A 144,179-nucleotide genomic window follows, 5' to 3' on the forward strand; every position below is an offset into this window, starting at 1 on the left:
TCACAACCACCCTGTGAAGTAGGTTAGGCTGAGAGAGAAGTGACTGGCCCAGAGTCACCCAGCAAGTATCATGGCTGAATGGGGATTTGAACTCAGGTCTCCCCAGTCCTAGTCCAGCACTCCAACCACTACACCACGCTGGTTCTCTTAAGGGTTTATTTCCACACTGTTGGTGTTTCACATGTCCTGAAGCAAAGCAACAATTCTGATGTTCCTTACCTTGCACTGGACTTTTTGTTATAGGTTTGTTGCTTTCTTAAACTTGTGGGAAAACATGAATTGCTTTATGCTTTTCAAGCTAAGCCATTTCCTGCAAATAAAGATTGCCCCCCATCCAGTTCTTTGCACAAGACTATTCCCATGCAAGACAAAGGTGTATTTTTACCTGCCTTGTAGAAGTACCTCTTCTTCTCTTGAGAGAACAGATAGATTGCAGTTCCTTGTAAACTGAAGAATTACCTTTCAATCTGTAAAACTGTAATCAAAATGGTCAGATCAAAGTTTAACTAGGATAGTCTTCTATGATTGGTGTGAAAAGGCCAGTGGACCGGGGTGGGGGGAGTAGCCATTTTACTTGGAAAGAAAAGACTTGCCTCTTAAAGACTTACCTCCATATTGGTGGTGACCATTTGTGATCTTTTACATTTCCTCTTTCCTGAAACAGTGCAATGATGTATATCATCAGACTTTTTGTTATGTGTTTGTTGCTTTCTTGTATTTCAAGCCAAGCCATTTCCTGTTAAAATAGCATGTTGTGATGGTGTTGCCTCTCATTCTCTAGGAAAGAAACCAAATGGCTGCTTTCTTAACAATAAAGCACTCACCTCTGTGAGTGGGTGGTTAATATCTGAAGTTTTTTACTTCCCTTTTTCTGAAACAATGCAACAAGTTATTTTCCTTATCTTGCCTCATTCCTTACCTCCTGTCATGATTCTTGTTCTGAGTTTATTTTCATAAGCTTGGTAAAATCTATGATCTATTTTGCTTTTTCAGATGTTTCCCAAAATAAAGGTTGTCTTATTGCTGCCCATTTGTCTGTTGGTCTATTTCCAAGGTGAAGAAACTTCTCCAGGCATGTAGTATCTTTCCCCCTACTATCTCTAGAATTAAGCTTTGACAAAGGTTATTTACAGAGCCAAAGAAAGGAAGGAAGTGAAATAATTTGGCGTTTAGAGATGCTGAAATACTCATCTCATCTGCTGGATCCCTTGGTTCCAAATCTCCATCAGTCATTATGAATTCCTCTTCTAGATCAGAAAAATACTTCATACCTGGCAGCCTTACCACTCATTTGTATATTTAAAAAGCACATAACTGTTTCACCATCTAGTCTTGGGGTAGAAGGAGAAGAACCAAGCTGCCTCTGTGAGATGCTGCATCCTTCACATCTTGCATATCTTGCATCCTTCACACCTTAATGGCTAAAGTTTGGTGATGAAGCTTTAGCCACCACTAAGGAGACAATGGACACATCATAATAGAGAAACCACAAGTGATATCATAATTGCCATTTGTAGAGATGGGAGCAAAGTGCCACACTTCAGCACCAGGGAGAGACGGGCAAATATCTACCAAAATACATGTATTTTATACCAGTCTTATCGTGGGAGCTCTAGTTTGGAGAGAATGCTGATAATTGTCAGATCCCCAAGGATTCCCAAATTTGGGTCCCTAGATGATGTTGAACTACATCATCCCCAGCCAGAGGCCATTGTGGCTAGGGATGATGGGAGTTGTAGTCCAACAACATTTTAGGACTCAAACTCTGCTCTAGACCTTTTCCACAGCTGTGTTAGTCCATTGTGGCCAAACAAAAAACAAACAAAAAAACACCCCACCACAAAAAAACCCATCCAACAGCAACTGAGTCCAGCAACAACTGTAACCCAACATCTGGGAATACAAAATGAGAATGCCTGCCCTAGCCCGTCCTTCACTGAACTACAGTCTCCAAGGTTCTATAGGGAGAGGGAATGGCAAACCAATTTAAGTTTATTATGTGTCACACTCAGAATTTTGAAATGTGTCACGTGTGGGGAGGAGAGAAATTTCTCTTCCCCCATGGATTCAGCATGAGTCCCTAAGCACCAGCATCTGTTTAGAAAAGATAGATGAAATTAAGGCCCACATTACAAATGAATTAAATATGCATTATCATCATGCTTAGCTGTCATGTTTGCTTAGCAATCTCTTGAAAGAATAAAATATTATTTTCAGTTAGGATGTAGACCTTGGTCCTGTTTAGATGTACATTGGCCCACTGCTCTTTTACCTGAGATAAGGTTTGAGAATGTGAATGCATTCCACTATGGATCCCATTGTGAATGTGCCTGCCCCTACATCACTTGACGTATTGACGCATTCTTGGCATGTCTTTTGATCATGTGTGAGGGGGTGATCATCCAAATCACCCTTCTACACACACTGCAAAACCCTGTTTAAACTGCTGTTCAAACACTGTTTAGGACTGCTGCCTATGTAGCTAGCTGGTAAATTGTATTTAAAAACTGACCTTTTAAAAATAACCAGCTTAACCCATGCGGAGCATTTGCACACTAGTATTTGGTTGCTCCCCTCACTCGGTGCCACAGCCCCCTCACCTCAGAGATCTCTTCACCCTCACCTGAGCTGCAATCCTGCTGCTCCTCCTCCATCCCATTGCTCCATCCCTTCACCCCTCTTGGTCGCAGCTGCGACATTGCTGGCGCCGATAGGCCACACTGCAGCCCCCTAATCCCAGAGACCTCCCCACCCTCACCTTCACCCTCACCCCACTCCTGCTCCTCTCAGCAGGAACAGCAGCAGCAGCAGCAGTTGAGCCCTTCTTTGCTGCCACCACCACCTCAGACCACTGACAGGCCTGGACCCATCCCTCACCCTTTTTCTCTTCCCCGCAATTCTTTTTCTCTCTTTCTCTCTCCTCCGTTCGCTCTTTCCCTCTGCCTTTCTTCCCCTCCCTTCTTTTTTCTTATTTCTCTCTCTCTTCCTTCCTGAGTTAACAGATCTTGTTTATCTTGTTGCCTCATCTAATTCATACAGTGGCAGCCTCCTTCTTCTGAAGGGGCTCTTTCCTCCCTCATGACCCATTTTTTCACAGACCCCTGCTCACTATCCTTTTATATAGAGAGACTAGCTGACCCCGCACAGAGCATGTGTGCAGTTGTGTACTGAGCCTGTGACATACCCCACAGCTCGCTCTTCCCCCTGCAGCTCACTTGCTCGCTCTCCCCCCTGTCGCTCGCTCTCCCCCCCCCACTTGCTCGCTTACTCTCCCCTGCCGCTCGCTGGCTCACTCTCCCCCCGCCACTAACTCGCTTGCTCTCCCCCACTGCTCACTCGCTCTCCCCCGCCGCTCGCTCGCTCTCCCCTGTCGCTCACTCACTCGCTTTCCCCCCGCCGCTTGCTCGCTCTCCCCCCTGCCACTCACTCCCCCCTGCTGCTCACTCGCTTTCCCCCACCGCTCGCTCACTCTCCCCCGCCGCTCGCTCGCTCCCCCCCCCGCAGCTCTCCCCATTGGGCCGGCCAGGGCCAGGCCATCCCACCACCTCCTCCCACCTTCTCCTCCTGGCTAGTAGGGCTTTGCCTGCTGTCTGCCCACCTCCTCACCACTGCCATCATTTCTCCCTGCCACCACCTCCTCTTCCTGGCTGATGGGGCTTCGCCCGCCGTCCACCCACCTCTTCTGGACGGAGGGGCTTCGCCTGCCGACCCTCCACCTCTGCATCCTGACCGCTGCCATTATTTCTCTCCGCTTCAATGCTGGAACTCTTGCACGCTCTAGAGCATCTGCGTGTTAGTACTTGATTTGCTCCCCTCACCTCAGAGATCTCCCCACCCTAACCTGGTTTGCACTCCTGCTCCTCCTCCATCCTGTTGCTTCCATCTTCCTCACCCTTCTTGGTCGTGTTTGAAGCATTGCTGCTGTCTCTTGGCCAAGCTGCAGCCCCCTATCCCCAGAGACGTCCCCACCCTCACCCGCTCCCCGCTCCTACTTCTCCCTTCAGGCGCAGCAGCAGTGGTTGACTGGGCCATTCCTCACTGCTGCCACCACCATGGCCGCTCGATCCCCTCAGGCCGCTGACAGGCCCAGGCCCATCCCTTGCCTGACTGCCTCCCTCTTACAATGGCCTTAGTAGCCTCAAACAGCAGCAGTGGTTGCCTGGACCCTTCCTTGCTGCCAGTGCCGCCATGGCCACTCATTCCCCTCAGGCTGCTGACAGGCTCAGGCCCGTCCCTTGCCCTTCCTTCTGTCTCTCTTCCCCCTCCCTTCTTTTTCTCTTTCTCTCTCCTCCACTCGCTCTTCTCCACTCTTTCTTCCCCCTCCCTTCATGTTTTTTCTTCCTCCCTAAGTTAACGGATTTTGTTCGTTTACACAATGGCATCCTCCTTCTCCTGAAGGGGCTCTTTCCTCCCTCATGACCTGTCTTTTTGCAGACTCCTGCCAGCTATCCTTTTATATCAAGAACATCTTTCGACCAGTAACAGCTGCATTCCAACTGACCTTAACCATCACAGGCCCCTCCTCCTTATCTGCATAGGGAATCCCCACTGCCCAATCACCATGGTGCTTCTGCTCTCACAGGCTCCTTCTCCCTCTCTTCATATGGAATCCCCACTGCCCAATCAGGTGCTTCTGCTTGCAAACTCTGCATATGGAATCCCCACTGCCCAATCAGATGCTTCTGCTTGCATACTCAGCCAATCGCCTCCTTCCTACCACGTCACCACGCATGGCCCATCTACAAGAAATAAGTATATAGATTCTTCTCTCCTCCACAATCAAGCACATCTTCCAACCAGTAACAGTTACATTCCAACTGACCTTAACCATCACAGGCTCCTCTTCCTTATCTGCATATGGAATCCCCACTGCCCAATCACAACGGTGCTTCTGCTCTCACAGGTTCCTCCTCCCTATCTGCATATGGAATCCCCACTGCCCTATCACCACGGTGCTTCTGCTCTGTTACCTCCAATTGGTAAAGTACTGTTTGGGCAGGGCTTGCCACGTATGTCCTTAGACTTATATACAGAGAGATTTCTGCCACTTTATTCAACTTCATTTTTTGAAATTTGTAACTGAAGGTTGATTCTTGTGTTCCAGGACCAAAGCTAATGAGAAGCACAAGTCAGGGAATCACTCACATTTACAAAAATCTTCCCCAACTTTGTAAGAAGTTATAAAAATTAGGAACATAGGAAGCTGCCCTATACTGAGTCAGACCACTGGTCTATCTAGCTCAGTACTGAGCAGGAATCTCTCTCAGGCCTATCTTGGAGAAGTGAGCGGGGGAACTTGAAACCTTCTGCTTTTCCCAGAGCAGTTCCATCCCCTAAGGGGAATATCTTACAGTGCTTACAGTGCTCACATTGCCATTCCAATGCAACCAGACTGGCTAGGGGGACAAGTCATGTTTGCTACCACAAGACCAACTCTCCTATCTAAATTAGGTAACATTCACAGACGGCCTGGAAACTCACAGACGGCCTGTCATGGGATGTGGTAATGGCTACCAGCTTGGATGGCTTTAAAAGGGGCTTAGATAACTATCCCTACAGCTTGATGGCTATATGATATATCTAATTACAGAGGCAAGATTTCTCTGAATACCAATAGCAGAGGAGCAACAGCAAGAGACTGGGCATGCCTTTATCTCCTGCTTGTTCCCAGAGGCATGTGATAGACTGCTGTGTGAAACAGCATGCTGGACTAGATAGGCCTTGGGCCTGATCCAGCAAGGCTTTTCTTATGTGCTTATATCTATTTGTGGTTGTAGTGCTCTGCAAGGTTTTGCTATCACTAGCAGAAGAGAACCTTCTCAACTTGTGCAAGAAGTAGTGCAATGTTTTGCACAACAATTTGATAGTGCACCATGCCGTGCTACTGCTAGCACAGGAAGTAGTCTGGAACCAAAGTGACTTCCTTTGCAGAGTGACTGTGTGCTACATCCTTATGCTAGTGCAGGCTCATTTATGCTAGAGCAAGACTAGCCATTAATCACCATTTTAAAAAAGTTACTTTATTATTGTTTCATTGTAATAGATAAGTAATTGGGGTTTTTAAAATTCACATGTAGCAATAGCAATAGCAATAGCAATAACATTTATATACCGCTCTATAGCCAGAGCTCTCTAAGCGGTTTACAATGATTTTTAGCATATGTAGTAAGTATGAAACTCAAAATGGCCCCTGCTCACTTTTATGGAGGCCCGAAAGGGCCAAAAAGGCTATGTTTACCCGGCCGCGGCAGTGATGAGGAAGGCCGGTGGGGGGAGAGGGAACCCACGCAGAGCCCCCCGTGGCTACAACAACTCCCCCGAAGGGGCTACAGGTAGTTCCTTTAACATTTAATTTTTAAAAAAAGGTTCATGGACCGGTCTGGAACGGGACTGGACCGGGGGGTTTCAATGGGGGCCGGACCAAACTGGCCTGGTTCTGTGCACACCCCAATTTTGTTCCTCTCAAAATGAACATTTTGTTCCTCTCAACATTCTTCTTCAGAAGTGAGTCAATAAAAATACTATTTTAGATAATAACAAAGATAAATTATATATTGGAGTCCATAAATTTATAAAACAGCAGTGTAATCCAACTTCCCTTTACTCAAACATATGGGCACCCAAGCTGAAAAACAGGCTGTCTTGTCTTGTGACAATCAGGTAGCAAAATGCAAGCATTTCTCATAACTGAGGAAAGTAAACATTATTGTGCTGTGGGCATAATCTTTGGAATTAAAAATATTTTGAAATATTTTCAGCCTCAGTCAGAATATTCAACGGCCCATTCAGTCAGCCATAGAACAATATCGAAGGGAATGATTTTGAAGAAATACATGGAAGCCACAGCCTACCAAAGCATAATGCATTACAATTTGGTTTGACAATATTGGTGTAGATATGCATACTTAAAGTGACACATAGAATGGCATGCAGCAACATGGTTGCCATGGCACCTTATACTTGTCAAGTGGAGTGCCTTATCATATGATGTTGCATGTCAGATTTACCTGAATATGCCAGAAGTCTCAAACCTGGGGACTCTGATGACCTCACTCAAATCTCCTTTTCTCTGAGACTCCATCAAGACAGTTCCCAAAGGCAAAGACCAGCCAGACATGGGCTTAGCAAGTTTGGAGTGGGCCCAGAGACAAGATTTTAAAATCCCACCCCCCCACTGAAGCTCGGTTCATCCTAACTTATTTTTAAAAGGTTTTGTAAATTGTGGACGATGCAAGTCATTTAATGGTACTAGAGAAAGACATGCTGTCCTGGTAGCTCCAGGTCTTAACACTCACATCAATTTCGGAGGATGAATACAACTGAAGGAAGCCCGGGCAGGTGTGCGGCTGGAGGAGTCAGTCATGTGACTTGCCTCTGGGGGGGCCCCCCAAGGCAGTGGGCCCCCAGACAACTGTCTCCCCTTGCCCTATTATAGTTATGCCCCTGCAGCCAGACTACCTCCTGACAATGCCAGAATGGAAAACTGCAGTCAGCTCAGGAAGAATCAGGGGACCTGGGCAGGGCAGGATTAAGACAAGCTGAGGCCCTGAGCTGTGGCATGCTTAAAAGGTGCCATAACATTACCAAATGGGTCAAAAGCCATCCCGCTCCTCGCCACTCTTTTCACAGTTACAGAAACATTTGTCTGAGGCCAATGCTGTCAAGCATTGGTCTAAACTGAGCCGTGGTCTAATAAAATTTCAATATAATTTACAATTATTTCTGCACAGATTTATAAGCTCAATATGATTAATAATTGGGTGACCATATAAGTGTATTTTCGTCTTATTTGTTTGTTTGTTTATTTATTTATTTAACATATTTGTATACCATCCACTACCAAAGTCTCTAGGAGGTTTACAGCAATAAAGCAAACCAAGAAATGTTAACAAAACTTATTACATTATTAAATTAAAATACCAATTAAAAAACTACCAAATAGCTAAAAAGTTTGGCTGAAGAGATGTGTCTTTAGTTGTTTCCTAAAAGCCAACAGTGTTGGAGCAGCTGTAATCTCAGCAGGAAGTGCATTGCACAGCTCTGGGGCAACTACACAGAAGACTCTCTTATGAGAATTATGGCTGTTTTAGAGTCTCCCCCCTCCCCATTTACTTTTCAACCAATTATGTAAAATTTGAAAAATTGTCATTTTTTGGTATTCAGAGGCCCCTCAGGATGTGAGGTCCTAAGCTGTAGCTTACTTAACTTGCACCTTAACCCAGCACTGGATCTGGGAAGCCAATAGGGTCCACACCAGCTCTATGTAAGAATTCTCCTGAGCATGGTTACCCAGTTTGAGCTTATCTGAGATAAGGTGCTAAACAGACTCCTCTGACCTGGCTTGGTTGGCCACTCCATACCCACCAGACCATCTTAGACTACATCATCTGCCTCTCATACTTGGATCCCTGTTTGCCTGCAGTAAAACCTGACCACCAGCCCAACTTAGAACACATTCACACAAGCTTGCTTCCACAATCACTTCTACCCAGGCTTCCCTCCTACCTTGCTTCCACACAACCAAAAACTGGGAGCACACACAGCTCCCAAACCCACGTAGAACACAGTTTTTGATTGTATGAATGACTTCATTATCTGCCTGAGGTTCTTTAGAATGTCGTCTTCCTGCTCTGGAACTTGATAATTTACCTGTTTTCCATTCTATTCACTCCTAAGACCCTGCTGGACCCTGACATGCAGTCTCACAGTTTCTTATAGTCATCTCTCTGGTTCACAGGCATGTGCTGATGTGGCTATGTGAGTCTTTGGTCTCCTCCACCATTGCACCCTAGTTACATTCATTTCAGTACTACACAATGGCTTAATCTCTGGCCAGAAGAGCAGCACTGACCCATGTCACTATGCTGATGTGATCTTCTGGGTCAGCTCAGGATAATGATGCCATAATTGTTTTGGCAGCTATTGTGTTGGTCCTTGAACATTCATCTGATGGCACTTCAGCCAATAGTGTCTTTAGGCACATATTTTCAGCCTTACAAATAAAGTTGGGGCATTCTTATTGCCCATTAAGTGACAGCAAAACCCATTTGCAACCTGCCATTCACACTGAGCCTTAAGACTTTCTGGCACATTTGTATAGTTTATGTTAATACCAAAATACCATATTGTCAGCTTTCACACTGGATTAATGCATTTGGCTTATTGTGAGTGTAACTGTCAATGTATGTGATGAGCTGAAAAGCTTGACTGACATATACAATGGCAGTATCCTCTATCTTCTTGTAGATGGTCTTCCTAGATTATCTCTTGGCCTAATGTAAAGAAAATAAACAGAAATCTACAACATTTCAGAGAGATCCACTGAGTTTCAAGTAGCAACAGGATAGCACTGTATTACATATCATGAAAAAGCTTTCACCTATTCAGCCTGCCTTATGTAATCTGATGCTAAAGGGATAGCTGGAAGACAGCCGTTAGAGGCATCTCTTAAGTATTTCTTGACAGTTCTTATCCAGGAGCAATCTGTTTGCGCATGAAATATAACTTTGTGGGGGGAACACCAGCTTCCTTTTCTATTTGTCCACTGGAAAAAAGAAAGAAAGAAATTATACTAGCTGACACTCCTTTTAAACATTTAGACAGGCCCATCGCTTTCTTGCATAGACCAATGATTCTGCCGATCTCTTCATGCATTATTATTTTATTATGAAACCAGCATAAATGTAATGGGGCGGTTTTCATGATCGCCGAGACTTGGGGAGGGTGTGGGAGTTGGGTAAGGCTGCTTTTAACTCAAACCCTCCCCCCCCCAAAGTAGACTGAGATCTTTGTTGGGAGTGCAAACTGTGCTGTGTGTCTGCAGCACTAAGCACTGGAGCCCGGGACAACACATCCTGGCCCCCAGAAACCCCACAATGCACCACGTGAGTACACAGTGAATTGTGGGGATCCTCTCGATCATGGCCGGGAGCTCCCTCCTGTGCCAGGGCCAGCTGGTCCCATCCGGTGCCCGCACACGAGCAGTTAGCCCAAGTTAAGGGCACACTATTGCCCTTAACCTTGGCTAACTGTTAGGCTACGTAGGCAGGTTTGCCACACCTCTGGGATGCACTTAGATCCTGGTGGTTCCCACTGGCAGCCAAGCCTGGGCTTTGCTGCCTTAGCCCCATCTTGGCTGCTCATGAGAACAGCCTCAATGAATGATTCATGAAAAAATGGGGGCTTAAACAACAAAAACAAATGGTATGTTGACCCCCTGCTAGCTGAGCAAAGAGGTACATTTAAAAGTGGTGATTCTCTTTACTTAGCAGGGGAAGAGCAACTGGCCCTATCCAACCCCAGCACAGCATCCCTCCAGTGGCTGTTACATAGGAAACATAGGAAACTGCCATATACTGAGTCAGACCATTGGTCTATCTAGCTCAGTATTGTCTTCACAGACTGGCAGCGGCTTCTCCAAGGTTGCAGGCAGGAATCTCTCTCAGCCCTGTCTTGGAGAAGCCAGGGAGGGAACTTGAAACCTTCTGCTCTTCCCAGAGTGGCTTCATCCCCTGAGGGGAATATCTTGCAGTGCTCACACATATAGTCTCCCATGCATATGAAACCAGGGCAGACCCTGCTTAGCTATGGGGACAAGTCATGCTTGCTACCACAAGACCAGCTCTCCTCCTCCATCAGCTGTTGCTGATGTCTTTCTTATGCTTCTTTTTTAGACCGTGAGCCCTTTGGGGACAGGCAGCCATTTAATTAATCAATCAATCAATCAATCAATTAAGTAAGTAATTTCTGTATGTAAACCGCTATGGGAACTTTGGTTGAAAAGCAGTATATACATACTCATCATATTCATATTCATATTCTTATTTATTTATTTATTTGAAACATTTGATATACCGCCCACTCCGAAGACTCTGGGCGGTGTACAAAAGCATGCAAAACAAGACAGCATTAAAATTACATTATAAATAAAACTAAAGTAACTAACAACAGGGTGGGGGGGGATAGATAAACTACAGGGTAAAAGCCTGGCGAAACAGAAAAGTCTTCAATAAAGATTTAAAAATCGACAAAGAAGGAGCTTAACGAATCTGCAGGGGAAGGGAATTCCAGAGAAGTGGGGCGGCAACCCAGAAAGCCCTTTCACGGGTTCTAGCTCCCCAAACCCCTCAGAAATCGGGGACCGACAAAAGGGCCATCTGAGCAGATCTGACCGGATGGGATGCAACTGGGTGGGAGAGGCGGGTCTGTCAGTAAACAGGTGCCAAAACCCGCAAGGCTTTGAAGGTCAAAACCAGGACCTTAAATTGAACTCGGTAGCGAATAGGTTGTATGCCAAAAAAAAAAAAAAAATTCCTGTATAACCCTAATTTTTTAAAATATCATATTATTAATTATTATTATTATTATTACATTTGTATCCCGCTCTTCCTCCAAGGAGCCCAGAGCGGTGTACTACATACTTAAGTTTCTCTTTCACAACAACCCTGTGAAGTAGGTTAGGCTGAGAGAGAAGTGACTGGCCCAGAGTCACCCAGCAAGTATCATGGCTGAATGGGGATTTGAACTCGGGTCTCCCCAGTCCTAGTCCAGCACTCTAACCACCACACCACGCTGGCTTCAGATAAAAATGTATGAATGACTGCATACTGTATTATGGTCCATGACCGGGGATGGGGGGATGAAATATTCATTCAAAGTATTCAGATGAAGTGCTATATTTCAGCCTATCCTATGCAATGTAGGCACCTCACTGGTACTTCACCGCTTGGAACACCAGTTCCACCTACCAGTAAGCACACATGTTTAAAAGTGCCACTGTAACCATGTACAGCAACACAAATGAGTCTGAAGTCTCGCCCCACTCCAACACTCACAGTCGCATTGCACTGCTCATGCTTACTTGCCATCAGAGAAGTGCCAACCGTTATGGATATAGTGCTTCCCTGTTCAGACAATCTCTGCTATAAGTGTAAGCATGAGCAGCACAATGGTGAGTGACAGGTCAGAAGTGGGTTACACTGGCACTTTTTAAAAGTCTGAATAGGGCTCTAGAATTAGCAAGATGTATTCCACTCAATGAAAGGCAGATAAGTAAGAGAAAACCACTTGTGGGGGGGTACTGTTGTTAGATAGCAAATTGAGGCAATTGACTCTTTGTGTTACCTCCAGTGACTGTTGGTGGTGTCTATCTTATATTTATTTTTAGATTGTGAGCCTTTTGGGGACAGGGTTTCATCTTCTTTATTTATAATTTTTCTAGGTAAACCACTTTGGAAACTCTTGTTGAAAAGTGGTATATAAATTGTGGTGTTGTTCTCTTGTGTGTATTATGGAATAGGGAAGAGGCACGCTGCCTTCTCTGTGGATCCCAGTGTTCTCTTACTTGGCTGATGTTTGGTATCTCTCACTCTGAAGAGTGAAGTCTCTCACTGTGTTCTCTCATTTTCTTCACAATAGTATGGTAAGCACAGTCCCCATTCATTGTCTGCTCACCCATCTTCCTGCCTTTTTGGCTCTCTGCACTCTGAGAACTATTGTAACATGCTTCCTACGTTCCTACACAGTAAGAAGGTCAAGGCATAGCACTACTTTGGATGAGAGAGCACAGGAGATTTATGGTGTCCTTCTAATGTGTGGTTTATTTACAATGGGCATGGGCATCCAGGGTGGTGGGTGCAAGGAAATATTTATAGTAGCAAAGGAGATTGGGCCCTCTCCACACAGAGAATTCCATTCTCTTGATGGGAAGAGAGCTGGTCTTGTGGTAGCAAACATGACTTGTCCCCTTAAGCTAAGCAGGATCTGCCCTGGTTGCATACAAAAGGGAGACTAGAAGTGTGAGCGCTGTAAGATATTCCCCTTAGGGGATGGAGCCGCTCTGGGAAGAGCATCTAGGCTCCAAGTTCCTTCCCTGGCTTCTCCAAGATAGGGCTGAAACAGATTCCTGCCTGCAACCTTGGAGAAGCCGCTGCCAGTCTATGTAGACAATACTGAGCGAGATGGACCTATGGTCTGACTCAGTATATGGCAGCTTCCTATCTTCCTATGTTCAAGTATTTTTAAGCAAATTCCATACAGTCTGTAGGATCCTGGGGACTATGGGGTCTCAATCTGTAAGTATATGTGTATGAGTGCACAAGCTCATGCAACACACTAGCCTCTACTCGGTTCCATCAAAGTTGATACTGAGCTGGAATCACTGTGTGGTTCCATGAATAATCGACATGGGATCTGGATAACTTATAAACAATTCCCTCTTCTTGTGGTTTGTAGTCTGAGATTGCATGGCTGGGTCTCAAGTGTAGAATCCAAGGGAATGGGTTGTGGTGTGCGAGGACAAGGTGGAATCAGGAATATTACTACTACTACTACTACTACTGCTACTACTACTACTACTACAATATTTATATACCGCTCATCAGCCAAAGTTCTCAAAGCGGTTTACATAGAAAAATACATACATCAAGAACATGGTCTAATGAAATAGTTTAATGAAATAGATATTATGTACAGACAGGCAAGTGCGGACTGCTTTTCAGTGCTCTTGCTGGTGGCTGTGTGTTAGTCATGCATCTAGCAATAGCAATAGCACTTACATTTATATACCGCTCTATAGCCGGAGCTCTCTAAGCGGTTTACAATGATTTTAGCATATTGCCCCCAACATTCTGGGTGCTCATTTTACCGACCTCGGAAGGATGGAAGGCTGAGTCAACCTTGAGTCAACCTTGAGCCCCTGGTCAGGATCGAACTTGTAACCTTCTGGTTACAGGGCGGCAGTTTTACCACTGCGCCACCAGGGGCTCATCTACTCCAGGACTGGAATACAAGTAACTAAAGCCCCATTCAAAAGCTGGTCTGGATCAACGAACAGATTAACCAAAAACAGCACACCAAGGTTTGTGCAAGGCTACAGGCCAGAGCATGATTCTTTTAAGCACTGTCCATTTTCCACTGATTGGGCAGAACTTGAAAAATGATACCTTTGGGCCCGTTCCTAGATACCAGGTCCCTGCTGTGCTTTGCAGATCCCTCATGTGCTGCCCCTTGGAGCTGTCCAGGGTCTGGTGAAACTTGCATTGACCTGAATTGCTTGCGCTCTCTCTCTCTCTCTCTCTGTGCTCTTGGCCTCCTTCTCCTATTGCTCACCACCAGTCATCTGCCTATATGTCCAGCCACACTTGAGTGAATCATGCTCAGCAATCATGGGGCCCAACTGCTTTTAATACTACTAAGCAGGACACATGTGTTAGACAGGAGATTGCTGAGCAGACGGTAGATCACGAGCAACCCAGATCTGGATTTTATAAGATAACTGATGAGAAATGTCAGTGATTTGACAATTATGGCACATTTCTATTTAAAAGGCACTCAGTACTACACATATGTCAGGTTACATCATGTGCAGAAAGAACAATTTGCAAGAATTCTTCAAACATCAAAACTATATTGTCAGTTTTTTAAATGATATTAAGCCAGCTACCTAAACCTCGAAGGGAAGTTGTACTAAAAGCAGACAAATACATGTAATTTGGGGAGGGGGGGGACTTAAACCCTTAAACCTTGTCAAATTTATGACAGGACGTGTACTACTGTATTTATTTTGGCAGCTTACTGCTTAATGAAGCATAGAAGTATCAATAGTACGCTTATGGAAAAGAAATATATGACAAACCATGTCACTATTATTTGTTACTAAAATATATACAAACAACTATCGACCAACAAATTAACCTTATCTACAACTTACTCACTAAACCTCTAAAAATATGTCAATATATTATCCTGCTGTCTTCCAGGGTATTTAAAATTATGTGATGGAAAACAGATTTTTTCCCCCTCTTCACTAAAGATACAGAATTGTGTGGGAGTTTGGTAGTTATCATCTTTTAATTGTAAGCTATTGCTACCTGACAAATCGAGTAATAAAATCAAAGTGTGGGGTTTTTTTAGTGAAGGGCTAAATTGTGGTGATGGATTTAAAACTTAAGTTCTTTTACAATGTTTTATTTAAATATCTTCCCCACTCAGAGGACTATACCATTTCCAAATATAAGTGAGAGTTGACTTCTTTGAAAGCACACTGGCTAAAGAGCCCTATGCATTTGGGAAAAGCCTTGTCCTGGACATGTTGTCTCTCCACAAGCAGGGGGAAATTTCTATAGAGGTATTTTAAAATGTGACAAACATTCTTAAGATGGTACAAACCTATGACATGCATTCTAAATGTGGCATAGTATTTATTTATTTAGCATATTTATATACAACCCAAAACTCACATCTCTGGGTGGTTTGTGATAAAACTATACAGATTAAAACCAAATTAAAACATTAAAACAATTTAAAAACAAAGATGGATTCTATAAGTCTAATTAAAAACCTGGATGAATAAATCAGGCTGTTCTCACGAGCAGCCTAGCCTGAGATCCACACAGAATCCGGCAATCTCACCCAGCCAAACCCAACTTCTAAACCCAGCCTTTTGCTGAGGTCAAGGGCGTGAGTACACCTTTAACCCAGCTGCCAGGGTTGTGTGTGAGCAGCCCAAATGCACACAGAGATGGCACCTAGAGCACCTATCACATGGGGGTATTCTCCAATGCCCTGTGCTCATCATGCATTGCATTGCAGGATACCCAGAGGCAGTGTCCCAGCCTCTGGAGAGCCATGCTGCTCCAATAGTATGGGTTGTATGGCCATGCGCCAGTGCACCCAAAGAGGAGGCACACTATCTGGGGGAAGATGAGTTGGACCCTGCCTTCCCCCACCCTACCCACCTATCTGCGGGTCGGGTGAATACCCTTAATGTATCTAAACATCCCTTTTAAATGCTATCAGAGATGGGAAGACTCTAATTTCAGCAGGGAGGGTGCACATTCCAAAGCTTCAGGGCAGCAATAGATAAGGTCCATCCCTGAGTAGTCATCAGATGAGCTGGTGGCAACTGCAGACAGACCTCCCAAGATGATCTCAATAAGTGGTGGGGATCATGACAGAGAAGGTCTTCTCTCAGATATACGTATTTGAGATGGCAACAACTGGCAAAATTTCCCAACAACTGCCCTGCAAAGCCCAGTGTGATTTCCACAAATATGTTACTAAGGGCTATGTGGCCCTTGGGGAGATGTTGTAGGAGGAGAGCAACAAAAATTGCCTTTCCCCCCAAAATGTGTGCTCTGCATTTGCTGAACCAGCACCTTAGTCTGGATGTCAGCCAAACTGAAAAAAAGGCAACCCATCCCTTCTTCTCCCTTAGAAAGGAGTAGCCTCAAGAATACCTACGGGCCAATCATCTTGATGGAAATCTGTGTACACCATACATACACCATCACACCATAGAAATGAGTGATACAAGCTAAACAGAAGATGCTTTTCTTTCTTTTCTTTCTTTTTCTGTTTTCTTTTTTTCAGGAAGCTGTTTATTTTTGTGTGTGTCTTGATTTTGACTTAATACTCTCTTTCTGTTCATTCCACACAGTTCATAAGTTTATAAACCTCTATCATGGGTACCATCGCTGAGTTTTTTTCCTATCTAAAATGATCCAATATTACAAACTTCTCTTTGTAAGAAAATGGCCTTAACATTTCAGTTGCTCTCTATTGTAGAATCCAAGGGAAAGAGTTGTGCTATGCAAGGACAAAGCGGTGGAGTGGAATCATGAATACTAATAATTTAATGAAATAGATATTATGCACAGAGAGGCAAGTGCAGACTGCTTTTCAGTGCTCTTGCTGTTTGTTAGTCCTACTGGGAAGTGCCATTCAAAAACTTGCCTGGATCAAGGAAAAGATTGACCAAAACCCCACATATGGCACATCTGCCATATCCTTTTTTAGATGGAACTGCCAGGACCATGCACAGCAGCAGGCTCGAACTGGCCCATAGGGCAACAGGGCATATTCCTGGTGTGCCCCACCCACATAGGAACATAGGAAACTGCCATATACTGAGTCAGACCATTGGTCTATCTAGCTCAGTATTGTCTTCACAGACTGGCAACGGCTTCTCCAAGGTTGCAGGCAGGAATCCCTCTCAGCCCTATCTTGGAGAAGCCAGGGAGGGAACTTGGAACCTTCTGTTCTTCCCAGAGCAGCTTCATCCCCTGAGGGGAATATCTTGCAATGCTCACACATCAAGTCTCCCATTGATATGCAACCAGGGCAGACCCTGCTTAGCTATGGGGACAAGTCATGCTTGCTACCACAAGACCAGCTCTCCTCACCCACAGGGTGGCCCTGCGCCCCACTGCACTTGGCAGCAGTGAATACTCCCACCCTGAACTATCCATTCTGCTCAAATCCCGGTGCTCTCCCCACACACATTCCACTGCCCTCTCAGTGCCCCCAGTCCGGCCCTGGTGCACAGTAAGAATTGCAAATCTGGGTGCCCCATGGTTCTTTCAGTAATGACAAAATGGTACTTTCTGTTTTGTTTTCTATTTGTTTCCTAATAATTCCCAAACTGCTTATGCCTTTTCCCCCCATACCTATTCACTCCAAAATATCATTTAAGAGTAGTTCCCTCCCATGTAAACCACATCAACAAGAGACTGAGCTTTTGTTTGTTTTTTATTCTAATTTTCATTATGGTGTGATCATCACTTTATGACTTACACTAAATCATATCAAATGTTTTATTATCCATTTGTTTGGATGACAATAATAGTCGGCTTTCATAGTCAGCTTTCTCATACTGCACCCACATAGGATGGTTTCAGACATAACAGCAGCAAATAAGTATAGAAGAACCACTGGTTCTTGGCAAGCATACGCTTCTGCTACTGCCAATTATTGCATGTTGTCTGGACCTGGAAATGTCAGGTAGAATATGTTGAGTATCCACCTCTTACCCGACATTTGCCTGACATCTCTAGCCAGCATTTGAAGTTGGGTGGAGAATGTCAGGCAGTAGTGGGTACCCAACATTGTCCACCCAGCATTTCTGGCTTCAGATGATATGGAATTGGCAGCTGTCACAGGACTGGAAAGTGCACCTGCTGGTAACTAGCATTTCTTCCATACTTATTTGCTGCTGTTCTGTCTGAGCCCATCTCTAGTGTCATCTGCAAACCTGGATACCTCACTCAATGAATTAAGTATGTTCAATTGCACCAATCTTAGTCTAGGTCTATGGGGGAGACTCTACTTCCATCCATTATGAAAACAGTGCACGTTCCCTACTTCCTGCCTTTAACTAGTTGTCAGTGCTCTGGAACATTTTTATATAAATTATTTTTAAATTGTGGTATATTGGCTACTTTCCATTTGTTTGATAGGAAGTCTGATTTAGCGGTTACATATTTTAATTAAGAGATCAACCATTTCACATCTGAGTTCTTTAAGAACTCTTGGGTGAATGCCATCCAGCCCCACTGACTTGTTATGTTTTAATGTATCAATTAGTTAAAAAACTAATTTGTTGCCTCTCTTTGATACCATTCCTCAGATGCAGTATGAAAAAATGGTTTGAGAGTGACTATTCCTCCACCATCTTCTGTCATGAAGACTGACGGAAATAAATTCATTCACATCTCTCTAATTCCTGCCTTCTTGCAGTGCTTGAAAAACTTTGTGTATGCCAATTTCGTTTGCCCAATTGTGTGTTTAAATGACAATTGGATAACTGGATACAGTTTCTCAAATAACTTTGATATAGTATTCAGGCAAGAAGTTAAAGGATTAGTTGTGGAAAAAAAGAAATAATTGTGTATAGACGTGTTATATTATTGCTCAAAGCCACAATCTATATAGTCCATTAACTGAATGCAGTTTGTGTCAATTAAGAGGTTCAAAGATTGTATTGTTATCAAATCTAGTGTTACCAAATGAGCAAAATGCTTCATTTGGTTTGTAAGTAAGGAAGTAGTGAGTCCTTTCACACAATCATATGGAGGTGGGATAAAGAGCTCCTACTCTATTAGCCCCAGATGAGCAGAACCTCTGTTTGGGTCTGCAAACGCAACACACAGACAATCCTGGCAGCAGCAGTCTCCATTACTGAAATTGGGAGCTGGGACCTCCAAGGATCAAAAGAGCTATCCCAGAATGCATTGAAGCTGTTCTCATGCACAGACAAAACGAGGCTAAGGAAGCCAAGCCCAGTCTTGCCTAAGTGTAAGAACTGCCGGGATTGCACCTGATCCCAGCAGCACCTTGGTGGCAAACCCGCCTAGGCGGCCACCCACTTAAACTAGGTTAAGGGAGTGAGCACTCAGCCCCATTTTTGTAATCGTTTGGCAGCGTTGGCTGATTTCAGCCGATGCTGTGACACTAACGGGTGGCTCCCCATCACTGACTGAATGCCCATAATGCAACACACACTCACACACGCAATACACCCCAATCCTTGACCTTCCGCACGTTCAGGGAAAGCTGGTGTCCATGTGGGCATGCAATCTGCACACTCATGGACAGGGCAATCATCTGTCGGGGAGGAAAGTGTTTACAGCCTTCCTTCCCGCACGCCCCAATCACATCACATTGTGTGTGATGGCGAGTGATCCCATGAGCTGCAACCTTGATCAATCAAGGTTAATATTTCTATGTGGGACACTTCTCAAAAGTTGTGTTTATGGTATGGAAACAGGATAGAAACAGAAAGGGCTCTGTGCAATTCGTTCTTAACAGGGGGGGAAATAATACTGCATTATCAGTCAGGAATTTGGGGAGCAGCAGTTCTTGCATTCTTATTACGTTCTGAATTCCCATAGCTGTCACTTTTGTGAAACAAAGTGACAGGATGACTTCTGTCATTTATAACAGTTCTTAAAAAAAAAAAAGAATCTTGTGTGCAAGAATTGACAGAACTTTGTTATAGTACAGCTAGCATTCCACAGCAGGAATGAAGTTTAAATTCTGCCTGCCCCTTTTCTTGTACTTGGTACTGATAAATTTCAAGAAATGTTTTGTGGAAAGAAAATGTTTCAAGTGTGATTGGCTATAATGGAATAATGGAATTAACTGATGTAAACTGACGTCCTCATCCAGCTAAAGGCTACATGCATACAAAGAGGTGCTACACATGTAGTTTCACCAGTCCAGAAGCCAGGTATATGGCTGGATAACCCAAGGTAGGCTCATCAAAGATCTTTTAAGAAGAATACGGGGCTGGATTCAGTCCCCTCCACTCCATTTTCTCCCAAAACCAATTGATTGGTGGATCCTAGATTATTTTATGGATCCATGTGCATGCCACTGCAGCTGTGGCATACATGCAAGTGGAGGCTTTTTAAAAATATTTTATTATTCAATCAATATTACATACACACACCCTCTATCTACACATAGCAAAGGCCTGACTACCCCTCTGTATGCCATCAAGCAATCATTTAAGATTGCGCATCATGACTTCTGTGCGACATTGTGATCTGTGGTGTTCTAATCAATAAGACACTCCACATAATGCTGGTTGCTACAACTGCATGAAAGATAAGTCACCATTATTGGATGGGTAGCAATGGCATCACACAATGCTGTTACATGGCACAGCAATGGGTGAAGATGGGACCGAACAGAGGCAAGCCTGAGGATAAATCACCTACAGACTCTCCTCAGGAGATTTCCACCACCAGGGACCAAGCTACATTAGCATACACTGTACATTGCTAGTATCTATATATTTAATTCTCTTAAACGTATCCGTCGCTAATCACATGTGTGGCAGCTCTCGCGAGAGTTTGCCAGCAGCTGCCAGGGAATAAGCAACGGGAACAGGAGAAGAGAACAGCCACAGCGGCTGGCGGAGCTGCGCCAGCGGGAGGCGGCGGCTGGCCAGTGGAGCCATGCTGGCGGGCAAAGCCGCACCGGCAGGAGGAGGAGGCCGGCTGACTGGAGGACGTGGTGGCAGGCTGGCCGGAGGTGGCTGGCAGGCGGGTGGGTGGGAAGTTAGGCGCCAGCAGGCAGGAGGCGAGAAAACGGAGGCGGCGAGCAGGAGAAAACAGCTGAGCCAAACTAGAGGTGCAGATGCTCTGTGCCCGACCCAGCTAGTTTGGTAATAATCTTTTAGGAAGCAATTGTAACATAGTGGGATGCGTCTTGTCTACCTGCTATTCCTACATCTATCTATCTATCTATCTATCTATCTATCTATCTATCTATCTATCTATCTATCTGTCAGTCATTCACACAAAAACAGGAATGCATATACAGAAACCTGTACATGTGTACAATGCAACACATGGCTAGCCTTAATATTGAGCTAGTTCAGACTATATGATCACCAACCCTCTCAGTTGTGTGGGGAAGAAGGGCAGTAAAGCATGTATCTCCTCACCCAGTTTGGCACATCACCTAATTCCATGGGGAATACTTTAGAGCAGTATTTCATCTGCTTGATGAGGGGTGGTTCAACACACACGCACACAAGTTATGCAATTGGATGCCAGCAGGACAGCACATCAGGTGGAGGTGTGGTGGGAGAACATGAGCATCCATGTTCTTTCTTTACACAATTAAGACACGCCAGCATATTGTTGAAAACCCAGGCTACCTAGGGACAAACTACTTGGTCATTTCCCCCCCAAGTACTTTAAAGCAGTAGTTTTCAACCTTTTCACATCTAGGAACTACCTTTAACCTAAACCTGCAGTCACTTAATATGTTTTACCATAGACTCTGTGAAACTCCTTAATCTCCATTCTACAGTATCTTTCCCTTTTCTTTTCTAGTCTTATTTAAAATGAAGAAAAAAAACACATTTTAATACACAAATACAATACAATCATAATAAAGAAAACAATAAGGGAGTACATTAAGGGTGTGCAAACTGGTTTGACTAAAAAAAAGTGGGGTCAGTCTGCGTTCAAGCCAAAGCAGGTCCAGTTCGGATCAAACTGGTTTGGCCAGGTTCAACTGGTTCTAGTGCTTGTAAAGGGTTGTCTGGTAAGGATTCCCCTTTACAAGGGGTTTTTTAAAGGGTGTGTGGGAGGTTGAACGAGTTGAGCTTCCTCTCTCAAACTGTGGTTCCAGGGGATGCAGTCTGAGGTTCTGAATTTTGATGTACTGAAGGCTGTGTCCAACCTTGGGATGCACTGACAAAACTCAGTACAACCCAAGGGTTCAGATTGGAGTTACAAATCTGAAACCTCAAGCTCATCACCATGCCAAATAGCATTTCACGGATTTGGATGTAATGCTCACGGAACCTCTGGCCCATTCAACTGAGGTTCTGTGTTATGTGCAAATGCAGCCATGGTTACAAAAATTAACCTTGGGTTCATCTACCTGCAGTTTGCCATCATGTATGAATGGGGCCACACTTTGGGAACTGGAACCACCAGTTGAAGATCCTTGCTTTGAAGCAATAATGACCAGCTGATGGTAAGTAAGCCGGATCTGGCTCCAGAAGCTGGAAAGAACTGGATGGCATACATTGGAGTCATATGTGCACAAGCACTAAATAGAGTAACATTTCCTGTGCCATTTTCTTTACCAGGCAAATGCTGTATTTAAAATCACTTTCCTCCAAGAAGAAACAAATTTCACGACTTATGAAGCCATTCAGTCTGCTTTGTTTATCTAGTGATCTTTATAGAAAATGCTCATTTTTGTAGTAACTTTCACCCAGTATTTGCTATTGTATTGGAATTATTTTGGAGCCTAGTGACCAGATTACACTGTCACAATATTGAATTTGGGTTCTGTACCACTTTAGGTTTAGTAAACTTCCTGATGTAGCCAGCCTGTCTGTGCCAGGCGCGGTGTCTCTGACTCAGTATCTAGCCGTGTCTCCTATCAATCGATGAAAGAAAGTGCTGAATACAAAAGAGCTGAGTCAGCAAACATCCAACAGCAAGAGAAGTTAAAAAGCTCAGGCCAACTGATTTAGTCTTGAAAAAGAAGGGAGACCAGTGAGCAAGATAAGATTGTAAAATACAATAGAAAAGGAAGATACTGAGAAGGAGTTTACCACAAGGCCAGTTATTGTATTGAGTCCATCATGCCTTGACACCTTTAACAAAGTGTTGATTGCAGTTCATTCACCCCTTTCTCTGCTTTTTCCTTTCTCATAGGAAAAGCTTTGAATATAGGAGATTCTGGATTTAATCACTGAGGTCCCAGCTTTCTGAGGCAGTGGGGTGAAGATGACCTTTCTCTGAGGTCTTGAAGAGAAGGTATCATCATAAAAACAAGAGGTATCATCATAAGATGGTATCATAATAGGAACAAGAACAAGATCAGGGTCCAACACTGGTCAGCCAAATGCCACCAGGAAGCCCTTATGCCCTCCTTCTAGGGAGCAGGAATTCTCAGTATGTGCTCAGCATTCAGAAGCATACTGCCCACAAACATGGTCTAAGTGTAGGCCCTGAATTTCTCTAAGCTTTTTAAAAGCCATCTAACTTAGTAGCCTTGTCCATCACTATGTCCTGTAGCAATGAATTCTACATGTTAACTCTATAGTGACAGTGCGCATCTTCCAAAACCCACAAGCTTTCTCAAAGATCCCTCCGTGGCTGTTGCTGGTGTCTGCCTTACATTTCTTTTTAGATTGTGAGTCCTTTAGGGATAGGGAGCCATCTTATTTATGTATTTTTAATCTTTCTATATAAACCGTTTTGAGAATTTTGTTGAAGAGCGGTATATAAACATCAGTAGTAGTAGAAGTAGTAGTACGTAAATAAAATGCATAAAACATATTTGAAGTTAGCAAACATTTCAACGTGACACATCAGCTTTGGTGCTATACACTAGAGGGTGAAATGTTTCAGCCTCTAGTATATAGAACTGAAGATGATGTGTTCCATCAAAACGTTTGCTAATTTTGAACATCAGTTTTATGCATTTTATTTATTTGCACATTAAAGAGGTCTTGAGAAAATTCTATATTATATTAAAAAATTCTTTCTTTTCTCTGTTCCACACCCACTGGTGACCCCAAGTTCTAATAGTATAAGAAAAGGAACAGAGGCTACACTTTCCATTGCTTAGAGTTTTCTAAACCTTAAACATGATCTCCCTTTATTCTAAATAATGGCTGCTCAACTTCACCCCTCAGCTGTTTTTGGACTACAACTCTGTGGCTAGGATTATTCCCCAGCCATAGCAGTAAATAGCCAGGGATTATGGGAACTGTAGGCCAACATCTGTAGGAGGGTCAAAGCTGAGCAGTTCTGTTCTGAACAAACAAACGAAAACCCCAGACACATCAGTCTTCCCAGGTAATTGTTCATTTTACTTGTTATTTTTATGTACTCTTCCCAATTCTAACAGATAGCAGCTACCACTGAACTTGAATCTATGGCCCAATGCTCTGGCTTAGTATAATCCATGCATGATTTGTCTCCTTACAATATAATAAGATTGTAATCAGAACTTATGCTGGATGTTATCACTAAGCACTAAAGTAAAGCACTTGTGCTTAGATGTTAAACAAGTAACACATTCCTATGGTGACACATTCAGCCACTGATGTAGCACAGAGGTACTCATAAAGCCATTTGTAGCTAGGGATGATGGGAGTTGTAGTCCAACAACATCTGGGAACCTAAGCATGAGAACCCCTGATACAGTTATTGCATCTGACTAGGAGACTGGAGACAAACTGGTTCAGAACAAACCATTAGTGCACACACCCACTTCCCTTCCTTAAGCTTAAAAGCCCAGATACCAGGGTTACAGTACACCTTCCATATGTGATCCATTCATTCCTTTTTGTAGTAGATAGTTTGTATTGTAGAGTATATATGTGTAGATATATGCATAGATACAGAACAAATAACATCTATTATGGTGCATCTGAGACTCATACTTATGTGACCTATAGCTAGTGAAAATGTTTGCATGCTCTCCCCCCCTTTCTCCAGATCAAAAGTCTGGTTTGATAAAATTTGGGAGTTACTAATGCAGGAAAAGCTCTCTTCTCAGCTAAAAGCCTCTGCTCATCTCATTATAAGTGTTTCTTTTTAAAATATTGGTTACCCTTTTTAAATTTTATTGGTGCCAAAAAATCTGCTTGATTCAGGTTCAAAACCTGAAAGGGTGAAAATGTTGTGTTTTTTAAATAAATAAATTATAATTGCATTTACAAATATTCTAAATAAATTAAGTGAAGTAATGAACCTGGTGTGTGATATTTATTTGTAACTGAGCTAAATTCTCTCTCTCTCTCTCTCTCTCTTTTGGTAATTTGTTTTATTTTGTACATTTCTGCTGCAAAATAAAAATAAAAATAAATAAAGTGTAGAAAAATGGTTTTTTTAGCTGTTCCTGTCAGGGAACAGTTGTAATTAGGCAGACATGTCCAAAGAACACATGCCGCCCGGCTTCTGGAGTTGCCTCACCCTGCATCAGGGGCTGCCTCCCCAGCTTGTCCTGCCTTCTCTCCCCTGCCAGCCAGCAACTTCTGCTGCCTCACTCCCCTGATCTCTTGCCACCTGCCACCACATTCCTTCTAGTTTTCTCCTCGCAATGCACTGCGCTGCCCCATCCTCAGCGCCACAGTGCTCCACACTCTTGCATCCCCCGGCGCCTTCCAGCCACTCCGGGTTCTGACCCCGAGGTGGCAGAGAATGAGGGAACAGGGACATTTTCCATTCCCCAGAGCCAGCTGGAGGATAGCATGTGGGTGGTAGGAGTCTGCCACTGCCACATTATCGTTTTTGTTGTTGTTGCCACTGCTGCTGGAGTAGGGAATGTGGTGCTGCCACTCCTGTCATCATGGAAGGCCTGCCTATGGGAACACAGGCCATCAAAGTCCTTGCTACACCACTCGTTCCTAGGAACCCTGAGATTCTTCAGAAGCTTGCCAAGGGTTCCATAGTGATATTTTTTTTTTAAAGATGACTGAATGATAGCTTGTCTGCTATTACATGTGGTAGAAACATAGGAAGCTGCTCTATACCGAGCCATTGGCCCATCTAGCTCAGCATTGTGTTCACAGACTGGCAGAGATTCTCCAAGGTGACAGACAGAAGTCTCTTCCAGTCCTACCTGGAGATGCCAGGGAGTGAACCTGGGAACTTTTAGCTCTTCCACTGAGCTATGGACCCATCACCTAAGGGAAATATCTTACAGGGCTCACATATAGTCTCCCATCCAAAAGCAAACCAGTGGAGACCCTGCTTATCAAAGGATACAGTTCAGGCTTGCTACCATAAGACCAGCTCTCTTCCCCTCTCTTTCGCTGCAACAAACAGCAATATCCAGCCCCAGCACAGTACCTCCAGTGACTGTTGCTGGTGTCTATCTTATGTTTCTTTTTAGAATATGAGCCCTTTGGGGATAGGGATCCATCTTATTTATTTGTTATTTCTCTCTGTAAACCCCTCAGAGCCATTTTTTGGAAGGGTGGTATAGAAATCGAATAAATAAAAATAAAAATAAATAAAATAGGGGCATATTGGGCATGTTTTAGAGTCAATTCCACATGGGATGATAGACAGGCCCTAACATCTAGATCCTAAGCATATTTATCTATCTAGCTAGCTAGCTATCTACTGCCTGGTATGTGCATCTCTAGGTGGTATACACAATTAAGCTTAGAAGTTGCAATGAATCAGTCTTGAATTTCATTTACAGGAAAACACTGAATAATCGCCACTTGGATTTAGTTTCCATTGGAATTAGAATGTGAGCCACAGGCGGACTCTGCCAATTGGCCAAAAAGCAAACTGCACTGTGTACAGTATTTTTTCCTCTTTTCTATTAGGAGCATTTCCAGATATCCAAGACAGAGAATGTATCTGTGAAACACTCCATTATCCTCCCCTTTTGTATCTGCCATATGTGTTTATAGCTTTTTTATTTGCACCTATTGAATAATTGTTGTTCATTTCCATACATAAGCAAGAGCAAGTATAACAACATGTTCCATTGTGATTTCATGTTGACATCAATTTGCATACTTCCCCCCCCATGTAGATATATAGATATATATAGGCACTTACAAATCATTCTTGTGATATCATTTTGCAAAAAGGCTACAAGAGCAACAACTAGAGCAACAACTGTTTCTGGGCAAAATACAAGGTGTTGGTTATAACCTATAAAGCCCTAAACAGCTTGGGCCCCTGGGTATTTAAGAGAACGTCTTCTTCGTTATGAACCCCACCGCCCATTGAGATCATCAGGAGAGGTCTGTCTGCATTTGCCACCGGCTCGTCTGGTGGCTGCTCAGGAACGGGCCTTCCCTAGTGAAATAAGAGCCTCCCCATCTCTGACAATTTTTAAACAGTCTTTAAAGACGCATCTGTTCACCCAGGCTTTTAACTGATACTGTTTTGATTGTTTTAAATGTTGTTTTAGAATACTGTTTTAAAAAAAATTAAATTGTTGTGTTTGAAATTTCTTGTTTTTGTTTTTAACTAATGTTTTAATGTTTTTATCTTCTTGTAAACTGCCCAGAGACATAATTTCTGGGCAGTATAAAAATACGTTAAATAAAAATAAATAAATAAAAGAGATCCCTGAGGGTTTGTACTTTTGCACTGCACTTTCTTTCATATCACTTTGTGACCTCCCCATTCTCCAAATGAGTGAAAAAGAAAATCAAAGGCTCTATCTGCCTCCCTTTCTTTCTTTTAACATCTTTACCCCGCAATGCTCAACCCATACAAGAGCTTCCACAGCAGCTTATAAAAGTAAATAATCTATACAAATAGATGCATTTATTTATTTATTTATTTATTTATTTATTTATTTATTTAGCACATTTTTATACCGCCCTAACCCAAGGTCTCAGGGTGGTTCACAACAAACAAATATTAAAAACAATTTAAAACAAATAATAAACAATCAAAAGTTTAAAAAGATAAAAAGTTAAAAAGCTAAAAAGCTTGGGTAAAAAGATAAGTCTTTAGACCCCTTTTAAAAGCCACTAGAGATGGGGAGACTCTTATTCCCATGGGAAGTGCGTTCCAAAGTCTCGGGTAGACAACAGAGAAGGCCCGTCCCTGGGTGGCCACCAAATGACATTAAGGTAGCCACAGACGAGCCTCCCCTGATGAACATAGTGGACGATGGGGATCATGCAGAAGAAGACGCTCTCTTAAGTCCCGTGGGCCTAAGCTGTTTAGGGCTTTATAGGTCATAACCAGCACTTTGTATTTTGCCCAGAAACTTATCGATAGCCAGTGCAACTCCTGTAATATAGGAGTAATATGGTCTCTTCGAGATGACCCGGAGACCAACCTGGTTGCCGCATTTTGTACTAATTGGTTTCTGGACTACGTACAAAGGCAGCCCCACATAGAGCGCATTGCAGTAATCAAGTCTGGAGGTTACCAGCAAGTGTACTACTGTTTTGAGATCATGAACTTCAAGAAACAGATGCAGCTGGCGTATCAACCGAAGCTGATAGAAAGCACTTCTGGCCACTGCCTCAACCTGGGGAACCAGGAAAAGGTGTGGATCCAGAAGCAGTCCCAGACTGCGTACCTGTTCCTTCTGAGGAAGTGTGACCTCATCTAGAACAGGTAGATCAATATCGCTTCCTGAGTGATGACTGCGCACAATAAGTACCTCCGTCTTGTCTGGATTCAGTCTCAGTTTGTTATCCCTCATCCAGCCCATTACTGTTTCCAAGCAGGCATTCAGGGAGGATATGCCTTCTCCTGATGATGCTGACATGGAGAAATAGATTTGGGTGTCATCAGCATACTGATAACACCCAGCACCAAATCTCCGGATGATCTCTCCCAACGGTTTCATGTAGATATTAAAAAGCATTGGAGACAGTATGGAGCCCTGAGAGACCCCATATAAAAGCTCAGATTTTGAAGGGCAGCAGTCTCCAAGCGACACCATCTGGAATCTGTCCGAGAGGTAGGAGCGGAACCACTACAAAGCAGTGCCTCCCACCCCCAACACTCTCAGACATTCCAGAAGGATATTATGGTCGATAGTATTGAAAGCCACCGAGAGATCCAAAAGGACCAACAGAGTCACTCTTCCTCTGTCCATTCCCAATTGGAGATCATCCCTCAGGCTGACCAAGGCAGTCTCCAGGTTACCAGCAAGTGTACTACTGTTTTGAGATCATGAACTTCAAGACACGGATGCAGCTGGCGTATCAACCGAAGCTGATAGAAAGAAATTATATACATCATTAAAACTTTCTTAGCACATAGGGAAGCCCAGTCTGGGTTAGGCTGTGCGTGAAAACCACAGGGATAGGACCCAATCCCTGTCGGGCAGCACCACCTAGGCTCTGGGATCATATGTTTGCTGCATCTGCTCTCAGCCCCAGCAGACACACAGACAGGCGCCCATGGTGCCCATCTCCTGGGGGAATCTCCCAATGCAACGTGCATGTCATGCAGTGCATTGTGTGATATCTGGAGGCCTGGACACCTTCGGAGCTCTGAGCTGTGTGGAAAATGTGGATCATCTGGGAGTGCATTTCTTTGCTTGTCTGGGGGGAAGGTGAGTTGGAGCAGCCTCTCCCCTCCCCTCCCCTCCCCCCCTCCTGGTCATGTGTATGGCTCCTATATAAGCTTGAACAATTTCATATCTCTGCCTGATTAGACATTTTATTATGGATACATAAAATTGAAGAACATGACTAATTAAGTTTTTTTTAAAAATCCAGAATAATTTTTAAATATGGGACAAATATAAATGAGACTTGGGGATGGGAGTATCTCTGCTAGCTTTGGCAATTAACATAAGAACATAAGAACAGCCCTGCTGGATCAGGCCCAAAGCCCATCTAGTCCAGCATCCTGTTTCACACAGTGGCCTGCCACATGCCGCTGAAAGCCTACATGCAGGAGTTGAGCTCTCTCATTCTCTCTCCTGCTATTACTCCCCTGCAACTGCTATTCAGAGGCATCCTGCCTCTGAGGCTGGAGGTGGCCTATTGCCTTCAGACTAGTAGCCATCGATAGACCTCTCCTCCATGAAGTTATCCAAACCTGTCTTAAAGCCATGCAGGTTGTTGGCTGTCACCACATCTTGTGGCAGAGAATTCCACAAGTTGATTATGCATTGTGTGGGAGAGTACTTCCGTTTGTTGGTCCTAAATGTCCTGGCAATCAATGTCATGGGATGACTTCTGGTTCTAGTGTTATGTGAGAGGGTGAAAAAATTGTCTCAGTCCACTTTCTTTCATGCAAAACCATGCATGATTTTATAGACCTGATCAGCTAAGTGTGATTTTGAGGAGGCACTTGAAGATGACGATATTTGGGAAACCAACAAGTTGTACAAATATGAAGACTTGTTACTAAATAGCGGGTTTGAAACAAGCAGTGAAAACATGGTGGTAACCCCCAACATGGTTTATACTCATTGTCGCAGGTGGAGATAAATCTGGTAATGCTTCTTGCCCAGCTGCCAGTTTTTAAAAAACAATCAGGGATGCCTTCCGCTACCACTGCAGCCTGAACATGGAGCTTCTGGCTCTGTTAGACTGAGCATCATGTTAGCCAGTATTTTAAAAACACTTTCAAGATTGTTCCAGGGAAAAAGTGGTGAGAGTGTGCTACATCTGTCAGTTCTGGATAAGAGAGAGCAAGCAAGGGGTGTTTTCTTCTTCCGAATTGGAGGTGCCATAGCTCCATGAAAGGCTATGTAACATGTTTTATATGTATAACACCAGGGGTTCAGCACATGGCACTGTCACCTAAAAAGAGTCATTGTCAATCAAAGTAGACAGGACAAGGTTAGATACACAAAAGGACTGACTTGGTATAAGGCAGCTTCATATATGTGAAGTCACAAGTGCTAGTCTGTAGGCATCTGTGAATTTGCTTTCATCTCCCTTCCAAGAGTAGAAACTGGCTTTCCTTAGCAGAAACTTAAAGCACATTTAAAAAATACACACTACTGTGGGAAAGTGATTAAATTTCCCACTCCTCCAAAAATGTTACCAGTGCACACAGCCACTGTACTTGAAGATGAACCCCAGTATCTATACCATTCCTACTCCTCTTCTTAATTAAAATGCCAAATTGTGCTTCCTGAATTTCAGACATTTAACATTCTTGCCCTAACAGTTTGTCAAATTGCAATATTTATTTTATTTTATTTTATTTTTACATTTCTATACCGCCTTTCGTTAAAAGAAAATCCCAAGACGGTTTACAAAAATTAAAACATACAATAAAAGCAGTAAAAACATCAAGCAATAAAAACATCAAGCTAAAAACATATAAACAAGCATAAAAACACGACAACAGATAACAGAATATTCCCAGTTCACAGCAAGGAGCAGCGGATGCTGGGTGAGTCTGTTGTGCTTCTAATACCAAGTGAGTAGGACTTTTGTCCAAGTTGGCCTTGAGGTCTCATTGGCTGCAACTGTGAACCAGAGCACTTTAAAAGAAAGGCATATATCATTTTGCACTCAATGGGTGGAAGAGTTGATATTGACCCATAGCAACTATATCAAGTGAATAATTTTCAGTACTTTCAGTACTTTCAGTAATTTTCATTTCAGAGTCCCACCCACTTTGCCAGTTCCCCCACTGTCCATTCATAAGGTCCTTCCAAGAACATTTAGAAAGGATTTGAAGACTCTTCTGTTCTTTGCTGCTTTTAATGTGACCTGATGATATTTCTGAATATTGTATGTTGAGCAGTGTAACCACTGTTGTTGTAAAGTTTTATTTTATTTTGTTGTGCTTTTCTATTTTGCATTTCTTAGCTGCCTTGTAAATTTCTAAGAGGAAAGATATAAATATTTTAAATAAAATATCTACAGACATAATAGAAGACAAGGGACTAGATTTAAATTGTTTACTGTATATCTCCTTCAATTCCCTAGATGATACAAAGAAGAATGGGACTCTTGCAAGATTGACAGTTGTGCAGTGTCAAAGAGGGAATTTCAGCAGGTGTAGCACTGTCACACAGGGATGAAAAAAGCTGCACATGTTTGAATTAGCTCCACAATACAACTATTAGAAATCAGGGATCCCTATGCACCTTGGCATCCTGTAATTCTTTTTCACCTTTTGTTTTAAAAAAGAAGCAAAAAGAAAATGGTGGCTGTGCCAGTGGTGTGACACATCTACACTCAGGGAATGACCTACATCCCACGTAGGTGCTGACACACCAGATGTAGACAGTGCTTTAAAATAGTTATGAAACTCTCTGAAAAGTCAGAAGATTAATAGATATGCTCTATGTTGGAAATCTAGTGAGCGTACTTTTTACCTAATGGAAAGTGCAAATGCTACCTAGCAGAATTATAGTAATCATGGCAATTTTAAATGAAAGCATGAATTGCTGGCTATATTAGCAATGTAGTAGGCTTTATTCGGGAAACATTTTCCCATTAAAATAAAGAAAACCCAAGGTAATAGCCAGGTACAGGAAGAATGATAAATAAAAATGTAGCTGTGCTCATACCAGTCCAAAATATTTAATCTGAACCCAATGTTGCCCATCAGCAAGGCAATTTCTGAGCATCCATGCACTGGCCATTGGGTTATGGTAAGCAGGCCTCTTTAAGCCAACTGTGAGCCATCCACCCTCCCCAGAACCTCTTTCAGTACTTCATCATTTTCAATGCAGTGTTGGAGGTGCCAGCCACATATTGAAGCCATTCCCATGACTTCATGGTGCCACTGGGGAGGTCTGTGGGGAAGGCAAGAACTCATCTGCCTCCCTTGGCAGATGAGCGGCAGCGTCTTTGTCTTTGCCATGCCATGTGCCTACACGAGCAGCAGCACGGTGAAGGCCAAAGCTGGGAGCAGGAGTACTTGCTGGGAGCTGGGAGCAGGAGTACAGGGAAGAGAGCTGGTCTTGTGGTAGCAAGCATGACTTGTCCCCTTAAGCTAAGCAGGATCCGCCCTGGTTGCATACAAAAGGGAGACTAGAAGTGTGAGTGCTGTAAGATATTCCCCTTAGGGGATGGATGGAGCTGTTCTGGGAAGAGCATCTAGGCTCCAAGTTCCCTCCCTGGCAGCATCTCCAAGATAGGGCTGGGAGAGATTCCTGCCTGCAACCTTGGAGAAGCCGCTGCCAGTCTGGGTAGACAATACTGAGCAAGATGGACCTATGGCCTGACTCAGTATATGGCAGCTTCCTATGTTCCTTTGTTCCCTCTCCTGCATCTGGCTGCTCTCATTATTAGAGCAGCTACTGAGCTCTGCGTGGCCACTCCGCCCCCTCCCCCACCCACCCACACACCCCAGGTCACTGCCAGAAATTGTGGCTGACCGGGCAGAAGCCTCTGAGGGCAATTGTTTACGCAATTTCCTAGTGGCAAAACAATGGGTGAAAAAGTTGGGCTGCCTTTTTTCTGGAGCAGCTGGTATCCCTCTGTTCCCAGCACTCCAGACAACACGAGTTGCCTGGGGTAACCGAGGCAGCTCGTATCATGAGAACAGCCTCATTCTTTGCCATTAGACCAGAGTACCTCAGAACATTCAGTACTTGAGTCTATAACTACTATCAAAACAAAATTATACTTGTCAAACAAAGGGCATTTTGTGAAGCATTATTGATTGTGTTTTTTCACTTGTTTCTTCAAAAATCCACAAAAACAACATCATTTGTAACGTTGGCTTCTAATCAGCAGTCATTGTTAAAGTTCTGCTGCAGGGCATGTGGCTTTTTGTTTCTGAATCTTGTATTTTATAAGAACTGGGCAAATGTTAATATTAGGGTGAGTATGTCAAACAACTGAAAGTCTAGAAGCACAATCTAATGTTTTAATTAAAAAGATTAACATGAATAAGAATGGCAGATATGCATACTGGGACTCCTCTTCAACTTCTAAGGCTACAATATGCACACCTGCTTGGAAATAAGCCCATTCAACATAGTGGTACTAACTTATGAGTAAACATGCATAGAATTCTGCTGTACATTTGTGAGGAGTGGTTGTGGTAATATTATTATTGTTGTTGTTGTTTACACAGTCAGACAGGTGTTATTGCCTGGTTTGTTTTATCCAGACATCAAGTCCTTCCCAAGGACCTGGGATGGCTGGATTTTATTATCAGTGTTATTGATGTTATTATTATAGATATTGTCGCAGAATATAGGCTGCTCCCAGTAAAGTTGCTTGTTGTAGTTGGCTGATGGTGATTTCTGTGGCCCCTATGGTGTTGAGGTGCTCTTGGAAGATGTTTTGGAATTGCACCTAGGGCACGAATTACTACTGGGATTATTTTGGTCTTCTTCTGCCACAGCCTTTCAATTTCGGTTTGTAGATCTTTGTATTTTGTCATTTTTTCTGTTGCTTTTTCTTCTATTCTGCTATCCCCTGGTATGGCTATGTTGATTATTTTGACTTGTTTTTCTTTCTTCTTGACTACAGTTATATCTGGTGTATTGTGTGGCAGATGTTTGTCTGTTTGTAGTTGGAAGTCCCATAATATTTTTGCATCTTCATTTTCCACAACTTTTTCAATTTTACGGTCCCACCAATCTTTTTCTTTTGGAAAGAAAAACATGTCAAATAATCAACATAGCAATACCAGGTGATAGCAGAATAAAAGAAAAATAAATAGAAAAAAAATAACAAAATACAAAGGTCTACAAATTGAAATTGAAAGGCTGTGGCAGAAGAAGACCAAAATAATCCCAGTAGTAACTGGCGCCCTCGATGCAATTCCAAAACACTTGAAGAGCACCTCAACACCATAGGGGCCACAGAAATCACCACCAGCCAATTCCAAAAGCAACTTTACTGGGAACAGCCTATATTTTGCGACAATATCTATAATAATAACAGCAACAATATTGATAATAAAATTCAGCCATCCCAAGTCCTTGGGAAGGATTTGATGTCTGGATAAAACAAACCAGTCAATAACACCTGTCTGACTGTGTAAACATAGTAATAATAAATAAACTTTATCTGTTTCACAAATGTGTACACAGCTGCTTTCAAGCACCTATTGACTAGCACTCATAACTTCTCATATGAATCTAGGAAACTGCCTTGTCCACCTAACTCAGGGCTTTTGCATGTCATCCTCTGATGTCTTGTTGGAATTGTCCCTCAGAGCTCTATGTCTGTAGCTTTAGATTTAGGTTGTTCTTCATCTGACCTTTTTAAAATAAAAAAGGGATCTACAGATCTATTACTATAGCAGCATTGCTATCTCCAAACAGATGACTGGTGGAGGGGGAGGAGCCTTGATTGTGCTCCTCATCCAACAGTGAAGACAGTAGAACATACCAGAGTGTAAGTGTGGGTATATAATTCAAATGTACCCTGAATCGGATTTTTAAAAATAAAATATTAATGAGGCTATAAAAGCTGTTGTATGTCTTCTTATCATATTTACATATCACTCTTCCCCTGAGGAGATCAGGGTAACATATGAGATTATTTATGTATTATATTTATATCCCACTTTTCTGACTCCTAAAATGGCTTACAGTTAAAATACACACAAATTTACAACTGTATTAGAGATACATGGAGGTATGCATGACAGTTTTATGGTCCCTGGCAGCTGTTGAGATAGTCCAGGTTCCAGGCTCTTCACTCCAGAATGGGTGAGAGCAGAAACAGCTGCAGATGGATTCAAGAGTTGACCAATGATCAAGATGTGAATCCATGAAAGCCACTTCTCTGTTGATCTGCTATTCAGATATGTCTTCTGCAAGGGTACCGATGTATCACATTGGTTATTATGGGTTAGCTGTTGCAAAGTACAAGTGTCAACGTCTCGAAAGCCATTTCGCCTGTTTTATAGCTGTTTCCCTCATACACACAAGGAAATCTTGTGTAGATTTATCTGAAGGTTTATTCAACAACTCCATTTTGCTCCTTCTCCATACTTTTCCTTTCTGACTTTTCTCCTACACTCTCTATAGGATCCTCCCAGGACAAACAAACTGCAAAAAAATTACTGGCTAGAATACAACAACTGCCCTGTTGTTTTGTTTTGGTTTTTTTTTTAGCAGGGATTGTTGGAATCCTCTGACAGGTGGTGAGACCCCAGTTCATTAACTTTGATTTTTCAGCTCACATTTCACACATGTTGCAGGAGATGGTGAACTCACCACCTGAGCTTTACATCTGACCCCTCTCTTAGTATTCTGGAAAAGAGAATATTCACAAAAGTTTCAGAGTAAGAGCAACATTTGACATATCTATAGAACATCCCACATGAAAAATCCTCATGGCAATGGAGCTCGAGCAGTAGCATTTATGTGTGATTTGTGCCGTCTTATTTGTTACTCTAGGATTACAGGGACAGCCACTGGTTTGTATGTTTAAACCAGATTGGGTAAAATATTATATCATGTGGAAAGGTAAGGCTCCTTCAGTCATACTTGCTGTACAGATCTGATTAATAGCATCACTGCTAGAAATACTTACACTGTTTTAGAAGTACTTGGAAAGAAAAAAAAGATGCATTATGTAGTTCCATTATCCAGTTCTTCAGTGGGAGACAACCAAATATATAGTAAATCATCAATAGAAACGTCATTTCCAATTGTTTTATCAGGCCTTTTAGCTGTTTAGACAAACAGCATGACACTTCTATTCATTCTAGGTGCAACCAATTTCTTTTCCAACAGGGAAGAAAATATTCTTAAAGGTGAAATCTTCAGCAGCAGCAAATTTGACACCATTTTTATATAATCCACTAAAAGCTATACCAATCAAAGGCCACAGGGAAGCCATTTTGTTAATTTAATTTTCTAGCTCCCCTTTCCTTGCTCACAAAAGGGGGCATGAAGAACCAGCTTGTAATAAATGTTCTCACTTTTGCCAGTCGAGTTTATAACATGTTGTTCCACCTAAATGCAATATAAGTGGCATTTAAATGTCCAGCATCATGCTTCCTTTTCCTTTTATGTCTCTAAAGCAGCAATAAAGAACAGAGTGTGAAGGGAGCCCAAGTTTCTGTAGTTTCCCTGAAACAGATTTTTAAAATTAATACATACATTACTAATACAGTGAGCTAGATGATGGAGGCATGGTGCCTTCAATTATCATACATCCTGATACTAATATTTGATAAGCTTGCAAATAGATGCTTAGGAATATCTTATCATAAGATATGGACTCCTATGTGGGTTTTACAGGGATTTTTCTGCAGTGTTTAGGATTGATCTGCAGCAGCTAAAGTAGCATTCATTACCTGGCAACTGGGATGGAGAGGGATTTGTTCTTCCCCACTCCTTAATATCAGAGGAAGAGTGGTACATGGTTATAGTCTCAGTCCCTAGCTAATTAAAGGGCTTATAGGATGCCAGGAAAAGGGTCAGCACTAATGGCTACTGCAGCTTCTGAAATCTGCTGGTGTTTGCTTCCAATGCCATTATGAGGAAATACATTTCCCCTTCCTGATCCTTTAGGATGCTCTTACAAAACCATATATGTGAATGGGCCTCCTATTCAGGCCTCCACAAATTCTGGCTGCCTTTGATAGCCAATGGCCATTTTTTAATAGCTGACTGTACCAGACCAGAAGATACATACCTCCACATATCCCTACTGTGATTGTACCTTGTTATTCGTTGTATTGTATGGCATTTTAGGAGCCAGAATCCAATTTCACCATGATACCGCAACAATATTGTGTGCATATTCAAAACAGAGATTACTTTCATCAGGATGAATAAAGTTATGGATTAATAACTTAGTTGACTATTTTTTTAAAAAATTTAACCTGTAATTTAATGCTTTTGGATTGTTTTCCCCTTTGGAGTTTTTAAGGTTGATCTCTCCTCCTCCTCTCTGAAAATAAATAATATAATATTAATATTAATCATCATCTTTATTTGTTAGCCACCCCATAGCAAATTGTTCTCTGGGCAGCTCACAACAGAAGATTAAAACTTACAATAAAAACACATAACACATTAAATCATAACAGACAAAAAAGAATAAAAGAAAATACAAAATACGCAACAAAACAGCTTAAAAACTCATTTAAAAATTAGTTAAAAATCAGATCAAATCTTTAAAAACCCAAATTTAAAAGGCCTGGGTGAACAAAAAAGTCTTTACCTGGTGTATAAAAGAACAAAGTGACAAAGCCAAGCGCACATCACTGGGGAAGCTATTCCATAAAGGAGGTGCAGCCACCAAAAAGGTGCTCTCCATGGAAGCCACCCACCTCACCTCATTTGGCAGGGGCACCCGGAGGAGGGATTCCAAAGAAGATCTTAAATGTTGGGTAGGGACATATGGGGCAAGGCACTCTCTCAGGTAGCTTGGTCCCAAGCCACATAGGTCATTAAAGATTAAAACCAGCACTTTGAATTGGGCCTGGAAATGGACTAGGAGCCAGTGCAGCTGAAGAAGCACTGGCATGATATGATCCAAACATCAGTTCCCATTTAATAATCTTGTAGCCCTATTTTATACCAGCTGTAGTTTCTGGACAATTTTCACAGGCAGACCCATGTACAACGCATTGCAGTAATCTAAGTGAGAGGTTACCAGAGAATGAGTAACTGTGGCCAAGCTATTTTTGTCCAGGTAAGGTTGCAGTTGGCGTATCAGACGAAGCTGATAAAAGGCGCTATGAGCCAAAGAGGCCACTTGAGCCTCTAGTGACAGTGCTGGAACGATGAGCACCCAAGAACTGCAAATGTGGTCCTTTAAGGGGGATTGCAACCCCATCTAGAACAGGCTGAACATCCTTCCCCCAAGCAGAAGAACCACTGACCAACAGTACTTCTGTCTTGTCTGGACTGAATCTCAGCTTATTCACCCTCATCCAGTCCATTACTGCATCCAAGCACCAATTCAGGATAGTCACCACTTCACCTGAAAAAGAGATCCAACTGAGTGTCATCTGCATATTGATGACACCTCAAGCCAAATCTCCCGATGATCTCTCTCAGTGATTTCATGTAGTGTTTATCATGTAGATAAACAGCATAGGGGAAAGAATGGAACCTTGTAGAACCCCATTGCATAACTGCCAAAGAGTTGAGCAGTAGTCCCTTAGCACCACCTTTTGGGAACAAGCCTTGAGCTAAGAGCAGAATCACCTCCAAGCAGTGCCTCCCACACCCAACTCAGCCAGCCTATCCAAAAGGATACCATGGTCAATGGTATCAAAAGCTGCTGAGAGATCCAAGAGAATTAACAGGGTTGCACTCCCCCTATTTTTCTCTCTGCACAGGTCATCCTGCAGGACAACCAAAGCAGTGACTGTTCCAAAGCCGGGCCTGAAGCCTGATTGAAATGGATCTATATAATCTGTTTCCTCCAAGTGTGTCTGGAGCTGGTCAGTCACTACACACTCAAGAATCTTGCCCAGGAAGGGAATATTGTCCACAAGCCTATAGTTTTTCTGTGACCAGACTGGGTTTCTTTAAGAGTGGTCAAATAACACCTTGCTTCAGTGAAGCTGGGACCACACCCTCTCTCAATGAGGCTGTTAGAACCTGTTGGACCCAGCTAAAAATTCCCTCCTTACTAGATTTAATAACTCATGAAGGGCAAGGGTTAAGCATGCACGTGGTTGGCCAAATTTGACTGAAGACTTTGTCCACATCCACGGGCATCAATAATTGAAACTCCTCCAACAAAATTAGACAAGGTTTTACTCTGGGCACCTCTCCCAATGATCCTGCATCAGCCATAGTGTCCAACTTATGGCGAATGTGAGTGACTTTACCCTCAAAGTGCTGCGCAAATGCATCACAGCGTGATACCGAGGGTTCTAATGCTTCCTGCCCAGGTCCAGATTTCAAAATCTGTCGGCTTGAATTCGACAGATTGCAACATAGAGCTCGTTTGAAGATCTACACTTAGGCGATACATGCGGCAAAGAAGCGATTCTTTTCTGTCCGTATTGCATCCACAAGTTTATTTCCGGCGGAGTTGTTCAGGTTGTGAGAGGGCTAGTATGTGCCCCTCCTCACCTGAATCAGAATCTGGAACCATTGATTATCCGCTGTGATGTGTTTAATGAATTCTTTGTGGGGAAAATCTCTCATATTTGGGCTAACTTAGATTCTGTCTCCACAATTACTTCAGTGTCTGATGTGGAGGTGTCTAGTGACACCTCTTGTGTGGTTACAGGAGTCACAAACAGTTCCATTTTGTGACTCCTGAGGATGTGGACAAGCTGATTGGAATGGTGCGGCCTACCATCTGTTCTCTTGACCCTTGCCCAACATGGCTTATACTATCAGGCAGGGCAGTTGTTGTAGAAGGCCTGGTAGAGATTATAAATGCATCTCTGAGGGAAGGTAGGATGCCTCCTTGTCTTAAGGAGGCAATTATTAGACCGCTTCTGAAGAAGCCTATCTTGGATCCCTCAGAGCTGAGTAACTACAGGACTGTCTCCAACCTTCCGTGGTGGGGCAAGGTAATTGAGAGGGTGGTGGCCTCCCAGCTCCAGACAGTCTTGGAGGAAACTGATTATCTAGACCCATTTCAAACTGGCTTCCTGGCTGACTATGGGGTGGAGACTACCTTGGTCGGCATGACGGATGATCTCCAACTGGGAATTGACAGAGGAAGTGTGACTCTGTTCGTCCTTTTGGACCTCTCGGCGGCTTTCGATACTATCGACCATAGTATCCTTCTGGAGCATCTGAGGGGGCTGGGAGTGAGAGGCACTGCTCTGCAGTGGTTCCGTTCCTACCCCTCAGGCAGGTTCCAGATGGTGTCTCTTGGAGACTGTTGTTCTTCACAATCTGAGCTTTTGTATGGTGTCCCTCAGGGCTCCGTATTGTCTCCGATGTTGTTTAACATCTACATGAAACCACTGGGAGAGATCATCAGGAGATTTGGTGCTGGGTGTTATCAGTATGCTGATGACACCCTAATCTATTTCTCCATGTCAGCATCATCGGGAGAGGGCATAACCTTCCTAAATGCCTGTCTGGAGTCGGTAATGGGCTGGATGAGGGATAACAAACTGAGACTGAATCCAGATAAGACGGGGGTACTCATTATGCGGGGTCGAAACTCAGGAGACGATTTTGATCTGCCTGTTCTGGATGGGGTCACATTTCCCCAGAAAGAACAGGTATGCAATCTAGGGGTGCTTCTGGATCCAAGTCTCTCCCTGGTGTCCCAGGTTGAGGCAGTGGCCAGAGGTGCCTTCTATCAGCTTCGGCTGATATGCCAGCTGCGTCCATTTCTTGAGACAGATGACCTCAAAACAGTGGTACATCTGCTGGTAACCTTCAGACTGGATTACTGCAATGCACTCTATGTGGGGCTGCCCTTGTACGTAGTCCGAAAACTACAGTTAGTTCAGAATGTGGCAGCCAGGCTGGTCTCTGGGTCATCTAGGAGAGACCATATTACTCCTGTATTGAAGGAGTTACACTGGCTGCCGATATGTTTCCGGGCAAAATACAAGGTGTTAGTTATAACCTATAAAACCATAAAGAGCTTGGGCCCTGGGTATTTAAGAGAACATCTTCTTCGTTATGAACCCCACCGCCCATTGAGATCATCAGGAGGGGTCCATCTGCATTTGCCACCGGCTCATCTGGTGGCTACTCAGGGATGGGCCTTCTCTGTTGCTGCCCCGAGGCTTTGGAATGCACTCCCTAGTGAAATAAGAGCCTCCCCATCTCTGACAATTTTTTAAAAGTCTTCAAAGACACATCTGTTCACTCAGGCTTTTAACTGATACTGTTTTGATTGTTTTTAATGTTTTAGAATATTGTTTTAAAAAATTTAAAATTGTTGTTTTAAATTTCTTGTTTTTGTTTTTAATTAATGTTTCAATGTTTTAATCTTGTTGTAAACTACCCAGAGACGTAAGTTTTGGGCAGTATAAAAATATGTTAGTTAAATAAATAAATAAATAAATAAATAAATAAATAAATAAATAAATAAAAAAAAGGCCCCATACCAACTGGAAGAGCCCCAATGGACGACATTGAAAGGATGCAGTGTTGGATGAAAAAAATGATTTCTTCCGTTTCATCACTGCCACAGAGTAAGCTCAGTAATGAGCTCTAACCTGTGTTCACTCAGACTCACCTCAGTTTTCCTCCACTTATGTTCCAACTGTCTCCGATATGCTTCATCACCCTCAACTCAGGTGTATACCAAGGTGCTGCATGGGCTCTGATTTATGGACGAGGGCACTTGGGAGCGATCATGTCAACCGCCCAAGCCACCTCTCCATTCCAGAGAGCAACTAGAGCTTCAACAGGATCATCTGCCATATTAGCTGGAAAATCTGCCAGAACTCTTAGGAATCCATCAGAGTCCATCAGTTTCCAGGGAAGGACCATTTTTATAAGTTCCCCACACATGCAAAGAGGTGTAGCAGCTAAGACTCTAAACCACAGAAGCAAGTGATTTGACCATGACAAGGGCACAGATGACATATCCCCCACTTTCAAATCACCATGCTCCTTTGCAGTAGGGAACAAAATAGATCTTGAGTGTGCCCCAATTCATGTCTTGGGCCAAAAACATGTTGGGACAGCCCCATGGTTGTCAGTGTTGGAGCTAGGACTCTGGCAACATCAGCTCTCAGATGCAATGTCTCATAGTGACCACTGGGAGTGGGTTAGGGTCATGGATAAGAGTGCTGGACTCCTTCCCTCTTTGTTCTTCCAGTTTTAGTCTCCATTTTGTCTCTCCAGAGATGGCTGTTTGTTTTGGTTTCTATCTTCAGCCATGAGCTACAGCTGAAATAAGCTGCAGGCTTTTTCACATTTGTTTGTAACCCTTCTCTTTAAATAAATCCTTGTAGTTCTTCAATACTAAAGGACTGTCTCAAGACCTCTTAGTGTGCTGCTTTCTCACCAAACTGGTTTTACTCTGCTATTTGATGACTCAACTGCCAGTCTTCCCCTACAGTCATGGCAGCCATGAAGTCCTGAGCCACTCCCAGAGGCGTAACTAGGGAAAACAGAGCCCGGGCCAAGCACTGAAATGGCGCCCCCCCCGCGCGCCCCCGCCCCCCCAACATACTACATTATTTTTCCTCACAAGCGCCTGCCGCCGCCGCCAAGCCAGGCCACTGACTGGCCGCCAGGTGCCAGCAAAGCAATGGGGGGGGGGGCGCGGGCAGCGTGGAAGGGACCGCTCATGGGGGAGGGGGCATCGATGCACTCCCTTGACTGCTGCAGCGCTGCTGCACTGAGCAGGAAACATTTGTATTAACAAAAAATTTTTTAAAGAATTTTTAAAAAAATTTGTGTCATGGCGGCGCCCCCCATGTGGCCAGAAAAGATGGCGCCCGGGGCACGTGCCCCCCTGCCCCCCCTATAGTTACGCCTCTGGCCACTCCAGACAAGGCAGCCTCAGCATCAGGGGTGTAGGTAGGGGAGAGGGGGCCCGTGTGGGAGATAATGATGAAAATAAGGAGCGGTGGAGTTGGGGGTCCCTCAGGAGCTGGGAAGTTTCTTTGAACCCACCCGCTCAATTATAGCTACACCCCTGCTCAGCATGGATATTGGAGTCACCCAGAACAATCATTCTGGGAGTCCACAACATGAAATCTGAGACCACCTCTATGAGCTCAGGCAGGGAGACAGCTGAGCAGTGTGGTGGGCAGTACAGCATCCGTGTCCCCACTCTGTCCCGAGAGCCCAACACCAGTTACAAACACTCTGAACCAACACTCACTTAGACAAGGCGCCTAGAGAAGAAAATAGAGCTTTTATCAATCACAGCGACCCCCCCCCCCCACCTCCCCAGTCCTCCAGTCTATGCTGATGCTGCACTAAATATCCAGGTGGACACAGCTGGGAAAGACTAATCTCTCCCAGCTCCCCCACCCAGGTCTCTGTAATACAAACCAGTTCAGCCCATTCATCCACAATTAAGTCATAGATAATAAAGATCTTATTCTAGACTGACCTAGCATTAAACAGCGGCATCAGCAGGCCAAAGGATGTCGGTAAAGCAGCCAGGATCCCTCCCATTATAGGAACAACCAGAAGAAGGGATAGGAATAAGATGCTGAACCACTCTTCCCCTCTTCTGATGTAAGAGACACCTCATGCCATATTTTCCCCGATAGATAGATAGATAGATAGATAGATAGATAGATAGATAGATAGATAGATAGATAGATAGATAGAATATACGACATGTAGTCTTTCTGGTGCAATAGCCAAAAAGCTTTTTCCAGTCATATTATACCCTAAATCATAGCTCAACTGGCCATGCCTTCTTCTTCCCTGTTTTTAGGATGGAATCCTGGCCAAGGTATTTGGTCCCAGACTCCAAATATACTGGAGTATCTCGCCCACTTTCTGCATCATTAGAATTTGTGCTAATGGTCCGAGTAAAAGGTAAACCTTAAAGCCTAACCGAAGCTCATAGTTATTGGCTTACGTGTTCTGCTTAGCGGAGCTGGGAGGGGCGGTCACCATGGTGTCCATGGTGGTGTCCGTGTCACCATCACTATGGTGTCCGCTTTTGTGGAATCTTGCTCCCATTACAAGCCATAGTACAGCCTATACAGATGGTCTAGGGTGAATCCTCTTACTCTGGGGCCAGTCTGCTATAATGAGGCTGGCAGAGGCAGCCACCTCAGATGATTTGGTGGCCATAGCAGATTCTCCACCAAGCAGCCACCCCTACTAGCCAGGCTGTCGCCTCTCCTTCTCCACCTCTGTTTCTGCCTTTGCATATGCCAGAGTGAAAGGCAACAGAAGGAAGTGTGAAAGAGCAGAATAGTGTGTAGAACTGCAGCCAAGGGCCAATGTGCTGCCAAGTAAAGTATTAGTGGGGAGGAAAGCCCTGCTATGAGGGCAAGGAAAGATTAACAGGGGTAAGCTGGAGTTGGGGAAGCAAAGAAAGGAAGTGAGGGAAGGGTAGAGTAAGGGACAGGAAGAGCTGGAAAAAGGAGGAATCTTTGGAGCCCTGCTGGGAAAACAAGGGAGGATAACTGCAGGGGAGGTAGGGGGAATAGCTGAGGGGGAAAGAGCAGTGTGCTCTGCATGCTGCTGGAGGGGAGGGGACACGGAAGGCCAGGGGGCAGTGGTCCTATGCTGGAGGAGCTTGGCCATCTGATTCATCCTTCCAATTGGTAAGGATAATTTTACTACCCATCAAGTACACATGCTTGATAGAAATGTTGATAGAATGGTACACATTTGCTAAATTGGTCTAAAAGATGGAACACGTAGGATATGTGAAGGATGGAACACCAAGAAAAGATATGCATGGGGTGCATATTCTGGCCATCGCTGAGAGTAGCCAAGTGCTCCTTACACTGCCCAGCTAACAAGCTCTGCTCCCAGAAAGTGCCTCCATCTCCCTGTATCCAGGCAGATCACATCTACTTGTATCCACCTGGTTTTCAGAAATTCCCCTGTCCCTGGAGCCCCATCCCATCTCCTAGAACTTACCCTAACCCCACTTTTTGTGGGCAAGAGGGGCAGCTGTGGGGAGAAGGGGGCCAGAAAAATCCCTTCTGCAAGCTTCCTTGTACTTGCAGCTCTTTAGAGGCAACTCTATTATTAGCAGCCTCACGTGAATTGTTTTGAATTTATAAAAAGAAGAAAACATTGACAATGTGACAAATTTGTCAAATATAACCTTTGCAGTATTTCACTTTTACATACCTTGGTGCACTTTTAAAAATGTCTAAATGGTGTCTCCTGTTATGTTGAAGATCTTCTTTCAAAATAAATCCTTCCCCTCAAGGATATCTATATCCAAACGAGCTGTGCTGTAATGTAGACTATAATAGCCCTTCTGTACTAAGCAGAACAGGAACAGAAATAGATACTGTATGACTAAATGCTGATTGACACTTCCATCACAAGCTTGGCTCCTCTTTAACTAAACTGCAATAAAAAGATTTCATATCATACCATTCAACAGATAATAAAATAGTGTAAACAGATGTAACCTTGTGGAAGAAGAAGAAAAAATCCACTTGATACAAATGATAACACAGGGAACTCCCCCACCACCACCACCATTCAAATATATTTGCCAAAGATCACATCTACCTGTATCTATTTGCCAAGAAACCTCCCCTCTCAATTACCCATTAAAATGCAGCTTCTAATACAAAGCTGAACAGAGGAGTGTGACTATGTAAATACTTTAAGATAAATATTTTCATGGCATGTAGGCAAAGAAAGCCCCCCAAAAGGAACGTCTAGAGACACTGAGTAAAATGTCTGCAAGCTTCACATCTAAGACAGCTTAAAAGCCTTCATGAAATGAAACCTGGCTTTTCAAACTGTCAGTTTGCCACCTTGGTACATTATTGTAAATGTCTGAAGAATTCTCTGACACGAGCACATTTTCTATGAAGGAGTTGAGAGGCTAGGGAAAGCAAAGGGCCTTTGCTCAGAAAAGTAATGGTTTATAATCACAACCATGATGAAGAAGTGCATCATGTCAGTGACTGACAGAGACAATTAAGGGCCTAGGTTAGGTAACAGCAGCCACCAAAACAACCTGCACTCAAGCTGGGCAAGAAACCTATCAACATTTCTGTCAGAAAGGAGAACACTTAATACACTGGTTCCTCAGTCTCTTTGTGAGCCCATTTACTTCTACTTTGGCTCACACTATTACAGTACTTGTAAGAAGTATCCATGAATATATAGAAGGAGCAGGCTTTAAGCTGTTGCTTTTGTGGTTTGTAGCTATTTATTGGAATTAATATTATTATATTGTATTCATTGTGAAGTCATTGGGTATCTGAGATAGAAATATTTTTTTTAAAAAAAGCAGCTTATAAATGTAATGAATAAATATTGACGCCCATACTGCATGGCAAGCTACAAAAGACAGACATGACCACTGTTTCTGCAGCAATGTAAAGCCCACCCATGGTGCTCCTAATGGTGGGGCTGTTGTGTGCCTACTAAGGAGTGTAAATGCGCTAGCAATGATACTCCTATTGGGAATGATGGAAGTACCTTCACTACTACATTTGCACACTTCTTAGTAAGGAAGGAGGAGGAGGAGGAGGAGGAGGAGGAGGAGGAGGAGGAGGAGGAGGAGGAGGAGGAGGAGGAAGCCCCCACCATTGGAAGTAACATGGGTGTGCTTTACAGTGCCTTAGAAGCAGCAAGCAATGCATGCCTGTCGCTTGGAATGGTGCTTCACTGCACAGTATTGGGACCATTACCTCCACAATAAGTACAGGGAAGGAGTCAATAAAGGAACTGTCCTAAGGCTTGTTCAGATGACCGCTGGCAGGGTAGAAGAAGCTCCCAGGGTAGGAGAGAAGCACCAGCAGGGTAGAAGGTCTGGGACTGCTCCTGATTTTCAGTCATGTGCATGCAAATACCTAGGTAGGAGGAGGGGAGTGTGATCATGTGCAAGGCAGCCGCTGGGTAGGAGGGCTTGTCCTTCTATCTCAGTAAAATGCTGGGGATGGAATCTGGATAGGGCAACCCTAACCCTAACCCTAACCCTAACCCTTCCCAGCTGCTGCCTCACAGACAATCATGCTCCCCTCCTCCTACCTAGGTTTTTGCAAGCACATGACCAAAAATCAGGAGCTCACCTAGCTCTCCTACTCAGGCTGGACACTTCTCTGCCCCTTCATGCGGTCGTGTGAATGAGCCTTTAGTGTATACTCATGTTCCTCTCAACATTGTCATGAGCAAAGGGCTTTGCTAGTTAACGTTGGGTTTTCTGCCTGCTCAGTAACCCTGGAGTTTCTCCAGATAAGAGGTCCACGGGTATTTTTAGGCTTCTTCATCCTTCAACCGCATAGTTTAACATAAATGATCTAGAAGTAGGGGTAAGCAGCGAGGTGGCCAAATTTGCAGATGATACTAAACACTTTCAGGTAGTGAAATCCAAAACAGATTCTGAGGAGCTCTAAAAGGATCTCTTCAAATTGAGTGAGTGGCAAAACAAAATGGCAAATGTGGTTCAGTGTTGTCAAGTGCAAAGTGATGCACATTGGGATGAAAAACTCCAACTTCAAGTATACGTTGATAGGATCTGAGCTGTCTGACCAGGAGAGGGATCTTGGGGTCATGGTAGACAGTAGGGATGTGCAAAATGTTTCGGGTACAGAACAATCTGTACCCGAAACAGCGAATTTTGGGTGATTCTGATCCGAACCGAATCACCCCTGAAGAGCCCAGAATAATTTCAGATCCGAAACGAATCACCCGTTTCGGATACGAAATATTCAGATGTTTCGGACCTCCATTTTGTGGCCTTCTTCCCCCCCTCAATTTTGAGCAATGATGTCTATTTGAATTTCCCGCCTTTTTGCCTCCAATTGACTTCAATGCAAAAAGGTCTGATGTGGCGTCTGCTCAAATTTCGGATCCCAGGGGCAAAATAGTGGGGTGGGGTAGTAGTGCCTAATGGGTGGAGGGTACCACCCCAATTGCAGAGGGATTGGGCAAAGGGCTGATTTTTGGTGATTTTTTGAAGTTTTAGTGTCTTTGGGGCAGATTGGGGGCATAACGTGGGATGTGGGCCAAAAGAGTGGGGTGGGGTGGTAGTGCCTAAAGGGTGAAGGCTACCACCCTAATTGCAGAGTGATTGGGCAGAGGGCTGATTTTTGGTGAATTTCTGAAGGTTTCCCCCCATTAGATATAGTGAAGTGTGTATCGCTTCACGTCAGGAGGAAAGGGGTGGCCTAGAGTGGTGTGGGGTTGGTGGTAGTGCCGGGTAGGGGCAAGGAAGCTACCTGAATTTTTTCAAAGGAATTGGGCAAAGGGGTGATTTTTGGTGAATTGTTGAAGTTTACGCGTCTTTAAGGTTTTTCCTCATAAGGTAATTTATGGAGCTTTCAGCAGCCCCATAAGTGCACTTTGAGGGTGCTGGGGTGGCCCAGAGAGAGTGGTGGTGTAGTGCACATAGGGTGCCAACCACCCCCATGGGTTGCTAACCCATGGGGTACAGGGTTCTGTTGTTTCTGAGGTATTCTGAGTGTGGATTCTATGATAGCAAATTAGAGTGGATTCATGGTGTCTCATTGAAAATATCATTTGCTATCATAGAATCTACACTCAGAATACACTCAGATCAGCCCATGAAATTGATTGCCATGAAATTTAGGACCAGCAAATGGAAGTACTTTTTCACACAATGCATAATCAACTTGTGGAATTCTCTGCCACAAGATGCAGTGACAGCCAGCAACTTGGATGGCTTTAAGAGGGGTTTGGATAGCTTCATGAAGGAGAGGTCTATCGGCCACCTCCAGCCTCAGAGGCAGGATGCCTCTGAGTACCAGATGCAGGGGAGTAACAGCAGGAGAGATGGCGTGCCCTCAACACCTGCCTGTGTCTTCCAGAGGCATCTGGTGGGCCATTGGGTGAAACAGGATGCTCGTCTAGGTGGGCCTTGGGCCCGATCCAGCAGGGCTGTTCTTATGTTCTTATGTTTTTATAAGAAAAACAGACTCTGTTTTTTCACTTTTTGTATGGAAACCATCTCTGGACTAAGATTGGCAGAAGGCAGGCTAGGCCTGCATTCAGACTGAATGAGAGGTGTACGGGAACACCTTGGCAGCCACACCTCCCTTGCTGACACACTCCATGGCCATGTCTCCTGGTTCTAAACATGTCCAGTGGTTTTCTGGATCCTTTCAACTTAGTTCTTTCAACTTAGTTCTCTTAGTTCTATTATTCAAGCTCTCTCTCTCTCTCTCTCTCTCTCTCTCTCTCTCTCTCTCTCTATATATATATATATATATCCATACAAAACACAAACAATAACCAATGCAATTTCCCAAATCTGATCGCTTAAGACAGTAGGGGTGTGAACAAAACCAGTTTGCCCATTTCAGTTTGAATTTGAACCTGCTTCAAACCAGGGTGGGTGAGTTTGGTTTTGGTTTTGCTCAAATCCCCCTTTGATTCAGTTCAAATTCAAACCCAGTTCGAACCAGTTTTGGAAGGTTCACCATAGGGTATAATGGGGGATTTGAACTGGCCCAGTATAGCCTATGTAGAGCACCAAGGGGCTCAAAAGTGGGGTGGGTGGTAGGCACCCCACTACTGCCTACTATTGCCTATGACCCACCAAACCCCAAGGCAATCGAACACTTCTCTGATCTTTGGAGAATTTTTGAAGATTTTTTTTATTTCCCATAGGGAATGATGGGGATTTGTTGCAGCCCCACCCCACCCCTTTGGGGGGTGCCAGGGTACTCCAAAGTGGGTCTGGGGGCATGGCAGGGCTGGCCTCAACTCCCTCAAGCCACTCCCAAGTTGATAGGATTTATTGTTGTTTTATCAGGAATTTTTAAAGAATTAATTTCTGGGTCCATAGACATGCATGGGTTCATTCATAAGATTGATTGCTGCTGTTGTACTACTACTGCTGGAACACTGTGTTCCCTCACCCTAATTGATTTGAACTCTCTCAGAGTTCAAATCAATTGGGGTCAGTAGCAGTACAACAGCAGCAATCTGGACCCATGCATGTCTATGGACCCAGAAATTAATTCTTAAAAAATTGCAACGTATGCTCAGCACTGGTAGACCTGTTAGGCCAAGTCTCCCACACAACAGGCATGGCACTATGGCACATCCGCTGAAACCACTGAGCTGATTTAGTGGGAGGAAGTGCATTGGTGCCGCTGCCTGAGATGCCATGCTGCTGGACTAGGAAGAAGAAGGGGAAGGGATAGCTGACGCCTGGCTGCCCACACTGCTGCTGGGTGCGGGTCACTTGCAGGGTGCACCCGCACCACCCTCCTGGTTTCTCTCAATCCTAGTGACCTCCGACTCCCTAACTCTCTGGACCAGGAGGTCCCTCCACCTGGCAAGTCACTGGCACACACAATATTGCCCTTGATGGTCGGGTCACAGAGACAAGCAAAGACATACTTCTCCCTGTCACCCAACACACCAACAAGCCAGTTGGCCACCCCAGTCTTCAGCCTTCCAGCCAGAGCACACCCCTCTGGCATGGTCAGCGAAGTCTGGAGTTCACCCATCAGCTTCTCTAGGCCAAGAGCTATGGGAAGGGTCTGGCTCAGAGGAGTGTTGTCAGCACACAAGCTCTTCATGGCAAACAGGAAGGGCTCGAGTGTCAACACAATCTCGGACATGAGCTTTCACTCAGCATTAGAGAGATTGCACATGCCCAAGGACTTGTTCCTCACCAGGTCACCAAGGGCTCTCTCCTGCTCCAGCAGGCACTGAAAGAGGAGGAAGGTGGAGTTCCACCACATCTCTACATTGATTGGGATGAGATGGCGTGGAAGCCCAAGGTCACGCTGCCTCTCACGAAGCAGGCGCCTGGACTTCTCACTGCAGTGGAAATGGTCTGCGATCTTGAGATACTTCTCAACTAGCATGGCCGTGGCAGCAACAGCACCTGCAGGGAGGTGGGCTTGTTCTCTGGATGCCGTCAGCTCCCTACGGCCAAGGACATCCCTGACAGCCAGGTGGAGCATGTGCACCATACACCATACGTTGACACACTCCATCACTGACTCAATGGCAGTAGTGTCATTGGAGCCATTGTCCGTAACAATGAAGCCCTGGGAGAGGTGTGGACACCCGCTAATCCACTCCTCTATCTGGTGGTTGAGTATGGCCGCCACCTCCTCCTTGGTGTGCCTGACATCCATGCTCTCCACATGCAAGACGGTCCACCTGTGCTGCAATGCAGTGGGAGACATGCTGGAGCCAGAGGCAGCACCCAAGGTCCTCTCTCTCACTGGGCCCCATCAGTGGGCAGTGAGAGCCAGGAAAGCAGCGTGCATTCCACTGACACTGGTCCAGAGATCAATCATGAAATGCACACTGGTGCCAGCATGGCTGACACAAGCTCCCTGCACCACCGATACAGGGAGGGGACCACGTTCTGGCTGAACGTGGTCCTTGAGGTGATCGCGTAGTTGGCGCAAAGTACTGGTGAATCCAGCAGAAGCTGGAGTTCTCAACTACCTGGAAAGGTTGGTCGTTGGTTGCCATCATTTCCCCAATGAGGTGGGTGTGGCGACATGGGTCCACCTGATGCCTGTGGTGCCTGTGTTGACCGTTCATGGAAGCTGGCACGCCACCCTTTCCAGCACTAGTTGCAGGATCACCAGGCACACTAGCTCTGCCAGCGGGGTCAAGGTCAAGGATGCTCTGGTGATGCCAGCACATGTGCCACCACAGCACAGTCATCCCCAGGCACTTTGGCTCCTTGCCCCAACTGGCCTGTTCCCTGCTGTGGACACAGCGAGCAGTGAGTGGGGCATCTTGAGGGACCTCTAAATGCCTCCCGATCCCACTGCTCTAGGAGGCCTCAGACACCCTGAGCACCCTCTTTGGCCTCTTGGGTGACCATGGTTCTACGGGGGGGGTGTTTGCCCACCACTGTCATCCACCCCCCTTCTGCCCTGCATGGAAGAAGAAGGGCCCAGCTTTACTAGCAGAGGGGGGCAGGCCTTTCCACAACCTCAGCCACAGACCCTTCCTCCTCGGAGCCAGACTCGGAGGACCCAGCACTGGACTCCACCACAACCTCAACATTCTCAGGGGGGCCCCCAATGAGCAGTGAAAGAATCAGTGGAGAGACCACAAGAGGAAAAGAAAATCTGGCTGCACTGCGAGCCATCATGTCCAATCTGTCCTCTGCCTCCTCCACCCCTGCCATGGAAGGAGGACAGGGAGGATACTGGAGGACACCCCTGCCAGTGGTGCTTGAGGCACCATGAGCCTCAAGCACCACTGGTGGTACACTACCTGGTGATGGACCCGCCACAGGTTCAGGGACTGATTGGGCACTGGCAGCAGTAGTTGAGCCTCTGCAGAAATGCCTCGCTTGGGGCAGAGAATTCACCAATGGGGAGGACTGGGGTCCCACTCCCGGTCTCATAGTGTCTTCTCTGCCCCCCAGCCAGGCCTCTCCCACCTCTGTCTGCAATCTTTCTGCGAGCCCTGCTCACAACACGATGCTCAGACATTGCTCAAAAATGTTTTTTTTAAAGGTGGGAGATTTAAATAAAGGGCAAAAAAGGGCAAAAAACATTTTTGGAGGGGAAAAGTAGCTAATTGGGGGGAGGAAAACCTTTTTGGAGGTAAAAAAAGCCAATTGCGGGGAGGGAAACCTTTTGTTTTTTAAAAAAGGAAGGGGTGGCAGCGGGAAACATTAAAAAGAGAGAGAGAGAGAACCTGGGGTGGCAGGAACCTCTTAAAAAACCAGATGGAGTGGGGGAACCTTTTGGGGGGATTTTTTGGGGGACAACCTTTTTTAAGGAAAACCTACCAGCCCTTTTTTAAAAATAAAAAATAAGAAATAGAGAGAACCTAAAGCAAAACTTTTAAATGTTTTTAAATTTTTAAGTTTTTAAGTTTTTTAACCCTATTTAACTAAAATCCCTTTTAACACAAAAAACCCCTACCCACCTACTCCACCCACAATGCAATAAATAATACAATGAAAACTAAGCAATCAATAACCTAAACAATGGCGGGGGGGGGAGGAATCTGTTAAAAAAAAAGAAACAACCTGAAAAAAAGAGACAACCTGCAAGAAAACACACAAAATATCCTTCCCCACACCCAAATGCAAAATTAAGGAGGCCATATTTAAAACCAACTGGGGGGGGGGGCGGAACGGGACAACAAAAAGTCAGAACTCACCCCTCTTCTTCCAGTATCTTCTGCCCCACACACTGGTCAAAGGAAGCAAGGACAAAAAAGAGACCAGTGGCAGCAGAGGCTAGCACACAGCACAGGGTGGCACAGGCTGACACAGCCGGGGGCAAGGGCGAGGACAGAATGAGCTGCTTTCCAGTGACTCACCTGCCCAAACAAAGAACTTAAAATAAGAACTGTGAAAATAAATTAAAAGCCTGGTGGTGGTAAGGCTGTGTGGGAATGGGGGGAGGGAAGGAAAGGGGATGCTGGAAGGCAGCCACCAAAAGAGAGAGAGAACGAGAGAGAGGGCCAAGCACAGGAGAGAAAACAAACACAAACAACACACACACTGGGGTTTGAAGTTTAACGGGACTGGGGCAGAGAGAGAGATAAAGTGAATAAAAAACAATCCAGCAGTAAGAAAGAATGAGAGAGCCAAGCAAGAGAGCAAGCGAGGGAGGAATGCAGGGCAATGCAGCAGGTGGGGGGGGGAGGGATGGCGGGGCAGGGCCCCAGATAGGCCCTGGCCAAACAAAGTGAGGAGGAGGACTGGGATGGGATCCAGGGGGAAATCAACACAAGCACTTAAAATATAACAAAGCAAAACACAGCATAGGAGAAGAAAAGGGAGGGATGCAGGGCAATGCAGCAGGCGGGGGGGTGGTGGCAGGGCCAGGCCTCAGGTAGGCCCTTACCAAACAAAGTGAGGAGGAGGACTGGGATGGGATGCAGGGGACTATCAAAACAAGCACTTTATAAAATCAAAACAAAAAGCAGCACAGGAGAAGACAAGGGAGGGATGTGGGGCAATGCACGTGGGTTGGGGAAGGAGGGCTGGCAGGGCCAGGCCCCATTAGGCCCTGGACGAAAAAAGGAATGAGAGAGAGAGAGAGAGAGAGAGAGAGAGAGAGAGAGAGAGAAGAGAGACAGCTGCAGGGGGGCGGGAAACAGACTGGGAAAAGGTTTAAAGCAAAAAGGTTTAAAGTTAAAGATGACAGACCTGAAATGGACCCTAGGAGCTTAAAACCAATTCGAACAGGTTCAAAATGGTTCGAATTCAAACTGGGGCCAGTTCAATTCAAACTCAGACTGGCAGGGCAAAACCAGTGCCCGGTTCAGTTCGAGTTCGAACCGTCGAACCAAACCAGTTTGAATTCAAACTGGTTTGCACATCCCTATTAGACAGCACTCCAAGGCAGTATTGTTTGTTTACACAAGCCCTATCCAGACATTCTTGATAAAGAGGCTGTACATGAGTACAAGCCTCTGAAAGCTTGCTGGAAAGCATGCTGGAAGTCACACATGTCATTCAATTTCCTGTACTTTCCATTGACTTATTTTCTTTCCATTTTCTTTCCTTTGAAGAAATCCTTCCTTTTTTATTTTAATAATCATTGTGACAGGGAGGATCCAGGGACTGTCTCAAATATCTTGTGTAAGATACTGCCAGAAACCTATTCAAGCTATATCATGGAATAAATTTGCTCTTATTGCTGCCTAGGAAAACAGTACAGTGGGTATAAGGTGTCTGAAAGAGAAGTGCCTTAAGGCTACCTCCTCTTGAAAACATTATTTTCAGCTCCTGCTCTACAAGTAATTTTCATAGAAATGAGACACTTTCCCCCCTTGGGCTTTTCTTCCCACCTACTTGTTCTTTGATCTTCAGACTTCACAGTTATACCTATGTAAAAATAAATATGATAAGCCAGTTACATTCCCAGTGATAACTTGGTTATTTCATATTTATGGATTTGAGCCATTTGTTTGTCAGCAGTTTCAGAAGTGCTGTACTGCAAATATAAGGATGTTCTCAAGACTAGCACCACCCATAAGGTATTTCAAACTGCAGTGTCATAATCTGTAATTAATTCACTCAAAACCAACAAAAGGCTTTTAAGAAAGCACTAGGTCTCATGATTTATGACATCTGTAAAGATGCATGTGCACTGTGGCTTAATGTGGATATGCAAATAAGAAATTTCTTTGATACTGGTTCTTTTGCAATGCAGGAAAATACATTTCAGGTCAAGCATAAGTAATTTTGCTTCATTCTAGGATGTCTCTGTTTTCAAGTGAAATGAAACATGAAGAAAGCATGAAGTGAAACATGAAGACAAGTTGGTCAACATATTGAGCAGCCATCCAGTGCCAGCTACACAGCCCTCAGAGACATATTTCCAGAAGGCAAAGGGCAATAATGGAGCAGGGGAATCCATGAAAACTGCCTCTCCCTACCACCACCACATGTGTGCTCTGCTGCTTGGCAAGACTCTGGCTGAGCTTGGGGCAGCTGTGCTGCATGGGGTCTCAGCTCCACTATGGCACCGGATGCCTACTCAACATGTCAGCCATTGTATTTTATGAAAGTTATAGTATATAGCTGTTTACATTTATTTACTACCAAGAAGCTTTCAAGGAAATACAAGGTAAACGAACTCTACTTTAGGACATAGTCCATTCCCTGTTCTACAGCATGCTCATGAAGAAAACAGAAAAAGGCAATTCTACATTAATCTACTCTCAAAGAGATAGGGATAGATAGGAAATATCTGCAAGATAGGAACTCACTTGAGAACTAAGATACCAGCGGCAGAGCACATATTTTGCCTGCAGAATAATTTTGCCCGCACTTCAGTCCCTGGTATTTGACGTAGCAGAGCTAGGAAAGATCTTTATCTGCCTGAAACCTCAGGAAGGCAGAGCCAGTCAGAGTTAGGGATATACAAACAGGTTCGACATCGAACTGGTTTGGTTCAACTGTTCGGGGTTGGACCGAACCACCCCCTGTTCGGTCTGACCCCGGACCAAACCCCCCTGGGGATTCATGAGTTGTTTTTTTGTTTTTTTTTTAGAATTCAAAAAAATATACCCCCTCCAGGGGAGTTGTCCGAGTTGTTTTTAAAATAATAATAATAGAAATATTAATAATAATAACTCATGAACACCCCCCCAAGAACTGAACCAAACCAGGGGGGTTCAAGTGGGTGCCAGACCAGCCGGTTACATGCACACCCCTAGTCAGAGTAGATTGGACAGTGCTGCAATCTGGTGTCAAAAGCTTTATATATTCATATAAAATTAGTTTGCAGAAAGTCCTCAAAGAATAAGGCCAAATGGTAGTCATTGGGCTATAATTTTAATTGTCTATTATTAAGCCAAAGGGAGAAAAAACTCTAACACAAAAATATGTAAGGATGTAACTGTGTGTTCCCATTTTAATTTGTATCTTGGGGCAGGGGTGTTTATGTAATATCCTATCCATTTCTGAGATATGAGGCTCTAGGCCTCATGGTGCTCCAGTGGCACAGACTTCAACCATTTCAACAGTATTTGTTCTGTGGTGGAACATGGGAAGGTTTAGTTAATCATGATGGTGATGAATCATTATCTTTATACCAGCAGCAGGAATATCGGCAGTCTTTGTTTTGCCCTCTCTTCTTTGACATTGCTGGTTAAGGTCTTTCATAGCTTTCAAAAATGGTAGCCACCACAATTCCCCAGGGTGGCTGGAGCAGCTACTGATAGCAGAAACAGAGGATTGGCAAAAGAAAGTGCAATTGGAAACAGGAAGGGGAGAAATTTGCTCAGATACCTCCAGGATCTTTTAATGGTATCAGAAAAGCTCTAAAGGTTCAAAGCTCATGCACTGAGAGTACAATGGGACTGAGTCAGGATGCAAAAACTGTTTGCACTAGTACCCTGATATAAATATGTAAATATATATGAAGAAAAGAGTACCATCATAACACTTAAGATGAAGACAGATTGAATGTGTGTTCAGATGACTTTGATACACTTTAGAACATATGTGTGTCTTCACCCTTAATTACTTCTGGTAAAATGAAGCTGTTTTAGCATGTAAACATGAATTTACTTTTATTCCCACCCCCTCTTTCATAGTAGCATTAATACACGAAGGAGATTGAATCATACAATGTAAAAAGGTATCTGAGACATGAATATGGGGTGTGTGTGCGTGTGTGTGTGAAATAATTGATCATAGGACTAAATTCAAAGATAGTTTGCATGTAGATATAAGAGCTAAGTAAAACTGAAGTATTTATTACTAGCTTTCCAAGTATATGACATATACAAAAGCACTGTAAGAGTGATTGTCAAGGTAGAGCTGTGTGTGGAAGTGCATTCCAAGCATTTCAGGGCAAGTTCACACAACTACCTGAATGTAAGAAGGAAGAAAGCAGCAGCTTCTAGCAAGCATGTGATCCTGCCACTAGCTGGAACTTCCACCCATTTCCACATCATGTGAAGCTGGAAATGTTGGGTGGAGAATGTTGGGTCCCCTCCAGCTCCTGACATTCTTGAGCCAACTTCAAATATTGATTAAGAATAGCACGTTGAGAGAGGAGACCCAGCATTATACACCCAACATTTCTGGCTTCACACAATACAGAAATGTGCAGAAATACTGGTGAGTGACAGAAGGACTTGCTTGCCAGAGGTCACCATTTTCTTCCTACTTGCTTTCAGATGGTTGTCTGAACTTGCCCTTGGTGTCAACTTCAGGAGAAGATTTCTGAAAAATAAATATAACCAGGCATGGTAGAACTCCTGGCTGAAATTGCACATTTCATGATACAGATACTATAGTATAATTAGATTCTGTTTTAATGGCTTGGTGATTTTTAACAGTTTTGATGTGCAAAATTTTAAATTGTTGTAATGTTTTAACTTTTTTATTTGTTGTTTTTATTGTTTTGTTGTAAACCGCTCAGAGACTTGTGTTTTGGGTGGTATACAAATATGTTAAATAAATAGATAAATAAATAAATATAGCCTTAAGCAACATCGCTCATGTGGGGCCAATTCAAGCTCAGCTCAGCATGAACACAGTTTGAAGGGACCAAATGAATTGATGTGGTGCTGATTTCCAAAGACAACCTATGTGGGAGTACCCATAGACTGAAGGGCATTTTTGAGTAGTAAGAATTGTTCTACCTCTGTAACTTATCCATGGAGAGCTGTTCAAATTACAGTCACTTCCACCAAGTACACAGTTCAGCACATTGAACTGAACTGAATCCCACATTTAGGGAATTTGAGCATGCACAACCATATGTTACTGAACCCAATGTTAATACAAAAAGAAATGAGTTGTGTGCACATTATTCAAATATAAATATTTATATACATTATTATTTAATTGAACAGATTAGAATATATGGGTGACTTAAGCATTTGAAGCACATGTGAAGCAAAGATAAGAAAATACAGGATAAAACAGAGAGCTCTTCTGTATATTTATCTTTGTTATATCGTCATCCTTTGCATGTTATATCATTAGGTTACAGCTTTCCATTTGTTTTGTTTTAATTTGTTCTTAATCTCTTTTGTGGCACTAAGTGTCACAGAGTGTGTTCTGTCTGCGTGGAGTACAAAGCAAACACCAGTGAAAGTTTTTAAGGTAACTTTACTTGGGAGACAAAGACACTCAGAGGTCAATACAGAACTTGCAGACTCATACACAAAGGATCAGGAACAAATAAGAACAGGAAGGAGCAGGGGTGTAGCTATAATTGAGCAGATGGGTTCAAAGAACCCCAGGCCCCCAACTCCTGAGGGGCCCCCAGCTCCACCCCTCCCTATTTTCTTCATTATTTCCCTCACTCCTAGGCCACCAAAGAGAGGGGTGCACATGACCCCTCTCTCTAGGGATGTGAAATCAGGTTCAACGTTGAATATGTTCAACATTGAACTGGTTTGGTTTAACTGTTCAGGGTTGAACCAAACCACCCCCTGTTTGGTCCGACCCTGAACTGAAACCCACCCACCCCAGTCCATGAGTTGTTGTTGGTTTTTTTACACTTACCCCCTCTATGGGAATTGTCTGAGGCAGCGGGGGGGGGGATGGGTTCATGGAGGTTTCCCCTCCCCCCACCAGCCTCCCTTATTTAAGAAATTAGCCACTCTTCAGCCTTTCCCCCTTGGTCTGGCGGCCATTTTGGAGGCCGCAATGGGCCTCTACGTGGCCTGGGCATGACCAGGAGTTGGGGGCCCGGGTTCTTTGAACCCATATGCTCAATTATAGCTACACCCCTGCTCCTTCCTGTTCTTGTTTGTTTCTGTTCTTTGTGTATGAGTCTGCAAGTTCTGTACTGACCTCTGAGTGCCTTTGTCTCCCAAGTAAAGTTACCTTACAACTTTACCTGTTGTTTGCTTTGTACTCCATGCAGACACCGCATCCAGACACCAAACCAAACCAAACTGGGAGGTGAGGGTGTTTCAAGGTGGTGCTGGACCAGACTGGCCCAGTCCAGATTGGGTCCAGTTTGGACTCAAACTGAACCAGACCAGCCGGTTCCGTGCACACCCCTACCTCTCTCCCCTAGCTACTCCCCTTCCTAGGCCAATGTATGATCTTAACCTAATCCTTACAACAAACCCTTTAAGGTACGTAAGTATATTTATCCCCATGTTGTAGCTGAGATTGGGAGAGAGTTTCTTGCCTAAGCCACCTAGTGAGTTCATGGCAGCAGCAAGGTTTGAACTAAGGAATATGTAGCCTAATCTCTTAGCCACCATGGCCCAGCACATAATAAATGCAATCAATGGCAATGCTGGAATATTCAGGTCTGCTCAGTAATACAGTCGTATTTGGTAAAGCTATAAAGGATCAAAAAATAATGGCCCATTATATTTTGGGAGTACTTTTAAAATGCCCTGTGTTTAGCTGTAATGACTATTAAGAAAAATATACTTGAAATACACATTTTAAATACACTTATGAAAAACTATACTACTAATACTGGGTAAATAATATGTGTTTTAGAGACCCTTATGAATGCCTGTTCACATATTGAGGTTGGCATGGTCCCAGGGAAAAGCTCGCCAAACACAATGCTTCCTCTATCACAGTCTACTATAGGGTCAATCAAGTAAAACATTTAACCATTTTTAAAATATATATATACTTTCTCAGTAGACTATTGAGAGCCATTAAGAATTTCCAAGTAAATAATCAATGCTCTGAAGTCCATAACTACGTATTTAGTTGATCCATAGTTGTTACACGCTAGGGAATAAATAATAAGCTTTGCAACAATGGCACAGTCATAAGATTTTTGCCTCAGTTTTTTATGAGGTAAGATTTTGTGAGTTTTCATACATTTTTAGTAGCCATAATCTCTCTTTTTAATTCGCTGTAATAAAAATTTAAAAGACATTTTGCTCTTGAAAACACATACTGGTTTTGTGACTGAAAAATAGCAGAGGGTAGTGGCAAATGCTCAGGGTTGGCTTTTAGGGGGCCTTCAGTCAACTGCCCTTCATGGGTTCCCCCTACCTGGGTGGACCCTGAGAGAGTCACTTCACCTCCACCACCATCACAATGAGGCTATGGGTGTCAGGACTTTGCATTAGTCAAACAATCAGAATTTGATCTAATCTGATACCAGTTATGTGCATCTTGATGATGACATACAGGGTAGCAGATGCACTAAACTGAACAGATACATCTAATATTGTATCTATAATTACAGAAGGCAGCGATTTCCTCCACCACCACCACCCCCATGCACCAAGAAATGGACGCAATATCACAATGTTGCTTCCTTCCCTAGGGCAATATGGATTCGGTGCTGGAAGAAAAGTGGCATTTTGAAATGCTGTTGCTGCTGCCAATCAAGTTAGGAATTTCTTATAAGAAGAAACCTAAGCACTAGGCTCCCTTTCTCTCAGGTAAGTCCAGTGATATGGTCTGATACAAAACAAGGGTATATCCAAAACTCTTTTATTAGTTCAAATTATATCAGTTCATCGGACACATTTTTCACTGGATCCTATGCCACTGGATGTAAAATTGTCTGTCTGAGAATGCATTGCATCAGTTTTGTGATTATCAGTCCAACACAATGCAAGCCCTAATGGATGTGGTCTAAGAGATCTTAGATGTGGTCTAAGAGATCAGCAATAGGTCCTTCCAAAGGCCTTGGTTGACACTGCCCAACTCAGTAGGCCCTCAGTAGGTTGATCCTACTATCCCCTTCTCTAGATGTTATACTGGAAATGGTAGACATTTGCATCACAATTGTAATAGAGTCAAATTAGTTTGTCTTGTACCTCTCACTGTTTTGAACTGTTTCATCAGGGATTCTGTGTGTTCACTAGAGCTCTTTGCTGCTAAACCCATTTTCTACAGGAGAGCATTTTTCCTTGGACTGCTGACCAGGACAAAGGTTCAGGTAAACCTCTAAGAGCTGCTTATCTAGAATAAGCCTTTAGGATAGTCGAAATCAAGTTCTGCTGAGGGTGCCAAGGAAGTAGCTAGGTTGAAGTGGGCCCTGGGATAAGAAGTAAACATGGCTCCGGAACATTCTTCTCCACCCTCCTCCACCATACCTTTTCTGCAGAAGAACTACATCTGGACATGCTGAAAAACAAAACACTGCCAACATGCTCCTTCTTTCACTCCCATGCAAATAATGCTTGCTTGCAACTCGCCTTTGATGCACTTACATGGACACTACACCTTTTTCACTGGTGTTGAGTACTCCACTCTGATAAATATATCATTATATAAATAAAAATGTATATATTAAATTATTTTCATATTTATAATTTATAAAATATAAATTGTGCTGTAATTTTAAATATTGTAAATTGTTTTCATTTTAGGCAGCTTTTTGGAGTTTTAATTGATTTTAATGTTTTGTTTATTTGTATTGTTTTATGATTGTGAACCGCCCCGAGACATTGGTTTGGGTTGGTATAGAAATGTACTAAATAAATAAAATAAAATAAAATAAAGCTGAGCCTGTAAAGGTTATTTGACTTGTGTCTTATTTAGTTATTAATGAGGCTTACTGTGTCCTGTAGATGCTTTAATTGCACTTCCCTCAGACACCATATACCACCTAATGGTGCAGCACAGAAGCAACCTGCCTAGAGAGCAGGAGGCTGTTGGTTCAAATCCCCACTAGTGTGTTTCCCAGAATGTGGGAAACTCCTATATCGGGCAGAGGTGATATAGGAAGGTACTAAAAGGCATAATCTCATAAAGGGCGGGAGAAGTTAGTGGTAAAGCACTCCTGTATTCTACCAAGGAAACGACATAGCTCTGTGGTCTCCAGGAGTCGACACTGACTGGAAATCACAACCTTTCCATTCCTTTCCTTTTTCAAGACACTATAATGAATTAACTGAGAACTGGACTCTATGATGAAGCAAAACAATTACAGACATTTATTCCTTTGCTCAAACAGCCAAGTTTCCCAGCACAGTGCCACCTAGTGACTCTTGTGCATGTGAGTAGTATCCTATCCAGAGGAAGAAAGACAGAGTTAGAGAAAACCAAGCCATATTTCTTGGTCATCAAAAGGTTGCACAGGTACTAGGAGCTCTGGACAATTTGAAACCTCCCAGGATGTCATGAAAGAAACCATGGCAGCTCTGCAGCCTCTCCAGTTGCCCCATCCTTGGAAAAATCTCTTTGTGCTGTTCTCCTTCCGCGTATAGGGGCTTTCCCAAAGCCATAGCAACAGTGCCTACTCTTGCCACTGGAGCTAGGGCACAGCGGTCCCATTATACAGCTGTGGCTGAAGTTCTTGGATGTTGTTGCTGGAATGGCAGACTTCAAAGAGGCAAGCCCTTGTAGTGGTGAGAGCTGTTTCAGTTTCAAAACAGTAAGCGCTCTAATTGTATGCAGCTTCTTATTTGCTTCTTCTCCAGTTCAAGCTTATTTCATAGCAGGAAAATGCTCACAATCATGCTCAAGAAAGGGAGATCCTTCTTTGGAAGCAGACATCCACATTTGCAATGTGAATCAGATGCATGTGAATTCACACCCATATGATCCTCATTCAGGTATGAAAGGGTTAGATGGAATCTTTTGATGCAGATCTTCTGATGCATCAGCTCGCAGGCCCAGTAGAGTGTCGTGTGGCATTTTAGAGATTTGCTGGCATATTGCTACGTGTTGCTTTAGCAGGTAAGACACGAGCTTACCTCTTTAGGTGCACAAAGTGAACTGAGAGAGTGGTAGCCATAGATACGCTTGGGCAGCATGAGTCAGAGAATCAGGGAAGAACAAAACATAATGGGAATGGAGGGGGAATTATTTGTCATAGTTTTACGAAGTAAAAACTTGGAGCATCTACATACATATTAGGATCAATCGCTGGACTATAAACTGGCACCACAGTTGTGGTAATCATGACAAGGACTGCTTCATATATTACAGCAAAAAGTGTGTATGCCTCCTGGGTGTCTCATTTCCCTGTTTCCACATAACAGATGAACTGGTTCCTCCGCAGTGTGTAATTCACCACAGGCATTCTTATTATGTTATTCCTATATATGTTTCATTGCATCATGTCTTCCTTCCAAATAGCTGATGAAAACCATAAATATATATGCTTTTTTTGTCATAATGATGACAAAAACAGCTCAGAAAGAAAGAAAGAAAGAAAGAAAGAAAGAAAGAAAGAAAGAAAGAAAGAAAGGAAGGAAGATTCAGAACAATGTCATTGCCACCAAGAATGTTTTTTTAAAGAACATCCACTTCACATCAGGTGGAGAAACAAGAGTCCTGGCATTCCAACTCCATCGCAGCATTTTATTGCCCAAATGCAATTTGCCTGTTCATATGCTGTTTTAAAACTTCACACAGCTGCCCTCTATGTTTCTAAGAGATTTCACAAAGTCACTGATGTGGATTAGTGTTTCATTAACAGTGCACACCTTAATAACTCTTTGTCATACAATCATGGTGGTAAAAGGAGAACAAAAGGGCGGATTTATTTTCCAAAGCACATTTAAAGAATGGAGCAGTGATTCTAATCTACAATCATTTACTTAGGGAATTTTCCCACCTTATCTCAAAGGGTTAGGGTTGGATCAAACATTGATGGTCCTGGAAATTGCCTGCACAATGAAGGAAGACTGGTTTCAAAACCAGGCACATCCACCATTGTGCATAGGTAGTAACATTCCTGAAAGCTGAAAGAGAATGGAAATCCAGCAAATTGTATATCTATCCATCCACATCATTCCTTAGGTGTGCAGGCAGCAAGTACAAGCTGAAACCTGCTCCTGTTTCTCTCATGTGTAAGCTATATGCAAAGTCATAAACATCAATAACAAATGACCTTTGGATTGCAAGACCTTCCTATATATTTTCATCCTCACACCAATACTGTGAGGTAGGCTAAGTTTCCTAAGGTCACCCAACCACTGAAATCCTCAGTTCTGAACCTAAGTCTCATATCTAAACACTGGCCAAGATCCTGACTAATGAAGTACCGGTGATCCATGAGAAGTGTATGTATTGTATTTGTATTCATTCTTTTTCTATACTGCCCTTCCAAAAATGGCTCATGTGCCAGTGCTGCTGATGGATTTGACTGGCATGTGTGTCAGGTTAAATTTTGATAACCTGTCCTTCCCTGGAAGTGTTCTGTGCCACCCAAAAATATGTCCCTAAGGGTTGTCCAGTCCTCAGGGACATATTTTCAATGGTAGGCAATATGTCCTCAGGGCCATATTTTCAATGGTACAGAATGCTTTACCATTGTCAAAATTCCACACAAGTGCTAATGTTGCTTTACTCTGGAATTCAACAGCAGCAGTCCTTCTCATGTAGCTCTGGTGCAGCATTTGTCAGGATGTCAGCCCATATCTATTCCCCATAATAGTAGTGGTTAGAATTTTGGAGACGCTTCAGATTAACTATCATATCTACAAGAGGCAACTTCTGGTTTCTGTCTGTCACATTCTAGCATATGAAATGCAGATGGGTCTCAGTTTTCAACAGCTTCAGCTGTCGCGCACTGTGCCAACACTTTCAGTGAGCTGTGGATGGAAGTGTACACTGGTTCTCAGGCAGTGTGCACTTCCATCCATTTCCATGTCATCCAAACCCGCCAACATATGGTTCCCAAGCCACACCTCTCCAAGAACCCAGCATTCATAACCTTCATTTGAAGCTGGGTGGTAAATGGTGGAGGCAACTACAGCTTAGGAACAAGAGGTTGGAGGGCCTGGACTGTACAGAAATGGGCAGAAGGAGGCGCTTGCACAGGGAATGGGCAGTTCCCACCAACTTACTTACCAGTGGTCATGTGAAGCCATCCAATGTGTCTGCATATTATTATTCAAATATGTATGTACCACTTTTCAACAAAAAAAGTTTTCATAGCAAAAGGTATGAAAAAATGTTCCATCCTAAACACCCACATGCACACACAACTGATGACAGCCACTGGAAAGATGTTATAGGAACAGTTACGCTTTTAAAGGTGCCTCTTTGATAAGTTAGCAGGGGTTATACATGGAGAAGCATTGTAGCCCACCCCTGATATTCATTACTATTGATATGTTTATACTATTTCACTACGCTCCTTGGGCCCTTCTTCTGCCAAACCTGTCATAAATATAAAACCCGTGCCTCCCTTTTGTTTGTTATGCAGGAGTGTGTAGCCAAGAGACAGAACAAACTCTAGGCAGTGCATCTCCATCAGCAGTGCAATCACATGAGCTACAGCAAGTGAGGACAGGGATAAAATATTTCAGGCATCTTTTTTCAGAAATCTTTTTAATTCCTATTAATTTTCATGTGCAACTCTATGTAATTAACTGAGCGTTGTGTTTCACATGTCTAATGCTACAAATTAGTTTTAATGTCACCCTGGATCCAACATAAACACAGGCATCCGAATGCTATGTTGGCTCCTACCGATATCACTGGATAAAACAGTATTTACAAAAGGAAATGGAAATTCACTATGGCCATGAATGTGGCGCTCAGATAAAACTTCAGGAATTTAAGAAGCACTTAGTTGCTGCATTAGGCCATTTAGGATGTTTCAGCGTCTCAATTGACTGTAATTCCAATCTGCTCAAGTGCCCTGTTAATGACCTTCCATCTTGCAGTGAGCTCAGGAATTCAGTGTTTATACTTCTTTCGCTTTCTTTCTTTCCTTCTTCTTTTTTTTTTTTACTATACCACAAACAGACTGAGGCACGGATTCTTTTTACTCTGTATTACTGTTACGGAAAGGTGTAAACTGTTATCATTCTATCAAGTGGTGGTGGGGAGGACTTGGTTTCATAGCTTTTACTGAAGGCAATCATTGACAAAACAAAAACAAAAATCAACAGATCCTATTAGAAGAGAATCATTTCATTGTTCCACATCCAGCTATTGTATTTGCACCATCTAAACAAGTGGTAACGTTTGAACATGGCCACACAATTACCCATTTGCCTACTACTCTGACATTTCCATGGTCCACAGATGGTCAGCCTTATCACTCAAGCCACCTGGTAAGTACATGTGGACAGAGGGGGCAGGGCTAGCTTTCTTTGGGGTTTTTTGTGAGCTGGTAAATCTGGTCTTTCAGACTGAGGCCGTTCAAAGAGTACCAGATACAATTGAAAAATTTTAAAAAATGATAAAATACAATGAAAACAGTGGATGACATCCAGAGGGGCTTCCCAGTCGAGAGAAAGGAAGGTGCACAGGGCCAAGGGAGAGCTTTCCTTGCTTCACTGGGACCAGTAGTAACCTGTACAGGTGGAGAAGGGGGGGCGGTCAATGAGCTGCTTGTGTGGCTCATTTTCACTTTCCTCTCCCACCCTGGCTGCCTCATCCTGCCGCTCCCTCCTCCCCCACTTCACAGGCTGGTCATTTGCTTAGGTTGGGGGGGCCAGGTGAATGACCACTCTGCACACCTAAAATTAACATGGAGGCAGGGGAGGGGGAGGGGAAGCAGAACAAAGAAGTCAGGGTGGGAAGAGGAGAGTGGGAAGGAATGTGCTGCACTGTGACTTGTCTACCTCTAACTCTCCCCCACCCCACCTCCACACTTCACCCATATGGGCCTGCTACTGATTGGAAACATGCAGCCTCCAGCATCCAAGGTAAAGGTAAAGAGTGCCATCAGGTCGATGTCGACTCCTGGCACCCACAGAACCCTGTGGTTTTCTTTGGTAGAATACAGGAGGGATTTACCGTTGCCTCCTCCCACGCAGGCCTCCTCCCTTTCAGCATCTTCCTATATTGCTGCTGCCTGATATAGGTGTTTCTGCCCGATATATAGGTCTGGGAAACATACCAGTGGGGATTCGAACCTGCAACCTTCTGCTTGTTAGTCAAGCATTTTCCTGCTGTGCTTGCAGTGGCTACAGAAGTGATATGTGTCACTCGGAAAATGTGTCCCTGAGGGTTATGCAGCCCTCAGGGACACATATGCAGGTGGAACAGGGCACTTCTAGAGTCAAAGTGAAGCATCAACATTCATGCCCAAGACCCTGCAGCCAGAGTGGTAGTGGGGGGGAAACGCCTGCTTAGTTTGGCAAAGTGGAGTTCTTGCAGAAGAGCACCATTCTGGAAATTGTGGAATGGTGCTATTGCACAAGAGCACTATCATGATATTGCCATATTGGTGATTTTCTGTAAGAACATTGCTAAGGGCAGTGCTGCTGAGCTCACACTTAGGTAGTTGCTTAATCACATAAACCTGAAACTAGCCTACTTGTCTCTGGGATCCCTTCCCTTAATCTCTTAGGATTTCTCAGTACTGAGCCATTACTTGTGTGCAAGTGTGGCTCCAGAGGGTGACAAAGGTGGCAAAGAACCCCCTCAGACAAGTAGTTTGTGCCTGCCCTCCCATTTCTGTTTCAGAAATCTAACCTGTGGGGTGCAGAAGAAGCAAAGTGCATTTATGGGTGGGGCCTGTCAATTTTATTTTGAGTGCTACGGCTGCTTGTGTAAGATCTTAATCCCAGATATAATGACTACCTTCTCTTTCCTCATAGAAGGTGGCCTGCAAACATTTTAGCTCAGAACAACTGAACTTTCCAGGCAATTATACCAGCTCATCCAAATACAATGTGGATAGCTAAAATGCAAGCTTTTGCAATATCAGAATACCATGGCAATCTGATTGACCTATCCAGTATTATATCTGACCATTCCAGTGTCACAGACGTCAATATTTTTGGCTGACTTTCCCCCATAATTTTAAAAGCATGGGCAGAAAATTGCAATCAGCCCTTAGTGAGACATTGTGCTGTGATTCTAGTGGGTAGACTCATTCAAGCCACCATGAAATGTATGGAAATGGTACAGCAGCAATGCATGGCAGCTGATCCCTAGATCAAGATAATTCAACTCCTTTTACTTCTCAGATAGCCCTTAAGTGGTCACTTCAATGTCCTAGGCAACTGAATCACTAACCTTCAATGTGTATAGACAAGTACGCTTCACTGTTTGTTTTGCTTGCTAAGTACAACACAATTAAGGCGCTATGCACAAGTAGCTCCTTGAGGTAAATTTGTTCAAGAGATAATCGTGATCAGCGTTGTGTGTTCCTGCCGTCCATCCTGTCACACAAAGATCTGCAGAGCAAATATAAATGTCACATATGAAGCAGGCAATGCCTTGTTTTACATGCAGCAAACTGAACCAGAACAATAAAAGCTCCAGGTAATATACCAGTCGAATTTCAGAATGACTTTGAATCAATATTGTAACACACATCAGTGTTGAAATAGAATCTAAAGGTATAAATAGATATGCATACATATTGCCAGTTCTAGACATTCACAAGTCAGGAATTTGTTCTTTTAAATTCCAAGGTGTTACATTTCTTTAAAATTAAAAACATGATACTTTACAATACATTAACAAGAAAACAACACCAATTATAATAACAGCAACAATGGCCCACATGTTCTGCAGAGTTCAAAGGGTGGAGCAGAAGTTGCATCCTGCCAAATGACAGCTTTGGAGCTCAGCCAAGCAGCCAGAGGGGTGGGGGGAGCAATTTTCCTTTCCTCTAAAAGTGCTATTTAGCTGCCAGAAATATGTTGCTGAGGGCAACATTAAAAGAGGAAGAGGAAGAGGAAGAGGAAGAGGAAGAAGAAGAAGAAGAAGAAGAAGAAGAAGAAGAAGAAGAAGAAGAAGAAGAAGAAGAAGAAGAAGAAGAAGAAGAAGTGACCCAGCTTGGAAACAATAGTACAGCACAGCCCTCAGGGACATATTTCTGGAAGCCAAAGGGCACTTTTGGAGGGAGGGGAGAGCATTGAGAATCCCTCTCCCCCCTTCCCCTGTGCACCTCTTCTGCCACTTAACAAGCCTTCAGCTGAGCTCAGATCAGTCCTCACTTCAAGGGTATCACTCCCGATCCACCCTCCTAATGCTGCGGGAAGAGTTCCCTGTAACAAGGATTCCCAGATGTTGTTGACTACAACTTCCATCATCCCCAGCTGCAATGGCTTCTGGCTGAGGATGATAGGAGTTATAGTCAACAACATCTGGGAAACCTTGTTACAAGTAAAACTGATGCCAGCCATTAGTTTTTTCACTGAAACCATAACAACCTCTCCTTGACTATCAGTTGCAGTCACTTGAAAGGAATTCTCTAAATGGAAGAAATAATAACAGCTTAAATGGTTTCTATTATCAGGCATGCATAACACATCGAAAGCCTTTACAGCATTTCAGGGACCAGATTCTCAGCTAGTGTTCATTCCAGTGAAAACCACTGAAGATTCATTTATGTATGGCATGATGCATCTCACAGCCACACTGAACTACAATGTTCTATATTGTACAATTTCTACAATGACAGTTTCAAAAGCTCTTTTACAGTCAAAATTGCATCTTGAAGCTTGCCTTTATTGGTGGGAAACCCAGTGTTATCAGATGCTGCAGGAAATGAAGCCTATACCAAGGAAAGGAAATATTTGGAGTAAAGGCACATGAAAAAGAAGGCACCACAGCCAATAAATTTGTAGGCATTGACATTTATTTTGCATCTTTTCCTAATAGATTTATTATTTATTGCACTTCTCCAGCATCCATCTTTCTTTTCTGCTTTCATCTCCCTGACAACCTTATTCATTTCCAAATTCTAGTATGCGAATTATTTGGTCTAGGATGTCCCTGGTGAGTTGAAGATAATATGTGCAAACACTTTGCTGCCATGAAAATAGCAATGCAACTTTTTCTTAAAAACAAATCAGTTTTATTATGTGGCATGTTCTCATGGGAGCCATCTGAAAGGTAAACCAATGGGGGCTGAGATGCAGGTGACAAAATACGGTACCTGCTTTAGGAGGAGGAGAGATTTTTAATGGCATTTGGGGAAAAAGGTGTTCTTTACAAGGAGTTTGATTGCATTTCAGTTACCAGAAGCATTTTCGGTGGGTCAGGCTTTTCTGTTTTTTGTTTTGATATATCCATAACTTTTTTAGTCAACAAAATTTCTCATTTGCAGAATATTCTAAACAGAAAAATACTGAAGAACTATTTCAATAATACTTACATCTGCTCTTGGATTTGCAGGAGTAAAAAGCAGTGATGGCCAACATCCAGAAGTTTTCTGTCACACAAGGGGGAGTACAATTTTCAACCATCCTTCCTTACCTTTGCAGCTGCCTATGACTTCCAAAACTATGGCCCTGAGGGTTGCACAATTAAGAAACATCTGGAGGAAAAACCATAAAAAGCAAGCCATCACATAATTAGTCCTATGCACCAAAGCCCTAAGCAAACCTCAAAGTTTTGAACTAGCATTTAACAATATGGAACTCTGATGAATTAAGCTAGGAAGAACATTGCCAAGCAGGGGCATATCTAGGGTAGGGCAGGCAGGGCACGTGTCCTGGGTGCCACTTGAAGGGGGCGCAAAGTCTTAAAATTATTTTTTTTTAAATGGCCACCAAAAACAAAATGGCCACTGCACATGCTCAAATGGCCTCTGTGAGGCCCTAGGACATGCCAGGCCTCGCAGAGGCCATTTGAGCATGTGTGGTGGCCATTTTGTTTTCAGTGGCCATTAAAAAAAAACCAATTATTTTTAAAAATGGCCACTACACATGCTCAAATGGTCTCTGCGAGGCCCTAGAGGCCAACGGAGGGGGGGTAACCTTTGAAGGACCCCCCCCCAGCCTATAGGAAGTGCCCCGAAGGAGCTACAGGTAAAAAATAATAATTTAATATAATATAAGTCACTGTACACATATTCAGTTTGGCACTATGTACAGAGAATCAGGGCTTGTGAATACTGAGCTGAAGCTTATGAGCTAGGATTGTATTCATTTGCTCTTACTTTGCTTATGATAATTGAGTTAAATGTGGTGTCTTAAAAATATGGTTATTAATGGTGAGTTTGTCTTTGAATCAGTGTGAAATCCTTAGTATTAAGGCCCACTGGGAGTTTCTTGCTCTCTTTCTCTCATTTTAACTGTCTTTCTGAAATACTAGAATAAATTCCAAGCAGTGACACAGTTTTCTCTGCATATCCTTTAATTATTTTCAGAGTATCTGGGAAAAGTCAAATTGTCCATTTATTTTTAAAATTTATGTAACAGTGATGCTAGTAGATGCATAGCAGAGAATTAGACAGGCACTTCTGTTTAGTTTTCCAAGTATACCTCCACATAGTAAATGGGTATCTCATGAGCCCCAGCATACTGAAATTTGTAGTTTTCCAGCATTTTTTGGTCTGGCTATGTCCACTGCTAAATAGTTTTTGAAATTTTAAAAGATTAATGAGCTTGACTTATATTTTCCAGCTGATATTATAGTAAAGTTATCTGAAAGATGGGTGTCAGATGTTTGGACAGGGGGCGCAATTTCAGTGCTTGCCCTAGGCGCTATTTTCCCTAGATATGCCTCTGTTGCCAAGTATGGGTAACACCACAGAAAAGGCCGCGTTCTTGTGGCTATCCTTTTACTTCTGAAGATAGAGCCATGCAGAGCTGGACCTTGGGATAAGAACTTAATATGGGGATAATAATACTGATGTATTAAGAAAACTATGATAATGTGTTTGGAGTTTTTGAACACTATGAAGTGGTACCATATCTACCTGAATTGTAGACAACTCTGAATTTAAGATGACCCCCTTTTAAAAATACAGGTTACATACAGGATATAGCTGTATTGACCGGAAAGGAAGAGCACTCTGCATTTAAGATGACCCCACCCCCATTTTCTAACATCAAAGAACTTGGGGGAAAACTAGTCTTGGATTCAGGTAAATACAGTATAAAAATTATTGAGAGTCTACACAGATTACCCATCTCCCTATGACTCTTCTTGGAGTCCTAAAGTGCCCCTTCTATCCTGTTCTCAATCTGAAGCCAATCGGTGGAGGAGCCAGGGAATGGAGGCCCAGTTTCTGCCCCGTTCCCAGAGGCCCTGCCATGCATGCACTGTGTGTGCTACTGATGCCCTTTGTGCATTATGTTACCTGCACATGGGTGTGGCCCGATCGCTGGAGGGCATGCATGAGCCCTTCAGAGCACATTCTCAGCCAGTGTTTTCTGGCTGGGTGCATTCATTTCCTTTTCTCTCCCTTACTGGAGGGAGAGAAAGGGAAATAAATGCACCCAGGCAGCAAATGCTGTCTGGGAATGAGCTTGGAGGACTCACATGAGCCCTCAGGAGACAGGGCCATGACTACGTGCACATGATGTCACATGCAAAAGGGGTGTGGCCTGGTCTCTGGAGGACTGTGCAAGCCCTCCAGAGCTCATTCCCAGCCAGCATTTGCTGCCTTACTGCATTTATTTCCCTTTCTCTCCTAGAGAAAGGAAAATAAGTGCACCCAGCCAGCAAATGCTGGCAGGGAATGAACTCCGGAGGGCTCATGTGGGCCTTCTGTGGCTTGCAGCCACGTTCTTTGAACCCATCTGCTCAGTGGTGGCTTTGCCTCTGAGCACTTCCCATTTATCATTGGGGTGGAAGCGCTTAGCCAGTAGCAGTACTGGTGGTAGCTAGGGGCGTAGCAAGGTTGGAGTGGGCCCAGAGACAAGAACATCATCCTAAATTGCTTTTTTAAAGGTTTTGTAAATTGTGGACAATGCAAGTCATTTAATGGTACTAGAGAAAGAAATGCTGTTCTGGTAGCTCCAGGTCTTAACACTCATATCAATTTTGGAGGATGAATACAATTGAAGAAAGCCTGGGTGGGTACGCGGCTGGGGGAGTCAGTCATGTGACTTGCCTCTGCCCCCCTCAAGGCAGTTGGCCCCCAAACAACTGTCTCCCCTTGCCCTATTATAGTTATGCCCCTGGCAGGGGTGTAACGATAGGGGGGGCAGGCAGGGCACGTGCCCTGGGCACCACCCTGGTGGGTCACGTGGGGTGCTCCAAAAAGTGGCATCCCCCCCCACCCACCCCAGGATCGCCCGCCAAGTGTGGCGGCAGGTGTGCGGCGGTGGGTCGCCCGCCAAGTGCGGCGGTGACTGGTGGCTGGCGGCGATTGGCTGTTGTGTAGCGGCCCGAGTGGCAGCAGATCGCCCGCCGAGGAGTGCAGGCAGACCGACGCCGAGGCATGCCGCCTGGCCCAGCGTCACTTGGCGCACCTGCGCAGTTGGGAAGCGACGCCGGGCCAGGCGGCAGGCCTCGGCGTCGCTCTGCCTGCAATCCTCGGCGGGTGATCTGCCGCCGCTCGGGCTGCTACACTACAGCCAATCGCCGCCAGCCACCAGCCACCGCTGCACTCAGCAGGCAACCCACCGCCGCCTCCCATCATCGCCGAATCGCCACCACCACCACCGCACTCTGCGGGCGACCCGCCATCGCCCGCTGCCGCCGAATCGCCACCACCGCCAGCGATCTGCCACCTGGGGCGCCGCCGTGCCGGCACAGGTATGTGGGGGCCGGGGGGTGCCATTTCAGGGCCAGAGCTTGCCCTGGGCGCCGTTTCCCCCCGATACGCCACTGGCCCCTGGTGGTAGCCTTCACACAGATTCCTTAAATCTCAGAGAAGTAAATCCCAAACACTACTGTTTTTTCTCCTTTAAATATGTTATTGAAAGTGCAAAAAGCAAAAAGAAAACAAATTAATATTGTGAAAAAAATTCATTGAAAATTCAGATCTTTTCGTTTCACACCTAAGGGAGCATTGCATCACAAACCTAAGCAGCAATCATAGCCATAATTAAAGAAGTGATTATATGTATATTTATAACCTCAGTCTATAATTCTCAGATTGAAACAGAAAACAGTATATCAGAGAAACAAGCAAGCCGTTACAGTTTCACTTCTTAAATATAGGGCTTAATAAGTACACAAGAAATTATTTTTAATTTTTAGACTGAAAAACTGGGCAACATTTGAGAGTGGAAAATTAATAATGGAGAGAAGAAAGGGAGCTTAAAGTGGAAAATAAGGAAGTGTATTCTATCAATCAAAACTGCATTGTGAGGGAATTAGTGCTGATTCAGTATACAATTACTCCTGCTAAAAAGGTGGAAGAAATACTTCATTCCAGGGCTGCTTTGCACCTAGCCTTTAGCATAAGTGGGGCTAATTAATTAATTCATATATATATATATATATATATATATATATATATATATATACATACACACACACACACACACACACACACACACACACCAGTGTGTGTGTGTGTGTGTGTGTATGCTTCATGTGATTTCTCATCCAGTCTGACTCAAGCTCCAGTAGCAATGCAGCCTCTATCCTTGCTGCTATGTCCTCTGTGGCCAGTGGGAGAATAGAATCAAGCCTCCCATACCAGGCCCAGAGACAATATGGGCCCTAACAACATGGGCAGCACCCCACCCGCCTGCCAAATGCCATTGGTGCTGCAAAAAATGTGTGTTGAGCAGAGGTGTGGCTACAACTGAAGAAGACCCTTCTTGAAGAAGTCAGACCTGATCTCACTCACTCACCCATGCATTGGTGACATCCAGATTGGATTACTGCAATGCACCTTATGTGGGGCTGCCCTTGAAGACAGTTCAGAAGCTTCAGCTGGTCCAGAATGCTACTGGAAGGATGCTTCTGGGTGCCAGTCACTTCTAATAGGAACATAGGAAGCTGCCATATACTGAGTCAGACCACAGGTCCATCTCACTAAGTATTGTCTACACAGACTGGCAGCAGCTTCTCCAAGGTTGCAGGCAGGAGTCTCTCTCTCATCCCTATCTTGGAGATGCCAGGGAAGGAACTTGGAACCTAGATGTTCTTCTCCGAGCAGCTCCATACCCTAAGGGGAATATCTTACAGTGCTCACATGTAGCCTCCCTTTCATATGTAGCCAGGGCAGACCCTGCTTATCTAAGGGGACAAGTCATGCTTGCTACCACAAACCAATTGAATACTCAGTGAGTATTACTTCACTAGTTTAGTGCCCTCACATTTTTGGCCTCAGTACCAGGGGCACAGCAAGGTTGGAGTGGGCCCCGGGACAAAAAGTGAAGATGGACCCCTCCCCTGCAGCTTCTTCAGAGGGGAGAGCAAAGAGCAAACTGTCACACAGCTGGAGCCCTCCTCCAGGAGCCCAGGGACATTTGGCCCTCTTGTTAAATTGCATATATTTATATATTCACTCATTCATTCATTTGAAATATGCCTAGCCTGCCCCTCGAGTGCAATACTGCTTGGGGCAGCTCACAACAATAAAACAATAAAAACAGTTTAAAATTAAAAAACAAAACAGTAAAGCTCTGCCCCTGTTATTGAGGCTAGTAGAGTGGGGGCACACCAGGCTGCCGATCATGGAAATGCCCTCCATCATGCTCACGCCATTTGCCTCTTCAGATGAACACTCTAACCGTGAAGAATGTGTGGGGAGGCAGAACTTCCAGATGCTCTTTGGATGATGTAGTTGTGTTCACCATCCTTTTTGTTTTTTTAATGGTCTGAACAGGGCTAAGGAATTGCACAAAAGTGAAACGCAAAGAGGAGTGGAATATTTACTTACTTACCTACCTACCTACCTACTTACTTACTGACTTATTCAATTTCCATAACCCCCTTCCAAAAATGGCTCAGGGCAGTTTATGTTAAAACAAAACAATTAAAATCAATTAACAGTTAAAAACAGAGACTCTAAAACACCATAAAACAATTAACAAAACATCCAAAACACTTTAAAAACCCTGGAAAACCAGGTTACTTACAAAAAATTAAAAACATTTACAACAATGTAAAAGCCCTGGAAGGCCAGGCCAAACAGATCGGTTTTGAGGGCTCTCCTGAAGGCCAATAATGAATTCAAATTACGGATTTCTGCAGGGAGTGCATTCCACAGCCCAGAAGCAGCTACAGAGAAGGCCACCTCTGAGTCACCACCAAATATACTGGTGATAACTGAAGACGGACCTCCGCAGATGACCTTAACGGACGGTGGGGATCATGCAGAAGAAGGTGAGCTCTGAAGTAACCTGGACCTAAGCTGTTCAGGGCTTTAAAGGTAATAACCAGCACTTCGTATTTTGCCTGGAAACATATTGGCAGCCAGTGCAACTGTTACAAAATAGGCATAATATGGTCTCTCCGGTTGCCCCAGAGACCAATCTGGCTGCCGCATTTTGAACTAACTGAAGTTTCTGAACAATGTACAAAGGCAGCCCCACGTACAGCACATTGCAGTAGTCAAGCAAGCCTGGAGATTATCAGCTGATGCACCACGGTTTTGAGGTTGTCCTCTTCAAGGAATGGACACAGCTGTGGAATCAGCCGAAGCTGATAGAAAGCACTCCTGGCCATAGCCTCCACCTGAGATAACAGGGTGAGCCCTGGGTCCAGGGGTACTCCCAAGCTGTGTACCTGCTCCTTCCGGGGGAGTGTAACTCCATCCAGCACAGGAAGATCTAACTCATCCCTCAGATTCCCTCTGAACCCCTACAATGAGCACCTCCGTCTTGCTTGGATTCAGTTTCAATTTGTTATCCCTCATTCAGCCCATTACTGCCTATAGGCAGGCATTTAGGGGGTGAATGACATTTCCTGATGATGCAGATGAAAAGGAAAAGTAGATTTGGGTGTCATCAGCCTACTGATAACACCCTGCACCAAATCTCCTGATGACCTTGCCCATTCAATATAAGAATGCTAAGAATTTCCTTAGCATTGATCCATCTAACTCAGTACTGTCCACATTGACTGGAAGTAGTTCTGTAGAGTTTCAGACAGAGAGCTTCCACAGGCCCTGCGTGGAGAGGCTTGGGATTGAACCTGGGGCCTTCTTGTGTCACACAGGTCTTCTTGGTCTACCATTGAGCTGCCATTCTAAATACTGTAAATTATTTGAGGAAAATGGATCGAATGGATAGAAGTAAAGCAAGGTGAGGAACTGACTGGTGTGTGTGTGTGTGTGTGTGTGTGTGTGTGTGTGTGTGTGTGTGTGTGTTTTACATGCTAAGAAAGTTCCTAATTCCCACTATGATTAATGGGATGAAGGTTAGTCACAACTAACTTGTCTCATTGGCTAATACAATGATTAAATTAATGGAATTAAAAGAACAAGTTAGACAATGCCTTCATTAGAGAACACATGGACAAAAGTCTAATGTCCTTTTAATTTCAACATGACCTCTTTCAGTTATTTTCCTCATCATGTTAGCCACTGATATCGGTGATGCTTGATCATGACTAACTTTGTCACCAGACCCTAGCCCAAGAAGACACAGACACCAAGTGTTGAATATAAGGGCCGCAACTTTATTAACCAATTATTTAATTGATTTGAGCAGCAGACAATTGGACAGAAACACTCCACCCACCACGACAGTGTGGGCCCATCAAGGCGGGGTTCAGACTCCACACTCCTAGCCTGCATCCTAAATGGGCGACACAACCTGACTCCAGAAAGAAGCAGGTGGGAACCCGCTTCTGTCCTTTCACAGTCAACTCTGCAGGGGTCTGGGCACATCCAGGACTTCACACCTGCCGGACCGCTAAGCCCTAGGATTTGAGAAGTCCTGGATCCGGTTCCATGGCCAGCCAGCCTCCCTGGGCCACACAAACCACCAGGGAGTGAATGACCACCAAACCTACTTAACTGCCCAAGGGTGCTCACCAATGTTAAATCCCCTTAGCTAACCACCCAGCCCGCACTATCCCTGCCAAGTTCTGACAAACTAACTACTAACTACCAGGGCCTCAGAATGGGGTACGTGAAAAAAACCCAACAAAGGCCAATGCGCCGGAAGCCAAAAATTCCTACCCAGCCCCCCCAAAACGACCAGCAAAAGCCCATTCTGGGCGTAGGGATGGGAGAGAGGGAAAATCTCAGCACCAAATGAGAGTGTGGGGTGGGGAGCAGCCGTAACTGTTGACTCAACCCTGCCCCCAGCTAAGGCCCTGACCAATCAGTTGCCTTCTAGGGCTCATGCCTAGGTGGGGCTGGGACAAACTCTCCTCCCTGAAGCATGAGGCCTTGGGAGGGACATTCTTAGGATGCAGCCCATTGATCTTGTTGTAGCTATGCAGAGTTGGACTAGTGCAATTTTCTTCTTTATAAAGCCTGGTGGCCAGTGGCTGCTCCCATCAACCCAAAGTGTGGTTCCATGATTAATTGTTTATTGGGCCTATGTGAAGCTTTGGTCAAAGTTAAACACTCTGCACAGTCCCCTTGGCACCATGCAGAGATGGCCGTTCTCACTATGCAGTGCTGCGCTTTGCCCAGCATGGGGTGGGGGAGATTCCTTTAAGGGAAACCTTCTTGAGCCCCTGTGCCATCTTGAAAGGAGTGCACAGCATGCTGGGAAGTGTAGTCCTCCTTAGTGCTTCCTCCTAGAGCTCTTAAGAGAGGATTCTGTCTCTCTTACAGGCCTTCCCAGTACTGAGAAAAGTGTGGTGTCAGCACAGTGGAAAATGACTCTCACACTGAAGGTTTTTTGCCAAGGTGGCCCCCGCTTGAAAATTAGTGACTATCACTGCACTAGTGTGTCCTGTGGGGAAAGGGTTGCGTTCAGAGGGTAAAATCCCTGTTCAGAGAATTTAAACCACACATGGATATGGCAACCACTTAACCAAATGGGGGCAGCTTGTAGCTCATCTTGAGTGCATGCAGCCATGTGGGGAACCATTCATCTGCAGCATCTGGTCATGCTGTTAGGTGAATGTTACCATGTCTTCTCTGCTTCACCTTGCCAGTCAATTTGGAGGACATAGTAACATTTACTATGCCAAATAGCTGGATGGGATAGATGTCAGGCTTCCCATATGGTTTCATGCATCCCGTGGTGAAGGAGTTGGCAAGCAGCCACCATGTAGTTAGTGACATTTTTACTGACCAATTATCTCTGCCTGACCTCACAGGGTTGCTGTGTGGATACATAACATAAGAACTGCAAAGCATTTTGTTAACTGAAAGAGCTATAGAAGACTAAATAACTGCCCATGTTATTTTTGGAATATATTCTAGTTGGTGTCCCTACTACCCATGTCTACCAAAATAACACAGGAAACACCTGTCAGAACTGAAATAGCACTCTTATCGAAAATCCCATTTCATTTTCATTTATGAAATGAAACTCTTTCATGCCTATATTTATTTACTTCCAAGTAAAAACACTATCAGTATGACAGGTGGGATGTGTGTGGAGAGAAAGATATATGTTGTGAGGCCTTGGCAAGTGTAGTGCACATCAGTGAACTTTGGATTATATATGTATGTGTGAAACCCCTGCCACTGAATGTCAGGTGTGGCAGTCCGGTTCTGCTATAATAGTGACTCCAGCAACATCACTTTAGCTTTCCTCATAAGGATAATAGCAAACATGCACTAACATGGGAGAAAATAGAAGGTTACACTCTAGGACAACATTGAGGTGCGTGTGTGATGAATATTTATATACTGCTTCCCAACAGTATATACGATATAATATACGAATGTGATGAATATTTATATACTGCTTCTCAACAGAAGTTCCCAAAGTGGTGAGTGTGTGTATGTGTACACATACATACATACATACATACATACATACATACATACAGTGGCTCTCTGTCCACAAAGGGCTCACAATCTAAATAAAAGAAACATAAGATAGACATCAGCAGCACTGGAGGGGTGCTCTGCTAGGGATGGACAGGGCCAGTTGCTCTCCCCCTGCTAAATAAAGAGAATCACTACTTTTAAAAGGTGCCTCTTTGCTCAGTTAGTAGTGCTGAATCTACCTCCCATTCCCTGCTAATCTCCAGTAACCCTAGTCATTGAGAATCAGACCTGCTTCCATTTGCTTAGCCTCATTGGCATTTAGCCTGAGTTCTGTCTTTTGGTTGCACCAGGTGTGATGGAATGTTGGGTCCTTGTTTGATATATACTGAAATAACATCACATGCCAAAATAACAATATCTTGTGTGTGAGGACACAATTCTATATTGCTCCACTCCAAATAACTACTTCATTGCTAATTCTATAGGCACCTTCTCACACTTGGACAATGCTAGTTATGCCGCCAAAACTCAGGAGATGGAGTGACACATGCTCCCATGAAAGCTAGTTAAAGCGATTGTGTGCTGGCTCCAAAGTTGGCTGGGCACCATGACCAGCCAACGTTTTACCATGATCAGTGGGCTTAAATCTGGTCTATGGCTCCAATTGTATGTCAGTGTTGTGCCCAGCCAACATTGGAGTCGTTGTTGTTGTTGTTAATTCAATTTCTATACCACCTTTCCAAAAATGGCTCAGGGCGGTTTACACAGAGAAATAATAAACAAATAAGGTGGAACCCTGTTCCTAAAGGGCTCACAATCTAAAAAGAAACATAAGATAGACACGAGCAGCAGTCACTAGAGGTATTGTGCTGGGGGTGGATAGGGCCAGTTACTCTCCCCCTGCTAAATAAAGAGAATCACCACATTAAAAGGTGCCTTTTTGCCAAGTTAGCCGGAGTTGACACACAATCACTTTACTGGCTTTCACATTAGCGTGTGTGTGCCTCCACCTTCCAACATTCAGCGGCATAACTAACATTGCCCAATTGTGAGAATTAGTCCTATGGGTGCTGAACATTTGTTTGGTAAATGCACATGGTGCAAAATAGGTCCCTTTGTGACCTCTTTCCTGATCAAGGCCCATTCTAGCTATGGCAATCAGCTGAAAATAATAAAGTGATATAACCGGTTTCCCCTAATGCCTGGCAAACAGACAGAGCACCAGTTACATCTCCACAATAGGTTGGTCCCATTTTTTAAAAAAAAATTCCTGCGGTTTCCCAAATTCAGCCACAACACAGAAGTATTTTCTTGCCTTCTCTTGGATGGTGTTCTTTGCGCCTTTCTTTCTTCTTTTGGTCATGTATCAGGATACTAGAGGAGACTAGAGGAGACTATATAGCTCATGGTAGAATTCATGCTTCACATGTACAGGGTTCCAGCTTCAATCTCTGGGTTTCTGCTTAGAAGGAGCTGATGCTTCAAGGTTGCAAAAGACCTCTGCCTGAAATTCAGATGTATTGCTGCTGATCAGAATAGACAAACCTGAACAAGAAGGGTGAATGATTTGACTCAGTAGAACATAAAAGAATATTGAAATTGTCTTGTGGGTCAGGCTACATCTAATCCTGTTCTCAACAGCAGACAGCCAGATGCTACTGGGAGCTCACAAGCTCCATTGCTGTTTGAACCCAGCACCTGCTGTTCAAAAAGTATATTATGTCTGTACATGGAAGTTCCATTCCACTAATAACCATTTATAGTAACCACAATGTTACCAAGCTTGCTTGAACCCATGTTTTTTACACTCCTGTGCGCCTGTGTTTGAAGACTAAAATGGATTCAGAACCAAATTTGCAAGTGTGAAGTAAGAGATGGTTCTCACTCCAGACAGTGGCAAGACACATTAGGACACCCCAAAGGGGCTCAGAGACTCAGAGGTAAAGCCTTTTTGAAAAATAAGGAAATAACACTTATTTTGTAACAGAGCAGAGGCACAATGTGGAAATATGGTGATTGGCAACTTTGGTAATACAGGGAGTGAAAGCAGTGGCCAGAGAGAGGGAGGGAGAAAGAGAGGAGAAGGGGAAGACTTTGAGAACCCAATGGTTGCTGAGCATTGGTGGGAAGCGGGAAACTTGACACAGGGAGAGGAATAGTGTAAAGAGCAACTTTTATTCCTGACTTTTAGTCTGCTGTCTCATCAGTGAAGCCAAGGGCTTGAATTTTTTTCTTCAGACGTGTTGCCAAAGCAGCTGGCAAGAAAAGACAGCAGGGTGCCAGCTTGGCACCAAGTTCCAAGGATAAGGCATGACACCTACCAATCGCCAAGCTGGACCCTTGTACAGTCAGGGGGATTCCAAGGCAGTCAGCTACAGGGACTGCCCACATTGGGAATGGCCAAGTCTCAGCAGTTCCGTTCCTATTTTCAAAGGTTCAGTTCTAAGGCCTAGGGGTTCCCAGAGATTAGCCCATAGCAAGCCTACATAGGGAATGGTCCAAGGACAATGATTTCAGCTCAGGGCTGGGACTCCACAGACCAGTGGTTCAGCTTAAGGGGGAAATAATCTGAATGCACAGACATTCACACGCCATGCATTTCTGGTCACTTCCTGTCGGGGGATCAACAAGGTGGCAAGGAGATAGGCTTGTGCATTTCGATTCGGGTACAAAATGTTTTGTGACCGAAAATGGCAATTTCTGAGGTTTTGTAACCAAAACGAAATCAAGAATTAAAAAACTGAGATTTTTTTATTCCAAATCCAAATAAGATATCCAAATTCCAAATAAGACATTCCCCTCAGGGGATGGAACCTCTCTGGGAAGAGCAAAAGGTTCCAAGGTCCCTCCCTGGCTTCTCCAAAATAGGGCTGAGAGAAAGATTCCTGCCTGCAACCTTGGAGAAGCCTCTGCCAGTCTGTGAAGACAATACTGAGCTAGATAGACCATTAGTCTGACTCAGTATATGGCAGCTTCCTATGTTCCTATATTCAAATCGAAATGACTCTTTCGACCGAATGCTTTGTTCTTTGGAAAACATTGCAATTGAAATTGACTTCTCTGACTCCTCTCCACTCCAGCTGAGGCACAGAGTGATTAGCAGAAGATAAGATATGCAAAAAGCTGGCAGAGCTTCCTTGTTGGGCATGAATGGTTTAGTTAATAATGTGTTGTATTCAGTGTGATTGAAATACAAACTGACCTTGCAAAGGGATTTGGAAGACAGCATTTTGAGACAGAAATACCCAAATATCTTTGGGAGTTCAATGCAATTCCAAAGCTCTTGCTAAAAGCCATGGTATAAGTTGTGTGAAGAAGCTTTTCCAGAAGCTGTTAGGAAAGTTCTGAAATTACACAGGTTTCTCTTTCCAAAGGTTTAGAAAGAATCTCTTGACTTGTTCAGGGGTCTTTTGAAGAGCTATTTTGTTTTTCTTCTGATTTTTATGAGTTTATTATTTATTTATTTATTTATTTATCTATCTATCAAATTTGTACACCACCCCAAACTTTGATCTCTGGGCGGTTAACAATAGCATAAATCAGTAAAATATATACAAAAACTTAAAACAATTTAACAATTTAACAATCATCTACAAATTAAACCTTAAAATTTTAAAGAACTGAAAAAGTTTGGGTGAAGAGGTGGGTTTTCAAATGCTTTTTAAAAATTGTCAGAGATGGGGAGGATCGTATCTCAGTAGGTAGCGCATTCCACAGTCTCGGGGAAGCAACTGAGAAAGCCCATCCCCGTGTGGCCGCCAGCTGAGCTGGCGGCAACTGGAGACGGATCTCTCCGGACGACCTCAATGGGTGGTGGGGCTCATGAAGAAGACGTTCTCTTAGATACCCAGGTCCTAAGCCATTTAGGGCTTTATAAGTTATAACCAGCACTTGGTATTTTGCCCAGAAACCTACTGGCAGCCAGTGCCCCCCAAATGGAGTTATGGGGCTGCTGAAACCTCCATTATTATAGTTATAGTGGTAATTATTATAGTTATAGAGTTATAGTGGTGTCTAAGTTTTGTTGCCCAAGTTGAGCAGTCTAATGTAATTTAGGCCACAATGTAATTTGGTGGGACATGATGTCTAAGCCAGTGGTTCACAACTTTTGCCATTTCAGGGACAGGTCATCCTCATGAGACTACAGGAGAAAAAAGGAGGGGGTACCCCTGTCAATCTATTGACATCCCCAGGAATCTTAGTTGCTTCGCTCTTTCTTGTAACTATGATCCATGGTTTTGCACTTTCTTAAATGCAGTGATGAGAAATCTCAGCAATTCTGAACAGTAGGCTGATTTGTTTGGGCTACTGCTCACTCCACTTCAGTTAAATGAACATTAGATGGCGTTCCATAGTACTAAGGCAGGTCATTGGTCTATCTTGCTATCCTGTGGTCACTGTTCCATGGGGAGGGAGCGTTTTTATTGAAAGATTGCTTGAATCCACAAATGGGTTGTGATGCTGTGCTAGTGCCACAGGGACAGGCTCTCACCTGCTGCAAAATTCTCAAATAACTGTGCCAAAAAATTAAGAGTCATTGTTGTTCATCATTCTCTTCACTTCAACTTGTTTATGTTGGGCTTCAGGGGCAAAACAGTGGGTTGGGTGGCAGTGCCCCAAGGGGTGGTGCACCCAGATTCAAAATAGGGCAAAGGCCTTAGGAATTTTTGAGGTTTACGCAGCTTTAAGATTTTTCCCCATGGGGAATAATGGAGGTTTCAGCAGCCCCATAATTCCACCAGGGGGGCACTGGGGTGGCCTGTCGTGGTGTAGTGCATATAGGGTGCCAACCACCTGCATGGGTTGCTAACCCATGGGCTGCTGGGTTCTATTGTTTCTGAGGTGTTCTGAATATAGATTCTCTGGTAGCATGTGAGATTTTCAATGACAAACCATGAATCCACTCACATATGCTACCAGAGAACCTAGAAACACCTCAGAAACAACAGAACCGAGTACCCCATGGGTTAGCCACCCATGAGGTGGCTACCCTACCACCACTTGCCCATGAGGTGGTACCCTACCACCACTTGCTCTGGGCCACCCTGGTGCCCCCCCAAGTGCAGTTATGGGGTTGCTGAAACCTCCATCATTTCCTATGGGGAAGATCCTTACAGACACGTAAACTCCATTAAATCTCTAAAAATCAGCCCTCTACCCAATTCCTTTGAAATAATTCTGGCAGCTTCCTTGCCCCCACTGGGCACTACCACCCACCCTACTCTGCTCTGGGACATCCACTTTCCCCCCAATGTGAAGCTATACTTTTGCTGAAACCTCCATTATTCCCTATGAGAAAAATCTTAAAATTCCAAAATTCACCAAAAATCAGCACTTTGCCCAATTCCTCTGAAATCTGGGTGGTAGCTTCCACCCATTGGGCACTACCAACCCCACCCACTAGTTTTGCCCTGGGTCCATTTTTAAAAATCCAAAACATTTTGGATTCGGATTTTGCAATTTTGAACAAAGAACAAAATTGGAGTGTTTTCGATTGGCTGATTTTGAACAAAGAACAAAATGGGGGTGTTTCAGATTTGGGCCAAAAACAAAACAGGAAAACAAACAAAACACACAACCCTACAAGGAGGTACGCTGCCACCGCGCTGGACTATTTTTACACAGAGCACCAGAGGGGGAAGCACAGTGGGTGTGGGGGTGAGTGCACACTCCCCCATCCTTAAAGTTACCCCCCCCACCATTGTCTCAAAGGGCACCAGTTCTTTGCGCATCCCTACTCCTTTTATAGGCATTATTGCAGGGTTCATCCACAGCTTATAGAAGATGCCTGTTCCCCCTTTTCCCAGCAACCCCCATGTTGTTCCCTAGGGTGCCCTGACCCCAGCACCAAATCGGGGGAGGTTGAGGGCTATAGTGGGGTGGGAGAGATGGAGAAGATACCTTGTACTTGTGCTGGTGTGTGAGTGTAGCTGTGGATGCAGCCCTATACCTTTAACAACAATTCAATATACAAAGCTATTTCTATTAATTGCTTATTAGTCACGTTTTATCAGTTTCTGAAGCGTTACCCAAATGAATCCCTCTGCTTATCATTAGATCTGTGAGAACATGGGAATAGCAAACCAGAGTGCAAGCCAAACTCACTGACAGCTGCAAAATAATGTTAAGGGTTTTTTGTTGTGTGTGTGTTTTTGCAGAACAGAAACTGTTATTGTTTTGTAAACACCTCAGCAACTCAAACAAATTGCACCACTAGAGAGAGAAGAACACATATTTTGAAAATATGCCCACGACTGAATTGAGCAGAGTCATATGACCTGGCCATGGTTTGTAAGGACATGGATGCTTAGGGCCTTTATTAGGGGTCAGGGTAAGGTGCCCAAGCTTGAAAAGTATATAGCATTGGTACCAGGAAGCAAACTCTGCGTCGTTCAGCTCTGTCATGCTAAACTGAAGAAACAGAAACACATTTTATGGTAAATGCACAATTGATGCATATTGGCATACATTGGCAATTTTAAAGATTTTAGCTGGTCAGTGGGAAATGTAAGAAAAATCTGCCACTCTGCTAGTAAATGAGTGGTCTAAAATAATGGCTGACATCCAGACGAATGCTGCACTGGTGGCATCACATAGCTGAGCGGATGCTCAAAGCTGCACAATCTCTTGCAGTTTGGGTCCACTTGCGCATGTGTTGTAGTGGCATATATCAAGGATAGTGGAGAGCTTGGCATCATTCTCTACAACTGATATGGACTGAAGAAGAGGTTTCACAGCAGGAGGTCATGCTATAGGTTGTGCAAGTGCACCTTGCACAAGTCTAGCAACTTACAAGTGCACCTTGCACAAGTCTAGCAACTTACACTAGTCTGGAATGCAAGCTCCTGACTTAGTGGAGTGAACTATCACAATGTTTGAGCTGCAACATACTTCTGGATATCAGCCAGTGGTTAAAATGCTGAACTACAAATCAGGACTTTCTTGATGTGAACCTCACCTCTCCCATTGACTGTCTAGATGAGTCTAGATAAGGCACTTCCTCTCAGCCTTCTTTCCCCACCTGTGATATAGGGGTAATAAAACTTATCTTACAGGGTTGTTGCGAAGGTTATGTCAAAATAATAAATGTGCAATGCACATTTGCCAGGCCAGATGAGTGCCCTGTGTTACTCCATTATTTCCCAATGAAGGAGACATTTTGCCATAGCTGGGTTATAAATGCCTGAGACAATTATATTTCAAAGTTTAGGAGCTGAGAACATGAAGGAATGATAGTCTACTCATGCTGATCATCTTCTTCTGAGACTGTGGGTGCCTTCCTCCAGGGTCCTGCTTAGCTGTGGTGCCCTGCTTATCCGATTTCCTTAGGTACGTGGATTAACAACACCAACACCATGGGATATTAGGCTATTAGATATTTATTATGTGGTACCACACAGGAGGAGTGCACTCTGGTTAGTTAGGTACCTCGTTGCAGGTTTTATTCTGCTGTACATTAATAAAGTGGCCCTATTTTACTCCAACTAAGCATGTCCTGCTTTCAATGGGGCTGGGGGTGCAATGTCAGTCCCTGCCGCCACACCAGCATGATGAGGCGGGGTGCGAGGTTGTGCCCCTGTCACAGGAGGCAGGCATATGCACCATCTTGCCTTCCTCTCTGTGTGACGGGGCCATCCAATGAGGGGAAAAGGCAGGCCGATGGGGTCCAGGCTGCATCCAAGCAGTTGCTCGGCAGCTTGGCATCCTCCCACCCACCCTGTACTAAGTAAGGGATAGCCGGTCGCCTTCAGGGACCAAGTAGGAATTTTTGGGTCACACTGGATTGGCACTAGGCACAGCCTTTTTGCATACTTCTCACTGAGTCCCTTGGGTTTGGGTCATAGGTAGGACTGAAAGAACCAGTCACTTGGCAGGAGACTGCGGGTGTTGAGTAGATTAATGGTGGTCGACTGGAGGGGCATTTGGGGTGAGGGGGAGCCAAGGAACAGCCCTTCAGGGTTTTTGTGGCCCAAAGGGTTGGGAATGGCCCCCGCTGAGGTGGTGGCTCAACTCACCAGCTCAGAGCTTTAGAAGCTTGAGTTGGAGGTGGGTCTGTTTTCCCCACTCCAGGGAGGAAGTCAGGACCTGGTGCCTGACTGATTCAGTACCCAGCCCTTCACCCTGGTGTGGGACGGCCCTCCCTAGGAGGCGGTCCCCCACGGGAAGAGTACCCTTACTTAGGTACCTCGTTGCAGGTCTTATTCTGCTGTACATTTAAAAAGGGCTCTATTTTACTCCAACTAAGCATATCCTGTCTTCATTGGGGCTGGTGTAGTGGTCCAGGCCTGATTTATATACTAAATATGCTCATTAGCTAGCATACAAAATTAGGCCTGTCTCATAGTGTCACCAAGTGACCAAGTTCTTTTATATAGTGACCATGTAGGAGCTGGGCGCAAGGAAGAAAGGAGATCAAACCAATGCTAAATGATTCAATGGGCTTTATTGAGTATAAAAGAATTAACAACATCAATCTAGCTGAGCAGAAAGCAGAACATTCTATCAATATTACTAACAGTATTTCAACCCTAGCCAGCACCAGTATTCACCCAGTGTTCCTAACTAACATATGTGTGTGTATTAAATCTTCCTAGAGCCTAAAAGAATTCAGATATAGATGGAAAAGGTGGGGGGGTAAGGAAAGCTGAGGGCTGGCATGGTCTGGGGAGATCAGGAATTAGTAGAGGGAAGAGGGGGAGGGAGAAGAAGGGGAAGGGATGAAGGGATCCAAGGCTTGTAGAGGCAGCATATTACCAGGATCAGAGGCTTGAGAACGGTGGATCTTTCAGCTGAAGGAGAGAAGCTTTTGGCTGGAGACAGGAGCTTTTGGATCAAGCATGCAGTTTGCTCAGAGCACAGCTGAGAGTCAGAGCACCATGGCTGGGGAAGTCTTGACTTCTCACTGCGCAGTGGAAGTCACAGACAGTTCCTGTCCATGGACAGAGTTCCTGCCTCTAGCCCCGCGGCTTTGGCAGCAAACTCTTGGATGACTCATGAGCAAGTCTTGCTTGTAGGCAGAAGATTGCGTGTAGGCACAAGACTGCTAGTTCTCTGTCCAGTAGCCTCATTCTTTATAGTTGTATTTTCCTTTGATCTCTCATAGACTCTATTCAAATCTCCTCATCTTTTCCTGGGTCCCCAAAAGGGTGACAAAGATGTTACCTTCTGGATAATGTCTTTTAATTATTCAGGATATTGGCCAGTCCAGAGAGATCTGAATCTCATCTTCTGTAAACTGTGCCCTTAGAAAGGGGGGGGGCAATTGCCCAAAGCAAATCTGCATCTCTGAGCTGCAAATGGGCATCTTCTCTTGTCCCAGATTAGCTAGCCTCATCCCAAAAAGGTGTTAAAGTGTTAGTAAAGTAAGAATTAAAGTCTATAGGTGTTTTCTTTGTTTGCATCTACCTATGTTGAATTTCTATAGAGAGCAATTGAGTCAATCATTAACAAGGATTAACATGGACTTCTTGCAAGAGAGGAGGGGAGATCAGCCTCTGGCCTCTTCCACAGACATTATCTGATAGTGAGTCACATTTTAGCATTAGGATTGTTCTGGCCTGGCTTTTGTGCTTCCTTGAGTACCCGTTTCACAATACAATGCTGGATCGCCTCTTCTCTCACAGACCAGTTGAGATCTGGGGTGTCAATTCACCCTGAGTCCAGGCATTAATTCATTTCTTAATATAAAATGAAATCAGACACAGGCCTGAATTCCATATACTTCTGGGCTGGTACCTCTGGGTCTGATATGTTGGGGTGCCCCTAACACTTGTGGGGGTGCAACAATGATACCTTTAATTTTTCTTTAATTATGCTTGACCCTTGGAAAGGGCCCAATAATTAAGTACCAAATCCAATCAATAACATCTGGTAGACTGTGTGTAAATAGGATAACAACAACAACAACAACAACAACTGGAGAAAATAACTAAATACAGGGACCTTCAGACTGAGCAGCTCTGGGAAAAGAAAACAATAGTGGAGCCAATAGTTGTTGGTGCCCTTGGTGCAGTACCAAAGGAACTTGAACACCATCTTGACACCTTGGGCATTGATAAAATTACAATATATCAACTACAGAAGGCCACACTACTCGGGACAGCATGAATACTACGAAGCTATCTTTAATTTTTCTTTAGTTATCCTAGACCCTTGGAAAGGGCCCGATAATTATCAAATCCAGTCAATAACATCTGGTAGTGTGTGTAAATAGCATCATCATCATCGTCGTTGTCATCATCAACATCATCATCATATCTGTCCATCAGTCAATCACATTTCTTTCCACCCTTCTGCTGTGAAACTTCCAAAGTTCTGCATGAGGTTATCTCATTTTATTCTTACAATGACCCTGTCATAAAGATTAGCCTGAAAAAGAGTGAGTCTCACATCTCCTCAATTTGGTGCTTCTGAGTAATAGCCAAAACTGCTCTTAGGGAAAGTAGATTGTAGTCGTAAGATGTAAATTACACTTCCTTTCAGGAGTGCCATTTCTGTGGTTTCTGGTGGTCACTTCAGACACTTCAAACATAACACATTTGCAAGCCTCATTTTAGTTTTCATCTGTGGCAGTCACACACACCTCTGACAAGACTCCTATGCTCACATAAATCTCACTGAATTCAGTAAATACAGTGGGAGGGAGTGGAACATCACCTGCTAGGCCCCCTGACACCAGTGCGCTCACCAGTCATGTCCCTGGTGACTGCACATTTGACACTCCTATGACACAGGAGTGGGAACCCAGAATAATCAAGGTGCTGCTCCCGCTTTGGTCTTTGCATCAGGGATCTTGTCCTGTTCCCTTTCTCCTTGGTTACTCAATGTGGGGAGTGTGAGAAAAGGTAAAAAATTACTTTTACCAGATAAATGATTGCTTACAGCTTCCCTCTCCATGGGCACAGTATGAATATATATAATGAAATATATAAGAAAATGTACACATTCATTCACAGTTGTCACATATGATGATCCCACATGTGGTTTGCATGGTGTTTCTTACATGGAAGTACTCTATACCATACAGCTTATCACCAAATGATAGAATTCATGGATGGAGATAAAACGTGCATCTGGGGCAATTGATAAAACTGAGATGATCTTTACAGAAATTCTAAAAGCCATCACATGTAACAGTCCTTAGAGTCCTGTTGCTATTTTGAACAATATTTATGATTGAAAACAGAAATTTAATTATTTCTGTGTATGAAAATTCACAACAGTACAAAAAATAAAGACATAAAATGTACCCTCAAACACTTCAGGGGGAAAAACCTATAGAAAAATACTGCAAAAGTTGCGTTCTGTATCAGTTAATTACTTCAAGGGGTTTCCATTAGATATATGCTGAGTAGTTTCTTGTAAATTATGTGACTACCACTTCACTGTGAGAAACCTTTTAAAGACCATTATAGCTCTGTTAACTGTATTTCTTCCCCACTGAAAAGCCACCGTGATATTGGTCAGGCAGCAAAAATGACCCACCTTACATTCATTTCAGAAATCTAACTGGTAATACGTTGGGGGAGTAGAAGCTCTCAGCTGCATCAGAAATGGTGAAACATGATTATACATTTGAAATTAAAACGATCCTTTAAAATGAGCAAATATAAAAACTTTATCAGTGCCCTGCTTGCTACATTGTACTTTCAGAATGAACGATATGGATTCTTGCATAGCATATTACTATTTATTACTATTTTTCTGGCAAGACATATTCTTAAAAGGCTATTATATTTTAGCATGGGCAAAGAGCTGTCTGTGGGGGTTAAATGAAGCTTGTGGATACTCTAAACACTAATACAGAGGTGTGTCCCCTTGAGATTACAGGTCTGGGCATGCAGAATTTAAGGTGACACAGAGGGCCCTCCAAGCACTCTGAGACGCTACCTGTGATCGTCAGTGCTCTCTGCAGGCCTCGCCTCTGCAGAAGGCTGCACTCTGCTCCTTATGAGGGCTGCAAGCTTTAATTGATGTAATCAGTCAATTAATCAGCAAAAGCTTTCATTAATAAAAGGGCATGTGCAAATATTAATATTTTGTGGTGGAAACTGAAGACGCTTGTTCATTCTTGAGGATGGTTTGGATCTGGGGTATCACTGTAACAGGCAAGCAAAAATATTAAAGATGGCCTTTCCTTGGAACAATGAGCTTTTAAAAGTGAAATTGTATGTTATTTCACACTTGCTTCGCTGTCCTCAAAAAGAGACCTATAGTGTGGTCTTAGTAAAATGCAGACATATTATTGACTGACATCTAAACTAATCTTCAGCAGGATTTTCCTTTGTAAAAGGAGAGAAAGTTGATTTTTTATTTGCCTCCTAAAACTATCTCCCTGAGGGTCTGCCAACTCTCAGGAACATAGTTTTGGGAGGCACAAGTAGCTGTATAAGCAAGGGGAGAGCCTTCCTTCCTTCCTTCCTACCTGATCCTTTTATCAAACCAAAAGGTACAATTACACTGAGGCTGTTTCTACCTACTCAGGGCATTAATGTGGGGTAAAATATGACCCCCAGGAATCCAGTTCTCATTGGGACATTTTTATTATATCATTTTCTAAAACAACATGAATATTTATTATGCTATAATAAGCAACCAATAATAACTAGCATCAATCAATTAATTAATCAGTGGCTGCCACACTGTGCATCATAGAATTGTAGGTCCTTTGCTGGCTTTCACTGTCATTAATGGGAATAGTATTTCTTTAGAACCAATGAAACAAAAAAGATTATTCTCACTAGCCACTGTTGAAAACAGAATATTGCTCTGATGTGTCTGGGACACTCTTATGTGAAGCTGAATCACATGCTCTACAAGTTGTTGCACCCTGAGGTCCATCACAGGTCCTATTGTACTGTGAGATGGTCTATCCATTTATTTAGAAGACATCAAGGAAGAGGATTCTTCAGTGCTTTAAAGCACTGCTAAGATTGTGGCAATTATGGAATGCGCAGATTACCAAAGCATGAATTATCCAGCAGTTGCTTGGCGTATCTCAATTTAAAGAAGAGAAGAAAATCCATTTGAAGGATTATATTAAATCATCCAAACATTGGATAGAAAAAACACCAGTTGTTTTAATGTGTTTGAAGATGAGGCTTCTCAAAACTAAATAGGAGCCAAGCTATCCTTTTCAGGAGGCTTATTAGAGGAAATCGATTTTCATTGAGCTCAGAAGCGACACCTGCGCATGTTGTTATCCGCTGCTAAAAAAGAAAAAGAATGGATACCTCTCTGGTTTCTTATTCCTATTCTATGACAGCATCCTCAACATGATTTTGAAGGAACAGAATGTGTTCAAACCATTTTAAGGTAAAGAAGCAAATATTAATTGACATATATTGCAACACTCGATGGAGCATAGTGTGAAGAGTTACACTAAGTCTGTGTGAATTCATTCGTCAGTCCTGTCACTTCAGTTTTAAGATGTGTTATCCGCTATGATTTACAGGTACAAGGGACTAAAAAAGAAGCCATCACCATTTCACACTAAGAAGAGTTCCAATTATACTTCGCTACCTGTATTAGCAATTTACAATAGCAAATATTCCAAGGGGTTGGGCTCGTTCTTCTTTGGTTGTTAATTGATATATGTGTGAAAGTGCTAAAGCATTTTGTAATGGTATTGAATGAGAATTGGAGCTATAATATTTATTAGCTGAGTATATATAATATTACTGTTTTGAAATAAGTAATATTATAAATAAGCAGCTGACCCTAAACATAAATACTAAGAGGTCCATCTGCAAGGGGTTGTTAGTCATGCATAAGAAGTTGATAATTTTTCTAAATGACCGATTTAATGATAATGATAATGATAGATTTTGTAGCATGTGTAAATTTGATAATTTGTGAACTTATTTATAAGGGATCTTTTATTTTTTCATTATATTTGTGTATCTGTTTTTGAATGATAAGTGATTTAAATGATCGGTCAGTTCAGCTTTTACCATTAACAACAAACAACTCAATTACAACAACAACAAGAGCAACAACAGCTATTTATTTATTTATCGAATGTGTACACCGGCCCAAACTTTCATCTCTTGGTGGTTAACAATAGCATAAAACCAGTTAAAAACATATACAAAAAATTTAAAACAATTTAAAAATAAACCAGAGATTAAAACTCAAAACTTTTTAAGGAAGCTGAGAAAGCTTGGGTGAAAAGATGGGTTTTCAGGTGTTTTTTGAAAATTGCCAGAGATGGGGAGGATCGTATCTCAGCAGGGAGTGCATTCCACAATCTCGGGGCAGTGACCAAGAAGTCCCGTCTCTCTGTAGCCACCAAACGAGTTGGTGGTAACTGTAGATGGACATCCTCAGATGACCTCAATGGGCAGTGGGGCTCGTAGTGAAGAAGACACTCTCCTAGATACCCAGGGCCTAAGCCATTTAGGGCTTTATAAGTTATAACTAGCACATTGTATTTTGTCCGGAAACCTATTGGCAGCCAGTGTAACTCCATCAGTAAAGGAGTAACATGGTCTCTCTGAGATGACCCTGAGACCAATCTGGCTGCCGCATTCTGAACCAACTGAAGTTTCTGGACTACGTACAAAGGCAGCCCCATGTAGAGAGCATTACAGAAGTCAAGTCTGGAGGTTGCCAGCAAATGTACCACTGTTTTGAGGTCATTGATCTCGAGAAACAGGTGCAGCTGGCGTATCAGCCAAAGCTGATAGAAAGCACCCCTGGCCACTGCCTCAACCTGAGAAACCAGGGAGAGGTGTGAATCCAGAATTACTTCTAGACTGAGAACCTGTTCCTTTTAGTGAAGTGTGACCCCATCTATAACTGGTAGATCAAAATCGTCTCTAGAGTTTTGACCCCGCACAATAGGTACCTCCGTCTTATCTGGATTCAGCTCAGTTTATTCTCCCTCATCCAGCCCATTATTGCTTCCAGGCAGGCATTTAGGAGGATATGCCAGCTCCTGAAGAAGTTGACATGGAAAAGTAGATCTGGGTGTCAACAGCGTACTGGTAACACCCAGCTCCAAATCCCCTGATGATCTCTCCCAGCGGTTTCATGCAGATGTTAAAACACAGTGGAGAAAGTATGGAGCCTTGAGGGACATCATACTTAAGCTCAGATTTTGAAGAGCAACAGTCTCCAATCAACACCATCTGGAATCTATCCGGGAGGTAGGAGTGGAACCACTGTAAAACAGTGCCTCCCACCCCCAACACCCCCAGACATTCCAACAGGATACTATGTTTGATAGTTTCAAATGCCGCCAAGAGATCCAAAAGGACCAACAGAGTCACACTTTCTCTGTCAATTCCCAATTGGAGATCATCCACCAGGCTGACCAAGGTAGTCTCTACCCCATAGTCCACCTGAAAACCAGTTTGAAATGGGTCTAGATAATCAGTTTCCTCCAAAACTGTCTGGAGCTGAAAGGGGTTGGAAACAGGCCTATAATTGCTCGACTCTGAAGGATCTAATGCAGGCTTCTTTAGAAGAGGTCTAATGATTGCCTCCTTATTACAAGTAGGCATCCCGCCCTCCCTTAGAGAAGCATTTATGATTTCCACCAGGCCATCTACAACAACCTCCCTGCTAGATCGAACAAGCCATGTTGGACAAGGGTCAAGAAAACAAGTGGTAGGCCTCACCGCTCCAAGCAGCTTGTCCACATCCTCAGGAGTCAAACTGAAACTGATCCAGTTAAATCACATAAGAGGAGTTGTTGGGCACCTCCAGCTCAGACATCAAATTAATTGTAGAGTCTCCATCTAGGTTGGCCTGAACCCACGAGATTTTATCTGCAGAAAACTCTTTAAACACATCACAGCAGGTAATTGATTACTCCAAATTCTGGTTCAAGGGAGGGGGAGCAGATATTAGTCCCCTCACAACCCTAAACAACTCCACTGGATGTGAACTCGCAGAGACAATACAGGCAGAAAAGAATCGCCTCTTTGCCACATGTATTGCCTGAGCATAGATCTTTAGATGTGCTCTATGTCGCAATCTGTTGGATTCAAGTCAAGTCTTCCTCCACTTGTGCTCCAGTCACCTACCTTTCCACTTCAACCCCCGTAGATCTTCTGTATACCAAGGGGCCAAATTTGAAGCAGGTTGGAGGGGATTCTTGGGAGCAATCGTGTCTACTGCCTTGGTGAGTAAGTTGTTCCAATTCTCAACCAGGGCATCAACAGGATCACTGGCAAAGCCAACATTGAATCCCTCCAAGGCTTCTTGGAATCTTATTGGATCCAATAACCTCTTTGGGCAGACCATTCTAACCCCTGCGGAGTTGGGAAGTGGTTGTAAGCCCAACCTTAACCAGATGGTGGTACATCCATGACAATGGGGAAATCACAGGAGTCCCCACCCACGGAACACCACCCTGATCAGAGTAAAAGACTACCAAATCAAGCATGTGACCTGCAATATGCGTCGGTCCAGAGACCACTTGGGTTAGGCCCATAGTTGTCATGGCCACTATGAACCCCTGAGCTACTCTGGACAGATTGGTCCCAAAATGAATACTGAAGTCCCCCAGCACCAAGAGTCTGAGGAACTCCAATGCGAGTTCCATGACCAAGTCCGTGAGCTCAGTAAGGGATTCCACTGGGCAGCAGGGCAATCGGTACACCAACAGAAGTCCCAATCTGTCCCTCGTCCCCAAACTCAAGTACACACATTAAATATGGTCCAGTACCCTAACAGGGACCCTGGTAAGGGAGATGTTATCCTTATAGACCACAGCCATTCCACCTCCCCACCCACGTCCCCTCACCTTCTCCTTTACAGAATACCCTGGAGGGAGAAGCTGGAACCAAACTGGACCACTAGCCTCCCCCAACCAAGTCTCGGTAATACATACCAGGTCGGCCCCTTCATCCATGATCAAATCATGGAGGCGTTCAGATTTATTTTGGCCCGACCTGGCATTACAGAGGAGCAGGGAAAGGCTATGTGGGTTGTTGGCAGTGCTCCGCAAGGTCAAAGAGCTGGCAGGACAGCCGGAAGGGGAGATGGCTATTAAATTTCTGACTATCCTTCCCCTGGAACAGCCTGCTGACCTGCCAACATTACTTCTTCTATTACCCACCACCACCACCAGGATTGCTGCCCCATAGTCAATGAAGGCACCCCCCCCCCATCTCCAGATGAACCCAAACACATTACAGCAACTTCAACCCAAGTCTAAAACAGCTTAAAACTAATTAAACAGAAGCCCTCTAGCCCTTGCCCTCCCCTGAAGTGGCTCCCCAAAGGGACAACCCCCTTTGGTCCCAATCCTGCCCACAGATGTTAACCTGAAGCTGCAGCCCCACAGGGGAAGCAAAGGCAGGGAGGCAACAGCAGAAGGAACCCCAGCACACACCTGGTCTCTCACTCCAGGCAGCACCGGGTGGGAAGTAGATGGACTCTCCCTTTCCCTCTCTGCTGGGCTTCTTAGAGAGATTGTAAACTTTAAAAACCAGTTACAGTTTCACAACCTTCCTCAAGGAGCTGAGTGGTGTATATGGTTATTCCCTCCATTTCACCCTTACATCAACTTTGTAAGGTAGGTTTGGCCAGGAGGTCAATAGGGGTGTGCACATACTGGTTCAAGGCAAACTGGTTCACCTCCAATCAGGATGGTTTGATTATTTGATTGCAGACTGAACCTGAGGCAGTTCAGTCCACAATCTAATTGAGCCGAGGCCTAGTCCAAGGCGGACCAGGTTGAACCAGTTTGGCAGTTTGAGGGGGCTATGCTTGTAAAGGGGAATCCCTTTACAAAGCATGGTGCAGCTGTGACCTTGACTGGGCCCCACACATGTGTGGAGGCCAGTCAATGTTGGACCTGCATGACTCCGGTGGGCTGCTGGGAAGCGCCGGGGGCCTTCTAGGAGTGGCAGTATGGCTGCCGCCAGACTGGTAAGGCTCATTAGAAACCTTTATAAGGATTCCCCCACCCCTTTGCTTGTAAAAGGGAATCCTCACGGGGTTCCCCTTTACAAGCACAGCACTGACTGGAACTGAGTCAAACCGGTTTGACCTGATTTGACCCACCAAACTGAACCAGCTATTGGTCTGACTGGACCGGTTCACATTCAAACCAAGCCACAATAAATGGTTCTGTGCACAGCCCTAGAGATGTAGACTGGTCTGACATCGCCTAGTGACCCACCTTTGTGGGTGAGTGGGGATTTCAAACCAGGTTTCCTCAATCTTAGTCCAATTTGCTGACGACTACACCAGATTAGCTCTTTTCACAGAATGGACTCTTTCTTTAAGATATTATCTAATATGTATATTGAGATGAAAAAAGCCATCATATACATCGGTCACTGAAAGATTTCATGTCCTCTTGGCAAAAGGTCTGATCCCTCCTCCTTCATGTGCTATCTGTTTGTTACTTTCCGTTCTCAGCTTCTGTATTTAAGTGCCTTCAGATGGCATGCTAACAAGTATAGCATTGAGGATGGTATACCACACCAACATGCCTGCGCAGTTTTGTTTTAGGTTACATGTTTTGTGTAAATATCTGTATGTTGTTTTAATATATTTTATAGGTTATTTTGAAGTTTGTCTTTGGAGCAATGCAACGCATATTTCATCACTGGTATATTGTCTTTCTTTAAGATAAAAAAACTATTTTAATCAGAGTACATATATTATCAGGCATAATTCAGACAAGATTCAGCACGTCATTTAAGCCTTATTGGTTTCAATGTTGAGATTAAGCACATATTTAAATCTTGCTTGTTTTACTAAATGGAATTTTAAAAGTTTTAATGTTGTCCAAATTCTGCCCATGCTTTATTGATGGCTTGATCCTATTGCCTGTTGTACTGATACTTTGTGCTGTGACTTGTGTGACAACCATCAACCAGAGATTTTCCTCTTCCAATATTATAGTAATATCATGAAAAAGTTTTTATGAGGCAGAACCAGGGCAAGTATTGTGAGACAGAGATAAATAATGGTCTATACCAGGGTTTCTTAACTTTGGGCCCCCAGATGTTGTTGAACTACAACTCCCAGAATCCCCAGACATGGTCTTTGTGGTTGGGGATTCTGGGAATTGTAGTCCAACAACACCAAGGTTAAGAAACCCTGGTCTAGAGTCTGGACTAACATATATAGGACTGCCATATGGAACAGAGGACAGCTTTTCTGTATTTTTAAAAGATGGCCAGAAGAGTGAACTTCAACAGGTGCAGCTTGTCATGCGGGAGTGGGGAACTGCACCTGCTCAAATTCCTTCTTCTGTGCATTTCTTAAAGGTACAGGAGACCTGTCCTCTATTCCAAATGGCAGCCCATATATGGCAGCCCAGGCTGACCTCTGTTCCATATGGTCTATCACCTTTGGAAAATCACCCTAGTAAAAAGCTGTAAGCTACAATAAAGAAAGTTTCATTAATTTCCCTTTTCCGTACTTCCAAAGAGTTATCTTATATCTATAGACATCTTACACAAGAATTAATAAGTTCCTATTCATATGGGGATTAGGTGTGTGCAATTCAGATTTTGGGTGTTTCAATTCAGATCCAAATCGAAACACCCCCGTTTCATTTTTGGGTCCGAATCTGACCCATCTGAATCACCCCAGATTTGATTTGAATTAATCCAAATCCAAATCCAAGTTGATTTGTATCAAGAAAATGGGTCCCAGGGCCAAAAGAGTGGGGAGGGGTGGTAATGTCTAATGGGTGGAGGCTACCATCCAAATTGCAGAGGAACTGGGCAAAGGGCTGATCTTTAGTGAATTGTTGAAGTTTATGCATCTTTAAGGTTTTCCCCATAAGGTATAGTGGAGGAAACGTCGGAGGGGGAAGGGGTGGCCTAGAGTGGTGTGGAGTTGGTGGTAGTGCTCAAGGGGGGCAAGGGAGCTACCATAATTTTTTCAAAGGAATTGGGCAAAGGGCTGATTTTTGGTGATTTGTTGAAGTTTGTGCCTCTTTAAGGTTTTTCCCCATAAGGTATAATGGAGGTTTCAACAGCCCCATAAGTGCACTTGGGGGGCGCCGGGGTGGCCCAGAGCTAGTGGTGGTGTAGTGCACATAGGGCGCCAACCACCCCCATGGGTTGCTAACCCATGGGCTGCTGGGTTCTGTTGTTTCTGAGGTGTTCTTCTGAGTGTGGATTCTCTGATAGTAAATGAGAGTGGATTCATGGTGTCTCATTGAAAATCGCATTTGCTATCAGAGAATCCACATTCAGAAGAACACCTCAGAAACAACAGAACCCTGTACCCCATGGGTTAGCAACCCATGGGAGTGGTTGGCACCTATGTGCACTACACCACCACCACTAATTCTGGGCCATCCCAGCACCCCCCAAGTGCACTTAGGGGGCTTCTGAAACCTCCATGATTCCATATGGAGAAAATCCTTAAAGACGTGTAAACTTCAATAAATCACCAAAAATCAGCCCTTTGCCCAATTCCTCTGCAATTGGGGTGGTAGCCTCCACCCATTAGGCAGTACCCCCCAACCCCACTCTTCCACCCCAGATGCCCCTTTTCTGCCCCAGATCTGCTCCAAAGACACTCAAACTTCAACAAATAACCAAAAACCAGCCTTTTGCCCAGTCCCTCTGCAATTGGAGTGGTAGCCTCCACCCATTAGGCACTATCACCCCACCCCACATGCCCCCTTTCTGCCCCAAATCTGCCCCAAAGAACAACGCACAGCGCGCACGCACGCACGCACACACACACACAACTGCAGAGCTTTGCAAAGAGCCAGGTTTCCAAAACAAGCATGATGTCACACAGATGCAGCAGAGTAGCAGACTAGGCCCTAGGTCCAACAACAGTGCTCTGCCCTGACCCTCCCCCAAGCATTTTTTTTGTCCACCACAAGCAACAGAGAGACACAATCAGCAACACATGTTCAGTGAGGAGGATGCCAAACAACATTCTGCAAGTGGAGCAGCGAGGCTTGGCACGGGGCCCCATCCCAGCACCCACACAAGTTTGACGAATGACGAATTGATGACAACAACGGCGGCACACAAGTTTGTGGTGCATTTCCGCAATGGATCGGAACCTGTGGCATGAGCTGCGAGCACTGTGAGCACAACCTATGTAGATGCAAGCAATCTTTGAATAAAAATGCTGACAACTCACAATATGACCCAATCTTTATTGCAAAAACAAGTCCGCGCATGCACAGACACAGTGAATCGAACCCGTCCTTTGCCCACACCACACCATGAGAGGTCCCTCAAAAAAAGCTGCATTAGGATAGGCACACAACTGCATTTTGGGAAAGAAGCAGGCTGCCACAGAACAAGAAATAATGTCACAACTTGTGGAGGAGTTCTTTAAGGCTGGCAGTGCACTCACCAAGAACAACAGGGAAAGTTATATTCTCTGCCTGTGGTTATTGGAAGTTACAATGCATCAAAGTAAAGTTTAGTTAGTTACAGATTTGGATTGCTGAAACAGCAAGAAACAACAATGAATGATGCTGTTGTGTCAATATCACACAGACAGCAGGCACAGAAGATGATATAAAGTAACTAAATTGTGCTGGGCCTACCTACACACACAAGTCAAGCAACGTGTGTTTCAATTCACAGATTATGGGCAGAGAAATAACTGGGTGGGCAGGCTAGGGGCTTGTAATATTTTTTAAGAAGCAACAACACAAAAGTGTGTGCAGGACTCAGGACAGGAGGAGTGCTGAGACAGCCTAGCTGAATTAATTCTTTATTAATGCTAGTAGCACTGGAACAGGCTCCTTTCCTTGTTAAAAAATTTTATTTGGGAGGGGGGGAAAGAATTATTTATTTAAACCACTACTAGGCTACACTACCAGTCTAAAGTTGAACCACGTACTACCTAGCTAACGGGGATCTGGCCTATTTAAACTCTAAAGCTACACACTGAAGAACCCCTATTTAAAACCTAATCAAAATATCACAAAACTTTTAGAAATCAGTTAAACCCCAAAACTTTAAACTCCGTCCAAACAGGGGGAAAATAAACCCCAAATACACAATTCAAGAGAGACTAGAGATGTGTGTGTGATGCTGTGGTGTTTGTGTGTGTTAAAATATAAATGGCTGGGCCAGTCTCACTAAGTAGAAGGCTTCTCCAAATGCTGGGTCTCTGTAGTCCACCTCTGAGGGTCTGGTCTCATTCTTCAGTTGGGGCAACCTCTCTGGAAAATTGGTGGCCACTGGGCTGGTGGCTGGTCTTAGGATGGCATGCTGGGGCTGGAGTGGAAGCTTCTTCAGGCAGGCAGGCAGGCAGGCAGGCAGCAGTGATGATCCTCTTAGCAGCAGAAAGAAGTTTTTTTTAAAAAAAAATCAGAAGAAAAAAAATAATAGAAAAAAATTCTTTTCTGCCAATTCTCTTTCTAAAACAAATTAAATATATAAAATGCAGGAGAGAATGGCACAGCCTGGCAGCTGGCAGCAGTGTACGAGTCAAGCCTGCCCTGCAAGGGAGAAAAAGTTTTAAAAGGGGGAGGGAGAATTCTCCCCCTCCTTTCCCAATTTAGTGGTTTCCTTTCCTCAGAAGGTTGAAAAAAATTCAATGCAGGAAGGCAGGCAGGGTGCCAGCTGGCACTATAATAAAAATAGCACTATGCTATGCTGGGCAAACGATGGCAATGGTGGACAATAGGGGCAGTTAGGCTAAGGCAATCAGGCAGGCAATAACAGAGCTCTCTCTTCTCCCACATGAGGCAGCAGCAGAAAGGGAGAAAATGGCTCTGCTGGCCCTTTAAATACCCTCCTGCAATGCCCTCTGAAACTTGCCCCTTCCTCCACCTCCCCCTGGCCAATGGGGGGTTAATTTGGGTCGTGAACACCAAATATGGGCATATCTCTGCAGGACGACATTTTCAATTAAAGTCAATGGAAGCTAAAAGGCGGGAAATTCAAGCAGACATCAGATCGGACCTTTTTACATTGAAGTCAATGGGAGACAAAAAGGCGGGAAATTCAAGGAGACGTCAGAGCTCAAAATGAGGAGGAAGAAGCAGCACTTTGTTGGCCACCTAATGGAAGGCCAAAACTACAAATAATTCGGAGCCGTAACAGGGGTGATTCATTTCAGCTCCAAAACATTTCGCGGGGTCAAGAGGGTGATTTGTTTCGGCAACAAATTACCCAAAATGGGCAGTTTCTGGTATAGATCGTTCTGTACCTGAAACATTTCACACATCCCTAATGGGGATGCTTTTGGTAGGCACACTGTATTCTCAATCTAAGATAAACTTTATTACCAGAATAGTAACTCAGCACAGAGGTAAATACAATTAAAATTAGGGCTGAGCTGTATGCTTCCCCATGTCTATCTTTGGGCTGAAAGTAATACTTTTGGTGGGAAAGGGATTTGGGGGGGGGGGAAGGACTCTCAATTGTGAGAATATTATCTTTATTATAAACTTGTTTGCCGCTATAGTTTTTCTATCTTCTGCTGCTGCTTTGGCACCATCTCTTCTTCTTCTTCTTCTTCTTCTTCTTCTTCTTCTTCTTCTTCTTCTTCTTCTTCTTCTTCTTCTTCTTCTTCTTGCTGCTGCTACAGCTGCTGCAGCTGCTGCTGCTGCTGCTTTTTCCTGGATCAGTTATTTGAGTGATCCAAGCCAATCAGGTCAAGATGGTCAACAGGATGAAGTCATAATGCTATGCAACCAATCAGATTTGGTCATGTGTTGATATTGCTGAGAGCAAGTGATGTCAATTCAGAGTGAAGGAAATGTCTCGTGGGGCTTTTATGCACAGCAGGTTTTACTGCTAGGTTAATGGGGAGGCTTTACAGCGAACTTGGTTGTCCCAAAAAAACAGCACAAATAGTGGATTTTTTTACCCTGGATATAAATCAGGTTACACTCTAATACACAGTGAAAAACCTGAATTGTGTGTGAACTGCTTCCCCCAATAACTTGCAGGGACTTTGGGGTAAATCTAGCCAATATGTGTGTACACACACACACCATTCCAGAGGAGATGCAAGTTAAAGGGCTACAAAAGCCCCATGTGAAAAGTTTCCTGATCAAGCAAACAAATCTGAATCTTTTAAAAACAATCACTGAAAAAAATGCTGGAAGGCAAGGAGTATTATTTAGTAGTCAGAAATGTTTGCAGAAGCAGTGAGTACTTTCAGCTCATCCCTATCTAAAACAACTAATTTGGACACAGCCTTAATGTATGGTTTGATTTGAGACGTGCATGTTAAAGAGATTATGGCAACATCTGTTCTGTAAACCTAAGTGTGTATCTGCAAAAACAGACCAATGTGGCAAGTTATATGTCTGGCACTCAAACTCCAGTGTTCTATACCATCATGCAAAAACCTTTAATTCATGGCTCTGTGTCCATGGGACAGAAAAGTAGTAGAAGCAAAATCATAGCCCTAATGGTCAATGAAACATAGATCAGTAATGTTTGCACTAAAACCAGGTACCTAACCCACCTCCCTTCTATTGACTCAATGCTCTGTTATTTGTGGTTCCATTATCCACAGTTGTAACAGAGAACAGAACCCCCATGTATAATGGGGTTCATCTGTATCTGTCAAGCATGATGTACCTTTTAGCAGCATGCTTGATTAAGAACCACTCTGGAAAGCTTTTGGAACACAAGGCTCATGGTCTTTCCCTAGACAGATCCTCTTAATTCTCCTAAGGGATTGTGGGTAGCTAGTTTTTCTGCATGAATGATAGAAGTAGCCTTCCAAGAATCACACCTAACAACCTTTTCTCTTCACTGATACCTTTGGTTGTGGGAAGACTATTGTCACTTCCTTAAAACAAATGCCTATGTTGCTTACTTTTTATTTGTGTATCTCTTTTCTGCTCTTTCTTTTGGAAGGGTTGTGCAAAAATATTTAGGGACCCAGCAGGCACCAGATGTGAAGGGCAATCATAAGCCCATTCCACCAAAAAGCTTTCCTATACAACACCTGTTAAAATTAATTGTTCAGTTCATTGGGCCACACAAGTGGAACACATGTTGCAGGAATAAACATTACATTTTGCTGTTAAAGTCCAGATTCTGGGGTTCTGACAGTATTACTTACCAAAATAAAAAACAAAAAAACCCAACAAAAATACCTCAAACCTGCCTTCCCCTCAAGCCACCCCAATGTGGTTGTGTAAATGACCTCATCAATGGTGCTTATTCATCACTATGTTACTCTGGATTCTGCCCATTGTTTAGAACAAGCAAGGATTAAATCCTGATTTCAATACCTGGCTTGTTTATCTGTAAACCACAGTCAGCGGAGCATGTGAACTGCAGGCTCTTGATCATTATGCTAAGCAATGGCTGCATTTACCCATGATAAAGATCCTAGTTTAAAAGTTAATCAAGATTAGTGAGCCCAGCAGAAGTGATTGTAGGAACCCAGAGTTTCAAGGCAATCTTGGTCAAACAATTTTGGCTAACTAGCATTTACCAGGACTGAATCCTGGAACTTTTGTTGTTGTTGTTGCCAGAGTCAGATTATTAAATATTTTCTTATCCAAGTCATCATCTTCCTGTCCTATTCCATTAGTACCAGTGAATTCACTGATGAGTGAAATGTATCTACTTACTTAAACATTCAGTACCATTTTTTGCATTTTCTGTGCAGGAATGGCATCTAAAGTGATATCTAAAACACCTCTTAAACTACCAAATAATAACCATAATTGGGGTGGGGGGTGGGGTCAATAAAACATCAATCCTCAGCAGTAAAACAAGAAAATGCAGGGAAGGGCAACCAGCTAAAAAGTCTATGAGCAATTGTAAAAACAACAGTTGAAATGTGTGCCATTAGTCTGTGTAGATTGCCTTTTGGAAAAGTCAGATCCTCATCTGGTGCTCAGAAACCACCAGCTTCAGGACCACAAGAGTCCCATTAGAAAAAGCATCCCCATTCCATGTAACCATGGGCAGAATTATGCTCTCCGGGTTCTCTCCTCTGAGAAGGACTTCCATAGATGGAAGGGAGAAATGGATGGAAGGGAACATGAGAGGAGATGCTCACTGAAGAATGTGGGCTGAAAACCAGACTGGTTTTGCTTCTGGTGCTACCAACTCACCTTTGTTCTTTAAGCTACAATTACTGTGAAAGGATTCAGCCAGTTTTTAAAATCAGTGTCTTCTACATAGACCAGGTCCCTGATCATAATCCATGCCATGTCTATCAGTTTTATCCTCCACTGAATCCACTCACACCTTTTCACTAAACTGTCTTTTGTACAATGCATCTTGACTGTCAAGAAAACTTCATGGATTAATAATCTGGCTATCATAAAAAGTGCTGATTACTTGCTGTTTGTTTGCTGCTATTGAAACTGCTGACTGCTACAAGACATTTCACAGTCACCATAAGAGTCTTATTTGGACTGGCGGTGGTGGGGGGCAGAGGGTTATATATCTTTATCCATTGTGCTGTCTGTTGCAGAGAGTGTAGCTTCATTCTTTGCCTCTCTTTTCCGCACCCTCCAAAGGTGGTGGATTCAGGGACATGGAATTATCAGGTTAAATAAAATGCTGTTCTGTGACTGCACTTGAATGTATAAAGTCACAAAAGTTAGTGGCTTTCATATCATGCTGAGGTACGTGTTCAGTGAGGTACGTGTTCTGGCTCCATTTGATTCCAAACTGTGTCCTTGCTACTACTGAGCTCGCAGAGCCTCTGTGGCTCTTACAAATTGCATCACCGCTGTAGCAATGCTGTTCCAATCATTCCCAATGGAAGCAGTGTTGCTACAGTGGTGATGCAATTCAAAGGAGCTGCAAAGGCTCTGTGAGCTCTGTAGCAGCGAAGATGCAGTTTGGAATCACATGGAGCCAGAGTGCACACATACCTGTTCTTCCATCAGCAGGGCACTTCCATCAGCAGGGCAATATAAGCCATTGTTTTCAGAAATGGGGCCCGATGGTGAGCCTGATGTATGAAGCAGAGTTGCTTTCTCGTCTTTCCAATGAGATGCCTTTGAAAGTCAGCAAGGCTTTAAAGCTGGCCTCCAACTCAAGTTAAGGGATTGCTGTTAGGAAAAGAAGCTGGAAACACTGCTGCAATGCACATATGTGAGCTGTATTGCACATTTAAGAGGTTCTGTAGTTATTTCTTCAGGCATTTGTAATAGAGTCAAATATAGACTAGATGTACATCTGTTATTCTTCAAGACTCATATGGTATTGAGTCTTGAAAATTCACTGGTATTTAAGAAACATTGTTAGGAACATGGCTGGGTTTGTTTTGTTTTGTTTTTGGACAGTCCAGAAGAGAAGGGTAACTTTGTAGATATGTGGCTATAATATATAGGATGTTCATGTTGCTTCTAAAAGTAAACCCTTTGCAAGTTGAAGAGGGGAAAAAAATAAAAACTGTTCCAGCCACCCACTCAGATAGATCCAATTATAAAGTAGTTTGCAGCATTTTCCCAGTACTAAAGTAAACCCCAAGAGAGGCTTTTATAACGCAGAAATATCTATAAAAAATTCTAATATTAACAAAATAAAAATGTTTTCCCCCTTAAATCTCTAACATGAGATGTTAACAAGAAAAACCAGACAGATGGCAGCTATTTGGTGATATTTGCTGAAGTTTTAAACACTTAGGAGTCCTTCCAGGCCTGCACACCCAGTAGTTCACTCCCAGTCCCTGTACTAGATGGCTTTGCCCCTTAAGACTAGTGCACTGCTGTGCCAGAGGTAGTGTGTTGGAGAACAAATGGGAAGGAGGCAGAATCCTCTGTCACCTTCTTGCCAGGCATCCAGCGTGCCCAAGAGTTGCAGAGACTGGAAGAAAACATACCATCCATTTCCTATAGCAGGGGTAGGCACTGTGCAACTCTCCAGAAGTTGTTGAACTACAACTTCCATCACCCCAGCCACAATTTATTACAGCTGGGGAAGAGGGAAGTTGTTGTTCAGCAACCTCTAGAGAGCCACACATTGCCTATCCCTGTCTTACAGTAAAGGAAGGGAGTGGAACCCGTTTACACTGAACCGCATTTGGCATTTTGTCGCCCACTCACTCAGTTTGGAGAGCTCTTTTTGGAGCTCCTCACAATCTGTTTGGGATTTGCATCAGATCCAAAATGTATCAAATGCTTACTACCATAGTTAAGTGGTCAATCACATAACTTCCTTGCAGAGGATCCCAGGTTCAATTCCCAGTATCTCAATTTAAAGAGTATCTCAGGTAGCTGGGATAGATGTCTGGTGGAGACCCTGAACACTACCAGCTGGAGAAGTCTGAACTGTCCTAGATGGACAATCATCTTGGTTCATAAGGCAGCTTTATCTGGTACCATATGTCAGTTGTCAGGTACTGTCAGATGTTGATTGCTATGTATCAGATATTGTGAAAGCTGATTGCTACTGCATGCCAGTTGTCAGATGTCCTCAAATGCTTCACATAGCAAATGCTAATACTCAATCAGTATTCATACACACAGCTATGGGATATTTAGGAAACAGTTCTTATCAACATTCACAAAGAATGGGAGTGGAGCAGCATCCACTGCAGCTCTAACGTACAGTCCTGTGTCTGCATCTCCTTCCTGAATGTGTCACACACCACTTGCATATGAAAGTCTTTTGCACAAGTCAGCTGGCTTTGACAGTTGGGACCAGCCCAGAGGAACCAAAGGTGCAATCCCTAAGAACTCTTTCTTGAAGTAATTCCTAGGAGACAGTTTGTAAATACAACATAATATTCATATAATACATTTTGTGGCTGACCTGATGAAGAAAATTACTCATTAGGCATGGCCTAACCAGTCCTTTTAATTTCAATGGGACTACTTTGATTAATTTTCCTCATCATATCAGCTTGCATGTCTGTGATAAAGGGCTTCCTGAATCACAGTTCCTCTCTTCAAAATACTTGGGAGCAGATTCTGCCACATGCAACCACTTCCCTTCCACAAAACATTTTGGCACGATCTTAGCTTGTGGACTTATTCTACTTCTGGTGTTCAATATATGAAGCTGAATTTAGGTATGTGCTCAAAACAGGTTTGCCCTGTTCAGCTGGAATGTGAACCAGATTCAAACCAGGCTGGGCATGTTCGGTTTTGGGACCCCTGAACGGGGGCCCTGGTTCAGTTCAAATTCAAACTGGTTTGGGTCTGATCAGGGGGTGCTGGGTAACAATCAATTTGTTTTTTAAAAGATTGATTTACCACTGCTGAGGGTTTCTGTGGCCTCTTGGAGTGCTGTTGCGGCCATGGGGGGTGGTCTCTGGAGGCTCTCCTTCCCCCGCTGACCTCCCCCTACCTCCCCATGGGCTCTTTCAGTGCGTTAGGGGGGGCCATTTGTGTGGCTGCCATTTGGGGGCAGCTCACATGTGCAAAGGCCATTTGCATGACATGGTCATGGAAACAGCCTGCACACATGTGCAGTGGCCCCCAAAATGCCCACTGCATATGCAAACAGGGCCAAAATGGCCCATGGAGAGGAAAGAGGAGGCCAACGCAGGGAGGAGGAGCCTCCGGAGACACCCCCCCCCCCATGGTTGCAGCTGCACCCCCGAAGCCACAGAAGCTCTCAGGGGCAGTAAGTAAACCTTTTTTAAAAACAAATTTATTGGCACCCAGCATGCGCAAACTGGCCCAGAGGGTTCAGCTTGACCTCGAGCCCTCAAACTGAACTGGATCAAGTGTGAACTGGCTACAGATCAAGCCGGTTTGTACATCCCTACCTGAATTATAGAGAAGCAGCCCATTGGTCCTTCCATCTTAGTACCGTCCCATTGGCTGAAAGTCAGTGCTGTTCTTAGGGCAAAGCAAGCAGGGCGATCACCCCTGGTGCCACTCTTGCAAGGGGGGCCTGCACTGGCTGATTTGCCCCAGGCCCTGCACCTCAACAGGGGTCTCTAAGGACAGCCCTGCTGACAGCAGCCCTTCAGGGTTTCAGATGGGGCATTGCTAGAATGTGTGCTCTGCCTGCAGAAATCCCCGGGTTCAATTCCTGGCATCTCCAGGTAGATTTTGGGAAAGCACCTGTCTGGAATTCTGGAAAGTCGCTGCTGATCAATATAGACCAGGAGTGGCCAACAGGAGACTCTCCAGTTGCTGATGGACCCAGTATCTCCATCTGAATGGCTGGGGATGGTGGGAACTGGATTCAATAACCACTAGAAAGCTTCAGGTTGACCTGGTGTAGACAACAAAGCGTCTAAGAGACCAATGACCTGCCTTAGTATGTGGCTGCTTTTTGTTCATAGAAATCCTACCTATTCCTTTTTCCCTAAATCATGGTTACCAGAATGTTTTATGCAATATGGAACTCCGTGTCATCATTACCCAAAGACCTATGCAAACATCTCTCTTGTGGACATAAATTCTGAGAGTATAAACAGCTAGAAATGATTAAAATCATCCACAAAAGAGGATTAATCTCATGAGAAGAACCTATGCTTTGGGGGCCAGCAGGGAAGCTAGTTAAGGGGTCACTGAAGCTCCCTCCAAGTTCCCATCTTTCTACGACTGCATAGAACTGGAGTACTATAAAGCAAAAACATTCCTCCAATTTCAGGTAGAAAAAGGCAAACCTCATGTAAACCAGTCTTGTGTTTTCTATGTGCTACCTATTGGGCTTCTCTCTCTCTCTTTTTTGTCTCTGGTCACTAATGCCTATGCAATTTTGTGTTGGATAAAATACTTTTTATTTCTGTGTTGTAGTTTGTGCCAGCATGCTGTAATTTGGTAAAACATGTACTTTCTCATAAATCCCCGTTATTTCTCTCTGAATCCTAAACTTAAATGCCCTACTTATTTTCTCTTTCAATGACACTGGGAACCTATATTTGGGTAGTGTAAACTTCATTTTTGCTTCCCCTATTTTCTCCAGTGTCAGTAGTAACAATCTAGGCTACATTACTGTACTTGTCGTTATTGTTATAACATCGATGTTGACTTGCCTCGGGGATGTCTTTTTTCCTGTCAGTGTGGGACCTTTATGCTCTTGTTCCGCTGATTTCATTATCAGGTTCATTGCAGCTGAAAACACAATAACCTACAATATACAACCTGTTGTAATGCCCTTTTCCATCTTTTGCCCTTTTTCTAGTTTGGAGGCCTATAATAAACCTCCTGAAAATTGCTTTATAATAGTCTTTCACCTGCTGCTGCACTATGTCTGCTACTTTGTACCTTGCTAGGATTTCCTACATCAACTTATGTGGCCTAGCCTGAGATGCATTATCCATCCGAAACAGTTGTTCAGCTCTCTTTTGCTTCCACGATGCTTAACGGAATAATACCTGTAAGTTTCAAGGAAACCACAGAAGTCTGAAATTAAAGCTTTACAACGTTATTCATGCAGTAAATATTGATTCTTCAAGAGCCTACTTACTGCAGTTACCGCTCTTGGACTGACAATTATATGTTTCTTTCAAAAATTTAGGAGAAAAGCAATTGAATGGGAAAAGAACACGGAAAGGGGGGTATTGCAGGTGTGTAGGGGGGAAAGACCTCAAGAAAAGGAGAGTAAGGAACAACTGAAGAAGGATTAGAACAGAGGGAGGCCAGAAAAAATATTGAAAAGACAAGAATATATGAGAGGATGAAAGCAAGCAAAACACATTACATTTTCTTTTTGTTAAGGTTGATTTCTATGAATGAATCAGCCAAAAGCTGACCTGAATGGGAATGCGAAAGGGGGCTTTGATGGAAATCCTGATCCTATGTATCTGTACTCAAAAACCTATAGGCTGACATCCTAATGAAACTCTGATGCAAAGGAGAAGCATCGGTGCTTCTCAAAAGTTCAACCAACTCAGCTTCACTGTTGGCTCAGTAGTGGGGGCAAATTTCAGCAACTTCCCTTTTCCCAGGATGCACTCTGTGTAACTCAAAAATATGTCTTTAAGCCTCAGGGACATATTTTTGAGTGACAAGAGGGTTTGGGGGCAAAAGGGAGAGTTTCAAAATTTGCCCCCCACACACATGCACCAGTGCAGCATTAGTCTGGAACTCTTCAAAAGCACTGGTGCTAACATTCTCCCATTCCACCTGTACTTTGTTAGTCAGGCTGTCAGTCATTGAATTCCTATTCTGAGTTACTGGGTGACATCCTGACTAAATTACTCAATATAATTACTAACTAATTAGATTACCCAAGAGTTACTCTAAAGGATTACCACATTTCAACAGGACATCCTATAGTATATTTAGAAAGAATGCCAGCTGCTGTGTCCAGTGGGGCTTACTCCTCAGTATGTGCATTGGACTGTAGCTTTAGTGATGTAGCAAGTGCTTTGCATGAACAAGCCCCTGTGTTCAGTTCCTGGCATCTCCAGCAAAGAGGATTACAGGTAGCAGAGCTGGAAAAGAGCTTGTAGAACCAGCCAGTGGGAACAGACTATGTTAGATGGACCGATGGTCTGAGATCATGAAACAGATCCATATGGCCATATAATACTGGGTAAAGTAGCATTTATTTCAAAGAAGAATAGTGTGCTAAGATGTTATGAGAACCTTTGGTTGGTTCGCCAGTGCTATTTTCCTGCCTGAGTCAGGTTCGTGTGAAGGCACAGAATTACAGGACTCAGAATCATGCTCACCTTTGGAACCTCTCCAAGTCATCTGACAAGTCCAGGGAAGGCCAACCTGATCCTCTATAGCTGTTGCTGGATTAGAACTTCTGTCACCCCCAGCCACAATGGCCAATAAACAGGGGTTATTGGTTCACATATGACTGTATACTGCTTGATTATTATAAAACTGATTAATGAGTTGATGGTAAGGTAAAGTGTTCTGCTGAGTCAGTGTCAACTTCTGGCAACCACAGAGCCATGTGGATGTCTTTGGTAGAATACAGAAGGGCTTTACCATTGCCATCTCCCAGGCACTATGAGATGATGCCTTTCAGCATCTTCCTATATCGGTACTGCACAATATAAGTGTTTCCCATAGTCTGGGAAACAGTAGCAGCTAGATGTGTGAACTGACTACCAAAAAGCAACGTTACTGGGAACAGCCTATATTCTGTGATGATATCTATAATAATAACAGCAAGAACACTGATAATAAAATTCAGCCATCCCAGGTCCTTGGGAAGGACTCGATGTCTGGATAAAACAAACCAGTCAATAACACCAGTCTGACTGTGTAAACAACAACAACAATAATAATCTTAACTCTGATTAAGGACATACCAGCAAAGAAGATGAAGTATATATCTCATTTCTCTTGTTAGACCATCAAACAAATGTTACTTATAGCATGGCTAAGTTCTGTTTAATAGCAATGAATATATGACAACACTTAATAACTAATCTAGTGGAATAATTTACTATGTCATTGTATACTGTATATTCATGAAACTATATTGTTGTATGGGTGTGACAATGGGTGTTTTTTTCTTCAGGTTTCTGTACTGTTCAAATATTATAATAAAGTTTGTCTATATCTGTTTGTTATAGCTGTCACAGCTAAGCTCATTCACAAACGAGGGCCATCATTTGATGTTACAATTATCAATCAGTACAATTTGTATATATGAACCAGACCATGGCCTTGCTCCTAAATAATAAAAGTGGCTGCACAGATGACATAAAATGATTGTTTAGAAGGAGAGAGATTACATGTCAGAGCCTTCATTTTTAGCCAACTTTCCAGTAGGCTTATGAGATCACCCGGCATTCTGTGTGTGTCCATGCATGTCTGTCCGTGTGTGTATGTGTGTGTGTGTCCCCAATCAACTTTGCAACTCCTGGACCAATATGAACCAAATTGGGAACAGTTGTAGGGACCCATAGGGATGCCTCAAAGGCATAGTTTGTGATGGTGTTTTCCGCACTGCTTCAAGATGGTGAGCACGTAAACTTTGGAGGCACACGTGGACTAACTTATGAACCGCTTAACCGATTTGAACCAAATTTGCTACAGCTGTATGGATACACAGAGATGCCCCAATGGTATAGTTTGTGATTATGTCATCCACCCCAATCCAAGATGGTGGATGTGTGAACTTTTGAGGTGGAAGTGCACTATCTTGAGGACTGTCTAACTGATTTGAACCAAATTTGGTACAGTTGTAGTGAGTGACACACAGGGACACCTCAGTGATGTATTTTGTAACGATGCCATCCACCCAGATTCAAGATGGTGGACACATGAACATTTGAGGTGCAACAGATCTAACTTGTGGATTTGAACCAAATTTAGTCCAGTTGTAGAGACAGTGAAAGGAAAATAGGGTGATTTGCTTGACATTTATATTCCGCCAAATGCTTTCATATATATATATATATATATATATATATATATATATATATATATATATTCCAAGCAATATGATACAATTGAATTAACAGTTTAAAATAACATAAATTAAGGTTACTAATCCATAATAAAGAGAGCCAGTAAGGACAATGCCCTGACTTTAGGAGATGGGCTGTAGCTCAGTAGTATAGCACATGCTTTGTATGCAGAAGGCCTCAGATTTAATCCCCAGAACTTCCAGGTTGGACTACTAAAAACTCTTGTCTGGAATATTGGAGAGCCACTGGCCAAATTTGCATGTAATGTGGAACTGTGGGTCCAATGGACCCATGGTTCCATGTCCCCTCCCCCGCTCTCCTGTCTGAATTTAGACATACCAGAGAGCAGTCTCTCTGCAGGCTTCCTTCAGTAAAGAAGGAAGCCCACACTGTTACAGACCAGGCCTGATTGGTATACCAAATATGCTCATTAGCTAGTATACAAAATCAGGTCTGGCTTCAAGTTCTTTTATATGGTGACCCATGTTGGATCTGGGCGCAAGGAAGAAAGGAGATGCAAACCACTCAAACAAGATTCAGTGGGCTTTATTGAACCTAAAAGGCTTAACAACAACCTAGCAAAGCAGAATTGCTAACAGTATTAAAACAGAACATCTAGCCAATATTCCACCCAGTGTGCCTAACTAACTTTATGTGTGTATAATTAAATCTTCCTAGATTCTAATACATTTCAGATGCAGGCAGAAAAGAGAGGAGGGTGGGTTTGAGAGAGGCTGGCGGGCATGGTTTTGGGGTGATTAGTGGAGGAAAAAGGGGGAGGAGAGGGAAGCAGGGAAAGAGGAAGGGATGAGGGGATCCCAAGCAGCATATTTACCAGGATCCGAGGCTGGAGGCTGGAGAGAATCACTTCAGTTGAAGGAGTGAGGCGCTGGCGGAGACAGGAGCTGTGCAGTTGCTTCAGATCAGGCAGCTAGGGCAGCAGAGCTCAGGCATTGCTGTAGTTTCTGTTCATGAACAGAGTTCCTGCTTAGCCCCGCAGCTTTAGCAGCAAACTCTGGGATCTTGTGAGCAGCATTGCTTTAGGCAAAGATTGCTAGCGTGTGAGCAGAATGCCCGTAGGCACAGAACTGCTGAACTCTCTGTCTCAAGCCTCATTCTTATAGTCATTTTTCTCTTTGATCCCTGAATAGGATCTATTCAAAAATCTCCTTTTTTCCTGGGTCCTCAAAAAGGGTGATAACTGCTGCTACTTTTCTGGATAATCTTAATTATCCAGGATATTCACCAGTCCAGAGATGAGATTTGAGTCTCATCTCCTGTGAAACTGCGCATTCAGGAAGGAAGGGGTGCGGAACACACAGCAATTCAAATTCAGAGGCGTTAGTAAAGATAGTTGGCCCTATTTGGGTGTCAGACGGCAATTACACATACCTCTTCCTAGGGCTTTTCTTGTAAATGAAAAACAAGAGGATATTTACATGTGTGGGACATTCAGAATCATCAGTGAGAAAATAAGTATTTCTCGGTATCCATTTGGCTATTCCTATAGACAGCAATTTGTGCTAATCACTTGGTCATTGAAGGGCATTCACTGACAATAGAAGGAGGAACTCAACGTCCACAGCCACCTTGGTAGCTAGTTGCAACTTAGCATAAGAAAGCTTCAGGCCAAAGCCTTTGTATGTTTCTTGCCTATCCACCTTTAGCAACACAATGCCAGTTTGCTTCCTGCTCCACAGAGCAGCCGCCCTGAGTGCCAGAGTTCAGGCACTCATTTCTTGATATAAAATGGAGTCAGACAGGCCCATATTTCTGAGTTGGTACCTCTGGTTCTGATATGTTATAGACTGTTCATAACAACACAACCAGTCATGCCAGAGTTTAGGGAGGAGCTTCCGATTGAGAGAGGAGCTTCTGGTTGAAGACCGTCCGGTTGAAGGGACCACAGCCTGAGGTTCCATATTTGGACATACCAAAGGCTTCCTGGAACCTCAGGTTGTGGTGATGAAGTTCACTACAACCCAAGGGTTCAGACTGGAGTCCCAAATCTGAACCCTCAGGTTCATCGACACACATAACTGGGGTTGCCCGCATCCGAACATCTGCCGAACCGCAGGTCCATTCATCTGCGGTTCCACATTACATGCGAATGGGGCTACTTTCAGTCAGAGTAGACAATACTGAGCTAGACAGACCAGTAGTCTGACTAAGTACAGTGGTCCCTCGACTTACGAAGATAATCCGATCCGAACGCACGTTCGTAGGTCGGAATTTTCATAAGTCGAAAAGCGCATCCACGGAGGTCCGGAACACTCGTAAGTCGAGGAAACTGCATCTAAAAATTCGTAGGTCGAGGAAGCCGCATCTAAACCGGCAACGACTTCCGGTATTTTTTGTCGTTCGTATGTCGAAACATTCGGATGTCGAGTGCTTCGTAAGTCGAGGGACCACTGTATAAGGCAGCAGTGCTGGCACATGATGAGCTGGTGCTCTCTGAGATATTCTGAAGTGGACCTAACCCTTTATAAGTCAAAATGAGCTATTTGAATTGTACCCAAAACAAACTGATAGGCAATTGAGATATTTGTTCAGATGTCATGTGCTCCCTCTGGTCAACTCTCATCACCAGAGATGGATAGCCACATTCTGAATCAATTGAACATGACGTACAAGGTTTTTGCTGATCATTCATCGTCCATTCTGTAAGAAGCTGGATGTCTTCTGTGTTATCCTGTACACAGTCATTACCGTCATTGAAATTTACACCCTCACAAATTAGATTGTAGCCTCTCCACTCAGAGCTGTTTCTGACAAGACTTTTTTTTAAAAGGGGGGGGGGTGGAATGACAGCACAATGTTGTGATTTAAGATGTGTACAAAAAACATCACACAGGGAGGGTTATACAAATGTGTATATCAGCTAAGGTACTTGCTCTTTTAACCTTCAAGTGTTTTGCTGAATGCACATCTCCCAAGTGGTGAATATTTGCACAATCTAACTGTTTTTCAAGGAAATGTATATCTGCTGAAATCTCCAGTTTCAACCCCAAAACTGAAACATTGTATACTAGTCCAACACAGGGGCTGTCCACATAAGCAACACTACCCGGGCTTGCACAACCCTTGGACAGACCCCTGTGAGCTATCACAGAGTGCCACGGATCATGTGGTAGGAGGTAGGTTGTGTCCTGCCTTTCCCCTGCAACCTGCCCAGCCCTGACCGGAGCAATGGTGAGAGTGACCTTACAGTGTGGCAAATCAGAGTAAGATCTACTCTGAAGTATCTACTCTAAATGTTTTATATATATAAATATATATACACACACACACATATATAAACACAATGCCCTGAAAAATGGCCACATCATGAATAAGTGACAGTGCTAGATGTATTTATTTCCACACTAGATTCTTCCTCTCTGATATATTTAGATGCCATGACATGTCTATACCTACAAAGATTAGAATCATTCGGACAATGGTTTTCCCTGTGACACTCTATGGATGCGAAAGCTGGACTTTGAGGAAGCAAGATAGAAAAAGTATTGACGCTTTTGAACTCTGGTGCTGGAAAGGACTTTTGAGGATACCATGGACAGCCAGGAAAACAAACATATGGATCATAGAAGAAATCAATCCAGAATTATCACTCGAAGCACAAATGACCAGGCTCAAACTATCATACTTTGGACATATTATGCAAAAACCCAGCTCCCTTGAGAAGTCCATAATGCTGGGGAAAGTTGAAAGAAAGAGAAGAAGAGGGCGACCAGCAGCAAGGTGGATGGACTCGATAACGACAGCAAAGAATGTGCCACTGAGAGACCTTAAAGGCCAAGTAGAAGACAGATCATCCTGGAAAGAATCTATCTATGTGGTCACTAAGAGTCAACACTGACTTGACAGCACTTAATCAATCATCAATCAATCAATCAAGATTCTTCCTGCACATAGAAACCTATCATGAAGAAGCCTAAGCTAGATACCTGCTCCCTGATGTGTTAGCTGTTTGTGTAAACTTCTTTTCAAACAAGCATGCTTTCCTTGGTGGTACAGTCCTGTGAGGATTATAATATATACACCTGTGTGGGTTTGGTTCAGCTCTCACTCAAAACCTGATACATCACCACCAATAGTTACATGCTATCCATTAAAACCAAACCTCAAAATGGAAATCAAACTGGAAGATTAGAGGAGACAATGATCCATGCAGACGATCCATGAGGACTCCTCCCAAGTGGACTGATCCTTCAGCTGACTTACTTCCCAACTAATTGGAAATGGAACCATTATCTTTGAGGAGACTGGGACTAAGAGCTGTCTTAAAACCAATAAGCATGTAATCACAACAAAGGCAAAAAATAAAATTCAATATTTTCATTTCATGAAGTTAGGAGAACTTTTCTTGTTCGGCTTCACTTTTTAATCCTGAAGGCATTACTTCAGTGTGTATACATTTATGCTAATCATATACTACAGCCATGGGTTCCTCTATCAATATGAAATGTTTTGTACTTGCTGTTTTTGTGCATCTTGTATTGTTATGTGCAATATACAAAATAATGTGTCTAACTATGCCATTTATGCTTTTGAAAGAAAAAGCAAATTACTTACTGAAGAGAATGGCATTTGCATGCATGTGTGTCAGCTTTCAAGCCATTTCCTTCCACAAAATATTGCTTTCTACACTTAGAAAATGCATCCATCCATCAGTTACAAACCATTTCAAAGCACTTTATGAATCTACAGAGCAAAATGTACTTATCTTACATTGGCAGTGTCCCAGCTGCTACAAAATTGCTATTGTCCTAATACTTACAAGGCAATTTTAGCATCAGTTAATAATTTTACAGGATAGATAACTTCTAAAGCATTATAAAATGACAGACATTAAACAATAGCAACTTAGCATTTTTTAAAACAGTTCATGACAGCTTAAAAACTAAAGTGATTTTAATGTATAGTCTATGCAGTTTTAGTTTCTCATCGACAATTCCTTAGAAGATAAAAATGTGAAAATCCTTTTAAATAGTGGGATGAAAGAATAAAACAAATTTATCTTCAAAAGATATTCAGGAAAAATCTCAATTATGAATAATGTTTCAAATCTTCCAGTACAGTTAGAAAGTGACAAGAATATGAATTTATTTGGTTAGAAAAAATGATGGTATCATTTAATGGTAGGGTACCACAAAATAAAAAAGTCTATCTATTCATTAAATCTAATATATATAAAAAGATAAATATACTGAGTAACATTGTTGCATTGTTTCTTCAGAAACTGTTTTTGATCTCTCTTTGTTTAAAAGCTTGAACCCAGGGCAAATTCTAGTTAAACCACTGGCACTTTCCCTAAGACCTACATTTTTGACTAGACATTCAGAATATACCTTCAACATACAAGGTACAGTGCAGTGTGTGATAGTGGGGGAAAATAATCTGGTGATGTGTAAAGCATACAGTATTCCAAACAAATTAAATTAATTGATATTTTAGGCTTTACTTTTGTAATAACAAAAAAGAACCTTTCCAGTGCAACTAATGTACACCGCAGTGGCCTTTTTCATGAATGTACTTATTAAGTTAAACCAGTCGTACCACTTGCTGTCATATAGCACAGGTAATTGACCACCTCATCAAACTGTTCCAAAAAGAATCCCTCAGTGCCTAATTACTGCATTCTTCTGTACCACTGAACACATTAAAGTAACGTTAATGTATTGTGCTATATACATCATTAACTATGAGCATTGCAAGGTCCTTGTGCTGCAGAAAAGAGTCCTGATTACTGTATAGTAATTTCAAACATTCTGTCAATTTATTTCTCCAAACATGTAGACATCAAAAAATGAGGCAATCAAAATGCTTTCTTGTTTTTAAAAATGTGATTTTTATTTAACCCTCTGGCGTGATTAAGGCTACTATCAGATAATTTGGCAACATTTCTAGTTCCCTTGCCTCAGAAGTCTCAATAGCAGGCTAGGAGGTATCGTTTCAAATTACCAATTCAAAGCATAATTTTGCACCAGCATTTTTTTGGGGGGTGGGGGCAGGTGGAGAAACATGCTGAATGTAAATGTCATATATGCAACATTTATTTTATTATTAGAACTTAAGGAGGAAATTAATCATTCTCCCCACAATGAATACAAGTGTGAAGCTCATATTTCTGGAAAGATGTTTAAAGCATGTCTGCAAAGCACTGAAAAACAGCCTGGTGTGTTATTTCATTACAAATAAATACATACAATATAGTTACAATTAATCTCAGGGTGTTATGTAGGGAAGGGATACATATAGGAAGCTGCTTTATGCTGGGTCAGACAATTGGTCCATCTACCTAAATACTGTCTACTCTGTCTTGGACACAGCAGGGGCAGAGCCACCATAGTGCAGACGGGTTCACAAAACCCAGGCTACAGTGCTCAGGGGCTGCATCTTGCGCCCCAGCCACGTCCCCGGCGCCTGGTGTCAGATACAGGGAGCATGGATTTGCTCACAAATGGGGCCGTTTGTTTGTGAGCAAAATCCAGCTAGCACCATGTTCACAGCGCGGCCAGGAGCAGTTCTTCAAAGCATGGAGAGCTCCTCCCGGCCGCTCTGTGAATGCAGCGCTGGCCAGATTTTGCTCACAAATGGGGTGCACAGCCCTGTTTGTGAGAAAAACCACCCTCCTTGCACCTGATGTCAGATGCTGATGTCTGATGTCAGACGCAGGAGATGTGGCTAGAGGGGCCTCAGGTCGTGGGCTGAACTGGGGCCACTGCTGTCCTCCCTACGCTACTGTTGGACAGGTTCTTGGACAGATATCTTTCCCAGCTCTGCAATCCCTGCTAACTTGGCAAAGAGGCACCTTTTAACGTGGTGATTCTCTTTATTTAGCAGGGGGAGAGTAACTGGCCCTATCCAGCCCCAGCACAGTACTTCCAGTAACTGCTGCTGGTGTCTGTCTTGTGTTTCTTTTAGATTTTGAGCCCTTTGGGGACAGGGATCCATCTTATTCATTTATTGTTTTTCTGTGTAAACTGCCCTGAGCCATTTTTGGAAGGGCAGTATAGAAATTGAATTATTATTCTTCTCCTTCTCCTTCTCCTTCTCCTTCTCCTTCTTCATCATCATCATCCCTTTCCCTGGAAATGTCAGGGACTGAGCCTAGGACCTTCTGTGTGCAAAGTTCATGCTCAATCACCAAGTGACAGTCTTAAATAATATGGCCGATTCACATGACCAAATGGAGAAAGGTTACAATGTGGTGAGAGTAAATGGTCATGTCTGTGAGCCTGCAGTTTTTTGGACAGCAGCAGCTACAGAGGTAGTCTCCCTGTGTACAGCTTGTTTCACATTATCTGTTCTTCATGGAGTTGTTTTCCTGTGTATTTTCAGTTATGTAGAGCAATTTGACTCCCTGAACTGGTCTTGAGAAGGGAATAATTTCCACAACAGGGAAAAAAGGGGGCCACAAAGGTCAGAACCACAAACTGGCCTACTGTATGTACAACCAGGCAACAACTTAATTAGCTGCAGATTATATTGCATTGGAGGTAAAGCAGGCACAGACACCATGTTTGTGACAGTGCAACTGCTGACAGGAGTCTAACCAAGCTCATCTCCTTGGGATATCCAGAAAGGAAGATATAACACATAGCATGTGCTGATCGTGCTACGCATATCAACCCACCAAGAGGTGTGCCTGGTAGCCAGTTGCATGAGGACCAGGTATCTGCTCAAATTCCCAAGGATTTGGGGGTTTTCAGGAAGCCCATTCTTTTCATCCCCCAACAGTAGTCCCCACCTGATGTCCAAGGGATTCTGAACCTGGCCATGATCTTGAGGAGCAATTGCCTAGAAAAATTGTGTATGCCATTCTGAGCTTACAGGGGAATCCTGAGAAAGCAACTTATGTATGCACTGGATTGGGTAAAACCATGACTCAGCTTACTTTTCTTTTATTCCAGCTTCTTACTCCAGCAGCCCAGATCATTCTAGGGCAGGGCTGCACAACTTCGGCCTCCCAGCTGCTGTTGGCCAACGGCCTCCATCATCCACAACCACATTGGCTGGTAGTGAGGGTTTATGGAGTTGTAGTCCAACAGGTGGAGGGCCAAAGTTGTGCAGCCCTGTTCTAGAGGTTCAGATGCTATTGTCATGCAGACTGGTTGGTAGATATATTTTTAGTGGTCTGCAAGGCAACAATACAATGTTCATATGCTTACTGATACCATGAGGCTATTCTCACAATCGCAGGAAATATGGCTAAGGGAGCCCAGCCCGCTTTCCTGTGGTCATGGGAACTGCCGGGAGCTGTGCAGCTCCTGGCAGTTAGCCCGCTTAAGCCCCCCCCCCCCCAGTGAGGTTAGCAGAGAGAGCATTCCATTAACCCCGTTTTACTGATTGTGTGCCTCCGCGGCACAGCTCCGTGCCACAGTAACACATGAGTAGACCCCCGACTGGGAGGCTACAAGCAGCCTCGTGGCCTCAGGGGTCTCCCCAGAATGCCCCACACATTTTTGCAGGGCATCCTGGGACTTCTGGGGTCCAGGAGGTCCCCGATCTCCACTCTGTCGTGTGGGCAGCTAATCCAGCCACCCAGGGATAGCTCCCTGCTCATCTGCGGGGAAAGCAAGCTAAGCCCACACTCCCCACAGAGCCCGGTAATGCTCTCCACACTGCTCATATGGAAACCCTCCATGTATTACTTGTACAGCACCAATCATGTACATGGTGCTTAATACATTAGCACAAGTGAGAAAATTAAACAAAAACAATGTGATCTTTATCAATCAAATCTACATAACAGATTTAGTCTTTTCGGGTTTAGATCTAGTCTAATAGATTTAGAGGCCATTCTCATGACATGAGTTGCTGGGGTAGGAGAAAGTTAACCCCAACAGCCTGTGTCGTCTGAGCCACCAGGAGACCTCTCGACCCCACTGCTGCAGATCTGGGTAGCCCAGATCTGCCACTTGTGGGGAAGGTGAGGTAGGAGGGGAAAGGAGTCCATCCTACTTCACTCTTTGGTTGTCTGCAGCACTGTGGTTCTGAAAACAGCCACCAAGAGCAGCAACCATAGAGTGCTGAGGAAAGCACAGCCAGGAAGAGGAGCACTGCTGCACTGTTTTAGGCTGCCTCTCCACTGCCCGCGTGGCACATTGTGGAAAGCGGGAGGACTTCGTCCTCCCCATCCCACCTCAGGAGTCCACTGCCACACTGGTCATGTGGGTGCATGAGTGATGGAGCCCCATAGAGGCTTCGGTCATCTGTGGGACAGTAGGTAAGATCCTACCTTCCCCCAAGCTTCCCTCCATTTGATCATGTGAACAATCTCATTGTCTAAGCATAATAGTCTGGATGTCAGCCATTGTTTTGTATGAGCTACCAAGTGTGTACAATTAATTGGCAATAGACTGTTTCAGAATCAGATGATACTTTGCAACCAGTACCACTCCCACCTGGTTAGGGACATGAGCATGCCATGAATTAGCATGTCCTGCCTCCCTCTCATCATGCCAGGATGCCTGGGTGAGTGATATGTCCAAACTAGCCCTCCAGATACAATTTAAATACTACAAAACAGAGGAAGACAAATGACTGACATTTATTTATTAAACAAGATAAGAATATGAGTCAAATATGCCTTCATCTTCTTACTGGGCTATGTAAAAACAACAAATAGGTATGTTCTCGGCAGTCTCTCCTAAGATTCATTCCAATAAAAATTGTATTAGCAACTTCATATGTACATGAAAAGGCCCTAAGGACTCTCATAAGACTATCACACTATGGGTAGTCATTTCTTTCTTTCACACTCCCATAATTCAAGTGCCTTGATAATTCCACAGTCATGTCTCTACTTATTAAAAACAAAGACTGGTTTTCTAAGTGTCAAGGCCTCTAGTTTTCTTATTCACTTTGCCTCTTAACGTTCACTTTCATGTTAATCCTGGAAGGGGTCATGATGACTTTCTAGGAGGGAACATATGTTTGAGGGTAGGCAAAGGATTCTGGGGTTTGGCCTATTGTGACATAGGGTGATATAGAGATGGCAGTCCCAGGCAAAGCAGTCCAGGAAACCCCAACACATTCCTGCCCCGTCAGCTTGCCGGGTGGAGATTAGTGCTCTCATGGGAGGGCCAGTCCACTAGGGAGGACCAGAGGATACATGCCCTTCAGGTCTCTGTCAGACTGCACTCTCATGAGGTGGGCCATCCAACTATAGAGGGCCCTGCTGGTGTGGTGTCTCCAATATCTCTGTTTAACAATAGAACTCATACTCCACACCTTTCCCTCTCTACTCAACCCTTACAGACTCCCAAGGAGTCCAGGCCACAGCATGTGTCTGGGAGGTTCTGGATGGGTAGAGTTGGGTAACATTAGGGATGGCTCCTAGTACATATTAAAAATTTCTGGGCTGGGACCAGTGTTGCAGCATATGCAGATCAGCCTCCGCAGGGATCATAGGTCAGGGGAACTACTGTTTTCAATGGTCCCTGATAGGGGTGTACACAAAAACACTTTGCCCAGTTTGGTTCAAGCCTGGACCGGACTCGAACTGGACCGGGTATGTTCGATTTTGTTCCCCCGAATTAGAACTTTGGCTTAGTTCAGGTTCAAGCTGGTTCTGGATTCTACACATTTAAAAAAAAAAAAAGATTACGCTTACTGGTGGGTCGGTCCAATGGCCTCTGGCCTCTGACCCCTGACCCCCAGTCATGGCAGCACTCCCCAGAGGCCGCTGGATGCAGTAAGCTTAAAACCTTTTTTCCCCAAAGTTTAGAACCCTGAGGTTGAGGGCAAGTCCTCGAGGCTTGGCCTCAAGGTGGTTCACATATCCCTAATCCCTGCCAAGTCAGGTGGCTCACATGCATTTGTGTTAAGGGATGAACAGACTGCCAGAGGGAGCACTTTGACTCTTGTTTTCCAACAGTCACTATCCAACTGTCCAACAGTCACTGTCAGGAAAGGTGTTGCTGAGGTATGCTTCCCCGGGTTTTGCAGAGATCTAGCAACTGGGCTCAGTGACTATGGCTATGGCCTGTTATTCTCATGAGAGAGTAGACTTTGGGAGGATGGGATGACCACCTGCCTAAGGTTTTATTGCCACACTTGACTTTATTGCCCAGTTTATGGAAGCAATATCTAGGTGTAACCCAGGACGGTTCTCATGAGGTATGGCCGATATTGCATGCTTGCATCTCAGGGGAAGGGCCTGGGGCCCTCTTCCCCTACAAACTTGTACTAAAGGTAGAACAGAGCCACTCAAGAATTCCAGGGGCTGTCTTTTAACCCAAACTTCACCATGACTCTACGTGCTTGTGGAAACACTTCTGCAGCCCTTGACTGCTGCAGACCTCTCCCACTGTGCCCATCTTGTCATCCCAACTTTTTTGTACAGGTTGACAAAGGGGGAACATACGATGCAGTAGAAAGTGGGCTTCCCCCAATGTAGATTTCCGCCCTTACATTCACTGACGCTTGGGGTGTGGCAACATGGCGTCCCTGTTGCCAAGCAGCGACAGGATGAGTGTAGGGACTGCAGAGGGCGGGGCAACTGATCAGAGTGAAGGCCGGTGAAAAGCAGAGCAGGCATAGAGCTGATGTGTTTCTGGGCTGGTCTGAGCTGCCCTCTCTATAGTTTCGGGAGCAGCCACAGCATGGAACCCAGGTTACAATGGTGGCAGAATTCAGATGACACTATGCCACCTTCAAACCTGCAGTTCTAGCAACAAAACTCACTATAAACCGAAGGTTCGGATTACGGTTTGGGGTCAGACACCATAGGTTGGTTTAGTGCCAAAATTGCAGTTTCGCACATTCAGACAACCATGAAATTTAATCTCTGGCTTGTCCACTTCCTGTTCGGTGTTATGTGTGAAGGTGGCCATAGTGTGGTATTTGCTGTAACAAACTTAGTAAAATGATGCTAAAGGAGACTCCAGTGTGGTTCAAACTTTACTTAATACTGTGAAGTTCTTAAAACTGAATTGGCAATGGCTGCCTCCCTGGGCTTCAGTTTTCTGCTAGCGTTTCTCAAAATTATTTATTATTTATTATTATTATTATTATTATTATTATTATTATTATTATTATTATTAATTCAATTTCTATACCGCCCTTCCAAAAATGGCTCAGGGCAGTTTACACAGAGAAATAACAAATAAATAAGATGGATCCCTGTTCCCAAAGGGCTCACAACCTAAAAAGAAACACAAGATAGACACCAGCAACAGTCACTGGAGATACTGTGCTGGGGGTGCATAGGGCCAGTTACTCTCCCCCTGCTAGATAAAGAGAATCACCAAGTTAAAAAGGTGCCTCTTTGCCAAGTTAGCAGCCAAAAAAAAATGTCTTCCTCCATGTAACTGTTTGGGGAACATGCTGGTTCCTACTATTATTACAGTGCTATTCTAAAATACAGTATTGCCTGTAATCAATAAGACTGGAAACACTAGTTGCTTGAAGATATAACCTGAGAAGACAGACTACTTGTGAAGATATCGGCTAACATCTAAAGATCATACACAGGATAATCTGTGGTGGTTTCAGGGAGGGAAAAGCACCTACCCTGAGTCACACAGATTATCAGAGCCTCCATTTGGCTATGTGAACCACCACCCAGACATTCTATGCCGTCACGGATCCATTCTTTAAAAATGGAGCTGGGTCCTCCAAGTATCCCAGCAGGCATTGTGCTTGCAGCAGAAAGTCAGCCCTCAGAACTGCAACAGCTCTTCTCTGACTGGCCTCTCTAGGCACAGAATTCTATGACAAACATGGCCACCAGTAGATTTTTAAGCAGTGTTTTCAAAACATAACTAAACTCTGAGGTAGGACAGCTGCTATTTTCACCCTGCTTTGGTTAGTACCTAGGTAGAAGAGTACCTAGGAACATAGGAAACTGTCACATACTGAGTCGGACCCAAGGTCAATCTAGCCCAGTATTGTCTTCACAGACTAGCAGTGGCTTCTCCAAGGTTGCAGGCAGGAATCTCTCTCAGCCCTATTTTGGAGAAACCAGGGAGGAAACTTGGAACCTTCTGCTCTTACCAGTGCAGCTCCATGCCCTGAGGGGAATATCTTAGTCTCCCTTTCATATGCAACCAGGATGGACCCTACTTAGCTAAGGGGACAAGTCCTGCTTGCTACCACAAGACCAGCTCTCCAGCTGGTTGAGCCCTCCGGCTTGAATAGGAGTCCCTAGGGTTTTCAGGAGCAGCAAGAACTGGCTTTACTGCCTCTTACTCTCCAATTTTTGGTCATGAGAATGAGTTTCTAGGCTAGTATTGTGTGGGTGTAGTAGTTGTTGTCGTCATCGTAGTAATACAGCTATGAATATTTATATACCACTCTTCAACCAAAGTTCTCAAAGCAGTTTACACAGAAAAATAAATACATAAATAAAATGTTCCTCTATCCCGAAATGGTTCAGTCTAAATAGAAACCTAAGGTAGATGACAGCCACAGGAGGGATGCTGTGCTGGGTTTGAATAGGGCCAGTTGCTCTCCCCCTGCTAAATATGAGAGAATCGCTACTATAAAAGGTGTCTCTTTGCTCAGTTAGCAGGGGTTCTAGACTAAACTGAGTTCTAGACTACCACTGCACAGTCACACACGCACGATAAGGGGTGGGTTTTGCCAATCTTAATCTATCTATCTGTCTATCTATCTATCATTAGAGAACTTGCATTTTGGGTGGTTTAGAAATATGCTAGCTAAATAAATAAATAAATAAATAAATAAATAAATAAATAAATAAATAAATAAATAATCATATATTGCTTTTATGTGCATCTCTCCAGGTGGTGTACACAATTCAAAACATAAATATAAAATAGAGTAAAAACAATTAAAACAATTTCACTGAATAAAAATGTTAAAATAATTTCATGGGATAAAAACAATCAAACAGTTTGAATTAAAAGGAATCTTCCCTTCCCTCTGAAGCCCACTATTATCAAGTGACCCTTAAGGATATATTTTTGTGACATAGTGTGGGCTTCAGAGGGATGGGGGTGGCATGTACAGTAATTTCCAGCAGCTACCATGCACCCCGTAATCATAAGAATGTCTCCTCAGTCTCATTTACATCTGAAACAATGAGCCACAGACTGGAAATGTGCTGTATTTCCCAGTTTTACCTTCACACTCTGAACATGGGGTATCAGATTTGTATGCTGAATGTGAAATTTCATCTCAGGTTCTGAAATTTAATTGTTTTAGTTTTGCATCTCGTTTGATTTTGGCAGATATCCAATATGAAATAAGCTGTGAGCTGTAAAATGTTAAATATTGTTGCAAGTCAGCTCTCATGTATTTATTATTATTATTATTATTATTATTATTATTACATTTTATATCCCGCTCTTCCTCCAAGGAGCCTAGAGCGGTGTACTACATACTTAAGTTTCTCTTTCACAACAAGCCTGTGAAGTAGGTTAGGCTGAGAGAGAAGTGACTGGCCCAGAGTCACCCAGCTAGTATCATGGCTGAATGGGGATTTGAAATCGGGTCTCCCCAGTCCTAGTCCAGCACTCTAACCACTACACCATGCTGGCTTCAGATGAAAATGAATGAATGAATGAACACCCAGTCCTAGTCCAGCACTCTAACCACTACACCACACTGGCACCAAAATACTAACTTCAGTTGTTATATCCCACTAACAAATACAGTTAAATAAAAGTCAAATATGAGATTATTGAGATCAGTACTGAATATCTTTGGCTGTCAAATACAGATATTTGGTGAACATTCAGCATGTTCTAGAGATTATTGGACATCTCAATGCTCCAAGAACTGTAAAAATATGTTTTTGGGAGAAATTGCTTCAGTCTCATTTATAAATGGAGAGAGCCAGTTACATTCATACAGCTCATGCATGTAGTATCCAAATCTGTTACTCTTACCATCAACAAACATTACTATGTCACCAGAGGGCAGTATTAATAGGACTAATCCAGCCGTTCATGAGGCCTTCTCTCTCGGGGTGGCAGCATTCCCCTCATGCCTTAACCCAACTTCCACAGCCTAAGGAGCGGAGCTCAAAATAACTTTGTTTCAAAAGTTTCAGAAGTACTTTGCCTGGTCCCCCAAGCCATGGATGGAAATTCCTTGAGATCTCTACACTGGAAGAAAATAAGATATTAATTCCATCCTTTCTGCTACAGTTTTGCATATCTCTCATTCCAATCATCATTCAGCTTTAAGGAATGTTTAAGTCCAACGTTGAGTGGAAAAGGAAATTTGGAAACTATCTAAAAAACATAATTCTGCATTTATTTACTTTACCATTACAGGAAAAGAAATTGGTATGGATAACAAAGTGCTGTAATTTCACAGTTTTCTGTAAATTCAGTCTTTGCATCTTTTGAATCAAGGCTCCTATAGAACTCTATTGCTTCGTAAATCATAATACCATCCATTAAATAAAGGAGAAGAAAACAAAACCACTCCTACAGAGCCACATTGGCTGAGGGATTGTCATTGTTTTGTCATTTTTTGACTGTGCTCACCATGATGTACCAACTCAGAATAGCCAGAACCTCTCATTTCCACAGGAAACAGACTGTGAAAACACACTCGTGTCCTCTACAGACAGCGTGGAAAATAGTGCTGGTCAGTGCTGAACAATATAAAACAGGCAATTATGATTCAAGTGTCCAAATTATAATCAGTTTGACAAATGTCCACAAGCATCTTCGTTCTATTTTATATTTTCAGTAAGACAAGGCAATCATACAAGCAGACAATTCCATCAGGGAAGCTTGTTAGCTGCTTAGTCTGTTAAACCCTGGTTGCCATAGCATCTAGAGTTGAAAAAGCTGCAGATTGGCATGAAAAAGCATGTCGACAATTGCCCTGTCACAGCATGCAAGCCAGGTCTGCTCAAAGGCAGTACACTACAAGTTTTCTTTCCCAGTTTGCACTACCCCATGCTGTTTAATAATATCCATTTACTGGTATTGGGATTGATCTAGTGCAGTGTAAAATCCGCATCTAGTGAGATTGCTTTTCATTTGGTGTGACTTTTTTATTTTAACAAATGAGGACATGGCAATTAATTCATAAATGAAATTTTGTATTTACCAAAAGAAGCCCATGTCAATACGGAATGATGATTAAAAATTCTACTGATCAGCACACATTACTGAGATAATCAGGTTTACTAAATAGGACAGAAATCTTTTCAATAGCTTTTCAAGCAAGTTCAGCCTAGTTAGCCATTCATCTTTAACACAACAAAGAACTGCTTTGCATTGCGAATGCTATATTATCTAAAACACATAGGTAGAGTATACCATCTTTTTCCCCCATTGCATAATATAATGAAACCAATTACTGAGCGATACCAATTACCAGTTTGCCTAGTGATAATTCAGTCCTAACATTTGACAAATGTGTGTGGGAAACAGAATGGGTAGCAAAATATTGTTGACCAAAAACCTATTGCACACTTTGGATCTTTACAGATGATTGTGCACTGTGCACTTTACAGATGACTAACACTGGCCAAGCCTTCCATTTAAAATTAATGTCTTCACCTCAGTTTTATGACCTCTCATAATCTTCTGCATGGACCTAGGATAATATATATGATTCAACTGCATCCTGTTGTGGGCGAGCACAAGAGAAATCAAAAATCCACACAAATGGGATCATAGAAAAAGTCTTCTTATCAAAAATTTACACTTGGTTTATTCAGACTTTCCCTTTCATTATCGCCTTCTAATCTGTTCTGTCAGTTCATTTTACTTTTCCTTCAATGCCACAATTCAAGAAAATCTTGAAAAATCGAGACTTAGGAACACAATTAAACTGGTAAACACAAGAGAAGTCAAAAGGCATGGATTCTCACTTTCCTCCTGTCCCCATCGTCAATACACAAACATTTTTCCAATAACATTGTTTCACTTTTTCTTCTGTTTGTCACATGTGTAGATCCCCTCCCTCTCTCTTTCTCTTTCTCACTGCGCTACTTACTAATGTTTGTTTTACTAAATCCATAAAGGACCTCAATACATACTGTAATTAGAAGTAAAATAGGAGAGAAGTGGCAACGCTCACTTTACATTGCATTAGAACCACACTTAGTTCATAAAAAGGGAATCTTTCAAATATCATTTTGGCTTGCCTTTGATGGTTTCAACACATAGAAAATGCTCTAGAGTAACTTTTATTTTTCCTTGAGCTCATTCCTCTGATTTGCCATGCAGAATACAAAAAGTTCATTCTTCTGGAGGTTAACAGTGTATATTTACTTTAAAAGGGTTTTTGTTATGTTCCATGTTTCAAGCCTCTATAATTAGGGGTCTGTTAACATTTCCATTATACTTCCCCCACCCCTGTTCTCCAGGAGTTTATAACTTACAGCAGTGATAAATATTAACCTGAAGCTGAAACTTGTCATATATAGTCTCAGACTGGAACAAGCTATTTTCACCCCTGAAATCTGTATGTCCAGTGTTATTTATTGCAGTTCATAAAATGTGTGTGTCCTCGATCTCCCTGTCACAGAGAGAGAGAGAGAGAGAGAGAGAGAGAGAGAGAGAGAGAGAGAGAGATGCAAACCCTCCACTTGATTGCAAAAGTCAAAACCCATTGGAAGAGAATTAGTTGTTTGAATGTGTGTGTAAGTGTGTAAGTGTGAATAAACTGAAATCATTAAACATAAGAGAAGATTTTAAGAATTTTCAGTGAGAGCGTTATCAGTTACTAGTTCAACTGAATGAAGATCAATAGATCAATCTATTGCAATGTGTGGTTCCACTAACCCTGATTTTTTTTATATTGTTTTTAGAATTGTGTTTGAATTGTGGGTTTTATGTCTTTTTAAAAAGTTGTTGTACACCGCCCAGAGCCTCTGGATGGGATGGTTTATAAATGTAATAAATAAATAAATAACATTTAATATGCTTAAGGTCATAGTCAAATTTTCTTATTCTTACGTGGTCTCTGACTGTGGAACTACATATTACAAACAGACATTGCTGTCAGTGAAAATGCTGAAAACCCATGTTCTGCTTCTAACATTATGGTGTGATCTGCCCTGATGCTTTGCATAATAACTGCTGGTGGCAAGCATAGAGAAATACATACTTTTATGATGTCAAGACACAAGTCACTCACTTTATATACACACTATGTATAGGGATGAGAGAACTCAACACTGGGCTGCCATTTTAGCAGCAGCCTCGTGTTTATGTTAGCATGCAGTTATGCCCTGGGTACTTCATGCTGGAGTTAGACTGCATCATTTACTCTCCTAAGGTGGCCAGACTTGCTTTTTAGCCTGATCATGACCTAGTTTTACTGAAAGATATGGAGCAAAATCAATTTTGTCAACTCAGTAGATGTAGAACCTCCATCTTTTCAATGGGCTATGATGTAGTATGGGTTTCCACACAAGTCCCTTTCACATGAATGGAAGTGGCTCAGAAGCAACTCTTGATTACTTCTTCCCACTTATTTCACATGGAAAACAACCCACTTGTTATAGTTCTGTCAGCTTGCTACTGGATTGTAGACCAGAAACATTTCTTCTGCTTGGTTGTCAGCTGAAATTGCTACAGCTTAGCATGTACAGATTCATTCCTTTACTATTTCTGCAGTGATGCTGAGCATGTGCAATATCCAAACACATTTAAAACCAATGGGTTTTTTAAATTATTTTAAATTTATTCTAGGACCTCAAAAATAAATAAAGACATATTATCATCTGCTTCAACATTGTAAGTTTTGTACTAAATATATTTAGTACTAAATATATTTTCATTTCTGAGTTATGATGTCTAAGGAACATGTGGCAATAGCTTCTAATTAATGTGGGTCGTATTTAGTACACTACTGTGCATTTGAAATTTACCAGAGAAAACAGTATGTGTTCAAATATTTGTAAACATGAGGAAGTGGTGGGAGAGGCAGAATTATATATCAAGGTGAATGGCAATTCAGTAGCTCATAAAGGAAGCATCACATAACAATACCTACTTTACTAAAAATAAAAGCTTTCTTTCTGTCATTATAAATGGCAAACATGATGTCAAAGAGCAAAATGGGAGTTTTTTGTTGTATGCAGTGTATGAGTGTGTGCACGCGCGCTCTCTCATGTGTGCGCACACGCGTGTGTGTGGAAATTGCTTTAGAATAGCTTGTTCTTTTCTGTTGTATTTTGCTTCTTTCTCAAATGTTCTTCGCCTGAAAGCACATTAACTGCCAGATAGGTGTCACACTGATGTCTCCATGCTGTAGCTTACAGACGTGAATTTGCTACGATCTATTTAATCATCAGTGTATCGATTTTCCGCAGCTTTCCTTCATTTTAGCCCCATAGCAGGCTCCTGTAATTTCCTTTGGACAAAGTGTAACCAAACTGTGCTAAGTGATGTTGATTTGCAGGCATAAGAAAAGGGGTAAATATAAATTAACAAGCTATAAACATTTTACAAGTAGGAAGTCAATAAAAACAGTGTCTGCAGTACATGTAGGGGGGTGAAATGATTTTAAAGCAGACTCTTAACAAAGGTGTCCAAAGAAACTGATGAGAATCTGAGAATAATTTTTTTTGTGCTTTGTGATTGAGAATTGATCATTCTAAAAGCCTCAGATGCAACTGAATCACCCATAAGCTGCTGGACTGAAAGGGCTCAGCAGGGGCTGGTATTTGTTTGTTAAACTCCCATGATTCCAAGTAGATAATTGGTCTGTGAAGTTCATGTCAGAATCCGAATTTGCTTTCTTGCTTCCCAGCTGGCTGTGCACTGGTGATTTAGAGACTTCTGTGTACATATTTAGTCAGCAGCAAACCTCATATCTATAATGTAAAAGGTGTTTTGTTATGTTTTTCAGGTGCTGAGTGGAAAGATCCCCACTTCAGAAGCTCATTAAAAGGGCCAAGTTACAGTACAGGTTTATTTCTGTCGCAGCGTTTCTGAAAACAGTGACAAGGATTAATATGTTGCGTTGATGCTAGAAAAAGCCTGACAGTGCATCCCTTGTGAGTTTGATCATCTGTTTCATTGCCTGTGTAACATTCACTCTCTTCTTATACCCTCAGGTTACAGCTGTAAACTGATAAGGATTTGGAAGGCACAAAGAACTTCATGCAAGCAAATTGTTCTCTGGAACAGCCTCCTGGATTTGTTGCAACTTATTTGTGTGCCTCTTCTTATCCGAGGGTTTCTTTTAACATTACCCAAACCACACTGCACAAAACAGGGTCACACTCCAAAGGAGTTGTTCACATGAGTACAAAGGAATGGTGGACAACATTTTTTTTTTCCTGCAGCATTGCCCTTGCAATAAATTAATCACCTGTTGTTTTGAAAACTGGACATCAGCTTGCCTCATCAGCTGGGGTAGTTGTAGCAACAAAATATAAAGCACCCCAAATATGCCAGAGCTCCATTGCTTTTTCCCCTCACTTACATGTTCTCAAATAACTTGGGTGACATTTTGGCTGTGATTTTATGGGATTTTATTGTATTAACTTTTGTAAACCACCTTTGAATGAAAGGTGGTATATAAATTGAACAATCAACCAGCTTATCTATCTATCTACCTATCATCTATGTTTACAGGTAGGTGTAGGTGTAGGTGTGTGTGTGTGTGTGTGTGCGCGCGCGTGCATGCACGGACCCATATGCATGGAGATGGATGTATGGATGAAGAGAATATAAGAAAAGAGTTTACTAGCTACTACAGTAATATTTTCAATTTAAAATGTGGGTGGAGTTGGATAACAAACTGAACATTAATCATGATTGTATGCACTGGCTGATATCCTGACTAAATTTACTAGTGGAAGCAGGGGCGTAGCAAGGTTGGAATGGGCCCAGAGATGAGATTTTAAAATGCCCCCCCCACTCAAAGTCCAGGGCCTCCGCACACCCCAGGCCCCCAAGGATTTAAGTCTGATATTCCAAAATAAGTATGCTGCCTGGAAATACATTTCACTGAATACACACACGCACACGTCACAATATATAGTGATATACATTGAGTACTATACATTTGTTTTACTTTTAATGCCTAGAACACACTAGAAAGATGAATGATTAAAATGGCCCCCTCGCTGCAGATTAGCAAAGGAGACTTTCAACCATGCAGGGTGAGCCTATGTTTGTTTTCTCAGAATTCTGAACAAATTCAGTCAAGTTCGATTCCAGGAGGTTTTTCACAGGAGGCTTTTAAAGCCGTTTAACACACATCTCCTCTGGAATGGAGGTGCTGCATTCACATGTTGCCCAGATTTACCCTGAAGTCCCTGCAAGTTATTGGGGAGCAGTTCACACACAAGAAAAATAAAATAAAATAAAAGCACAAGACATGCTTCACAGTTCTCACTCAGACCTTCTGGGCTGCAAAACAACTTGAACATAAGTGCATTTATAAATGAATGAATGAATGAATAAAATAAATATAACACTGTTTCTTCCAGAAGTTTTTGTAATTTTCTGCCATGAAACAAGCCACTTATAGGACTTTTTAGATAGTTTTTTTTTAAGCCAGCAAATTTTCCAAGCTGTTTAAAAATAAATATTCAGAGACTTCTCAGTCCCTTCCCCCCCCCCCATATCAAAGCCCTATGGCAAGCAGATGCCTATATATCGGGGTGGGGGGGAGGTAACCACAAAAATGAGTTCACACTCTACCTGGCAAATGCTGGGTTCGGCAGGGCAGCAAGGGGTCTTCTGCTGCAGAGAACAGTGGTGGCCACTCTGGCTGCCTCCTCCTCCCTGGCTGGCTTGGGCCCTACTGGAGTTCAGGCTTCACAGAGGCCTACACGAGGCCTCAGTGGAAGCCCCGCCCACCCGCCGATCAGCTGAGAGGCGGGAGAAAAGGAGCTCTTTGCAGCTTGTCTGCTGCTTGATTGCCGGCCAGGAGAACAAGCTGGAGAGACGGTGAACAGGGCAAGTGGCTGAGGGGCCTTGGGGCTGGGCAGGGGGCAATGGGGAGTCACGTGAGGTGCCTCTGGGGGGCCCCTCCAGGCAGTGGGGGCCCCAGACAACTGTCTCTCCTTGCCCGATCGTTGTTACGCACCTGAGTGGAAGTCCCATTGAAATTTGGTAGTCCTTTAGAGTAACTCCTTAGTAGTACTATTGAGGAATTTTGTCAGGATGTCAGCCACTGTCTACTTCTACTTGTATCAACAGCTCCTGTGGAGCCTTGATTCTGGGACCAAAATGGATACCAGTAGTAGCCTAGAGCCAATGCTGTTTTAAGAATGATTGATAGGACTGCTGTTTGCAATGCACAGGAAGCAAGTGTCCTACTCAACTGAGTGCTGTTCAGTTTTTGGAATTGCAGTTCAGGCTGTGAACAAGCTACAAAGGGTTCTGGGAATCATTATGCAGATTCTAAAGCATGTAACAGACAGATCTTATGAGGAATCCACAAAAGCACTAGGTATGCGTTCAGGGAATCAAACTAAATCTGAACTTAGATGGATGGGAAATCTTAACAATAACAGAATGAATAGAATAAGCGTCCTCTCAGAAACTAGTTTCCTTACAAGGTTTAAAGAAAGGTTTGGACAGGGTTCGGTCAGGAATATGAAGCCCTTTCTATAAAAGCTAGCTAGACAGATAGTAATGATATGAATATTCAACAGAGTTCCTCGAATCTGTCTTGCTGTTACTTTTATCTTGTTGTGGCTCCTGAAAAGCTATTTTGAAATGTTTGCGGAATCCCTTCCAAGGCTTATCATAATTCTGTCAGTAAACCTGCATCTACAGATTGCCTAAAAAGTCATATCCATGAATATAGAGGCTGACAAAGTAATTGCTTTCTTGGACTCAATTCAGGAAAGCAGACTATTTAGAAAAGTGCTGAAACAACTTGAAATGAATGGTCTTCAAGAATTTATTTTTAATTAAAATATATAGCACTTTTGGACTGCATTTTAGTTACTTCTCAAGTGGATGCTTACTGAAAATATATTGCATTTCATTTGGGATAAGGAAGGAAACTACGGAATGGAAGTGACTATATTCAGAAAAGAAGGAAGTCCACACAGATGGCAATGTGTGCGTATTAAGTGTAGATTGAAGGCAGCCTTCCATAAATCCACATATTTAATGTACTGGCAGCCATGGTGGTGGGGAGGATCCTTATAGCTACTAAACTAAATGCCAGCTACCAGTGTTCCAAGATGGTTGCTGTAATGCACAATCATACATTTAGTAAACAAAAAGCAAATAGAAAAATGAAACAAGGTTGACTTATTCTGAGCATTTATCATTTGTTCCCACCTGAATAGACTGAATGGCATATATCAAGGCTGCACAGCTTTGGCCCTCCTCCAGATGTTGGCCTACAGCTCCCATAATCCCTGATGATTGACCACCATAACTAGGGTTGATGGGAGTTGTAGTCCAAAACCATCTGGAGGGCCAAAGTTGTGCAGCCCTGGTGCATATGCTATTCGTGCCATTGAGTCCTACTCATTTTGGGGACATTAGACTTACATTGCAGTGTGGCATAATGGAAGCCTTTCCCCCTTCTTTTAACTATTTGAAATCAAAAAGAAGCTGCAGAGCTCCTCTGAAAGAGGCCTTGTTTCCCCCCCATAATACCAGTTGCAGGCTTGTAGGGGGAAAAACATGGCTACTACCATGAAAGAATCCATCCCCGCACCCACCACCCCACAATGCTCCAGACTGATTGTCCTGTCCCATAATCAGGAATCTGAAAGGCAAGGCAAGGCAAAGGAAGAACAGAACCCTGGATAGCTCCAAGTGAATAACTTGTTTCAACCGAGACAGAGGTGGAAAGAAGGTTTAAGTATCTCCAGGCTCAGACTAGCCCTCCCAAATACTGCCACCTTGTCTGGAGAGCAGAGACGTTTCAAGGGACAGTCTTCTAGCCTAGACTGTAGCACTTCTCTGTTCCATCACATAAACCTTGTTTTGTTCCCAGCAGTGTTGTGCAGGCTTGAGAGAGTGTGAGTCACTTGGTGTGGAAGAGACCTTTTCACTGGCATGGGGGCTGGGGCTCAGTGAGTGTCAGTTTTGAGATTTCCGCTTCCATGATCTGCAATTCTGGAGTCTTCCAGCTGACAGTTCAGGCTCCAGCCTGATGTCAGGATTTAGGGCTGTATCTGGGTCTGAGGATGGCTACTCTGATCTGACCACTGTCTTCTCCTCAGGATCAGACACCATGTAGCTTCTCTGAGCTGGGGTCATGCAAGTGCAGAAGAAACCAGGTGGCAGCAGAAACTGGAGAATCCTATCCTTCACTGCAGGAACATCTATGGGGTGAGGAATCCACTCCCACATATAGCTGCCATCCCTGGAGGCACTGGTGCATGCAGAAGGTATTCACCACCACCCCGCCCCCCATGAAAAGCCCTGATCTAAAGTAATGCTAAATAGAAATTTAACAATTACGAAGGAGTATCTGTACAAATTACAATACAAGTCCTATCTGATTCCTTCACATTTGATTAGTTTAGATCACATTTTAAACTCATATATTTAGCATTTATTGAATTATTCTTACTGGAAATGTCAGTCTGCTGGGACAGATATATTGCTTTTTTTAAAAAAAAATCACATCTTCTTATCAGTTTCTGGAAAGAAGTAATGTTAATAAGCAAAGAAATGGCAGTTTATTGTCTAACAGTGACCCAAAAGTAATAAATGGATATTCTTGGGTGAGGGTGTGTGGGTGAGTGTCCTGAAAGAGGATTTAAAGATGGTTGCTTTGTCTTTGAATGGCAGCAAGGATTTGTATAGCAAAAACTTGGTGAAAAGTAGAGCCACCAATAAAATGCAAAAAAAAGAAAGAAAAGAAAAGAAAAGAAGTGCCACCAACAAGGCTGGATTGCTAAAGTACATCTGAAAAATGAAATTTATCAACAAATTTACATACTGTAAGAATTCTAAACTAGAAGATGCAGCAGACAAGTTTGTTCACAAATGGATATTGTGTATTCAGTACTGGAATGAGAAAGTAGGAGATTCTGTACATCCATGTAAATTATTTTCTATGATATAAAAAAGGATATGTTTGACAATAATATGAATGTCAAAAAATATTTTTTTAAACCTACGGGACTGTTAAAGGGGCATCTAGGTTGCCCCAGATATATGAGAAACATGAGAAACAAGTAACATACTGGAATACTAAGTTTTATGGGCTCCAGAGAAATAGCTCCCAGTCAAGCACAAACCGTAAAATACACAACCCCACCCCCAAATCATTGAGAAAGGTGACAAAATTGGAAGCAAAGTATAGATCAGTGGAAAGCAGATTTCAAAATCAAATGAACGGCTTTGGATAAAGCCAAGGCAAAACCTCGTCCTATAACCCACCCTATAACATATGGCAAATATGACAAATTTGCATTGGGCAGGGGAGATAACATGGGGATTTGTTTGGGTAGGATAAAGTGGAAAAGATTACTTTTGAGCAGGAAAGATTGCATGGGGCACAGTTCAGGTGGGGTGGGGAGAAAAAGGATCATGAGAAGGAGGGAAGGCTGTGAGAGGTGCAACCCAGGCGAGGCAGGGAGAAAGATTGCCTGGGATGGGAACGATTGTATGGGGTGTGCATTGCCATTTGGGAGGGGCAGGAAGGGAAAGATCAGGTGGACTAGGGAGCAGTTAATACGAGGGTACATAAGAACATAAGAACAGCCCTGCTGGATCAGGCCAAAGGCCTATCTAGCCCAGCACCCTGTTTCATACAGTGACCCACCAGATGCCTCTGAGAAGCCCACAGGCAGGAAGTGAGAGCATGGCATCTCTTTTGCTGTTGCTCCCCTCCAACTGGTACTGAGAGGCCTCTTGCCTCGGAGGTTGGAGGTGGTAGAGATGGGGCATCAGCTCTCCTCATCACCTCAGGCACTGAGGGCAGGCTTGGAGGGGGCCTGAGAGGGCTTCCACATTTTATAAAGGAATAGTGTTTGCTGCAGGCATGTTGTTTTTTGTACACTGCCACTTCTGGAAGTAAACATGGAATGTGTGAGTGCAACACACTTGCCCTTCAAGGAACATATATCAGGGAGGCATGACTCAGTCAGGCTGTCAGGTCAGGGCAAAGATGGGAAACATACAACTTGTGAGTTTCATTCATAACTAACCCAGCTTCCATTTACTTTAATGAGAATGGTGGATTTCTACACTACATCACTGCAGATATAATGTGGAAAATAAAGACTCCCCTCTGCATTGATTTCCCATGGTTTTCGAGAACAGCAGCTCCAAACTATTGCAAAATAATTGCATCATGCCCTACACATAATTGCGCATCTGCCATGTTCATGGAAATGATATGCAAATTATGCTAATTAAAGGCAACTCAAATGCACACATTAGCTGTGGCATTCTGGCACAATCTATTTCCATTGCAGTCCTTGGTGCTAGAAGAATTGCCCATGCCATATCTATAGCATATAGCGAAGCAGAATGTTGTTTGCAGCTGGGAATCTGTTGCCTTCCTGCCCCTCAGCTCCCTCCCTCCCCAAAAGGCAGCCAAACAGAAAGCTGCCAGTCAAAACAGACTTGCTCCTTTATTCACACTGTTGCCTTCTATCTCCACGCTCCATTTTTCCTCTAAAAACAAATTTCACTTTTGAATGAGAAAGGTTAAAGGGGGGAGGAAACGAGTTGCCAAAAATGGCAGAAATATTATAGGAAAGATCTGTTGCTGTTAATCACGGTGTGTCTGCGGGGGCGGGGGGAGGGAGTTAGAAACCATGTGAGTTAGAGTTTGATGTAAGAGGCAGCATGTGTGCCTTATGATACATATGCTGTCATCACAAGAAACTTCACGTGATCAACAGCAAAGTAAAAACACTAGGGGGGAAAGCACTACACACATTAAGGCTGCCGTCATGTCTTCATTTTAATTTTGCATTCAAATATTAAATATTCAAAATATGCTGTGGATATTTGTCCTCTCTTAATGCATTTCTTTGCTGGATCTCTCAGACATGTTTTCTGATTTCTTGGTTATTAAAATGTGTAATAGTTCTAGCTTTCTATAGTAGGAATTGATACTACAGAACTTATTTTTGTTTGTATTGAGGCAGAAAGTGAGGGGAGAATTGATGGACTGTATTTATTTTTATTATTTATTTATTCAATTTCTATACCGCCCTTCCAAAAATGGCTCAGGGTGGTTTACACAGAGAAATAATAAATAAATGAGATGGATCCCTGTCCTCAAAGGGCTCACAATCTAAAAAGAAACATAAGATAGACACCAGCAACAATCACTGGAGGTACTGTGCTGGGAGTGGATAGGGCCAGTTACTCTCCCCCTGCTAAATAAAGAGGATCACCATGTTAAAAGGTGCTTCTTTGCCAAGTTAGCAGTGTGTGTGTGTAGAGTGTGTGTAGGATTGTACCCGATACTCACTGAATGCAAATTAGTCAACAGTCATAGAGTGATCTACTGAAAGATACTTCAAGTTATCTTCTGCACATGGACACAAAGAATACCTTAAATCCTCTTTAGATAGCACTCTAATTTATTTCTAAAAATAAATGTGGATTACATAATAATGTGATGATGGCAAAGGGGTGGGCAGTTGGGATGAGCAGTGGTGGGACCACACCACCCAGGACACACTAAAAAGGATTTGGGGGGCTTCAGGGGCAGTGGAGGCCCTGGACTTCATCCCTGAAGTCCAGGGGTAAGAGCACCTCTGATTGGGTTTCATACAAAACTCTGGGAGACCAAAAAGTTTAGCATAGTTTGCTTCACTCTGGCCCCACTTCCACCACTACCATATGGTATTTTGCTTTGGGCTGAAGGAGGTCAAAGTGGGTTGAAGCAGGTCAAACTCAAATAGCTACGAAATACCATTCTGTATATCAATAAAATATGATAGGGTAAAAACAAATCCATTAGATGTTAACTACGGTATGAAAAGCTGTCAGAAATTAAATACTGTTTTATGCCATCCATCACATGCTTTCAGATGTGACATACTATTGCTGTTCAGACTATCTTCTGGAGAATTTGAGGTTCATTGGATGCTTATCAGAGGTTCAGTGAGAAGATCAGTAACAGTGGCATGTCCCCAAAAATCAGTTTGCCCATCACTGCTAATAGTCCTTTGCTGTACGCAGTAATGGGAGAATTTTGGGTCTCTTCTAGGTCACATGACAATAGGCAACAGAGAACCCAACAATGCTCCATATAAATGGAATGTGCGCTCTAGAGCATGATCCAGAATCCCCTGCAACACAAAACATTCCGTGGTAGGCAGAATGTTCCTTAGCACACCAGGGTTGTGTGCAGGGTTCCTTAGCACACAAGCCAATATGTAAATTTCCTGCTGAAAACAGAACTGTTGAAAAATCTGTTATATACTATGGCATATCAGGTATAAATATTTTCAGTTAGTAAATGTCATTGCAAGCCAACTATCAAATAATGTCAAATATCAACTGTCAGCTGTTGATGTTGTTGGTATTGTTCTTGTTATATTTGTTTCCACCATAAGCCATTTTGTAGACTTATGAGCATAGCATTAAAAAAGAATAAACACAACTGCAAATAATAATCAGGACACTCCTTGGCAGAAACCATAAATCAATAACATCACACAGTGAAATCATTGATCCAAGTAACAGTCAATCATGTGAGCATTGATGAAATGTTGTAGCAATTTAGCAGCACAAGTGCAAAACTGGCCAGTTCAGAATCTATTTTTTTGCATAATTGACCAATGCTCACAGCCCTTTAGCAGCTGAGGGAGAAATTTATTTTATCTCAGTTATAGGGTAAAAAACACACACCAGAAAATACAAAACGTCCTCAATTCCACTTTCATTACCAATACAATTTAAATTATAGGATCTCCCATCAAGAACTGCATATAGGACATTTGTTGAGGTATGAGAAGCCTAAAAGCTTTTCTGAAGACAAACCTATTCACATCTTCTACTACTACTACTATGAATATTTATATACACCGCTCTTCAACCATAGTTCTCAAAGTGGTTTACATAGGAAAATACATAAATAAGATGGTCACCTGTCCCCAAAGGGCTCACAATCTAAAAAAAACACAACATAAGGCAAATACCAACAACAGCCACTGGAGAGATACTGTGCTGGGGCTGGATAGGACCAGTTGCTCTCCCCCTGCTAAATATAAGAGATTTGCCACTTTAAAAGGTGACTCATTGCTCAGGTAGAAGGGGTAATTACTTACATCAACTAAGTGATTTTCAAGGCTATGCTCAGGGGTGGCTCAATGTATTACTGTACCTGAGACAAGGTGCTGAATGGTGCTGCCTTGCTTCACACCCCAGAGGCATATCTAGGGAAAATAGCGCCTAGGACAAGCACTGAAATTGCACCCCTGTCCAAACATCTGACACCCATCTTTCAGATAACTTTACCATAATATCAGCTCAAAAATACAAGTTCAGACACTTTCAGGAGAAACAGGTTATAAGCAACATACACATGCATACACACACACATACAGCCACACATGTGGCACATATGTGCCAGTTGCCTTCCCAAGGAAACTCAGCACATCCATGTTCTGGGCATAGAGCTAAGCAGTGAAAGCTCTCTTTAGCAAATGCTCTGCCACCTCAGCACACCTCACTACAGGTTGCTGTCTCCAAGAAATTCAGGAATGGGTTTTTTCTGTCCATACAGCTTTTGCCTTAAAGGGAGATGGTTATAATGGGAAATCCTAGGGGCTCCAAACAATCTGAAATTATCCAGCAGCTTACAATAGGCTTGGAGCCCACAGCCTGATCAGTAAGAAGGTGGAAGTTGCAACTAGCCACAGAAAAGCAAAACAGTGTGATATTCAGTTGTTGTTTTCTTAAAGCACCACACAAGTTAAAGGCAGGCACTTTCCAAGTTTGAAATCTCACAAACCTTATAATCAGATTGCTTGACAAATATTCAGATAAAGATAGAGCTCTGTATAGAGAATTAAACAGCATGTGAGTGAATATTTCTATTTTATTCCTTGCGTCTCCCCCCAACCCTTCAGTTTTGCCAGCTTACAGGGTATTAAACCAACATTGTCTTTTAAAGGGATGTTTTGTCCACTTTTGTGCCATTTATATCTGTTTTTTAAATGCTTGGGTCCCT

This window comes from Hemicordylus capensis, chromosome 1, assembly GCF_027244095.1.
Source record: "Hemicordylus capensis ecotype Gifberg chromosome 1, rHemCap1.1.pri, whole genome shotgun sequence".
Taxonomy (NCBI): Eukaryota; Metazoa; Chordata; class Lepidosauria; order Squamata; family Cordylidae; genus Hemicordylus; species Hemicordylus capensis.